This window comes from Stenella coeruleoalba (assembly GCF_951394435.1).
Source record: "Stenella coeruleoalba genome assembly, chromosome: 5".
In the NCBI taxonomy this organism is placed as follows: domain Eukaryota; kingdom Metazoa; phylum Chordata; class Mammalia; order Artiodactyla; family Delphinidae; genus Stenella; species Stenella coeruleoalba.
Window position 1 is genome coordinate 22,138,354 of NC_137150.1, and position 144,179 is coordinate 22,282,532.

A 144,179-nucleotide genomic window follows, 5' to 3' on the forward strand; every position below is an offset into this window, starting at 1 on the left:
GCTTCTACCATCCTTTGACTCACACCCTATAATTCTGTCTTCCCAAATTACTTGGCATTCCCCAAACTTATCTGGCTTTTGTTTGTTTTTGTTTGGGTTCTCCTAGAATATCCCTTTCTTGCTTTATCATGTGAATATATCCTACGTTCCCTTTAGGCTCAGGTCAAGGGTGATCTTTTGTGCAAAGTCTTTATCCCTATTCTCCGCAAGCATGTCCACACTACATCTCTTCCCCACGTTCCCCGTGGTACCAGAAAGCTCCAGTAGTGGAGAAATATTCCCATTCTTTTGTGTTTGTAAAGGACCATCTTACCCTCACAAGTTCAGATAAAACTCACCTCATTTTCCCTCAATAGCTCAGATGAGACCTGTCTCTATCCTTCCTCTTGACACTTTTATTTTATAAAAGCCCAGGTTTTTTCCATATTTTTTGAAATGTTCCTCATTAATGAATGTTCTCTATATTGCAATACTTTGAATACAGTCATCTCCTTAGTTATCTTGGGCCTTTTGTCTTTCACAGTGGGCAAATCCGGTCTCTGTCAGTGAGTTCATCGGAGACTTGTCGTGTTTTGCTGTAAACTGTTGATTTCCTTGCCTGTCATCCTCACTAGACTGAAAATTCCTTGAGAGTTGAGAATGTCTCTTTATATATTCCCACGTGTACTCAATGCAGTGCCTGAGTACACATAGCAGGTGACAAATAAACCTTTGACGACCACTAAGTGAGAGCTTGCTGTATGTTCACTGTTTTCTTTTACTACAGGAAGGACATCAAGGCTGCCTCTTTTCCTGATCAGAGTCATTTTAACACTCTGAATTAGGCTCAGCCTATCCATCCATACCTTCTCCTAAAATGATTACAGAAAAGTTTATTTTCACCATATACAAAAATGGTAATTTCAGCTGTTTACTAAAATCCTTTGTGGTTCATAGATGATTATTACATAAAAAAAATAACCCTTACAGGTGTCATTCATTATATGTCAGAGTCACACAATGTTGAAATATGAACGGCAGTGAGACATCAAAAATGACAAGGTTTAATAGCTTTGAGAAAGTGTGAAAGAAAGATCTTTCCAGAAATCTAATTTCTGGAGAATTATACAAAGTAGTGGGAAATCAAACTTCAAGAAAAATAAATAAAACTGAGGCAAATATAACCTTAGAAAGCAGCAAAAATTTAGAATTAAAGAAAGATGGTGATTTATCACTTTATCCACGAAGAAAGTAAAGAATAATTTAAAGTGAAGAATTTAGTTGGCTTTACACAGTGGATTCTTTATTTAGAGCTTGTTAAGTACCATTCGTACTTTGACAGTTCACACACAACTCTGGGGTTTCAAGATTTGTAATAACTTGTACTTTACAAGGTATAATTGTGTGGTGGTAGGTTTCTGTCCAGGAGGCTTACCTACTAGTGAGTGAACCTAGCTTACCACACAGCATTTGGCATTTACCACACAGTATAGAGATAAGATTCTTTGGTCTCAAATCATCATTGTAAATATATCTGTTCTCTTAAAGTCAGGCAACTAAGTAACATGATGGTGGATGTGTGTGTCCCTTCCTCTGTGTGGAGGTCTGTGACTAAAATATTATCCTGGAAAAAAGTGTTAAGTATTTTTTTTCTATTACTGACATATTTCATGAGAATACTTGTAGGTTTGAAGATAGAATGGCTTTGCAGAGTTTTATTTTTAAATGTAAAATTTGCATATTGTAAAATGCACAGATCCCATGCAGTGAAATGCACAGTGTACAGTACAATGAGTTTTGACAAATGCATAACCATGTAACCTAAACCCCTATGTATCTTTAGAGAAGTAGATACCAGTGGGATTAGAAGTGCAAGAGATTTATTGGGGGAAATACCTATGAAGGATAAAGGGGAGGAGTGTGGAGTGGGCAGGGACAGCCTGACATCAATGAAAAGGGTTAGAAAGGATTAGGTAAATGGGTAAAGGTTGCAGACCATAGCAGAGTGTGTTTTCACTTCTCTTCTAGAAATACCAAGGTTTAGTTGCTCGGTCATAGAGTAGGCATATGATTAACTTTATAAGAAACCATGAAACAGTTTCCTAAAGGGTTGTAGCATTTTCTCCTCTCACCAGCTATGACATGTCCTATTGCTCGGCATTTTTGCAAGTATTTGATGTTATTGATCTTTATAATTATAGCCATTCTAGTGGTTTTAATTTATATTTCCAGTATGAATAATGATATTGAACAACTTTTCCTGTACTTATTGGTCATTCTTATGTCATCTTTCTGTCATGTGTTTAAGCCTTTCTCCTATTTTTAATTGTTTTATTATTGTTGATTTGTAGGAATTCTTTACATGTTTTGTACATAAATCCTTGGTCAGATATATTTACTTCAAAAACATCTCACCCAGTCTATGGTTTGCGTTTTTATGATACTAACATTACCTTTAATGAACACAAATTGTTTTTTAAATTTTGATGTTCAATTTATCAATTTTTTTCTGTTATGGTTAGTATTTTTTGTGTCTTCTCTACAAAATCTTTGCCTACTCCAAGGTCATAAAATATTCTAAGAGTTGGCAACTACAGACTGTAGTTCAGCTACCTGTTTTTGTAAATAAAGTTTTATTGGAACCCAGCCAGGCCATTTATTTACTTATTGTCTGTGGCTGTTTTTGTGTTACAATGGCATAGTTGAGTAGTTGTCACAAAGTTTTAAAAAGTGAGATGAGCAGAAGCATTAAAACATTACCAAATGACGGGCAGTTTAGACATGAGAAAAGGTTTCCATAGGAATTTCAAAGAGAAAAATAACTTCAAAGACCAGAAATAATCCTTACCCAAAGAGCTTGGCTCCTTCTTGTTGGAAGAAGCCAAAGTGTGTCTGTGGCCAGAAATTCTCACTAAAAGGGGACTGTGGAACTGTCTACTTCCTTCAAACTGGGCTTATTTTCAAACAAAAAGTAGCAGGTTTCTATACTTAAGATGCTAAGTCTTTAGAAGTCTGGTTTTAATAACCTAACATTTATTATATATTTTTAACTTGCAAAATAATCCCCATTACCTTGTGAAGTGTTTTCTTTTTTGTATATTTAGATTGCATTTCATGCTCAGATCAGCTATTTGTTCTTTTTTTTCTTTTTTTTTTTGCGGTACGCGGGCCTCTCACTGTTGTGGCCTCTCCCGTTGCGGAGCACAGGCTCCGGACGCGCAGGCTCAGCGGCCATGGCTCAGGGGCCCAGTCGCTCCGCGGCATGTGGGATCCTCCCAGACCAGGGCACGAACACGTGTCCCCTGCATCCGCAGGCGGACTCTCAACCACTGTGCCACCAGGGAAGCCCAGCTATTTGTTCTTATCTAAAGTTTCCTCATAAAATTAGCTCATTTCTCCATCTCCCCTTATCCTACATTAAGTATATATACATTACATATATTAGTTTCTATATGTATAATAGTTATTTAAAAACAAATTTTCAAATTTTCTCATACTACACTCAGATAGTCAAAGAATATATAGTTTATTTGCTATAATTTATGTAACTTTCTTCATGATCTTTGATTCTGCTGGCTAAAGGAAAATATTAAATTTTAATATTTGCAATCATTTTTCTGTTACTGTGGATTGCAGATAGATTTTCTGTTAATGTAGATCATCATTTTGGATTAAATGCCCATTCTTTGAGAATCACTTCCCACTTTCGCATTTGGGGGAAAGAGACAAACCGTTGGCCTTGTGCTGTTTTGTGCATTGGCAAAGATCTACTGAGAAGTGTTTGCTTTATCTGATTCCTGGGGGGGTTTTGCCCTCTAGTCTGCTACTGAATATTATAACTAGTAGTGCTTTATTAGTTCTCTAGGTCTGTCATGACAAAATACCACTTCAAAAATACAATAATGGGACTGGCATATGATAGACATTTCTATTCCAAAAAGGAAAAATCACAAGGAAGGAAGGGTCCCAAGCAAGTATGAAACCTAGCAGGGCAAATTTTATTAGATTTTAAGGCTTGATAATTATGCTCTTTGGCTTGATGCTCTGTTCTTGTGACCCACCAGGAAGGTGACCTTGACTTCAAGGCCCGCCAGTGTACCAGTGTAGGGGCCCCACCCCTTCTGCACTGGGCATAGGTGGCTTGGTTCTCTGAAACCAAGCAGGTGGCCCCTCCCTCTGGAAATGAGGAGAATAAAGCTCTCCCAACTTACTGGACTTGTGCCTTCTGATTTCCTGGTGACAGTGGCAGCTGTGCTTACCTTTGAGATGCTTTTGGGATCATTCTCACATTTTCTTGAATGAAAAAGCATATTTGCAGCTGGGTAGTTTTATCGGTTCATCCTGTAGGATCCCAGAAGTCTAACAGCCTTCTTTTATTTTGATTCATCTTTGTCCCCTTTAGGCTAAGCTAGCACTTTTCTGCTAGTATAAAATTCCCAAAAGCCTTTTTGGCCTTCCATGAAACTCATAAACCATCAGACAAAGGGGTTGTCCATAGACCTTTCCTAGATAGCTGCATCCCTATTCCTGCTTCTGCTGAGATGATTGGCTGGATTCATGAGGCCTAACCTCTTTAGCAAACGGTTGTCCAGCCATACTCTTGATGTTCCCTCCAGAACATTGTAAATCAACTATACTGCAATTAAAAAAAAATAATAATAAAATACTATTGATAGCACCTCCACCCCAAATGCAAGATGCAATATGAGTATGCTGAGAATTTTCCAAATCTCCAAGTTCTGGTTTCTTTCTGCTTAAGAAATGCTTCTTCAGTTTCTCTCTCTCCTCTTACATTTTATTCTCAGTAGCAGGGAGAAACCAGGCTTCACCTTTAATACTCTGCTTAGAAATCTTTTCTACTCAATATCCAAGTTCATAACTTACAAATTCTACTTTCCACACAATATCTGAACAAAATTCTATTAAGTTCTTTACCACTTTTTAATAAGGATTATCTTTTCAGCAGTTTTCAATAATATGTTCTTTATTTCCATCTGAAATGTCATCAGAATTGTCTTTCATTGCCATATTTCTACCAAAAATCTCTTTAAGATAATCTAGGCTTTTTCTAATGTGCACCTCAAGACTCTTTTGGCCTCTACCATTACTCAGTTCCAAAGCCACTTCCATATTTTCATGTATTTGTTACAGCAGCACACCACTCCCTGATACCAAAATCTGTTTCAGTTTGCTAAGACCATAACAAAGTACCACAGAGTGGGTAACTTAAACAACAGAAATTAATTTTCTTCAATTCGGGAGGCTAGCTCCCCAAGATCAAGGTGCAATTGCTTTTTTCTGAGGCCTCTCTCCTTGGCTTGTGGATGACCATCTTCTCTCTGGTCTTCCATCTGTACATGTTTTTGTCCTAATCTCCTCATTTATAAAGATACCAGTCATATTGGGTTAAAGCCACCCCAATGACCTCATTTTTACTTAATTATCTTTTTAAAGACCCTATCTCCAAGTTGTAGTCTGAGAGCCTGGGTCATATACATTTTGGGAGAATGCAATTCAGCCCATAACAATTATCCATAATGCCCAAAATTTATTTCAGATCTTTGGTCCTTGATAATGCTTAAGTCCTGCTAGCTCAGTAGACCCTTCTGATTCTCTGTCTTTGTCCTCTACCCAATTCTTGCCTTAAATGACTCACTTCATGTCTTGCCATTATGTATTCCCATGCAATCCTTCCCTTTGGTGTCATCACCTTCCTGAGAAGTGTGAAAAATTCTGGGTACCTCCTCAATATAAGAACTAAAGAAGGTCTGGGAGTAAAAAATACTAGGGGCTTCTGGTTTGATCCTTTTACTTGGCTAAGGCTACCTCATTTTAGAGTGAGAAAACCTTGTTTAGCTATATAATCCCACAGTCTCAAATGTGGCAACCATTTGACTCTATTCCTCCAGCTGGGACCAAATGCATTCTATCATCATCATTTCCTTTAACTTACTTTAAACATATATATATTTTTTCCTCTCAGCCTCTCACATATCAAAGGTAGGTCCAAGGAGGGTGTTATTGGATTCAGGTATCTGACCTCTGCTTCTCCAAACTATGTTTGTCTTCTTCCTTAGATTCCCCAGGTGAAAGGGGTATGATGGATTTTCTACTTTCTTTAGGTCATGTTAACTTTCTACCTTAGGGTAGGTGGCCTTATGACCATCATGGGCCAAGGGAATATACTCTTTATGAGATAAATTCTCATATATGAGTCTTTAGGTCTTGGTTTTTTATAAGTGAAATGGAAACTAAATGAATTTAGAAAATCTATTCTTTCTCAGAAAAGCTTGGTTTTGAAACCATTTTTAAATTAAAATATTTCATTTTCTAGTAAAAAATGTAATAAAATATAATCTTTCCTTTTGTGTTCTTGATAAAATACTTCCCTCCAAACACTCACTGAAAATTTCCCCAAAGCATATGCAAACTTCAGATGGAGTAAATACAAAGAAGAAAGTCACATTTCACTGGTATTATACCCACTATGTTTTTCATTGTATGTCTAATTCTATCATGCCATATGACATAATTTTTTTGGAAATTAACCAGGGAAAATAATAGATATATTAAGCAAAGTTATTTTTGCTCACATAGTCGTATTAAAGGCATTTGGAGAAACATCTCTTAGATGAGACCCTTACCACTAATACTGAGTGCTCAACAACATTGTTCAAAAGTTGTTATTGCTTAGTCACATATTTTGTTTAGGCTCCACTTCTTTCCTGTGGGAGTACAATATATCCAACATCAGTATATTCCTCACTAGAAGGATCTTGGATCCAGGTGTTTGGAACTTGAATCAACCAATGAAAATTAGAAGACTATGGAGCCAAGTTTTCAGCTGTAGATTTCATTTTACAAATTGTAACTTTTACTTTTGCTATTAATCTCACCTCCAAAATTGCATACACAGTTAATTAAGCCACCAGGTGGCTTATTGAAAGACTATTTAATTGCTTGCATCTTATTTTGAGGGCAATGGTTATAATTATCAAGTTGCAAGTGAAATTAAATATGATGCCATTTCCTTGCCAAATGAATTGTGATTAGAAAAGGAAGCTAACTTAGGCCAAGTTGGAAGACTAGGATTAGTGTTAGATAAAATGCAGTGATTGCTTTTCAATTTCTCATTGAATGAGAAATTAAGCTTAATTTAATTTAAGAAAAGCTTAATGATGGGATTAATTTAATGCAGGATTTAATTTAATGCAGTCTCATTCTTAAGCTCTATGCCAATTTGAATGACAAAAACATATAACATCACAAGTTAGATTCTTCTTATTTGTTATTTTTCAGTTATAAATTAATCACATTGGGAGATGCATAGTTCTCAGAAATTTCCCAAATATGTTCTTTAGATCAAAGGTTTAGAAGCCCATTAACAGATATATTTTACAGATTGATTTTCAAGGCCAAATAAGTTTGAGAATTCTTCATTAGATAAGAAAAATCATAGTTATTATTTAAAATATTTCCCCGAAGTATACCTACAAAGGTATGCAGCATTTCAAAATTTATTTGAGCAAGGAAACCATTTTTCTCAGAGCATCTTAGAAATAGGGTGAAAGAAGTTTCAATGAATCTATTTTAGAAAATGTTGCATTGACTCATGTCTTATTGTTTATTGATAAAGCCCAGAAAATGATAGGTCTAGGTCAATAAATGTTATCAGGAAAAAAATGCCTATTGTAAAATGCTTAAATGTCAAATCAGCTTTTCTGTCAATAGTATAATTTTTAAGTGATTAACTGACTTGTTTTCTTAAGTGTAAAAAGAGATTTCAAATATAATTTAAAACTAGGCTAGTCTATCAGTTTATAAAATTGAGTAGTAAACCATTGCTCTGATTGAATTTCTTTTTTTTCCTATAGTTCTTTAAGAACTATTTATTTTTAGATTAAAGTTACTTTACCTACCAAAAGGAAGACAATTTTCAAAAGTGTAATATAATTTTCAGTCATTCATACCTCTCAATTAATCTACAACTCATTCTTGAGACAAAGTTTTGATATAGAGTGAAGAAAGGGGATAGTCCATCTCCTAATTTGCTGAAAGGTCACTGGCACTCGGAAGAAACAGAGGGTGGTGAGTTTATAGATTCTTTCCTGTTCAAATGTCCAAATTCTAGCTTTCCTATGGGAACAAATGAAAAATAAAGTTGTCAAACTCTATATCATGCATTTGAATTTCTTACACACATTGTGGATATAAAACTTGGTAAACTTTGGACACATTTATGAACTTATTAAATGTCAATGGTTTAAAGAATAAAAGTGAAAAATGAGCTGTCAAAAATTCTGCCTTTATGAACTTTTATTCATCGCAAAAATGTAATTTTTAAGACAACACTGACAGATTAGTTTTCCTAATAATTTCTTAGAATAGCTTTAGTCACTTATGAGAAAGAAAAATCCATGCAACATTTCCCACTCCTTAGGTAGTGAAGCTAAATAAAAATTGATTTTGGTCAAAGAAAAAAATCCAAAAGTATATTAAAGCAATAATATGTACCCTGGAATCTTTCTTTGTTAGAACTTAAAAATGGATGAATTCTCAACTGCCTGAAATAGGTTAGATATAGAAATAGCTAAATATAATGAAGGGTAATAGTACTTCTTAGGGATCCTATCCACTTGTTTGATCATATATAACTGGTTTGAACTGCTCCACAACACTCCGAAGATATGGACTTACAACTCTTATTTATATATACCAAAGGAAAATCATCTTGGGCCACCACCTGTCAGATTGCCTGGGAGTCCAGTGTTATCTTCTTGGATTAACCCTGTTCTCATGGAACATTAACTTTTTTTCTTGTGTGTAAATTCCCTGGTGGTCCAGTGGTTAGGACTTGGCGCTTTCACTGCCAGGGCCAGGTTGAGTCCCTGGTCAGGGAACTAAGATCTCACAAGCCGTGCTGTGTGGCCAAAAGAATAAAGAATTAAAAAAAATTTTTTTTTTCGTGTGTCTGTGTGTGTGGCAGTGATGGGTATGTTGTTCAAGCTTACATAGTTTACATGAGAGGACCATCTGTTTGGTCCTCTTTTTCCAAGCAGGGGAGCTTAGGTGTCTGGTGATGATGATGGTGATGCGGTTATCCCTTACTGCCTCGTTGTCTTGATGTTGAAAGCTGGTCCTTCAACTTGTGAGCACGCTGCTATGATTGAATACTTTGACCGTGTGAGGTCTGCTGATACATTTTGAGGAAACTGTGAGCCTTTGCTCACAGTTCAGTGTACAGCACTGAAGGTGAATCCCCTCTAAAGTGCCAGTTTATTCAAGGCAACCTTGGCAGAATTCCCGGAAGCTCTCAGAACCTAACCCTGTCTGTTACACACTTTGCAATTCTCATTTAGGATGCAGCCATCCTGGAAAGGCTGTGCCAGGTTGGCTTGGGTGTCTATTCTGTTCTTTACCACAACTGCGACCAGTATTTCTAGTTCCAGCAACTCTGTTACTGCTGGGTTATATTCATTTTAATACTCAAAGTGCAAATAAACTCTTTTACTCTCTCACTCCTTAACTATGATTTATCCAGATACACCTCTCTTCCCTCAGGAATGCTTCATTGTCACCAGCCACGCTCTCTAGTTTGACTTAAACACAAAAGACAGGTAGGATAATACATTTTAGGATAATAGGCTTGACTGCTTCCCTTGTGCATACGTGTTTGAAATCAAGTGTCTTGTTTAAAGATCCTGAGAAGCAAAACTTGTCTAACATCTTAAAGCTAAATAACCATATTTTTTCTTATCTTTTGGAAGACAATTATGGCAATAAAACCAAAGCTTAAAATTCTATATGATTGTCATAGACATTAGAAAATTTTATGTTCTAAGTTACTACCTGTATGATACTATGGGGAATTGTGAGGTTGAGAATTGTTGGTAAGTGTACAGAGGCTTTGTCTTTGAGAGTTTTAAGCACCACTGTAAATTGATGTGGAAGCATTAAAGAGGGTTAAGTGGAGTGACACGCTAGACAAGAAATTACTCTCAATATATTTGAGAGAGAAAAAAAAGGAAGACCAGAAGGATATATAAGAAACAATTGTATTTGGTTGAGTTAGGAACCAGTAATAAAGTTGGCTGCACTTCCTTATTTTTCTTTTTGAGCTTGTTGTAGTTTCATCTATTAATATAGATAATGGAGGCACAATATGCCTGTTATTTCATGTTCCAGAAGGCTTATTATTCATTTATTTCTTAATTCTCTTCCCTATCATATCCACCCTCCCCCATCTTCCTTCCAAGCTCCAATAGGACAGAGAGCTATTTTCATTTTAATTGTGATGTATTCCAAGCACACAGAATAGTGCTTTACATATAAAGGGCAACACAAATAGACACAAATACAATTATTTGCTGTATATTTTTATTCATTATTCGGTCATTTTATTTATGATTTTTCTAATTCTAAAAAACATTTTGCATGGCTCATAGAAATACAAACAATACACTAAAATAAAATTTAACATAAAACTAGTTGAGAGAACTGGGGAAAAGAAAAATAAGGTTAAAAATAAGTTAGATGAAGCCAGGGATAGATTAAGGTTACCAAATGTATTCTGTGAAATCTTGTTAGACTCTTGTTACAGGTCACCACAAATTTGGCTTTAAACTTGGTAGCAACTGATATAAAAAAAGGAATATAATAAATCACATCATTTATGATTCAATGCTACACTAACAGATACACACACATGCATACATACATAGAGGTGGTCAGGAGGACACTAGTTATTCATGATGTTGAAATCAAAGAAAACTTTCCGAGGATCTTCATGGAGAGGACACTTTGTAAGTAGGTTGGTAAAAACCTCAGTGAAAACTCTACAAGTATATTATAGTAATTTCAATAAAAGTTGTTTCTTATAATATTCCTACCATAAATGTGTAAGGGCTGGATGAAGGCTTTGTGAAAGATGAACTGAATTGGAGATAATCAATTCCTCTCAGTTCTAAAATATCTAGGTTTTTCTTTTTTTTTTCTTTTTTTTTTGGCCACGTTGTGCAGCATGCGGAATCTTAGTTCCCTGACGAGGGGTCGAACCCACACCTCCTTCGGTGGAAGTGTAGAATCTTAACAACTGGACTGCCAGGGAAGTCCCCTTTAGTTTTATAACAGTTTTAAGCAAAGATGATTAATCACAGTGTAGCTGTATGACTCAGGCTTATCAGTGTACTTTCCTCGGTGGCTCTGACTAAGGTTCCCAGGTTAGACTTACTGACTAGGCAATAAGAGCTGGCAAAACTTCTCCTTTCTATGCTTTCCTCATCTGTAAAATAGGTTTAACCATAATACTTACTTCACATGTTGTTTTGAGACTTGAGTTATTTTATGTAAAATTATACACAAATCACTTTGGTAAGAACTTTTCCATTTAGGTTAATCCCTACAAATCTGCCAATTATTCTATATTCACAAACTGTTTTAGACATCTACGCATTTTAACAGCCAAGTCTTTGAAAGTTATAACCTTTCCTGTTGGACACATTGAATAAAAAAAGGATAATTGGATGACAAGAGAAAGATATGTAACATCATGAGTCATTAGGGAAATGCAAATTAAAAACATGTTGAGATACTATTTCACATCCAGTAGAATGGCTAAAATTTTTAAAAAATAAAAAAAAATGCAAATTAACTATACCACATGCCAAAGAGAATCTGGAACAACTGAACTCTTTTAAATTCCTAGAAGAAATGTAAAATAGTGGAACCACCCTGGCAGCCTTTTTGTTTGTTAAACAGACATAATATGCTCCTGGGTATATACCCAAGTGAAATGAAGACATATACCCCCCAAAACCTGTTTATAAATGTTTACAGTAGTGAAGGGTAGCAAAATATGCAACCCTCAAATATACCACTTTGGCATAAGGCTTATTTTAAGCTGAAGGCAATTGAGAAGAAGCAGATACGAGAAAAGTTCTCTACCTCCTTTGCCTAAAAGGAGGATATAAATTTACAAAGGCTTTACTCCTCCTGCCTCTACCAGGAAAGACAAATGTTATTTCCCCTAGACAAGTTTATGGCCTATAAGTCTGGAGGCAGTGTCAAAGAAATTTACATGGTAAACTTTATTAATTAGCCGTTATCTCCACCTTTGGAAGCCTAAGACTGCTTAGCTTTAGTCCAGCACTTTCCCACAAATTTATTTTTCTTAGTTGAAGATGTTATAAAAGCCAGAGTTCCAAGCCATCTCTTTGAGTTACTCATTTCCCCCTGATATCTCCCTTCTCTATATGAGGTATACAAGTTAATAAACCTCTGTTTGTTTTTCTCTTGTTAATCTGTACTTTATTAGGGGTCTCAGCCAAGAGCTCAGAAGAATAGAACAAATATTATTTTTCCTCCCTTACATTAGTTTTATTCACATTGGCAAAAATTGGAGGACCTCGTATTACAATCAGTTGGTGCATAAATAAGGTGGAGTCCATCAATGGAATAATTTCACTAAAAAAGAATTAACTACTGATACACACAATAACATAGATGCATCTCAAAACCTTATACTCGGTGAAAAAAACCTTACTTTAAGGTTACCACTGTATGATTCCATTTATATGACATTCTGTCCAAAGCAAAATTATAGTAAGAGTGGATGCTAGACATATAAGATCAAGTATTGGCAGGGATGATTCCTTCTGAGGGCTATGAGAGATGATCTATTCCATGCTGTTCTCCTAGCTTCTGGTTTGCTGGTAAACTATGGCATTATTTGGCATCTGCATCACTGTGAACTCTCCCCTTATCTTCACATGGTATTCTTCCTTTATGCATGTCTGTGTGCAAGATTTCCTTTTTTATAAGAACATCTGTCATGTTGGATTAAGTCTCCACTCTACACCAGTATGACCTCATCGTAACTAATTATATCTGCAATGATTTTATTTCCAAGTAAGTGTGCATTCTGAGGTACTGGGGGTTAGAACTTCAACATGTAAATCTGGAATGGCAACAAGTTAACCCATAACAGTCTCCCTCAACTGGGGCTTCTAGCTTTGCTTCCTCGTTATGTTGAGCTGCTGCCTGGCTCCCTGGTCATGCAGGGTTGAAGCCTATGCTCACCAGCAGGAAGGGGCTGTTGGCTTGGTTTCACCCCCAACCTGAGCATGGCTGTTGTATGGGTTCCTTGGCTGCCTAGGAGTTACTGGCTAAGCTTCCTTGTGGGTGGGGCTAGAGGCTATGCCCAGTAATTGGGTAAAGCTGTTTGCTTGACTCCCTGAGTGAGCAGGGTCATGGGCTGGGCTCTGAGGCTATTCCAGGGTCACTGACTGGGTTCCCTGGTCAGGTGGGGTTGGAGACTATGCTCATCAGGTGGGCAGGGCTGCTGGCTTGGCTCTCTGCCTGGGAAAACCATAAAATCTGTTTGCTGGGAACCCAAACCAGGCAGAACTACTGGCCAAACTCCCTGGCCAGACAGGACACAGCTGGGCCCTGCAAATAGGCACAGCTGCTGATTGGGATCTCTGCTTGGGTACCTTCACCAGCACAAATGTAGTCTGCCAAGATCCACGTGCTGGTTGCTGTGAGCCCTACCCCCCTTCTCCATCTCTAGTTGATCCCTGGTGGTCTGGTCTAGACCCAGGACTTATTCCCCCAGTAATTCTCATGAGGCAAGACCTAAGTAGGCCTCTTGGGAAGTATCCTGAAGCACTGGAGAAGCTGCATGCCCACCCCAGGCTCTCTTTTTCCCACTGGAGAATCCATAGGCCCAGGGGACTGTCTCAATGCTTGCTGCACTGTGCTGCCGGGGGAAGAGGTGATGTAATCAAAGTGCAACTATTCCTCTTATCCCTCTATTGTGTTTTTCCTTGGTTTTTCTGGTCAAAAGAAAAACCAATGCAACATTGTAAAGCAACTATACTCCAATAAAAATTTTAAAAAATGATATGCCCACCCCCAATGTTCATTGCAGCACTATCTACAATAGCCAGGACACGAAAGCAACCTAAATGTCCATAAACAGAGGAATGGATAAAGAAGATGTGGTACATATATACAATGGAATATTCCTCGGCTATAAAAAGGAATGAAATTGGGTCATTTGTAGAGACGTGGATGGACCTAGAGACTGTCATACAGAGTGAAGTAAGTCAGAAAGAGAAAAACAAATATCGTATATTAACATGTATATGTGGAATCTAGGAAAATAGTACAGACGAACCTATTTGCAAAGCGAAAATAGAGACACAGATGTAGAGAACAAATATATGGACACCAAGGGGGGAAAAGCAGGGTGGGATAAATTGGGAGATTGGGATTGACATATATACACTACTATGTATAAAATGGATAAGTAATGAGAATGTACTGCATCGTACAGGGGGAAAAAAAAGAAGGTACAATCTGTTTGTAGGACATATATTAAGTTAACCTTAAAAATGTATTCCAATATACAGTAAGTGCAGACAAATACTGTTTGATTCCACTTATAGAAGGCACCTAGAATAGTCAAATTCATAGAGTCAGAAAGTACATTAGTAGATGCCAGGGGCCAGGGGGTGGGGAGATGGGGAGGGGGAGGGGGAATGGGGAGTTAGTGTTTCATGGGGACAGAGTTTCTGTTCAGGAAGGTGAAAAATTCAAGAGATGGATGATGGTGAGAGTTACATAACAATGTGAATGTACTTAGTGCCACTGAACTGTACAGTTAAATATAGTTAAAATAATAAGTTTTATATTATGTGACTTTTACCACAATTAAAAAAAGGGGGAAAAATATCTGCACATTTGTTTTCCTCACCAATAAATTTCTAGTACTTAATCTCAAAAAAAAATAAATAAATGAAACTACGTTTCTTTTTTAAAAAAATTTATTGGGGTATAGTTTATTTACAATGTGTTAGTTTCAGGTGTACACCAAGGTGAATCAGTAATACATATATATACATTCACTCATTTTTTTAGACTCTTTTCCCATATAGGCCATTATAGAGTATTGAGTAGAATTCCCTGTGCTATACAGTATGTTCTTATTAGTTATCTATTTTATATATAGTAGTGTGTATATGTCAATCCTAATCTCCCAATTTATTCCTCCCCATTCTTATCCCCTGGTAACCATAAGTTTGTTTTCTACATCTGTGACTCTACTTCTGTTTTGTAACTAGGTTCATTTAAACACTTTTTTTTTAGATTCTGCATATAAGCAATATCTGATATTTCTTTCTGTGTCTGACTTACTTCCCTCAGTATTTACCAAACATTTATGTTTTATCCAACTATGTGTGAAGCACTGTTGTAAGTGCCTTACAAAAATATACCTTCTTAACTCTATGAAGTAGGTGCTATTATCATCACTATTTCACAGATGACAGAAATTAGACATGGAAAAGTTAAGTAGTTTGCCCAAAGACTGAGGACTTGGAAGTGGTATAGAAAGGATTTAAACACAAGCAGGCTGGCTCCAGATGTTGTGCTCAATTTCAATTGCTGAACCAATAAATATAAATATTTTAAGTGTCTTAGGAGAGACAATTAATTTTCTCAAGATGGAGGAGATACATATTGATCACATCCTAGTTAAGATACTTTAATTGGAAATCACAGAAGCCAGCAAAAGCTACCTAATTTTAAAAATCAAGGATTTTATATAAAAATTTAAAAAAGGATAGTTTACAGAAATTGAAAGCAAGGATGAAACTATCAGGATGTGAAAGGATAAGATACTAAAAAATAAAACTGGCTAGATGTCATGATAAACTTTTCTCTGTATTTCCTGTCACAGCCTAACTCTCTTTTTTTGCTTCATTCTTTCTCAAACTAGTTTTTTGGCTTCTTCCTGTATGAGGCAAGTCAAGTAGAATACAGTCTCTAGGAAGCCTTTAGGTTTATGGGATCCCTTCATGTGGGATCCCTGCTATCAGTCCCACTTTCAACTTCCTAGACAGAGTCTCTAATGTTTGGCTTTGGTCTGGTGTCCACTTCTGGGCTGATGGAAGGAGGCAGGTTAACCAGAGTCACAGAATACAGATATGACAGCGGGGGGCAGTTCTCAGAGAAAGGAAATCACTTTGCTCTAGGCAGATACTGCCAAATGTGTTTGTCATCGATGTTACCTTGAGAACTGTGATCCACTGACCGGGCAGGCATTCAGTGTGAGGGATGCCTGGAAGAGTTTCAGGCTTCCAGGTATGAGAATGCTCTTCGAGAGCAGAACTCAGAACCCTGAGAAAGAAATTGACAAAGAACAAAGAAAACAAAATACTCTTAGAAAAATACTTAAGGAATAAGAAGCAAATGTAGCTTGGTATTGAAAGAGGTACTTGTTATAAACAGCACTCATTATGTATTTGCTCCTAAAATTTTCTTTGCTTTACTTCTTATTCATTTATTCATTCAACAAATATTTTTTGAACATTTCCTATGTAAGAAACATAGTGCTGTTTTCTAGAGTCATAGGTGACTAATAAAATATGTTCTTCCTTTTTGTCGAAGGGGATCACAGAATATTTAAATTATACCATAGAATTACAATATCTACCTATCTATCTGTCATCTATGTATCTATCTATCTATGTATCTTCCTCTGGTATTTTCAAGGAAAACATCTTTGCTGCAAACATTTCACTGTACAATTAATAGACCATAAGACAATTTTGCCATAAAAGATAAAATAATTAAAATAAAATGGAAAAGGGACATAATAAATGTCATAGTAAAATATGAAAAATTAATAAAATTAAAAAAAATTATTGTGGAAAATGAAAATACAAAAAAAATTCAAATACATTTAAAATGTGTATAGATTCATGGTTATAGTTGTATCTGGGTATATCTTAGAGAAAGCCATGATACTTCCTTTCTCAAAGTTGATCATTAAGGATTCAGGATCTAATGTCAGACATAAATTCTTTAGGATACAAAAAAAATCTGCTCTAAAGGCTTCCCTCGTGGCGCAGTGGTTGAGAGTCCGCCTGCCGATGCAGGGGACGCGGGTTCGTGCCCCGGTCCGGGAAGATCTCACATGCCGCGGAGCGGCTGGGCCCGTGAGCCATGGCCGCTGAACCTGCGCGTCCGGAGCCTGTGCTCCGCAACGGGAGAGGCCGCAACAGTGAGGGGCCTGCGTACAGAAAAAAAAAAAAAAAAAAAAAAAAAAAAATCTGCTCTAAGTCTCTTTACATTTCCCCAGAAGTAAAATAAACAGATGAGGGATGCTGATATGTCTTATATGTAACTATATATAACCGGTAGTACACATCTGGACTATATTTAAGTGTTTCATCACATGCTCAGTCCTTACATTTTACCAAATCATCTAAGCCAGATTCTGTGCCAAATACCAAAATTCTGTCTACATCATGTTCTCCACTATCAAATAGCAAAACATCTTCAGAATTTTAAAGAAACTTATACTTACCAGGAATCACATAACCACTTCTTTTGGGGGGATAAGAAGAGCTTGATTATTCTTTTCTCTCCAACTTGTAATATTGCATGATCTTGGTAAAGATGGCATTAAAGAACAAGCTGTTGTATCTAAATTAGCTGAAGAATTGATAAATAATGCTCTCAGAGAGAGTTCTGAATTACTAGACGTCTCTTATATATTTGCCATAGCTTTGTAAACTTTTGGTTTTGATGGGTGGGAGGGATGACTGTGCTCACTGAAGGATTTGCAAAAACTGATATGTTATCATTTTCTAGTGCGATGGAACCAAAACTGTCAATCAACCAGTTATTTTGTCTTTTACAGAAAAATAGTCTTAAAGCCAATTAGTTATGTGACGAAACCGCTTGTGGCAAAGTATTCTATGGCTAAAATACCAAGAACCTATCTATCTGTGTGCCTATCTATCTACCTATCTATCATTATCTATCATCTATCATCTATCTATATCATCTTCAAAGAACTTATAGAAAAAAGACATTTATACCTACTGTCACCATTCTGATTTAACATTATTCTAGAAATTTGGAGTAAAGCAATAAGATCAAAAAAGAAACTTAGTCATAAGTTTCAGAAAAAAATTGCAAAGTATTATTACTAGCAGATGATATGCTTGTCTAGCAAGAAAATCAAAGAGACCCTCTTGCACCGTTGGTGGGAATGTAAATTGATACAGCCACTATGGAGAACAGTATGGAGGTTCCTTAAAAAACTAAAAATAGAACTACCATATGACCCAGCAATCCCACTACTGGGCATATACCCTGAGAAAACCATGATTCAAAAAGGCACATGTACCACAGTGTTCATTGCAACACTATTTATAATAGCCAGGACATGAAAGCAACCTAAGTGTCCATCGACAGATGAATGGGTAAAGAAGATGTGGCACATATATACAATGGAATATTACTCAGCCATAAAAAGGAATGAAATTGGGTCATTTGTAGAGACATGGATGGACTGTCATACAGAGTGAAGTAAGTCAGAAAGAGAAAAACAAATATCGTATATTAATGCTTAATGTGGAATCTAGAAAAATGGTACAGGTGAATCACTTTGCAAGACAGAAATAGAGACACAGATGTAGAGAACAAACGTATGGACACCAATGGGGGGGAAGTGAGGAGGGGGTGGTGGTGTGATGAATTGGGAGATGGGAATTGTTATATACACTAATATGCATAAAATAGATAACTAATAAGAACCTGCTGTATAAAAAATAGATTAAAATAAATTTTAAAAACTCAAAGAGGATCACTGAAACATTCTAAAATGTTTAAGTGAATTAAGCATACTGGTTAAAACAAATATACAAAGTCAACATTTTTCTAATATACGAGGACTAATCAGTTAAAAATAAAATGGGAAAGATCATATATTAGCAACTAAATAAATGAAATGATAGCTATAAATAAATAAAAAATAAAATACCAAGGAATGAACTTCAAAAAGAAGTAGACTGAACTGTACAAAAATGTTCAAAATTCTGCCGTGGAACAAAAGAGATGATTTTAATGGGAGAGGCATAACACACTTCTTTACAGTAATCCATAATAAATATATCCTAATGTAAGCAAAAGGCTTTTTTTAGGAACCTTACTCAATTATGAAGTTTATTTCCAAGAAGAAATGAGATAAAAAAATTAAAAGAGTAATGAGAGAAAAGTCAATTATTTAGTTTAAAATATACTATCATTTTCTTATAATTTATTGTGATATTTGCACAGTATCACATAGATCAGTCTATCACAGTATAGAAAGCCCAAAATCTTGTCCAGGAGAAGAACTATGATGAATTTCGTTCATCACAAAAATAGCGTTTTAAAAGAGTGGAGAAAGAATGAATTATTTAATAAATGTCCTGGTATAGCTTGGCTCATTTGGAAAAACAAAAGAATCTATGACTCTAATATAAAATACATGAACAGTAGGGCTTCCCTGGTGGCGCAGTGGTTGAGAGTCCGCCTGCCGATGCAGGGGACACGGGTTCGTGCCCCGGTCTGGGAAGATCCCACATGCCGCGGAGCGGCTGGGCCCGTGAGGCATGGCCGCTGAGCCTGCACGTCCAGAGTCCGTGCTCCGCAACGGGAGAGGCCGCAGCAGTGAGAGGCCTGCGTACCGCAAAAAAAAAAAAAAAAAAAAAAAAAAAATGAACAGTAATTATTGCTGAAATAAATGCACAGATATTAAAAATAATATTCAACCTTACAAGTACTGTCACAAAATATTGACAAATATTTATGTGTTCTCATGGGACTAGTCTTTGTAAACATAAAATCAAAAGCAAAAATCACAAGGAAAATGTGGATAATTTTAACTATATAAAAATGGAAAACTTTTTTTTTTTTAAAAGAGTAAATCACTGTTAAAAGATATGTGATGATTAAATTAACAAGTGTTTTCTTAGATTTAAAATACAAGAGCCACAAAATAAAACATTTGGTCTTGAAATATTAAGATATCTTATGCTAACTATATTTGAAGAGAAAAATATATTGGAAATGCTTATATCTTGTTATACTACATAACATCATATTTTAATTAAATTCTCAGATTAAATTTCTGGCATCTCATTTTGAATGTTCCAAGTCACCTCTTTCAAACAACTACCATTTTTCATACACCCCAACTAGAAGAAAATTTCCGAATCTTCATTTATAAGGCAGAGGTTTCTCTTTGTATACTAAGTAGTTTATTTTTTCTCATACAGAGCACTATAATGATACCTCTGTGACAAAGCTGCTAGTTTTACTGTTCTGACCACCTTGACATCAATGGCAATGTCCCTGTCAATGGTATCTTTTGGATTCAGACTGTTAATCTCATCATTAGACATAGGTGAATAAAACAAAATACTTTTTAGCAGCTTTGGAATAAAAATAATAAATCCCATGACAGTAGGTTCCTATAATGAAACAGATCATGCATAGAAGACTTTGAAATTTGGTGATAAGGCAATAACAGCTTCTGTCAGATCCCAGTAACTTCATTTGACAGGCGTAATGTTTCTACTTTGTCTTCATTTAGGACAGCTTTGCTTCAGTGACTAGGAAACGTAACGATGAGTTGTAACAGCTAACAGTTCAAACTACTTTTCCAACTGAATCTCGAGGTGAAGCTAACAGACTTGCAAATAGGGAAATTAATAGTTTTTCAGAAGCTCCCACATGAAATCACACAACTATGATATTTTTAAAAATGTAGATGTGTAATGATAGTTGAAATCATTATGGGAAATAGTATTGAATATTAGGAATAAATTTAAGTAAGAGTGACTCAATGCAACAGAGGTTTTTATTTGGACATGTTTCTCAAAAGCCATGCTTTATGCTATAATGGTTTTATTTAGCAATGAGTTTGGGTTTCAAGTCAAGCAAGCCTTTGTAGATTTCAAGGATTGAGGCTGAGCATTCAGAGGTCTACAGTGAAGAAATGTTACTGGAGAAAATTGAGGTGTTATATTGGCCTAATTATAGAGAGATATCACCATATTATATTCTTTTAATGAATCTCTAAGCATTCAGAGAAATATAAGGTGAGAAATATAAGGTGATAAATTGAGCGAGGATTCAGGAGATGTGGGCTCTGAGTCCTCCTTTGCCAGCTGCTAACTGTGTGACCTTCGAAAATTTAATTCACTTATTTGGGTTAGGATTGTCTCATCTGTAAAATGAAGAATTGGATGTCATTTATATTGGGGTGCCTTCCATGAGAGGTCACTCTGAACTTTCACTGAATGTTAAAGGGATAATTTTTCTCAATACCATCAGAGTAAAACAGGGTGAAGATTTCTAAACACAAGCTGTATGAAGATTTCTAAACACAAGCTGTATGAAGATTTCTAAACACAAGCTGTATGCCATGTATGCAAATGGGGTAATTTCTGGTCAAAATGTGACTAGGAAAAAGTCTGTTAGAATGGACTGTCAATGGAGGCCGTATGAAGTATAATAAGCTTACTTGCAGTGATTTCTCTGCATCTGAATAGAAAAATACAAATGTCTGTACTTTTCTCTTTCCTCAAGATAAGATTCATTAATGTGCTATATTCAAAAGATGCACAAATTCAACTCCAGTCTGGTAAAAGGCTTGGAGTTATTTCTGAAAAATCAGTAAAAGAGAATATATAGCTCACAAAACAGAGAAAAGCTCCTAAAATTTACTGTTTAGGTATTACCATCTACCTCCAAAGTCTATACACATGGCAGCTAATAAAATCATTCTACCTCCTCATGTCTCAGATAATCTTGACTTCACTTCTCCACTCTATCTAGCCAGGATCTTCTTCCATTTGGAATATGTATTTTCTAAAAAAAATTCCATCTTTTCTGTTTATGCTCAGACTGAGGGAAGAAATAAGGCAGGCTGAAGTGAAAAAACAACATTAAAGGTTTTTAAAGCACCAATTGTATCTAGTCATTTTACCTGACATAATTGCATTTCAGCCTCCCAATCAACCCATAATACAGGTATTATCATCATTCAAATATTAAATATAAGGTAACTGATTCTGAAAGAGGATTGAAAAACTTTCCTACATTTAATAGTTTTTAAAAGGATAGTTTTGGAATTGGAACTCATCAATTCTTGTTGTATGAATTTAAAAGGAAAAGATTTTGATTATATATATTTATTTCACATAGTAAATTGGTACAAGACTTGACTTTTTTAACACTAATTTTCTGAATAGTTTCAAGTAAAAATCTGAATTTAATAATTTTTGTTAGATATGGATATGAACATATATTTGTATTAGTACATATTTACGTACACATATTAACAGATAAATATTTCAAGTGACAGTTATCTGAAAAAAGATAAAAGAAAAAATTATCAGTGCACACAAACAAAGCACACTTTGATATTTCCGTAAAGAAGGATTAGCCTGCAAAGAAAGAGAAGGAATAATGAGAGGTTGGAGAAAAGCAGAGTAGTGTGGTCTCATGGACGACAATTCTAAAGAAACTTCCTTTAGGGATAATTTATGATTTTTGAAACTTCTGAACACTTGCATGTATCAAAATATCTATCTTTTCACCTCAAAACATGAATTGTAGACAGAACTGACTTTAGAAATCTAGGCTGAATATTGCCTTCCCTCAGACCTTTGAAGGCTTTCCTTATGGTCTTCTAGTTTCCAGTGTAGGCACTGAAAAGTCAAAGGCCACTGTGATTTTTATTCCATTTTACAGAACTGATTTTTGGAGACTAGAAACTTTAGAATTTATTAATTATCACTGGGGTTCAGAAATTTTTCCAGTTTCATCTTTTAGGTGAAGGAAAGTCTTTATTATTAATCCTTTTTAGCACGTATTGGACACTTTCAGTGAATAAAGTCATTTCTTTCAATTCTGAGAGTTGTTTTTTTTTTTTTTTTTTTTTGGTATTTCTCCCACTCTTAATTTTCTTTCCTCTTTCTGGAATTCTTAATATTGGCTGTAGAAACTCCTAGACAATTTCTCTAATTTTAAAACTATTTTCTCCTGTTTTACATCACTTACCTTTTGCTTTTTTTCTTTTTTAACATCTTTATTGGAGTATAATTGCTTTACAATGGTGTGTTAGTTTCTGCTTTACAACAAAATGAATCAGTTATATATATACATATGTTCCCATATCTCTTCCCTCTTGCATCTCCCTCCCTCTCACCCTCCCTATCCCACCCCTCCAGGCGGTCACAAAGCACCGAGCTGGTCTCCCTGTTCTATGCGGCTGCTTCTCACTAGCTACCTTACGTTTGGTAGTGTATATATGTCAATGCCTCTCTCTCGCTTTGTCACAGCTTACCCTTCCCCCTCCCCATATCCTCAAGTCCATTCTCTAGTAGGTCTGTGTCTTCATTCCTGTCTTACCCCTAGGTTCTTCATGACATTTTTTTCTTAAATTCCATATATATGTGTTAGCATACGGTATTTGTCTCTCTCTTTCTGACTTACTTCACTCTGTATGACAGACTCTAGGTCTATCCACCTCATTACAAATCGCTCAATTTCGTTTCTTTTCATGGCTGAGTAATATTCCATTGTATATATATCCCACATCTTCTTTATCCATTCATCCGATGATGGACACTTAGGTTGTTTCCATCTCTGGGCTATTGTAAATAGAGCTGCAATGAACATTTTGGTACATGACTCTTTTTGAATTATGGTTTTCTCAGGGTATATGCCCAGTAGTGGGATTGCTGGGTCATATGGTAGTTCTATTTGTAGTTTTTAAAGGAACCTCCATACTGTTCTCCACAGTGGCTGTATCAATTCACATTCCCAGCAACAGTGCAAGAGTGTTCCCTTTTCTCCACACCCTCTCCAGCATTTATCCTTTCTAGATTTTTTGATGATGGCCATTCTGACTGGTGTGAGACGATATCTCATTGTAGTTTTGATTTGCATTTCTCTAATGATTAGTGATGTTCAGCATTCTTTCATGTGTTTTGTTGGCAGTCTGTATCTTTTCTTTGGAGAAATGTCTATTTAGGTCTTCTGCCCATTTTTGGATTGCGTTGTTTGTTTTTTTGTTATTAAGCTGCATGAGCTGCTTATAAATTTTGGAGATTAATCCTTTGACAGTTGCTTCATTTGCAAATATTTTCTCCCATTCTGAGGGTTGTCTTTTGGTCTTGTTTATGGTTTCCTTTGCTGTGCAAAAGATTTGAAGTTTCATTACGTCCCATTTGATTATTTTTGTTTTTATTTCCATTTCTCTGGGAGGTGGGTCAAAAAGGATCTTGCTGTGATTTATGTCATAGAGTGTCCTGGCTATATTTTCCTCTAAGAGTTTTATAGTTTCTGGCCTTACATTTAGGTCTTTAATCCATTTTGAGCTTATTTTTGTGTATGGTGTTAGGGAGTGATCTAGTCTCCTACTTTTACATGTACCTGTCCAGTTTTCCCAGCACCACTTATTGAAGAGGCTGTCCTTTCTCCACTGTACATTCCTGCCTCCTTTATAAAAGATAAGGTGACCATATGTACGTGGGTTTATCTCTGGGCTTTCTATCCTGTTCCATTGATCTATCTTTCTGTTTTTGTGCCAGTATCATACTGTCTTGATTACTGTAGCTTTGTAGTATAGTCTGAAGTCAGGGAGCCTGATTCCTCCAGCTCCGTGTTTTGTTCTCAAGATTGCTTTGGCTATTCGGGGTCTTTTGTGTTTCCATACAAATTGCAAAATTTTTTGTTCTAGTTCTGTGAAAAATGCCAGTGGTAGTTTGATAGGGATTGCATTGAATCTGTAGATTGCTTTGGGTAGTAGAGTCATTTTCACAATGTTGATTCTTCCAATCCAAGAACATGGTATATCTCTCCATCTATTTGTATCATCTTTAATTTCTTTCATCAGTGTCTTATAATTTTCTGCATACAGTTCTTTTGTCTCCTTAGGTAGGTTTATTCCTAGATATTTTATTCTTTTTGTTGCAATGGTAAATGGGAGTGTTTTCTTGATTTCACTTTCAGATTTTTCATCATTAGTGTATAGGAATGTCAGAGATTTCTGTGCATTAATTTTGTATCCTGCTACTTTACCAAACTCATTGATAGCTCTACTAGTTTTCTGGTAGCATCTTTAGGATTCTCTATGTATAGTATCATGTCATCTGCAAACAGTGACAGCTTTATTTCTTCTTTTCCAATTTGGATTCCTTTTATTTCCTTTTCTTCTCTGACTACTGTGGATAAAACTTCCAAAACTATGTTGAATAAGAGTGGTGAGACTGGACAACCTTGTCTCGTTCCTGATCTTGTGGAAATGGTTTCAGTTTTTCGCAATTGAGGACGATGTTGGCTGTGGGTTTGTCATATATGGCCTTTATTATGTTGAGGAAAGTTCCCTCTATGCCTACTTTCTGCAGGGTTTTTATCATAAATGGGTGTTGAATTTTGTTAAAAGCTTTCTCTGCATCTATTGAGATGATCATATGGTTTTTCTCCTTCAATTTGTTACTATGGTTTATCACATTGATTGTTTTGCGTATATTGAAGAATCCTTGCATTCCTGGAATAAACCCCACTTGATCATGGTGTATGATCCTTTTAATGTGCTGTTGGATTCTGTTTGCTAGTATTTTGTTGAGGATTTTTCCATCTATGTTCATCAGTGATATTGGCCTGTAGTTTTCTTTCTTTGTGACATGCTTGTCTGCTTTTGGTATCAGGGTGATGGTGGCCTCATAGAATGAGTTTGGGAGTGTTCCTCCCTCTGCTATATTTTGGAAGACTTTGAGAAGGATAGGTGTTAGCTCTTCTCTAAATGTTTGATAGAATTCGCCTGTGAAGCCATCTGGTCCTGGGCTTTTGTTAGTTGGAAGATTTTTAATCACAGTCTCAATTTCAGTGCTTGTGATTGGTCTGTTCATATTTGCTATTTCTTCCTGATTCAGTCTTGGCACGTTGTGCATTTCTAAGAATTTGTCCATTGCTTCGAGTTTGTCCATTTTATTGGCATAGAGTTGCTTGTAGTAATCTCTCATGATCTTTTATATTTCTGCAGTGTCAGTTGTTACTTCTCGTTTTTCATTTCTAATTCTATTGATTTGAGTCTTCTCCCTCTTTTTCTTGATGAGTCTGGCTAGTGGTTTATCAATTTTGTTTATCTTCACATAGAACCACCTTTTAGTTTTATTGATCTTTGCTATCGTTTCCTTCATTTCTTTTTCATTTATTTCTGATCTGATTTTTATGATTTGTTTCCTTCTGCTAACTTTGGCGTTTTTTTGTTCTTCTTTCTCTAATTGCTTTAGGTGCAAGGTTAGGTTGTTTATTCGAGATGTTTCCTGTTTCTTAAGGTAGGATTGTATTGCTATAAACTTCCCTCTTAGAACTGCTCTTGCTGAATCCCATAGATTTTGGGTCGTGGTGTCTCCATTGTCATTTGTTTCTAGGTATTTTTTGATTTTTTCTTTGATTTCTTCAGTGATCACTTCGTTATTAAGTAGTGTACTGTTTAGCCTCCATTTTTTACAGATCTTTTCCTGTAATTGATATCTAGTCTCATAGCGTTGTGGTCAGAAAAGATACTTGGTATGATTTCAATTTTCTTAAATTTACCAAGGCTTGATTTGTGACCCAAGATATGATCTATCTTGGAGAATGTTCCATGAGCACTTGAGAAAAATGTGTATTCTGTTGTTTTTGGATGGAATGTCCTATAAATATCAATTAAGTCCATCTTGTTTAATGTATCATTTAAAGCTTGTGTTTCCTTATTTATTTTCATTTTCAATGATCTGTCCATTGGTGAAAGTGGGGTGTTAAAGTCCCCTACTATGAATGTGTTACTGTGGATTTCCCCTTTTATGGCTGTTAGTATTTGCCTTATGTATTGTGGTGCTCCTATGTTGGGTGCATAAATATTTACAATTGTTATATCTTCTTCTTGGATCAATCCCTTGATCATTATGTAGTGTCCTTCTTTGTCTCTTCTAATAGTCTTTATTTTTAAGTCTATTTTGTCTGATATGAGAGTTGCTACTCCAGCTTTCTTTTGGTTTCCATTTGCATGAAATATCTTTTTCCATCCCCTTACTTTCAGTCTGTATGTGTCTCTAGGTCTGAAGTGGGTCTCTTGTAGACAGCAAGTATATGGGTCTTGTTTTTGTATCCATTCAGCCAATCTGTGTCTTTTGGTAGGAGCATTTAGTCCTTTTACATTTAAGGTAATTATCGATATGTATGTTCCTATTCCCATTTTCTTAATTGTTTTGGGTTCATTGTTGTAGGTCTTTTCCTTTTCTTGTGTTTCTTGCCTAGAGAAGTTCCCTTAGCAGTTGTTGTAAAGCTGGTTTGGTGGTGCTGAACTCTCTCAGCTTTTGCTTGTTTGTAAAGGTTTTAATTTCTCCATCAAATCTGAATGAGATCCTTGCTGGGTAGAGTAATGTTGGTTGCAGGTTTTTCTCCTTCATCACTTTAAATATATCCTGCCAGTCCCTTCTGGCTTGCAGAGTTTCTGCTGAAAGATCAGCTGTTAACGTTATGGGGATTCCCTTGTGTGTTATTTGTTGTTTTTCCCTTGCTGCTTTTAATATGTTTTCTTTGTATTTAATTTTTGACAGTTTGATTAATATGGGTCTTGGTATATTTCTCCTTGGATTTATACTGTATGGGACTCTCTGTGCTTCCTGGACTTGATTAACTATTTCCTTTCCCATATTAGGGAAGTTTTCAACTATAATCTCTTCAAATATTTTTTCAGTCCCTTTCTTTTTCTCTTCTTCTTCTGGGACCCCTATAATTCGAATGTTGGTGATTTTAATGTTGTCCCAGAGGTTTCGGAGACTGTCCTCTGTTCTTTTCAATCTGTTTTCTTTATTCTGCTCTGCAGTAGTTATTTCCACTATTTTATCTTCCAGGTCACTTATCCGTTCTTCTGCCTCAGTTATTCTGCTATTGATCCCATCTAGAGTTTTTTAAATTTCATTTATTGTGTTGTTCATCGTTGTTTGTTTCATCTTTAGTTCTTCTAGGTCCTTGTTAAATGTTTCTTGCATTTTGTGTATTCTATTTCCAAGATTTTGGATCATCTTTATTATCATTATTCTGAATTATTTTTAAGGTGGACTGCCTATTTCCTCTTCATTTGTTAAGTCTGGTGGGTTTTTATCTTGCTCCTTCATCTGCTGTATGTGTTTCTGTCTTCTGTTTTTGCTTATCTTACTGTGTTTGAGGTCTCCTTTTTGCAGGCTGCAGGTTCATAGTTCCCGTTGTTTTTGGTGTCTGTCCCCAGTGGATAAGGTTGGTTCAGTGGGCTGTGTAGGCTTCCTGGTGGAGGGGACTAGTGCCTGTGTTCTGGTGGATGAGGCTGGATCTTGTGTTTCTGGTGGGCAGGTCCACGTCTGGTGGTGTGTTTTGGGGTGTCTGTGGACTTATTATGATTTTAGGCAACCTCTGTGCTAATGGGTAGGGGTTGTGTTCCTGTCTTGCTAGTTGTTTGGCATAGGATGTCCAGCACTGTAGCTTGCTGGTTGTTGAGTGAAGCTGGGTGCTGGTGTTGAGATGGAGATCTCTGGGAGATTTTTGCCATTTGATATTATGTGGAGCTGGGAGGTCTCTTGTGGACCAGTGTCCTGAAGTTGGCTCTCCCACCTCCGAGGCACAGCACTGACTCCTGGCTTCAGCACCAAGAGCCTTTCATCCACACAGCTCAGAATAAAAGGGAGAAAAAGTAGGAAGAAAGAATTAGTAGAAAGTAGAAAGAAAGAAAGGAGGGAGGGAGGGAGGAAGGAAGGAAGGAAGGAGGGAAGGAAGGAAAAAAGAAAGAAAGAAGATAAAGTAAAATAAAGTAAGATAAAATATAATAGTTATTAAAATAAAAAATAATTATTAAGAGAAAGAAAAACAAAAACGAATGGATAGAACCCTAGGACAAATGGTAGAAGCAAAACTATACAGACAAAATCTCACACTGAAGCATACACATACACACTCACAAAAAGAGGAAAAGGGGAAAAAATCATAAATCTTGCTCTCAAAATTCACCTCCTTAATTTGGGATGATTCGTTGTCTATTCAGGTATTCCACAGATGCAGGGTACATCAAGTTGATTGTGGAGCTTTAATCCGCTGCTTCTGAGGCTGCTGGGAGAGATTTCCCTTTCTCTTCTTTGTTCTCACAGCTCCCAGGGACTCAGCTTTGGATTTGGCCCCGCCTCTGCTTGTAGGTCGCCGGAGGGCGTCTGTGTTTCGCTCAGACAGGACGGGGTTAAAGGAGCCGCTGATTCCGGGACTGTGGCTCACTCAGGCCGCGGGGGAGGGAGGGGCACGGAGGGCGGGGCGGGCCTGCGGCGGCAGAGGCCGGCGTGACGTTGCACCAGCCTGAGGCGCGCCGTGTTCTCCCGGGGAAGTTGTCCCTGGACCCCGGGACCCTGGCAGTGGCGGGCTGCACAGGCTCCCCGGAAGGGGGGTGTGGATAGCGACCTGTGCTCACACACAGGCTTCTTGGTGGTGGCAGCAGCAGCCTTAGCGTCTCATGCCCGTCTCTGAGGTCCGCGCTTTTAGCCGCGGCTCGCGCCCGTCTCTGGAGCTCCTTTAAGCAGCGTTTTTAATCTCCTCCAGGTACGTGGGGGGTTTCTTGCCTTTTGGGAGGTCTGAGGTCTTTTGCCAGTGTTCAGTAGGTGTTCTGTAGGAGTTGTTCCACGTATAAATGTATTTCTGGTGTCTCTGTGGGGAGGAAGATGATCTCCGTGTCTTACTCTTCCGCCATCTTCCCGGAAGCCCCCTTTTGCTGTTGTGTTATGGAAATTATTTAAATGTTATCTTGCAGACATCCAAACTTTCTAAAGAATTTGTGTGTGTATAATGTATACACATATACATATTATACAATATATATTTTCATATATCCTATTATTAATTAATTTCCTAGAGCCCTTTCTTGTTTTTCTTTTCCATATGCTTTTTCATTTTTTATTACTTTCTGTGAAGAAAGTTCTCTATTTATCCCTTTAGATTAATTTTACACCCCCCTTCTGCTTTGTGCCGCCAGCTGATCACTGTGGACTGATGGGTACGGATTGCCTCTCTAGGGCTTCCTTGTCTGGCTTCTGGTTGGGGTTTGTCCATAGAGTCTGGCCCCATTTCCAGTAGGGCCTTTGCTTTCTTTCCAATGCTTGGTTTCCCTGAGCTGGGGCTTCTCTGCTTCCAGTTCTCTACAAATTAAACCTGTAGTCTACTGGGTGGAGGAGAAAGGTGCTGAATCTGGGAGAAGACTGAGGGTCTCATTGCCCCTCATATAGACTTTTAAACACTCCTCCTATTTTCAACTCCTGCTTCGTGCTGCCTTCCACAGTGCATTGTACGTGCAGTTCCTCAGCCCTTCCAGAGTAGACTGACCTGCTTTTCATGGCATCTGCAGGCATTCAGTTATCAATTTTATCAGATAAAGCTGCTTCACACATTCTAAAATTATACTGATACCTTTCGGGTCTTCTTGCCCATTGTCTTGGTGTGTGTTCATATTTAAAAAATATTTCTGCCATCGTTATGACATAATTTTATTAGAAGGAATTTAAATTCCTGGCAGCAATCTGAATACAGCAAACTTCTTAAATATGTATGAATTTGTTTGAGGGTGGTGGCAGAGATTATTGTCTCTAATAATTGAATGTCCTTTAAACTAATCTCCTTAAGAGACTTTATGTCTTCCATGGGGATGGAGAGTTAAAAGAGAAATTCTAAACAGCTCCTCAAAAAAATATCAGTTTTGGGGTGTTGTCCTCCCCAGGACTCCTAAGAAGTATTCTAGATAAAACAAACTTTTGTCACGTAAACATAATATCAAGTATATCTTTGCTCAAAAGATATGCTTAGGTTTTTTGACAGCACATTTAATAGTTCACTTTTATCAAATGCAATGAGAAACAATGTCAAGAACATTAAGAATCTAGAAGTGAATTAAACGCACACATGCACGTTTCTGACACAACGATTTGTTTTGCTAAATTTTCTTTTGGGCGCTTCACATTGCTATGAGATTATACTTATTATATTTATACACTTCAAACTATTAGAATACATACAGACAATGCTGGAGGCTCTTCCAAAATACAGAGAGTAATTATTTTCCAAAAATATAAGTTCTATAACGGGACATGTAAACATGAATCCAGGAATAAAAGAAAAACATATCCTGCCTTATATCTAAGCTTTTTCTTAATCTTTAAATAAAATTCCATCAATAACGACTTTTCGTATGAAACAATTTTGTATCATACCTTTATTAATTAAAATTTATAGCCCATGTTTAATTTCAGCTTAACTCTAACTTGCTATCTGCCAATTTGGAAAGTTTTTAACATAAAAGAAATTGTTAGGCAGTTTAATCTTGAAATGCCTTAATGGCCCTAAGTTGGTTTTCTTTATGTGATCTTAAAGTAATATTAAAAAATCATTTGGAAATAAAATGTTTATACAGTTAATATGATACTTAAAGACATATCTCCACTGATGACTTGTTACTGCATCTTATTGATGGAGACAATTTTTGTTAGAACATAGACTTGATAATGCAAGATTTTTTTCAATTAACTAAAATAGGAGCTAAACTGAGGATGTATCATTAATACATTTATTATTACTATATATTCAAAATGTAGACTATATTAAATACGAATATTAATGTTTGTGAATAATCATGCATTTTATGCAGGGAATATAGTTCATTCCCTGAGAAATATAAATTCCCAATGGGCAGACATGTGTTCTGGAGAATGATTGATAAGTATTGCTTTAAGGAAAACATTTTTTCTGAGAAAAAAATATTTTTTCAAACATGGTTATGAAATAGCCCATAGGGTCTACATATTTTTATTGAAAGTATTCTGGAAGAATTATTTTATTCACTTTGTCACCTCATTTTAAAGAAAAATTGAGATAGTAGATCTTTTTCCAACTTGATCGTGTGTGTGTGTGTGTGTGTGTGTGTGTGTGTGTGTTTACCTTTTTTTTTTTTTTAAGTAATTTTACCACATGACTATATCTTGCCACTCTGCTGAGTTATTATGGAAGTTTTGGAAAGACTACTAAGTCCAAACATGGAAAATCTAAAAAAAAGTGAATAATTAACTTTCTGTGTTCTCTTAATGCCTATATTTATAAAGAAAAGTCTTGTTTCTTAGATTATTCAGGCTTACTTGAAGAATTAGGCTGAGAAATTTTTGTAATTCATGATGAACTGAACACTTAAAATTATCTAAAATGAAGTTTTCACATTAAAAGTAATACCCTATGTTTACCTGTTGCTCCTCTCTGAATTATCATCATACTCTTATTAGAAACTAAATAATTTATAAAAGACACTGGAAGAAAGACTAAAATATTTGCATAATATTAATCGTAATATTTCTGCCTATTCCACTTCCTGATGCCAAATACTTCTTTTACAGCTAATGGCAGTGTTTTGAGTAAGTGCCACTGAGCTGAGGCTTACTTTGCTCTTTTACCTTCTGTTTCACATCCACACTTTCCTTCCAGCACTGCTTACGTCAACCCTGTAGACTTGACAGTTTTAAAATAAATGTTTTTCTCTGAATATAATAAAATATATTATGTGAAAATGCAGTTATATTTTAGTGTAATTCAGTATACACTAATATACTATGTACGTCTGCATCTTTATTCCTGTCCTGCCCCTAGGTTCTTCAGAACCATTTTTTTTTTTTAGATTCCATATATATGTTTTAGCATAAGGTATTTATTTTTCTCTTTCTGACTTACTTCACTCTGTATGACAGACTCTAGGTCCATCCACCTCACTACAAATAACTCAATTTCATTTATTTTTATGGCTGAGTAATATTCCATTGTATTTATGTGCCACATCTTCTTTATCCATTCATCTGTGGATGGACACTTAGTTTGCTTCCATGTCCTGGCTATTGTAAATAGAGCTGCAATGAACATTGTGGTATGTGACTCTTTTTGAATTATGGTTCTCTCAGGGTATATGCCCAGTAGTGGGATTGTTGGGTGATATGGTAGTTCTATTTGTAGTTTTTTAAGGAACCTCCTTACTGTTCTCCATAGTGGCTGTATCAATTTACATTCCCACCAACAGTGCAAGAGGGTTCCCTTTTCTTCACACCCTCTCTAGCATTTATTATTTGTAGATTTTTTTAATGATGCCCATTCTGACTGGTGTGAGGTGATACCTCATTGCTGTTTTGATTTGCATTTCTATGATGATTAGTGATGTTGAGCATCCTTTCATGTGTTCATTGGCAATCTGTATATCTTCTTTGGAGAAATGTCTATTTAGGTCTTCTGCCATTTTTGATACGGGGAGTGGGAAGGGTAAGCTGGGACAAAGAGAGTGACATGGACGTATATACACTACCAAATGTAAAATAGATAGCTAGTGGGAAGAAGCCACATAGCACAGGGAGATCAGCTCGGTGCTTTGTGACCACCTAGAGGGGTGAGATAGGGAGGGTGGGAGGGAGACGAAAGTGGGAGGAGATATGGGGATATATGTATTCACTTTGTTATAAAGCAGAAGCTACCACACCATTGTAAAGCAATTATACTCTAATAAAGATGTTAAAAATATATATATCATGTAATGCTGCTGTTATATTTTTAATACGAAAATAATACCTTGACTTAATCTAATCCATCACCAAGTCCTATTGATTCTACCTTTGAAGTATATCTTGAACTTGTATGCTGTTTTCTAACCACTTTACTCCTACTTGAGACTAGCTCTTATCAACCAGACTTTATCAATGATCTCCATGTTGGTCTTGTTTTAATTCTCCTCATCTTCCAAGCTACCCTCTATGATAATCTGTGTAACACAGATATCTAATCAGATCTTTTCAATGGCTCTATGCCTTTTAAAATGAAGTTAATACTCATTAGATTACATATTAAAAATTTACATTTGGGGATTTCCCTGGTGATCCAGTGGTTAAGATATCACCTTCCAATGCAGGGGTTATGGCTTTGATCCCTGGTTGGGGAGCTAAGATCCCACATGCCTTGTGGTCAAAAAACCAAAACATAAAACAGAAGCAATATTGTAACAAATTCAGTAAAGACTTTAAAAATGGTCCATATCAAAAAAAAATCTTAAAAATATTTTCCATCTCAACCTTGGCATTGTATTTTTCTTGAGTGTCATCAGTTTTACTTCTCTATATTCTTCATCCACATAAATTTCATTTGTACCTAAATTTTTGAAATTATCCTTCTACAGTCTTCTGCCTTACCAAGTACTTCTCATCTTTTATGACTCAGCTCAAGGTTAACTTTTTCCTGTGGTGTCATCTGTTGACCTTTCCCCGCCCCCAAAACTCTCTCATGAAATAGTGAAAGGTTGCCCCTCATCTAATGCTGTCATACACCCTACTATCTCAATTATAGCACTTATTATACTGTACTGACATTAGTTGGTTTGCTTGTCTTTCTATATCACCAAAAAATGATTAGCTTCTTAAGATCAGAGATGAAATATAATTCATTATTTATTGTTAGCACTTATATCTGATAAATTTCAATTGTTCTATAAATGTTTAAATGAATGAATTGATTCGATAGACTTTTCTGAGAAAATATAGTCATTTACACAATACATTTCTACTGTTTTAAATATGTCCAGTAAATGAGCCTGTAAGAGATTAAACTGCAATAGGAGTGATGGTCAAGAAATGTACCATAGAAAACAAAAAAGATTTATTTATGAGAGAATTGACCTATATAAACACTCATGATAAATGATTATAGCCAACACTTATAAGTAACTTAAAATGTGCTAGGTACTGTTTTAAGTGTTTATATATATTTACTCATTAATTCCTAAAAAAGAATCCTATGAAATAGATACTTTTATGATCCTTTTTTGAAGGTAAAGAAATAGAGGCCCGAAGAGGTTAAGTAATTTGCTCAAAGTCACAGCTAATAAGTAGCAATTGCAGGATAAAGCCTATGATTTCCACGGAAGCTGTGTGTATTTTTACTATCTCTATCTAAATTAAGAACATACCCCACAATTCAGGGAATTCAAAACAGAACATTTTATTTCATTTGGTTAACATTCATGGGTCAGAAATCCAGGTGGTGCTCTTCTGGGCAGTTCTGCTTTCTGTGGCTTTGACTAGAGTCATTTACTCTACACTACTCAGCTGGTAGTTCAGCCATGCTGGCAGGTCCAGGAGGGTTCATGGTTCGATCAACCTTCATGTGGCTTCTCTCTGTTCGTGCACCATAGTTCTTTCATGATTGTTGGACTTCTTACATGGAAGTGAGCTTTCAAGCAAGCAAAAGCTTGAAAAAAAGAAACTGAAAAAAGAATTATCTCACATATATGTGTTCATATATATTATGTAGAGAATTTACACAGATTCATATAGACATATATTTATACATATATTATACATGTTAGTCATGTACCTATCTATATACATAATTGTATATATTTAGTTATTTTTAAAGTTTTATACACATCTCTATTTACTATATATACACATATATATGGTACTGCTATATTTAAAAATGTGAAGTTGGCTTCAGTTTTGTATTTAGAGACATTAAATATATTACTAGTATGAATATTGTATGACCTTAAAGGTTTTTTCTTTCAGGGTTCAGTTGTTTAATTTTCAAATGTCTGCAAATCACGACGGGTTCATATTAATTTGCTAACAGTTCAATGTACAATATAAACGAATAACAGTCTTCAACAGTATTTCAAATGGTCTTCTTGATAATTTAAAACAAATATTTTGGACAACTTTTTTTCTTGTATGACTAAGTCATTATTATTTTTACATCGTTTAATGGTCAATCTACAACCTTTCTGGAGAGAAGGGAAAGTGACAACTCATCTTCTCACAGTTCACATGAGTTTGTGTTATTAGAGTTAATCTGAAGTTTCTTTGCAGAACTCTTTTTTTAAGGCACTGGTCCATTTTGTGAGGAATAATTTAAGACCACTTAACAGTACACTTAAAGCTAGTTAGCCAGGGGCACTGACTGCTACACATATCACTGTAGGCTAGAAATGATGCAAGGCACCTCGCTCAATATCTCTGTGTTCTGGAACTTTCACCCTTCCTTCACGGTAATTCACTGATAGTAAATAACATGTCACTAACTTAAGGACTGAACTCAGAGAGGGGACCATACTGAGCCTCACATAAAATATTAGTAAGATTAATTATCTGCTTTATTTTTTGGTAAAAATAAATATAAAGGGTGATTTCTATTTTTGAAAAATAGCTACAATACTTCTTATCCCATATAAGCACCCAGAACCTTGTCATTCGCCCATCAGAATTTGTAGTCTATTCTTTCTTCTGTTGAGCCTAGCAAAGCACTGTAATTGCCTCAACTAATGGAGTGCTCAGGAATTGAGCTCAGGAAGGCAATCTAGGTTCCTCCTAGGGCTTGTTCTCTCTCTCTCTCTCTCTCTCTCTCTCTCTCTCTCTCTCTCAATCTTTCTCTCTCTCTCTCGCTTCTTTTTGATCCTACTCACCATGTCGGCAAGCCATGTGTATATATTCTTCTTGGCAGCCCCAGCCTAAGTCCTGCCTGACAACATTAACTGCCAGGTGTGTGAGTGAGGCTGGCACATGCCATCCTTTGAGCATCCCCAACTAATGCCATGTAGAGCAGAGACAAGCTGTCCCCATCCAGCTCTGCCTAAATTGCACATTCATGAGCTAAACAACTGATTGTTGTTTTACAGCACTAAGTTTGAGGTAGTCTGTAATGTTATACTTGTTAACATGAACAAGAAATTAATGTATTTTCCCCACTTTTCAATGTATTGCCTTGCACACAGCACTTTGAAGACAATTAACCCTGGTTATGACTAGAGGAATCAAAATTAATTGAGGTTTGGGGAAAAGGGTGAAAAATACTTTCTCCTGTCAAGATTATAAAACATGAGTGACTGTCTCAAGTGGTAGAAGTTCCCATGTACAAAAATATTACTTTGACCCCCAACTGTCATTCTGCCTGGGTGTCCATCATTATATTATGTCTTGGATAAATATAGTGTTATTCTGTTGAAATAAAGAGGCTAATGTATTAAACTGTTATCATATACAAATAAATTATTTTGTAACCTATTGTTTTTCACTGTGATAATAGGTGAATTGGTAAAAGGGAGGGATGTTTTTCAAAGGAGGGATTTATATGTGTGGTTATCTGGTGGGAAAGGATGGATTAGACATACAGAGTTGAGTTGATGCAACTCTGGTAACTTGTAGTGAAGACCAGAAATATCAAAGATGTGTATAAAAGCTTTGAAAGTAGCCCTGAGAGGCTCCAAAGACAAATTTTATTTCATAGAAATTTTTGTGTCTGTTCAATGAGTTTTGATTTCAAACATTTTTTAGTTTACCTCTCTTATTCTGTCAGAGTTAGGAGCTCATTATTGTTCAATAAAAATTATAGCTATTATGGTATATATGATTTATAGGAGTATAGAAAGGCTTATGTCATTGTTTCCTTACTAGTTCAGGCAGGTTTGTGGGTCTTAGGACTTGGGTATGTCTCTGCCAATTAAAAAAAGCAGGTGGAGGTGAATATTACGAGGCAGTTACACAGTGTAGAGAATGAATACTGAATCCAAGAGGATATACATGTGGGCTGGAGGTCCCTGAGGCAGTGAATTATGATATGGATTACTCTGCAAATGGTGAAAATTTGAGAAATGTAAAAAATAATAGATTCTTTTACTCATGTTTAATTTGAAGCTGCAATGAACTGTTTCATCTGTGTTGTGTTAAATGTTCATTGCTGACATCTTTGCTACTGGTAGGTCTTTTTTTGGTAGTGAAATTATCAGTTCTTTGACACCGTGGCTGTTAAACCAAAAAATTCAATATACTCTCTCTATCCAAGTAAAAATTCATTTCATTGTAAATGTTGTATTCTTTCAGCATTGTAAACTCCTTCACTAAGTTTTTGCTAATGCTGAAATATGATTCCTAATAAATAAGGTGAATACTTTAGAAAAAATAGACTTTTCTCTTTCAGATCCTTTTTGACACTTAAATATATTTTATCATATATAAACACTATCTTATTATGTTAGCTGGACAATCCCTTTGTGGCAATTTAATATATAATGAGTTCACAATATAATATACTCTTAATGAAGTACAATTATATTAAGTTGGTCATAATTTGTGATTTTGCAATTATAAGTTATTTGTCTAGTGGATATTTTGATTATTTTTCTATCTCAAGTTTGTCAAAATGGTTAATTCAATGTCTCATGATAACAAATCCCAGTAATTCATAATGAAACCTCAGGTGGTGCAAATTTGCATTATAGCAACTCATTTAATTAAGGAGGTTCTATAGTTAGAAGAAACACCCCCCCCAAGCTTTAATGACTTAATTTCTTTTTTTATATGTTCTTAGAATTCATTTTAGTGATGGTGGCAAAGTCTTAAAGAGATTTTTAAAAATAGATTTTAGTTTTTAGAGCAGTTTTAGGTTCAAAGAAAAATTGAATAAAGGGTACAGAGATTTCTCATATACCTTCTGCCCCCCACATGCACACCCTGCCTGACCATAAGCATCACCCACCAGAGTGTTTGTAACAGTCATGAACCTACCATGACATATCATTATCACCCGAAGTCCACAGTTCACTTTAAGGTTTTCTTTCAGTGTTGTATGCTCTATTAGCTTTGACAAGTATATAATGGCATGTATCTACTGTTATAGTGTCATACAGAATAGTTTCACTGTCCTAAAAATCCTGTGTTCCACCTATTTATTCCTTCCCCTTTCTTAACCCTTGGCAACCAATGATCTTTGACTCTCTCCATTGTTTTGTTTTTTCCAGAATGTCATATAGCTGGAATCATACAGTATGGAGGCTTTTTCCGTTTGGCTTCTTTCACTTAGTAGAATGCATTTAAGATCCCTCCATGTCTTTTCATGGCTTGATAGCGTGTTTCCTTTTAGTACTGAGTAATATTTCATTTTCTGGATCTACTATTGTTTATTTTTCATTTACCTACTCAAGGACATCTTGATTGCTTCCCAGTTTTGGCAATTATGAAAAAGTTGCTATAACCACCTGTGTATAGGTTTTTGTGTGAACGTAAGTTTTCAGTGACTTTGGGTAACAAAAAAGGGTCATGATTGCTGGACCATATGGTAAGAGTATGTTTCATTTTATAAAAAACTGTCTTCCAAAGTTGCTGTACTTTTTATTTTTATTTATTTATTTTTTTGCTGTACGCGGGCCTCTCACCGTTAATGGCCTCTTCCCTTGTGGAGCACAGGCTCCGGACGCACAGGCTCAGCGGCCATGGCTCACGGGCCCAGCCACTCCGTGGCATGTGGGATCCTCCCGGACCGGGGCACAAACCCGTGTCCCCCGCATCGGCAGGCAGACTCTCAACCACTGCGCCACCAGGGAAGCCCAAAGTGGCTGTACTATTTTGAATTCTCACCAGCAGTGAATGAGAGTTCCTGTTGCTCCATATCCTCACTAGACTTTGGTGCTGTTAGTGTTTTGGATTTTGACCATTCTAACAGTAGTGGTATCTTATTGTTGTGTTAATTTGCAATGCTTTAATAACATGATTTTGAGCATCTTTTCATATGCTTATTTGCCATCTGTTTATCTTCTTTGGTAAGGTGTTAGTTTAGATCTTTAGCTTATTTTAAAATCAGGTTGTTCATTTTCTTATTATTGAGTTTTAAGAGTTTTTTGTCTATTGGTAATAATCTTTTATCAGATATGTCTTTTATAAATATTTTTTCCCAGTGACTTGTCTTCTCATTGTCTTGACTGTCTTTCACAGAAAAGTAGTTTATAATTTTCATGAAGTCCAGGTCATCAATTATGTTAACATTTTTAGATTGGAAAAACTGTCCCTCATAATTTCCTGTAAAACACATAACTATTAACAAGAAATTTTGTCCACATATACTTGGTTTACTTCCTTTAATGATGCTGCTTCTACACTCCTCTAGTTTATATTCAGTAATAACATTCTTTCATTTTTCTAAAAGCAAATATACAAGGTACATCCATGATGTGAGTTCTGTCTGTTGATAAGAGTATTCAGAATGAAAACTGGCAGAGAGCTTTAGCTCAGCATATGATATGAAGTGGTGGGATTTTAGTGTAATTTTCTACATTCAGAAAAAATAGTATATCACTTAGAATTCAAATAGAGAAGCAGAACCAGTAGGGGATACACATTACAAGATGTTTTTCAAAGAATCGGTTTATCTGATTATGGGGCTGGCTAGGCAAGTCTGAAATGTGTAAAGCAGGCTGTCAGGAAGGTCAGGCTGAAGCTTTCAGGCATGGGCTGAAGCTGCTGTTTATAAGTGGAATTTCGTCCTCTTCGGGGAAACCTCAATTCTTCTCTTAAGATCTTTTCAATTTACTGAATCAGATCCACACAGATGAACAGCTTATTTAGGATAGTCTCATATATATGATATATTCAAAAAATTACAGAAAATATAAGTATTACAGTCCTCATTTCTGTAATTGGTCACATGGTCATAGATGTTTTTTTTAACTATTTGCTTTCACTGTCCATTCCATATTTCCTTTATCCTCAGCAAACACCTCAGATAATTGTGGTAATTTGTCTGGTGGTTTGACTAACCCTTTATTCCTGAAGGGTCTGGGACCTTAGTAGTCCTGAACTGACTTAGGTTGTAGTTTTACACTGACTCAGGTCACAAGATGATTGTACTAAGTGATGCCCTAAGGGATCTCCTATACTCCAGACATACTCTTCCTTACCTCTATCGTGGAGTGGCAGTCCAATTTCTCCGTGGTAATCAGGCTCAGTCACTCCAGCCAGTACATTAAACCCTTTCTTTGCCTCTGAATTAAAAGGCATGAGGAGTCCAAACTGACCTGGTTACAGTTTTAACTTCCAACTCAATCATTGTTGTGTCTCCTGGGAGAAGCATTCATTCGTTTAGAGCTAAGATCTTTATTTTTATTTTCTTTTTATTTTTTTGCGGTACACGGGCCTCTCACTGCTGTGGCCTCTCCCGTTGCGGAGCACAGGCTGTGGACGCGCAGGCTCAGCGGCCATGGCTCACGGGCCCAGCCGCTCCGCGGCATGTGGGATCTTCCCGGACCGGGACACGAACCCGTGTCCCCTGCATCGGCAGGGGGACTCTCAACCACTGCGCCACCAGGGAAGCCCGAGCTAAGATCTTTAGACCAGCAGGACCTAAGGTGACCAAGATGGAAAGCAAAAGTTTTCTGGTGGATCAACACTAGGAAGTAGATCACTAGTGGGCAATAATGAGCAGAGACACCTCCATTTCCACCGCTTAATTCCTAGACAACAAATCCTGGTTATGAGAAAAACACCATGTGTTGAAGGCTGATTTAGAACATATACCACATCCTGGAGGACATTACCCTAGCCCTGCAGTGTTTCCATATAGTTCACACTGTAACTGCGCCTTTAAAAGGTTTTTTTTACAAGTCTGTCAAACCAGCTGCTTCAGGATGAACATGGTACGATCAGTGAATTCCATGAGCATAGGCCTATTGTTACATTTCATTTACTATTAGATGAGCTCCTTGACAAGAAGCGATGCTGTGGAATACCGCCATGGTGGACTAGACATGTTTCAATTCCATGGATGATCATTTTGGAAGAAAATTTCCTTATAGGTAAGACAAATCCATGTAGAGTAATATCTATTTCAGGAATTAAAAATTCCTGCCCTTCCATGATAGAAGCTGTCCAATATGATCAACCTGCCACCAGAGGCCTGGCTGGTCACCCCAGGGAATGATGCCATAATGGGGACTCAGTGTTGGTCTCTGCTACTGACAAATAGGCTGTATTACAGTGGCTGTAGCCAGGTCATCCTTGGTGAATGGAAGTTCATGTTGTCAAGCCTGTGTATGACCTCCATCCTTTCCACCATATTTGCTTTGGCCATTCGCCCTTTGAGCAATGGCAGGGCAGGAATGGTTGGGGAAGTATCTGACTAGCCTCCGCAGACAGGTGATCCTAGTCACATGATTATTAAAATTCTTCTGTGCTGAAGTCATCCTTTTGTGAGCCTTCACCCGAGAGGTAAATATCTTCAAAGTTTTGGCTTTCAGAGTTATATATCCACATACCTCATCTCCAGACCTCCCGTCATCAATTTTCCAATCATTCCCTTCCGTATCCTTGAACCATCCATCCAAATAATTGGGTACAGCCCATGGACTTGAATAGACTTGTACCTCTGTCCATTTCTCCTTCCAGGTAAAATTAACAACCAGGTGTGTACTGCTCAAAGTTCTGCCCTATCCTTCGGTGCTGTCGCTGAAATGGGTAGTTGTGCACCTAAAAATGAAAATATTTCTGAATTTTCTGGTTTTGTTAGCCAATGTTTACATTTCTTAAGCAAGATTTTTTAAAGATCTTTTTTTCCCATTGCAATAAAAGGAGTAAGATCACAATTTTTCCTGATGTGACTTGAGTATTAAGCTTTTCTTAGTTAAACCTTCAGTACATAGGATGATCCCCTATCATTTATACCAAAATAACGTTTAGAGGAAAAGGTGGAACTATTAACAATTACACAGGACCAAAAGATATAAATTGTGACTGTCCCTGGCAAGCCCAGAAGAATAGTTACACTAACCATATTGCAAATATTGGACTAATTAACCTGACTCTACTGCTTCTAGTGAATGTGTAAAAAATGAGTGCAATGCCTTCTTAAGACCCTAGCTCTAAGCATGTGTAAGACCTGTACTATGTATGAGATATATTAAAAAAATAAATTGGAGAGGAGAAGCAGCAGGAAATAAAAGTGTGTTTGCTGTAGCATTATTGCTCTTATTTAATTACTTTTTCTCCCTTTGATTTCCTGGCTTATTTCTTTTCTCACTTCATTAATTTTTCTCTTCATGCCTGACTAACCTGTCTGTTCTTGTCATTCACAGTGTACATTATAAGCTTGCTGGTGGCTATTATTTTTCGATAAATGCACATTTCAAATTTGACATTGGAAATCTGTGGAAAACAGGAGTAAATAATAGAAATTGTGTTTTGTGTAGTACTTTTCTGGAATTAGTGTATTGGGAATCTCTGTGTGATTAAAAATCTTAGAAAAACAAAGCTTGGGGAGTTATTAACACTTAGTGGAACATACTTTAAAATAATTTTTAAAAATTGCAGAGTAGGGTTTTAGAAAGAATGTATTGCCAAATATTTCTTGCTCCATTTCCTAAAATTATTCAAGAAAAAGCAAAATCTTTTGACCTTCTAACTTCTTAATTTTAAAAGGATTCTTTTAATACTGGTTCTTGATTGTAATTTTAAATTAGACCAATACTAAAGGGATTGTTATTTTTCTTTATAATAGTAACTTAAGAGGCCAGGTTGTTTTCTTTACAATGATAACTTATGATCTTTCTCAGAGCTGGTCAGTAAAATAAAAATTAGAAAATGATTTATTCTTTCCATGGTGCTATATTATAGCAAATACTCTCCTGCTTCATAACTGTTCTTGAAAGTATTATTTCCAATGAAGGCATTTTAGAGAACACCTGGATTTAGGGATCATTTCAGCCACTGTGAAAATTGTCTTTAACCACTCATAATATATAATTATGATTGAAAATTGTATTTAAATGGATATCACTGTTTTTTGAATGATATAAACACTTATATTTTGAGTTTTATTAATTTAACATAAGTTCTTAAGCACCTCTCTCTTCTACATGTATGGAAGTAAAATACAGTGTGAGTCTCTATTAGATTTCTCTTATTTTAATAAAAATGTTGTAACTCTTTGATCATTTAAATTAGCACAAGTTCATAAAGAGCCAGATTTTCTACACACAACTAAATGTTGAAGACTGGAAGAGTTAATGTGTTTTTACTACCATTATTGTTTTTAGTTATTATCAATATAATAGTGATGTAATCTTTGTAGACCACTTAAAAGTAACAGCAACAGCACATGAAGTTACAGAATGCACAAGTGAAGATTTTATTTTCCTCACTAGACCCCTTCCTAAGCCCAGTCTTCTGAGGCAAACATTGCCCAGAATTTTTCTTTATTTAGCTCTTCAAGTGGGTACATTATATATTTATATACTTATATCATTGTTTATGAATATATTAATTTTGAACAGGGTCTTTTGGCTCCTTGCATAATTGAGTTTCATTCTCCTCTCTCTTTTCCTCTAGTATTTTCTTAATTTTAGCAATGACATTTTTAGCTTCCCTACCAATTTCTCTTTAACTCAATTTGTTCTAGATATTCATTAATTTATATCATATATTTTTGTAATATATGTATATATTTATAAATCATTTATAATTTAATCATTTAATCTATATATATTAATCTATATTATATAATTAAGACAAATTTGATTGTTTGTTAATTAGACACAGAATTTACTTATTTCAAGCTGACTCTGCAACAATTTCTTATTTCTCTTTTTCCCCAACCTCTACTGCCAATCTCTGCTTTCCAATTTCTGTTTTTTATAGTTTTGTTTACACAGTTCAGGTTTATACCAGTTATAAATGATTCTTTAAATACGATGGCCCTCTATGTTTTATTGATAGGTTGATTCTAAAAATTGGCGAATATATATGTGTCATATTCTAGCATAATCTCCTTTAATTTTTTTCTAACATTTCCTGTCTTCTGATTCATATTTAGATGCGCCAAAAAAACCCCACACCATTCTTTGATTGAGATCTTGTTTTTTGTTTGGCTTTTTGTTTTGTTTTGTTTTACAGCAAGATATTTTGAGTCAGTTGAATGTCTGATTTTATTTTGACTTAAAATTTGGCCAACAGTTTTTCTAAGAATGGAGTTAATTCTTAATACTTCAACAGATTATTGTCATGTGGGGTGTAGGCTGGCTGTAAAAAATGTGATGACAGGCACTTTTCATTTTTTCTTTTCTTTCTCTCTTGGCTTTTATACTCATAGTTTTGAAAATTCAGAAAGATATGTCTAAATATTTGTGTTGTTTTAAAAATTTGCTGTATTGTTGGTACTGCCTTTCATTCTGGTGATCGTATTTTTTCTTATTAGCTCCTCTCATCCATTAATTATTCTTCTTTCTGAAATTGTATTATGCAGATGTTCTATCTCTTGGTTCTATCTCCATGTGTCTCTTTATGTTTCTCTTACACTTTTTATCTCTTGCTATGCACAGCTGCATGAAAACTTCTTTTTCTTTCATTAATAGACACCTCCGATTTCACTTGCTTCGCTAATTCAGATTAGTCCATCATTTTCATGTTGTTTGATTTCTTCTAGTGTCTGGTATTAGGATGGTCTGGTTTTATTTAAGACTCTAAGACTACAGTATTTGTAGCTGGTGTGGATTTTCTTTGCAATTGTGTTGATTTGTTTCCCTTGAATGGGGATGACTCATTTTGGAATCTTGGACAGACACACATCCCTGCATGAAAAGCAGGCAGGTAGACAGAGTTCCTCAAAATTTCCAAGTAAAGAAAAGTTAATATGCAGGTTACACTTCACTGATGCTGACATAGCTTAAATTTGGTTTGTCCTAGAAAAGATGAGGAACTAAGAAGACAAATTTTTCCCAGGCTTTGTCTTACAAAACAACTTGCCAATAGTTCAATGAAGAGGAGTGCAGGGAAATATGCATCCCTGGCAGTGACAGCAATGTGTGCAAAGGCATAGAGGCAAGGAGAATGTGGAACATGTATGGAGTTGAAGTACCTCAGTGTACAGGAGCAGGGGGTGTGTTCTAGAGTGTTCCACATAACTGCTCACGATGGAGCAGAGATTTCTAAACCACATTCAGCCTTTTCCTCCCCTTTTAAATGGACTTCAATTTTTAAGAGCAGTTTTAGGTTCAAAGAAAAACTGAGCAGAAAGTACAGAGAGTTCTCATATATACCCTGTCTAAACTGAGCAGAAAGTACAGAGAGTTCTCATATATACCCTGTCTCCTTATGAGCACAGCCTCCCTACTGTCAACATCCCTCATTAGAGTGATGTTACAATTGACGAACCTACACTGACACATCATTATCATCTAAAGCCCATAGTTTACATTAGGGTTCACTCGATGTTGAACAGTCTATGGGTTTTAAGAAGTATATAGCAACATGTATCCAGAATTGTAGTATCATACAAAATAGTTTCATTATCCTAAAAATTTGCTTTGCTCTGGCTATTAACTTCTCCCTCCCCATAGCCCCTGCACTAATCTTTTTACTGTCTCAGTAGTTTTTTTGGTTTTGTTTTTTTTTTATCTCAGTAGTTTTGTCTTCTCCAGAATATCATATATTTGGAATCATATTTTTTTTTTACATCTTTATTGGAGTATAATTGCTTTACAATGGTGTGTTAGTTTCTGCTTTATAACAAAGTGAATCAGTTATACATATACATATGTTCCCATATCTCTTCCCTCTTGCGTCTCCCTCCCTCCCACCCTCCCTATCCCAGAATCCTATGTTTTATATTGGCTTCTTTCACTTAATAATATGAGTAATATGTATTTATGGGTCCTCCATTATAGCTTACTAGCTCATTTATTTTTAGCACTGAAGAATATCCCGTTGTCTGGGTGTACCACAGTTTATTTATCTATTCACCTAGTGAAGAATATCTTGGTTGATTCCTAGTTTTGGTGATGAGAAGTAAAGCTGATATGAAAATCCATGCATGGGCTCTTTGTGGACATTTTTTTATTCTTTTAAGTCAGAAACAACCCATTATTTTCAGAAAGTGTGAGTTTTGGTGATTTTTTTGTTGTGCAGGCAGAAATAATTACCTCTGTTATTACAACTGACCATTAATTATGTTGAAAAATCTTTCCTAGGTACCTCAGTTTTTACTAAGGATTTCAATCTTACCAACTAATTAAATCTCCAACGTACAGGAACTTGATAATCATAGAGTTTTCTAATTATAAAATTCAATGATTTTATAAATTACCAAATTAAATAACTGCATTAGCAAAAGGTTTCTGAGATACAATAAAAACAAACTGTATGTACTTATTGTTTATAAACTGAATGATAAGATGGTCTCTACTCACCAAGTGGGTGGTTTGGATTCAGTTGAATTGACTTATTTTTATTGTAATAATGCAAAAAGTTATATATTTGTGTGTGTGTGTGAAAATGTTCAATAAGGTATGAGAACAGAGTTTAAAAAATACATTAGAAAATTATGCCAGTTACCAAACATAAAACATGAAGTTGTGTGACCTTCTACATTTGTAATGTAGTTAGTATCATTTTTTTGATAGCTGCTCCATATTCAAAAAATTAAACTCCTTCAGTATTGTCAGTCATTGTGCTTGATGTTAGAAGATAAGGATGAAAAACCTTGGACTCTGCATTCAAGTAATTCAATCTTGTAGGGAAAGCCCATATAAACAAAAAACACGGTGCTTGGTTACAAGGGCATCAATAAATGTCTTAAACATATTACAGCAACAGCACAGAGGAGAAATACAGGGTTACCAAGTGTATAATTCTTTCTAGTGATTGGAAGGCCAGGTGAAGATTCAAGGAAGCTAGGATATCTGATGAAAGGTTTGAATGGTGAGAAGTAAAGGCCTTACATCCATAAGTATTTACAATTTAAGACATTACAACTTGCATGCTTACCTTGCCAAACCTTCCAAATATACACAGATAGATATTTTATTTATCAGGTGGATAAAATTATGAAGTTTTTGAGAAATGTACAATTTATAGCTGATATCTTTGGAATAGCAGTGTCTTCAAAATACCAACTAAGCAGAAGTACATGCTCCAGTTTTAATAATACCTGTAATAGCCTCTCCAATGGCTTGCTTCTCCATTTCTGATAATATGCCTTTAAAAACAATGTCCTTTAGGGTTCAGTGGACCATGAAATAGTCTCTGCTGAAGTAACCCTGGTGCCAGCACTGAGACAAACATTCATTTTGGCTGTCAGCTAAAAGAACTTGGAAGAAATGAAGCACATTTATTATGTACTGATATATTCTGACTAGATAATCCTTTTTAGTTGGAGGCACTATAAAAGCAAGTGCAGATTACTGTTGGCAAAATAGTAAAAAATAAAATTCAGTTGAGCTGCAAAAGTTTTGCCTCCAATTTCACAGGTGGGTAATTTTCTTTATAAATTTCTATTAAAAAGTTTTGCTGGGAATGAATATATTATTAAATAAACAATTTATAAAATAGTAAAGTCAGATGAATCAATAGACCTGCAGAATGATCATTTTTTTATATTTTAAAAATTTGATGCTTTTTTCATTGTTATAGGACCAGTGGTTCAGTTAAGTAACTCTGCTAATAAGAACTGGCATTATTATTAGCATGAAAATGTAGTTATAGTAGAATTTTTATAAACCTTTTTATTTTAGGAAATGATAAATAATATCCTTTGTGTTTATAACTGTGGAAAATTAATCTTAAATATTGGCTTCTTCATATTCTGAAATATTAAAATAATAAGCTGGTTCCTGTTTAGCCATAACCTTAAAAAAGTGGTAGCAAATATTTCTAGAAGGTAAATAAAACAAGATTAAATTACCTTTCAAGAGTAAAGAATAGGTATCTTAAACATGGTACAGCAACAGGTTGACCTGTTAGCCATCTTTCAAAGGAAAGAGACACATTTAATTGTATATTGCACCGTTAAGACGTCCCTTAGACCAGAGGTCCCCAATCTTTTTGGCACCAGGGACCAGTTTTGTGGAAGACAAATTTTTCACAGACCGGTGGGGGGAGGGTATGGTTTCGGGATGATTCAAGTACATTATGTTTATTGTGCGCTTTATTTCTATTATTATTACATTGTAATATATAATGAAATAATTATACAACTCACCATAACGCAGAATCAGTGGGAGCCCTGAGCTTGTTTTCACTTGCTACTGACTGATAGGGTTTTGATGTGAGTCTGCAAGCAATTGATCTATTATGGTGTCTGTGCAGTCAAACCTCTCTGCTAATGATACTCTGTATTTGCAGCCACTTCCCAGCGCTAGCATCACTGCGTCAGCTCCACCTCAGATAATCAGGCATTAAATTATCATAAGAAGCCTGCAACCAAGATCCCTCGCTGGCACAGTTCACGGTAGGGTTCCATCTCCTAAAAGAATCTAACGCAGCGGATCTGACAGGAGGTGGAGCCCAGGCGGTAATGCGAGCGACGGGGAACGCCTGTAAATACAGATGAAGCTTCGTTCGCTCACCTGCCGCTCACCTCCTGCTGTGCAGTACAGGTCCGTGGCCCGGGGGTTGGGGACCCCTGCTTTAGACGGTTATCTAAAGTGTTATCTTTTTAAATGGCAACTTACTTCTTTGTAAGTGATTTAATCAAAGCCAGTATTTTGCCATCCCTTTCTGTGATTTAAAGCGTTTTAAAATCTCACCTTGTCCTACATTTATTCCAGTCATGAGTGAAATAGCAACAGCATTAATCTAAATCCAGTTGTTCTGATCTGGAATAAGTGAGGTGGATTTTCACACCTAGTGGTTCTGCCATTTTGATAGCAACTATCTCAGACTAGTTCTCAATTCACAATAGCCAGACTTACCCCTCATCCTGGTATATATCCTAAAGCACAGGGCAGTGATAATAGATTCAGGGAGCAATGATGGCTTTATAGAACACGTCAAAATATTTTACCAGTTACAGTCAATAGAAAAATAATCTGTATGAGTAAAAGGACCTTTTTTTTTTTTTTTTCTGATTGTCTTTATTTGTTATCACATTTTGGGAAAATTGCTGGATAAATTTTTACCAAATTTTGGAGAGTAAGTTTTGAGTAGTCCATTTGGAATACATGTTATGTGACACATTCAAAATTTACTTTGGAGGTTAAGATTGTACCTCAAAAATATAATTATTCCTCAAAGAAGCCTATTTTCACAGTCACAAGCATAGGTGTAAGAAGCTCCTCCAACGAGTAGTGGCAAAGATCTATTTATTTCAGAGGCTAACGATTTCCCCAGGCAGTGACAGTGAGGCCCAGTAGCCCAAATGAATTCACTTGCCATCATTTTCATAAACTATTTCATATCCTACAATTAATCTTATATAGGTTAAGCTTTTTGAACTAAGGAATGGGTTCTAATGGAAGAAAATAAATACACTTTCATTATGTTCATTATACAAAATCCAGCCACTACAGAAATACATTCCATATTTCACCAAAGGTAAGCTAATACAACTATTTTTACCTATCACTAAGTAAAAAGTGACTTTTAATTAATCAATAATAATATTGTCTTATTTAAAAATTTAGTTTTATGTTTTTGGAAAAAAGATCTTTACAACTCAGTCAGACCTAGGTTTTTGTTTTTTTAATGCAGAGGAGGAAAAATTTCTCCTCTACTGTCTTAGCATTTCTGGCTGTGCCTAAGAATTACACGGACATAGGACAGATTAACAGGAGAAAAGCATACATGTTTTAGTATTTTTTTAACACGTATACAGGAGTCTTCATAAGAAAAATGAAAACCCAAAGTTTCAGTTAGAGTCAAATGTTTATATACAGAGTTTATATAAAGAGTAGTAAATTATGAAACCTTGACAAGTCAAAGGGGGGTGGGCTAGGGTAGTTAATCATGAAAAAGGGACTAAAGGATAAGAATTGGTTTAACAAGCTTTATTTGTACAGATTTCTCTCCACCTCAACTTCCCATCTCTGGTGAGAATGTTTCTTTCCTCATGGTATAAAGAAAACATCTTTCCCATGACAGTGTTATCTCTTGCTTTCAGGGAAGAAAAAAAAAAAAATAGAAGGTCAGAGTGTCCTTCTTGCATCTGCTCTTTTTCAAATGCCTTTAACTTAAAATAGTCAGTGTGTCCAGTGGCATATTTTGGGGTGACATGTTCTGAACTCCTTCATAAATCACCACCATTTTGCATATTATATTAATTTCCTATTGTTGTTGTAATAAATTACCACAAACTTAATGGTTTAAAACAATGCAGATTTATTGTCTTACAGATCTGGATATCAGAAGTCCAAAATGGGTCAGCAGGGGTGTGTTTCTTGTGGAGCAACAGGAGAAAATCCTTTTCGTTACTTCTTCCAGCTTCTAGAGGCTGCCTATCCTATATTCCTTGGCTAAGCCCACTTCTCCATCTTCAAAGTCAGCAGCAGAGTATCTTCAGATTTCTTTCCCTGTCCCTCCTTCCCTCCATTCTTCTCTTCTTTCTTCCCTCTCTCCATCCCCTGCCATCTCTCCCCAATTCTCACATCTGCTTCTGTAATCACATTAACTTCTCTGACTGTGAGCCTCCTGTTTCTCTCTTATAAGGACCTTTGTCCAGGGTAATCTTCCTATCTCAAAATCTTTAATTCAGTCACATTTGTAAAATCCCCTTTAGCATATAAGGTAACATAATCACAAATTTTGGGGATTTTAGGATGTGGATATCTCTGGAGGCCATTATTCTGCCTGCCATACATACATAAAAGAAAAAGAAATACAAGTGAAATAAATTAATTGTGGCTTATCTAAATTTTCATATCCAGAGTTCACTTTTAAAAATATTTATCTATAGAAATATAAAACTTACTAAGGAAGTATAAAAATCAAATATATAGAATTCAATAAAATATTGCAAAGTGAACACATGAAGCATGACAGATAAAAATAGAATATTGCTTGTACTCAAGAAGCTCGTGCCATCTCTGAATCTCTCCTTCCTCCCTCCATTCCAAAAGTAACCACTCTTATTCATGACACTTTTTTTTTTTTTTAGTTTTGTCTATTCTGAACTTTATACAAATTGAATAACATAGCAAGGCTCTGTGGGTGTGTGTTAGCATGCATGCCCGTGTGTGTGTATGTAGCTTGTTTTGCTTAATATTTTACTTTTAAAATTAATACATTTTATTGTGTGGACTGTAGCTAATTATTTTCATCACTCTATAGTATTCCACTGATAGAATATACGGCAATTTACTTACTCATTGTGTAGTTGATGGACATTTTGGTTGTTTGTAGTTTAAGAATATTCTGAATAATGCTTTTTTGAATAATCAATTACTTGTGTCTTGGGGAATACAAGTACATGTTTTCATTGAAAATATACCTGGGAGTTAAATAGCATAGGCATTGGACATGTATGTATTCAGTTTTGGATGACATCACTATGCTAATCTCCAGAGTGATTAAGCTATGTTTTACTGTCATGAGTTCTGGTTGCTTGCTTTACATCCTTGCCAACAGTTTATTAGTGTTTCTCACTTGAAGCGTCCTGGTGAATATGCACCAGGATTTCACATTACACTCGTGTTATATCTTAAGTTGGCATTCTCTTGATTATTAATGAGGTTGAGCACTTAAGCATATTTTCATAATGCCTACTGGGCTTTTGGATATCTTCTTTTATGAAGTGTCTACTTAAGTATTTTGCTCATTTTTTCTGTTTGATTATCTGTCTTTTTCCTTATTATTTGCGAGAGTTCTTTATTCTGGATCCTAGCCCTTTGTTGATATTATGTTTCAAGCATCTTACACCATACTGTGGTTTGCCTTTGTATACTTTTAAGGGAATTTTTGATTAATAAATTTTTTATTTTTAAGGTCCAATTTATCAATATTTTTCTTTATGGAAAGTGATTTTGAGTTCCATTTGAGATTTTTTTCTTGCTACCTTTTTAGTAACAATATTCTCTACTGGGCTTATAATATATATGTAATGAATAAACATTTAAAGAATGAATGAATGAATAAAAGAATGATTGCTGAATGATTATCCCACCACCCTTTTACACTTATGTCTGTTATTAATTTACTTAAGCCCAATATATAAAGGACTTCTTTCTGTAGCGACTTCCTTTCAAAACTTCTCTGTCATATGTTTCTATGCTTCCCTCTAATAGAGAAAGAGAGCTAGGTAATCCATTTGCTCAGGCTGCTACAAAATTAAGATTTTTTAAAACTTCCTCATCAGGGGCTTCTTTAATATTTATGTATATATAATATAAAGAATATATATATTTTTTTCCTCTTTCTCTTTCTCTTCCCCCCCATGGCTTAACTGATTTGTCCTTTATGCAATATCAATGACTATTAGATTTTTGAGGTCACACATGTGGCATATATTATCTCCTGGTTCTGTTTACCCCTCTAGGTGATCACCTCTCTAGCATCAAGACAGTGACAGGGAGACCTGATTTGCAGCCTGATTTGCAGCCTGATTTGCTGCAATCCAAGACCACTCTCAGGAGACATAAGGAAAGTGAATCTCCACCTTTTCCCAGGTATGGTTTGTATGAGGCAAAGATGTCAACTAGTTGATAGAACATGTGAGGGACCACATATATCACTATGTGGTTATCAGACCATAGGATTTACTGATTATGTTGACTGACCATGTGGGATAGACAGTAAGTGCGCTACTTCCCACAAGTTCTCAAATATATATTTTATATTTACATATTTACACAATAATTTTCCTGTGTTTTCATTCTGACAAGGTATTTTCCTGAAGTAATTTTACTTCCCAAGGAACCCAATAATGCAGCCTACTTCTATATTCAAACTGGGCATGTATATCCATCTCCTTAAGTGGCCAAATCACAATGATTTTGGGAGTGTATGCCCTTCTGGTCTACCTTGTTTGACATTAACATCATCTGTTCTAGTTTGTTTTCTTCTAAGCATGTGTTATCCATATAATGTTTAATGATCAAAAATATGCAAAGAAACAGACATTTACTAATGATTGTAATAGGCACCAGCTGGAGTTAACATCACATGTTTAAAAACTGTCTTTGCTCCTGTGTTTTGGTGAAACCATTTTGCTCGCCTTACTGAAGCACTCTTAGACTTATTTTTATAATTTATTTTACTACTAGCATAGTAATTTCCCTCAAATCAGTTTTGCAAATAATAAAGGTGCATAAAAAAAAACAAACAAAATAACTGAATCATCCTTCCCAAACCATCTACTGATTTTTGTCTGAAATTAAATATACCAAAAGTTTTTCAGTTACCCAGATTAGAAAAGCCATACCCACATTGAATTCTCTATTTGGGAAGCTGTCAAACCTTGTAGATTCCGTTTCTGCAATACTTCCTCTTTTCCATTCTCTTTTCTGGGACCCAAATTCAAGATTGTAGTGTTCTTAAAGCACTTTCAAGTCAACTAACACACTGTTGCTAGATTGTCCTGCCTATTACATACATTTAATCGTAACTCCTTAGTTCTCAGAACACTAATAACTCCCCATCGCTAAAAAATTAATGACCATTGAGAACGATGTTGGCTGTGGGTTTGTCATATATGGCCTTTATTATGTTGAGGTAAGTTCTCTCTATGCCTACTTTCTGGAGAGTTGTTTATTATAAATCGGTGTTGAATTTTGTCAAAAGCTTTTTCTGCATCTATTGAGATTATCATATGTTTTTTATTCATCAATTTGTTAATATGGTTTATCACATTGACTGATTTGCATATATTGAAGAATACTTACATTCCTCCGATAGACCCCACTTGATCATGGTGCATGATCCTTTTAATGTACTGTTGGATCTTGTTTGCTAGTATTTTGTTGAGGATTTTTGCAATATGTTCATCAGTGATATTGGCCTGTAGTTTTCTCTTGTTTTGATATCTTTGTCTGGTTTTGGTGTCAGTGTAATGGTGGCCTCGTAGAATGAGTTTGGGAGTGTTCCTCCCTCTGCTATATTTTGGAAGAGTTTGAGAACGATAGGTGTAAGCTCTTCTCTAAACGTTTGAAAGAATTTGCCTGTGAAGCCATCTGGTGCTGGACTTCTGTTTGTTACATTTCCAGCAAGATCAGGAACAAGACAAGGTTGCCCACTCTCACCAATATAATTCAACATAGTTTTGGAAGTTTTAGCCACAGCAATCAGGGAAGAAAAAGAAATAAAAGGAATCCAAATTGGAAAAGAAGAAATAAAACTGTCACTTTTTGCAGATGACAGGATACTATACGTAGAGAATCCTAAAGATGCCACCAAAAAACTACTAGAGCTAATCAATGAATTTGGTAAAGTAGCAGGATACAAAATTAATGCACAGAAACCTCCTGCATTCCTATACACAAATGATGAAAAATCTGAAAGAGAAATTAAGGAAACACTCCCATTTACCATTGCAACAAAAAGAATAAAGTACCTAGGAGAATAAATAAACCTACATAAGGAGACAAAAGATCTGTATGCAGAAAACTATAAGGCACTGATGAAAGAAATTAAAGATGATACCAACAGATGGAGAGAAATACCATGTTCTTGGATTGGAAGAATTAACATTGTGAAAATGACTATACTACCCAAAGCAATCTACAGATTCAATGCAATCCCTATCAAACTACCACTGGCATTTTTCACAGAACTAGAACAAAAATTTTCACAATTTTTATGGAAACACAAAAGACCCTGAATAGCCAAAGCAATATTGAGAAAGAAAAACAGAGCTAGAGGAGTCAGGCTCCCTGACTTCAGACTATACTACAAAGCTACAGTAATCAAGACAGTATGCTACTGGAACAAAAACAGAAACATAGATCAATGGAACAGAATAGCAAGCCCAGAGATAAACCCACACACATATGGCCACCTTATCTTTGATAAAGGAGGCAAGAATATACAATGGAGAAAAGACAGCCTCTTCAATATGTGATGCTGGGAAAACTGGACAGCTACATGGAAAAGAATGAAATTAGAACACTCCCTAACACCATACACAAAAATAAGCTCAAAATGGATTAAAGACCTAAATGTAAGGCTAGACACTATCAAACTCTTAGAGGAAAACATAGGCAGAACACTCTATGACAAAAATCACAGCAAGATCCTTTTTGACCCACCTCCTAGAGAAATGGAAATAAAAACAAAAATAAACAAATGGGACCTAATGAAACTTAAAAGCTTTTGCACAGCAGAAGAAACCATAAACAAGACAAAAAGGCAACCCTCAGAATGGGAGAAAATGTTGCAAACGAAGCAGTTGACAAAGGATGAATCTCCAAAATATACAAGCAGCTCTGCAGCTCAATATCAAAAAACAAACAACCCAAACTAAAAATAGGCAGAAGACCTAAACTGACATTTCTCCAAAGAAGATATACAGATTGCCAACAAACACATGAAAGGATGCTCAACATCACTAATCATTAGAGAAATGCAAATCAAAACTGCAATGATGTATCACCTCACACCAGTCAGAATGGCCATCATCAAAAAATCTACAAACAATAAATGCTGGAGAGGGTGTGGAGAAAGTGGAACCTTCTTACACTGTTGTTGGGAATGTAAATTGATACAGCCACTATGGAGAACAGTATGGAGGTTCCTTAAAAAACTAAAAATAGAACTACCATATGACCCAGCAATCCCACTACTGGGCACATACCCTGAGAAAACCATAATTCAAAAAGAGTCATGTACCACAATGTTCATTGCAGCTCTATTTACAATAGCCAGGACATGGAAGCAACCTAAGTGTCCATTGACAGACGAATGGATAAAGAAGATGTGGCACATGTATACAGTGGAATATTACTCAGCCATAAAAAGAAATGAAATTGAGTTATTTGTAGTGAGGTGGATGGATCTAGAGTCTGTCATACAGAGTGAAGTAAGTCAGAAAGAGAAAAACAAATACTGTGTGCTAACACATATATATGGAATCTGATAAAAGAAAAAAGGTTCTGAAGAATCTAGGGGGAGAGGAATAAAGACGCAGAAGTAGAGAATGGACTTGAGGACACAGGGAGGGGGGAAGGGTAAGGTGGGACAAAGTGAGAGAGTGGCATTGACATATATACACTACCAAATGTAAAATAGATAGCTAGGGCTTCCCTGGTGGTGCAGTGGTTGAGAGTCCGCCTGCCGATGCAGGGGACACGGGTTCGTGTCCCGGTCTGGGAACATCCCACATGCCGTAGAGCAGCTGGGCCTGTGTGCCATGGCCGCTGGGCCTGCGCGTCCGGAGCCTGTGCTCTGCAACGGGAGAGGCCACAACAGTGAGAGGCCCGCGTACTGCAAAAAAAAAAAAAAAAGATAGCTAGTGGGAAGCAGCCACATAGCACAGGGAGATCAGTTTGGTGCTTTGTGACCACCTAGAGAGGTGCAATAGGGAGGGTGGGAGGGACACACAAGAGGGAGGAGATATAGGGATATATGTATATGTATAGCTGATTCACTTTGTTATACAGCAGAAACTAACACAACAATATAAAGCAATTATACTCCAATAAAGATGTTAAAAAAATAATAGAAAAAGCAATTATACTCCAATAAAGATGTTAAAAAAATAGAAAGTAATTAATGACCATTGATTTTGATTAAAAAGTTTTCATAAAAAGGCTTATTCGGGCTTACCTGGTGGCGCAGTGGTTGGGAGTCCACTTGCCGATGTGGGGGACGCGGGTTCGTGCCCCGGTCCGGGACGATCCCACGTGCCGTGGATCGGCTGGGCCCGTGAGCCATGGCCATTGGGCCTGCGAGTCCGGAGCCTGTGCTCCGCGACGGGAGAGGCCACAACGGTGAGAGGCCCGCGTACAGCAAGAAAAAAAAAAAAAGGCTTATTCACTTTCCAAAGTCTATCACTCCCTACCTCCAATAGATAAGCCAGAATGCCTTATTCAGTGTATCTCAGGATTACCCTATATATTTTTAGTTCTGCAGTTTTGTTCATCCTACTTTTATTTCTAGAAGGCTATGTGACATATGCTCTTTTGAAAAAGCACGTTCATCCTTCAGATGTCTCCTCTGTAATGAGAATTTTTCTGCCTGGGCTGTGCCTCAACTGGATATTGGTGCTCCTTTCTTCGGCTTTTCTCTTTGTGTCCCTCTTATAGTTTGAGTCTGTATGTTCCTATAACAAAGTGGTGCAGCTATGCTGTACAACCATCCTTAAGGAATGGCCCCTATAGTGAAAACTGTTGATGTTCTCCTCACATTTCCTTGGATCGTTTTTACTGTTTCTTGTCCTCCCTTCTTTCCTCCCCTACTCCCACCTGGTACAGTTTCCCTTCCAACAGCCAGAGCCTGCATATCTTTATCAGAAGAAAACCCTTGGGCTACTGGAGCCTGCTGGCCCTAAGGTATAAGCTGTAAGACCTATAAGGTCCTGGGAGTTGTAGTTCCTGGGGGAAGCCTTTAGCCAATGACCAAACTGGTGCTAGAATGTAAGAGCCAAGCTCCCCTGCTCAGGATGACTCAGCAGTGACTTACCTTGCAGCTTCCCCCTGGGATCGGGCTGATGCTGCCTGCGATGGCAGGACTTTGCCTGAGATGGCATCTTGCTTGGCCACCACTTCTCTTCTCTTCTTCTTCCTCTGCTCCCTTACTAGTTTTTCCTGGGAGCCCTTCCTTCATATCGTGTACCCAAATGCTTATTTCAGGGTCTGCTTCTAGGGAATCTGATCTAAGACTGCATTCCAAATACCTCCAGTAGTTGTCCAGTTTAACTAGACATAACTTAGAGGGATAAGTCAAATTGCTTAAGTCCTCAAATAGCAAGTGCAGAATGCTGCCAGTATTCTGAACAGGTTCTAATGCATGGTTGCTTCTGGTCTAGCTTTTAAACCCCATGGGTGTTTAAGAGGAGGTGTTGAAGGAGAGAAGGTTAGCATTTATCATTATGTTTGTGAGGGAAGACATGCTTACCATATAAACATATTGTTACAATGACTCTGATGGAATTGGCTGTAGTTTGTGCCGCTGGCTTGAAGAGTTTGAACTCCCTTGGGCTATTAGAGTCTGGGATTTGATTAGTGTTGGCTGCAGTCTAGTCCCTTATCAGCTGTTTCTGCAACACATCAGTTCTCTGTCATTCAGCAATGTTTTTGCTGGGAAATAATTCTGACAATCTGGTCTATTTAAATTTATCAGATAATTGTATGCAGCCTAGTCTTAGTGGATTTTCCACTAAAATACTCCATATTTTCTTCTTGACAAACTTCATCTCACTGTTAAGCTATGATAAGCAGCCAGTGTCTGGCTAAGAGGCCACGAATTGCTGTATTTTCAGTTCTGAGGGCTGTATTGAAATAGCCAAAATAAGGGATGGGATTTATAGACCTTTAAACTCTGTCATTCTCAGAGATCATATAGATATTGCTAAATTGGCCTCTATCATTTTTAATAACCTTGAAATCAAGTATTTGCTACATCTGCTACATTTTTATTTGAAATTCTTATCTTTTTGAAAATGTTTGGCTATAAGACATTTATGCAACATAGGAGAGCCATAATTCCAGGCATATCATTTTATCAGTTCTCTGTGTTACATTATATATTCACAGCACTGCAGTTTTTTGCCTCACAATTGTCATTTTATAGCATGCTTGGCAGATGGAGAGTTACTGTAGCTACTTTTTATTATTTTTTAATTTCCAAATGATTTGAGCTCCTTTTCACTGTAGGAAATTATCTTCACTTCCAATAGGGATTCTACTTATGTTTAGAAACTGGCATTTTGAACTAGAAAAGTCAAGTACATGAATCAAAATCTTTACTCTTCATAAAAATACAAAATATACTGAAACGGAATATACCGAGTTGTGAACTTTCTGATTTATTGTAATTTATAAAAAATATGTTTTTAGGTACAAAAATGTACATCTGCCAGTTAAGAATCCTTTTTTTTGATAAATATTTTGATATATATTAGGGATAAATTTTGTATTCCTAATAAGGCATAACTGTTGAGCAAATATAATAATAAGAGTTCTCAGGGCTTTGTTTAGTCTTGGGAAGATGTAACCTAGAGAGAGATAAACTCTTGCTTCTGATATAGTGGCCTTGAGAGAAAGACGATAGATCAGTGAAAATCTGGTTTTGCTATAAAAGATCAGAGTGAGGGAAACACTTTAAACATTGAGCTCTGCTTATAGAGCTATATAGATACATAGTTCTGAGTAGACATTTCCACTAGGATGGCACACTGAAATCTGATCACATTGCTGTAGCTCTACCAATAGGAAGAGGATGAGAAGGATGAAAATCCATACAGTCCACTCAGAAGCTACAAGTGCCTCCAGGGAAGAAGGCCCAGACTCCTAAGATCCTTCTTCTGCATGCCAAGTGTGCCATTGCTACATTTCTGTGCCTTGTTTTTGAAGCTTCTCGCCCTGAGACCTTGCAACTTGTATTATTTCTGTCCGTATAAAACCTGAATGAAACTTGGCCCCCTTTACTATATTCCCTGAGAGATACAATCGTGCTCAGCAGTGTGGATATAGTGCCCTATTCTTAATGCTCAGTGTATAGAGCAGAATCATAGAGTACCCTGTGCAGCCTCAGTCACATCCACATCAATGCTATTGACCTTGATATTCCCCTGCCTTCTGAAGCCTACCCACTCCCTTCTAGTTATCCACCTGCCACATGGAGCAGCCTGGACAGTGGCTCCTTGTTCTCTACTCTACTTGCTGTTCTCATGAGACCCATCCTGCTACCCTACTCCCCCTTCTCCAGTGCCTCAGGAAGTCTGCCTGTCTAAAACCCTCTGAAATCCTGGTAAATATAATTTTTCTCTTACTTAATAATAATTCACTACCTAATAGTATGACACATGCTGGAAAAAGGTTATGAACAGAGTGGTATGGTAACACAACGGAAGCAACAGCTCCTTCTCAAGGATGGGAAAGATCAGGTGAGGTCTTCTAAGAGGAGATTACTTTTGAACTGGTACTAAAATAATTAGTAGCATATAGGAGGTCCAATTGGTGAACAGAGGGTAAGAGAGAGCATTTTATAAATTAAAAAAAAAAACTTTCTAGATGTAAAGTGTTCTTAAAAATGAGACATTGTGACTCATTATCTTGGGTAGATTGCCATGAGAAACAGATTCTGAGTTGGAGATTTGCTGCAGAAGGTTGATTGGGAAGACATCTCGGGAACAACAGCACTAAAGGGGGAAGCAGGACTGGGCAGAGGGGAAAGTTTAACCATGATGCTATTGGAACAGAAGCCTTGGGAGATCTTCGGAAGCTCCAGAGCTGGACAGTCCCACAGAGTCGTCTCCAGTCAAGGTGAAAGGCTGAGCCTTACTCTCCCAGCATTGCCCAGCTATTATATGTGGGCTGCCTCTGAGAAGAGTGCATAAATAGGAGCAGGTAGCTCTCTTCTGGAGGACAATGACCAGAGGCAGCTGGGGGAGTTAGTGCCAGACTCCTGAAAGGAATCTGGGAGGCACACCACACCAGGTACTGCACTCGTGAAATTTATGGATTCCTTAGTTATCGGCTTTGAGAGTAGATACCAGCTGTTCTCTTTTTGCACTGACTGGACAAGACGTAGCGTATAATGTAACTGTATACATTAGTAGAACTGATGGTCAGTTTTACTGAGTACTAGAAAATTAATCATTTTCTATTGTGTTAACTTTCCTGAGACATGTAGGCATAAATAATGTCTAAACCTTTTCTTGAAGTGTTTACCATGTTTGCCCTGGCTGACAATTATATCATAGCATGTTTACCTTGGGTGACAATTTTGAAAGTTTATGACAGTTGGCTTGAGGATTTTAGACCCCCTGATTAGGCAGAGTTAGGATTAATCCTGTAGGGGTAGAAAAAATGATCTAGATGACTTATTTGGGACTAAGTAAGCCTAATTTTATTCTGATGTATAGTTAAATCTTATGATAATTGATTCAGTTCCTCATGAGAAATTCTAAATGCTAAATGTTGCTTTTCAAATATGCATGTTATATATGTTTAACATGGTAAGGTCACAGGTCTAAAATTATAGATAGGCCTATAATGGATTTATTAATGATGTGACACTATCAAAAGTTTAATATTTCTAAATACCTTGTATCACCACTTAATTTTTTATATCACTAAGCAGTAGATTGTTTTACATTAAAGATTTTCTATTACAGTGATTGCAGTAATTAAAATCATTGAAGCCTGACTCAGTATAAACTGTAAAGATGTATATTTGGATTCATATATACATAGTCTTGTCATCTTTGTCACAGGAAGAATGCATGCACTTTATTTTCAAAGACTGGGACAGTTTATTAGAAATGATTTCATTTTTAAATGTGTATTTTTGATAGGCAGAAAAAGTAAAAGAGAGTTAACTGGTTGAATTGCAGTAGAAAATTACATTCATGATTCAAGAAAATTTGTATTATATGTATCTACATAAAGTAAGTTAGCAGGTGGCCTAAGGAGAATGTCAAGTATCATGTCATTAACTAGGAAATAAAGCATTTGGCAAAATGCAGCACCCATTAATGATAAAAACTGAGCAAACTAGGGCTTCCCTGGTGGTGCAGTGGTTGAGAGTCTGCCTGCCGATGCAGGGGACACGGGTTCGTGCCCTGGTCTGGGGAGATCCCGCATGCCGCGGAGCGGCTGGGCGCGTGAGCCATGGCTGCTGAGCCTGCGCATCCAGAGCCTGTGCTCCACAATGGAAAAACTGAGCAACCTAAGAGGGAAATGGAAGTTTCTCCATCTTTTTTTTTTTTTTTGCGGTACGTGGGCCTCTCACTGCTGTGGCCTCTCCCGCTGCGGAGCACAGGCTCGGGACGCACAGGGTCAGCGGCCATGGCTCACGGGCCCAGCCGCTCCGCGGCATGTGGGATCTTCCCGGACCGGGGCACGAACCCGTGTCCCCTGCATCGGCAGGCGGACTCTCAACCACTGCGCCGCCAGGGAAGCCCAGTTTCTCCATCTTATAAAGGACAACTAAGGAAATCCTACATCAAATATAGTACTTAATAGTTATATGTTAAATGCTTCATCCAAGATGAGAAATCAGAAAAGGGTGACCATTCTCTTATCTTTTACTTAACATTGTACTGGAAGTCCTAGTCAGAGCAATAATGCAAGAAAATGAAATAGTGGCATATATCCTGTAACGGTAACTACTCAAATTAGCAAGTGAATTTAGTAAGGTAGGGCATATGGTCAATATATAAAAATCAAGTAAATATTAATATTCTAGCAATAGATAATTAGAAAATGAAAATTAAAAAAAATCCCTAAAACATATCAAGAAACAAAACAACTTAAGCTATGAAAAATCTCTTTATACTAAAAACTACGAAATGTTTCAGAGTCATTAAAGAAAACCTAAGTAAATAGGGTAACAATAACAGATTTATGAACTTATTGAGAAGACTGAATACTGTTAAGATGTCCTTTCTTTTTGTATTAGTTTTCTGAAGCTGCCATTGAAAAGTACCACAAACTGAGTAGTTAAATAATAGAAATTGACTGCTCACATTCTAGAGGCTAGAAGGCTGAGATTAAGATCTTTCTGTTGGCTGTGAGGGAACATCTATTCCATGCCTCTCTCTTATATTATGTTGTCTTGCTGGTAATCTTTTGTGTTCCTTGGCTTGTACAGGCATCACCCTAACTTCTAGTTTCATGTCACATGGCGTTCTTCTGGTGTGTATGTCTGTATCTAAATTTCCCCTTTTAATAAGGACACCAATCATGTTGGATTAGAAGGCTACTCTACTCCAGTATGGCTCCTTTTTAACTAATTACATCTGCAATGACCCTATTTTCAAATAAGACTACATTCTTAAGTATTAGGGGTTATGAGGTCAACACATGAATTTTGGGGGGGACACAATTCAATACATAATACCCTACAAATTTATTTATAGTTTTAATATGATTTCAACAGAAATCCCTAGTAGGGTTTTTTGTTCATTTGTTTTGGTAAAATTAACAATCTGATTCTAAACTTATGTGGATATTTCAAGGACCTAGAATATCCAAAACTTCTTGAAACGAAGATGAATATTAGAAGGCACATGCAACCTGCCTTCGAGACAATATAAATCTATAATACTCAAGATATGTAGTATTGGTTTAATCTTAGAAGAATAGATCAATAGGACAAAATAGAGGGTCTAGAAATAGCCCAAACATTTAAGGTCAATTGATTTTTTTCATAAAGTTGCTAAGGTAATTCAATGGGGAAAGGATTGTCTTTTTAATGCAATAGTGCTGAAACAACCAGAAAAATATTTGTTAAAAAAAAAAACAAAAAACATCAACTCCTCCCTCATGCCATACATGAAAATTAATTTTTGGATCATACACCTAAAACAAAAAGTTAAAAATTTTTCTAGAAGAAAACAGAAGACAACATTTCTACACCACTGAGTAGAAAATATTTTTTAGGACACACAAATCACTAAGCATAAAAGCAAAACAAAACAAGAAATTACATGTGTGAGTACACATGCACACATACACACTACAAAAAATGGTAATATGAACATCATCAAAATTACAACTGCTTTTCAAGAGACTCTGAGAACACCAAGGTGTTAGGTGACACTAGCATGGGAAACCCTACAACAAGCAGTTCAACCTTGGAAATCTTTTTGTCCCTAGGCACCTGAGACTCCTTTCTCCTACCAAGAGACACTGGCCTGGACTGGGGGAACCCTTCTGCTCCCTCTGATACCATCAGCAGCTAGGTTTGGGCACCCCACTGGCATCAGATAAACCAAATAAACCGAAGTCTCTGAAAATTAAATTTATGGAGCCACAGAACAACAAGGTAGAATAGCAACAGTGCACATAACCTAAACAGAGTGACTGCTTGCTAAAATAAAAAATTTAAATAGGACTTAGGCTCTCCTAACACAGACAACATGTTCATCATACAAACCAACATCACCCATCTTACCAAGAATCAGAAAATAACACTTGAATGAGAATAGAAAATCAACTGATTCCAACATTGAGATGCTGGAGTTATCTGACAAAGACTTTAAGGCAGCCACCATAAAAATGTTTCAAAATCAATGAAAAATTCATTTAAGAAAAATGAAAATATAAAAGTTCTCAACAGTGAATAGAAGTAATAGTAAAGAATCAAATGAAGCTGATATAACTGAAAAATATTATAATGGAAATAAAAAATTAAAAACAAATCACTAGATGGACTCAATAGTAGAGTGAAAATGACAGAGAACAGATTCAGTGAATTTGAGAATGTATCAGTAGAATTTACCTAATCTAAACAGTAGAGAAAAAACAGAAATGAACAGAGTTTCAGGGACCTGTGAGACAATAACAAAAGATTCATGTTCATCTCCTCAGAGATAATTATTAAATATACAATAAGATCAAAGGATTCTCTATCTACCCCTATCTTCACCATATTTCTGAGGTGAAGTAAGTTATTTGAAAGTAGATATGTTTTCAACTTTCATATTCATTGAAATTCATAATTCATTAATTCAAGAAATAGTGAATATTTGCTCTGGGAAAGAGAGTTACTGTTAAGCACTTAGCAACATGGAGGATGTAGGGACCATCTGGAGATCCAGACCATATTAAATACACATCAAGAAAGAGCTGTAAACCTTTTAAATTATAAATTATAATTATTTGTTTTGGTAAAATTAACAATCTGAGGACAGGGTGAGGAACCAAAGGGTGGAACAGGGTGAGGACAGGGTGAGGGAACCAAAGGACAGGGTGAGGAACCAAAGGACAGGGTGAGGAACCAAAATGTCAAATATTTATTGTGTCTTTATGGCCCGTTATTACTGACTCTGTGAAGTGTGTTCTCCTTTAGTAGTTGTAAGCAAATGAATTGTGATGCATTTGTGATTATCATAGCTAATTGGCTTATTTAGATTTCTTCGTTTCTGGGTACAAGCACAAAGCTTGGCCTATAAGTGCATTTTCCTTTTCACTGTTAGTAAAAAACAATATTGAAAGCAACCAGATAACTTGCTATTTTCTGTCTTGACAAGATTGAATTCATCGCTTACATATTTTAATAGAAGCATTTTTCTGATTTGTCATTTTGTACAACAGCCTGCTTGAGAGTAACAGTGTCTTCCTGTGTAAAAAGTAAATAAATAAAAGATACTCTGAAGTATAACTTTCTCTGGACTGGGGCTAACCTAGGTCTGAATCAGAAACCAGAAGTGGGGGAAGAACACTTCCCCCACTTCACTATAAGGTCATTATACATTTGATTAGATTCCTTTGATTAGATTCCTTCTACATGATCCGTTTAGGCTTGTCATTTTGTTTTTTCCTCACTTACACCTCTCTTCTGAAATGCACACGCACACACACACACACACACACACACACACACTGTTAAATAGAATTAAAACTATCTTTGACCCTGACTGGGAAAGAGTATTCACAATCAGTTTCATTGAGGTATTGATGAATAGGCTTTGAGAAAACAGTCTCTATTTTAAATTATTCTGACTTGATTATTTAGTAACTTTTTAGGTGACACTCTTCAAGTTCCATTAGCAAATGAGAGCTTTGCTCAGCAAGATTTAATTCCCAAATTCTAGAAAAAACACACTTATTTTCATATTTGAAAAAAAAAAACTCTTTTCAAAATGTTTCTGGAGGGCACTAATGGAAAATAAACCAGTTTAAATGCATAGTTAATCCCATTTGTAAATCTGGACCTACCTATTCTATTAAGTCACTAAATGGGATGCATTCCCCTTCACATTCAATTTGCCAATCACACTTGTCTCAATATTTCAATGAAGATAAATTATAACTGTTGGTAATTAGTTAATTGGTAATTTGCTCATTCATCTTCATATTGTGTTTTTTTTTCTCATCTTGTTTATTACATTATTCTTTCCTCTTTTTCATTTCTGAAGATAGGGAATAAATTAGAATAAATATCAGCCCTGAAATTCCCAAGTAACATAAACCAAGCAGCTTTTAGTGTTTAGGAAATTAGATTTAATTTAGAAGTGGGTAAGGAAAGACAGGAGGACATGAAATAAGATCCATCCAAAGTATAATGTAAAACTGCAATTCTGAAATAGTGCAAAAGTAAGAGTGAAAGTTATAGGAGCAGAATACATTTTGGCGTTAGAAGAATTATGTTCTTTCTGACCCTTCCTTCCACTATGGAGTGACCATGGGCAAGTAAGTTTGTGTCTCTAAATTTCTGCTACATTGTACCAGTTAAGGTTCCTAAATTCAAGCAGTGAAATCAGTGGTTAGTTAAAGAAGAAAAAACATTCATAATAGGATATCACACAGTCAATCAACACTCAGGAGGACCAGAGAATCTGATCTGGTGACTTTCCTGCAAGAACAAATGCCCATATCACACTGCACTCTCTGCTGTTAAGAAAGCCCACATGGCTGCTTCCCTAGGGCACAGACAACACAGCTCACACCATGATGCTGTGCATCAGATGTCAAAATCTCCACTCTGCAAAGCATGACACATCCTTTACCTCTCAATCAGATATTAGTTCCTGCAGGATACCTCCCTCCTCATGTAGCTTTTACAGATCAAGGTCTGAAGCAGTTACACTTCATTAGTAGAGCCTAGGTTACCTGCCCATGCGTTATGTTCAAGAAAGTTGAGAAAATAAATTTCTAGCTTTTCCCTTGGGCAAGTAGGACTTACTAATAGAAATATCTTAATATGGGGTAGAGGAGTGTTCAAAAATTCTGGGTGACCACAAAATTCGATAAATGTACACTATCGTCTCCTCAATGTCAATATATAGCTTTTTTCTATCCTTAAATTTTCCAACAGAAAAGTAATCTCATACAAGCTGATGCACCTTTCCTCTGGAAAAAAAAAAAAAAAAAAGAAGATACATACTCACCTCCTGAAAAGGTTGAAACACTACGTCCCAGTAGTCAAGGCACATTGTACCAAGTCCAAGATACCTAGGTGATGTGCATCCCTACACCACCTCCTCAAAGCCCCTTCTTGACACTCCGTAACCTAGCATAATATGTAAAGTAAATCTCCAAAAGTTTACCTTGTATAAAATAGTACAGCAAATGTTAGAAGAGTAAGAAAAGAAGAATCAGTTAAAATATGAATATATATATATGTGTATATATATATATATATATAGAGAGAGAGAGAGAGAGAGAGAGAGAGAGAAGGAGAGAGAGAGAGACAGGGAAAGAAGATAGTATGTTTGCTATAAGAATAAATATATGTTCAGATGTTAGAGTCATTTTTGCAAATGGTCCTGAGATTCTAGGACCATTCTTCACTGTCTGCTCTATGTTCTGTTTACCTTCAGTCAGAACTTCAGCTTGTCCAGAACTTTTATGTGGCACCATATCCCAAACACTAATTCCATATCAAGTTGATGTCTCAGTCATCTTGCCTGTCAAAGTTTGCTATAGTCTTCTCTTAATGTTTACATGGAAGCACTCACAGATCCCAAAGAACACCCTAAATTCCAAACATACCTCTCTCAGCAACCATTGGAAATCAATAACATTATTCCGTGTGATAATCAAGATCAATCTATACAGTCAACATCATAACTCATTTTTTTGTCCATTCTTCTGTGCCACAAGGAGTCCATTAATGGCATATTTTCAGCAATTTTGGCTTCCAGTTTAAAGGAATCAATGTTTTTTCACCATGTAGAAATATCCCTTTCTTGGGTTCTGTGATAGGAACTCTGCTACGTGTCTACCACATTGCTTTCTCTTTCAAGACCCAGAGGAAAACTTTTCCCATCCGTTTCTGCAGTTTGTTTGGGGCCGTGTGACTGAAGTTTAGTTAATGTGATATGGTCAGAAACAACATTAGCTGTTTCCAGATGTGGTCCTTAAAAGAACCCCATTTGAACCTATCGCCCTTTCTCCCCTTCTGCAATGGAATTGGAGGTCACATGTCCTAGTTGTTGTAGCTACCAGGTGGGAAATACTGACCAGTCTGCATCAGACTGTGATAAGTATATGTGGAAAGAATGGTTTTTGTCATGCCAAAGAGATTTGTTTGCTTATTTCCTTATTTGCCATAGCATAACCTACCTTATCCCTACTTTTACTGGTACTAAGTCTTCCAACCCAGCAGAATTCGAAAGAATAAGAATGAAACATGTAGCTTTCAAATGTGCCAAACAAGTGACATTCCAATTTCAACTCCTTTGTTCCTAGACTCACAAATTTTGGCTATAGGGAAAAAAGTGGTACACTGTTCATTAGTTACTGTTCTCCCAGTAAGATGGTGGACATGGGGTGGGGATTACTTCTGTCGTTTTCTGTACATTGGAATAAAAAAAAGTAATCTAGCTCAGTTCTGACAGCTCAATCTCTAGGTTTTTAATGCTAAGAAAAGTAATGTTGTAGCTAGAGGGAAAAAAAAGTAACCTGAAATTAAATTATCTGAAGGTAAAGATTTAAAATAATATTTTTGGTTATAATAAGTGGATTAGAGAAAGTGATGGTTTGATGTAGAAAGAATTAGAGTAATCAAGTTTAATCTAACGTCATCAAATGCTCACTTATGACTGCCCATGGATGTTATTTAAATTCTCCAAAATTCAACCGTCTTATTTGTAAAATGGTTTTAATGCTAACAAATATTATAAATATTAAACGGTTCACTTATTTAAAAGTTATTGCACAATATGAGAGGTAAATGTTGACAGTCTTAAGAATATTATCACTTTTGCTGTGTTTCTTCATTAATTTATATATTTTGAATATATAATGAGATTTTTTTCTCTTCCTTGACCCTAGCTAATATTCCTTGTGAGTAATATGTTAGCATATCCATTTATAGCTAAGCATGAAAGTAATGTTTCAGAAATTTCAGTATCCTGTTTCTTCACCTGTAATGCCAAGGTAGTAAATTGTTATGATAGCCAGAAACTAAGAATCTGATTGAACAAATTATTATTTTTAACATTTTTTAGAGGCTGAAACTGAAATAGTGGAGATGCAGGCAGTGAAGATGAGCCAGAAGTATTTCGTAATGAAAGATCAAAACATGTTTCTAGGGTTTCCCTGGTGGCGCAATGGTTGAGAGTCCGCCTGCCGATGCAGGGGACACGGGTTTGTGCCCCGGTCTGGGAGGATCCCACATGCCGCGGAGCGGCTGGGCCCATGAGCCATGGCCGCTGAGCCTGCGCGTCCGGAGCCTGGGCTCTGCAATGGGAGAGGCCACAACAGTGAGAGGCCTGCGTACCGCAAAAAAAAACAAAAACAAAAACAAAAAAACATGTTTCTATCAGTTGGTACAAAAGAATAATAAAGAAGGTAAGCAATTACACAGGAAATAGCCACTCTCCAGATACACATACCTTGAAATCAGTGTGCAATTCCCTCTGTCCCAACTCTTCTCCTTAAGCCACATAAAATTCCTGTCAGCTTCAACTTCAAAATTATTTTAAATCTGGCATTTCTTTTCATCTGAAACTGTTGCCGTTTCAGACCATCATAATTTCTTGCTTGGATATACAATCAATGCTATTTTCTTCTCCTTTTATACTGAGGCACATGTGAAGTACAATGAACTGGCATTTTTAAGGTGTATAATTTGACTGGATTGGATATAAGTATACAACCATTAAACCATCACCTCAATCAAGGTAATGAACATATCTATCACCTCTGAGAATTTTCTCATGCACCTTTATAACTCTCTCTCCCTTCTCTCCACCCCTAGGCAGATTTGCTTCATGACACTAAAAGTTTGTTTGAATTTTCTGTATATAAAATGTATACCTTATCTCATCTTTTTTTCTGACTTCTTTCGCTTGACAATTATTTCGAGATTTTATTTGTTGCCTGCTAATATTGCATTTCATAGATACACTACAAAATTTTCTTTATCCATTCACTTGTTGATGGATATTTGATCGTTTCTAGTATTTTGGTTATTATAATTAAAGTTGCCATGAATATTTGTGTACAAGTGCTTATGTGGATATATGTTTTCTTTTCTCTTTGCTAAATGCCTACGAGTGTAATGGCAGTGTATGAGAGTTTCATTTACACCATCCTCGCCAACCTTTGATAAAGTGAGTCTTAATTTTAGCCATCATAACAGTATATGGACTAAGGATGTTGAACACCTTTTCATGTACTTATTCATTGTTCATAGGAGAATGAACTTGTCATTTTTCTTTTGCTATGCTTATTCAAACCTTCTGCCCGTTTTTAAAAGGGTTTGTCTGTTGAGTTGTAAAATTTCTTGACAGTCTTTTGTCTGTATGGCCAATATTTTCTGCCAGTTTTTTGTGCCGTGGACTCTTGACTGTCTTCCTGCTTTACTCTTATTATATTCTCAAAATATCAATAATTTCAGGTCTCATTCCTGCTTAAGACGCTCAAAAGTTTTCACTTTGCACTTAAAATAAATTCCAACCTCCTCACCATTCTCTCTAAGGCTTTATGTTATCTGACTTCTGGCCATGTTTCTGTTTTCATCTCCCCCTACTTTCTTCCTCACTCTCTGCCTCACCTACCGTCTTTTTTCTGTACCTGGTACACCACACTAGCTCCTGCCATTACTGTTCTCTCTGTCTGAAATTCTCAGTTCAGAGCTTTCCCTGCTTCCATCTTATCGTTCAGCATCGGCTTGAATGTGAGTATTCCCTACTTGCTTTAAACTAATGCAACTGTACCCTTGGTCACTCTATTCTACTGATTCTCAACACTTATAAAAAATCTGATATTATATACCTTTAAATTTTTGTTTTTTGCTTGCTCTATCTAGAATGTAAATCTCATAAAAATTAGAACCATTTCTGCTATGTTCAGTACATATCTTTAACACCTGAAACAATATCTGGTATAGGAAGACCTCACTAAACATTTTCTGAGGGAATGAAAATCGGTACCCTGTTGTATTAACAGTCATCAGTGTGCTGGAGCTGACTCAGACTGGCCCAGGGAGCTGTTCGTGTGCCTTTCTCCCCAACTCCATTCAGTGACATGACATTGTTAGCTTGAAGGAGATCTTGGTGGAAATATTCACGCCATATTAATCATCAATGCCACAAATAACGGCTTTTTTCCTTCTTTCTTAAGAGTTGGTTATTAAACATTTACTAGCATACCCTATGTTGTAAATATTCTACTGCATGGCTGTTAACTCATTTTTGATGAGTTCTACTCTGACTGTTGAGGGTGCTGGTTTTGATGGTAGGGGCTTGGAGTTTGTCACCAGTGACAGTATGAGGACAGAGCTGCAAAGCTAGTGACAGTTCCTGTTCTATCAACTTCTGGTAGGTTTACCTCTAGTTCTGCGGGTTATGGTAGCTATCTGGGTGCAGAGCCTTTCTTTTTATGTCTCAGGGCTCACACTCACTGATTTAGCCTATGAGTAAGCAGGTGGTAATGGTTATCACAAACAAGAATGAAAGACAAAACAGTAGAATGAAACCTTTCTCCTAAATAGAAAATACAGTTGTATCTAGAGGGTGTCCTAAAATCATAGTTCAGTTTTGAGTCTCAACAACCTTGGAACTATAACGGCACAAACATAAAAAAGAATCATCTGAAAATTTAATTACTCTGACTTATTTCCTTTTGAATGTTTTGAATTTTATATATAACTTTAATAATTTTAAGCAGGCAAATCAAGGGTATAATAGTCAAATATAAGAAAACTATTTATATAATGAACAAACTTTATAGCATCCCCAAAGATGAGACAACCAAATCAGAGGTTAAGATAAACCTAGTAATTGTCTGATTTAAATATAGTCCCTCTAGGTCACTTTTATGCTATTGTTTACTTATTCTCAATGAGGAAAACTAATTAATTTTAAGCAATAGGTGTAAAACTTATAGGATTGGAATAAAATATTACCTGATTCAATTCAAGTATTCATATTTCTTCGAATTATTATTGTTTGAATCATATTTAAAATGAGCATTCTAGTGTTAAAATTCAACAGTTAAGACTAGATTTAATGTTTTATAATTTAACGCAATCAAAATTAAAAAAAATATATTATTAAAGCTTGCTGCACTGAATTTTAGTTAATCATTGAAAGATTAATCAGAAGTATATGAATTTATAATCAAGCACTACCTGCTCTTTGGGAACAGAATTAACAGATTTTGAAGAACTTGATAAAATTAAATGTCCACATGGCCAAACAAAAGAAAATATTCTTGAATGCCTTAGTTTATGAAAATTAAAAACAAAACCAATAAAACATTTCTGATATATTTTATATTTTTTGCTAAATAACTCAGTTAAATTAATAATGTAAAATGTATGGAATTTAGGGGTCAGCTGATCCAAGTTTGAATGTAGGTTTCTGTTACTTTCTGGCTGAATGATCTCTATCAAATTAATTGAACATTCTGGCATTTATATAATTCACCTATTTTTCCTCACTTAGTGTCAAGAATGAAGACAAAAATCAAAAACAAAACAGGTTATATAAAAAAACCAACAGGATTAAACATGCCTCTTGTGCATCTCATCTCACTGTAATTGCATTATATAAGATTTATTATCAGAATACCTAGTAAATAGTAAATGATCAGTATGTTAGAGTTGTTACAGGATTATTACTATTTCTGGTGCTTTGAGTACTGAAGACAGAGAATTTTCCTTATTCTGGACCCACTGAATTTCTTTAAAGCTTGAAGTTAATGTCTTAGCAGATACTTTGCCAAAGTAAAAACCCTTTACGAGAGTGCTTTTGCTACAAACTAGGAGGAAAATGGGGTATCACAATGACATTGCTAAAACACAGTCCAGCATAGCCTAGACTAGCAGCCTGCTCAAAGGAAAGAAACAATTCACTGGCTAAAAGGATAGTGCCTGGGTTTTCAATTATTTGATTGTAATGTGTCTTTTTCTGTCAGATCTTGGATTAACACCAAAACATTTATTTCACTGTCATCACAAAGTGACCCAAAAATTACTTTTTATTAAGTTGCTGCTTAATTACAGGGCCTCTAGTTACCTACCATTATCAGCAGAAACAGTCCATTCAATAGACAGAGTATCTTGCTTCCTCTGGCAAGGTAATCTGTATGTATGTTTAGTTGCTTAGGTAGATGTTTGCCCACAATAAATATCCTCACTATAAACCTTATTAAGGATTAATATCTCAACTTTTCCTGGTGTCCATTTGCTCTTTTTTTTCTTCTAGTTTAACCTTCATATTTGAAATGTTTAAAGTTATTTTCTGAGAACTGTAAGATCTCTTTCTATGTGTTTCTATTGTCTACCCATCTCATTTAAGAGCTTTTGTAATTCTAGTTTATGTTCTTCTAACTTCTAACATTTTCGTCACATCTTTCAGCTCATTTGCTATAGTCTTTCTCTGCTTTTTGGTCATTGTTTTATGATGTATCTTAATTTTCTGTAAGTGCCTTTTCAGATGTTCATTACTCTCCATTATCCTCCTTTTCTTGCATTATATTCATATAAGGGTCAAAATAAAATCCCTTAGGGGATAGAGTGGGCCAGCTCCATGGTACTGGTTCTTTCTCTTCTCAACCAAGACCACTTCAGTTCTTTCTAAGTTCCAATAGTCTATTAGTCTGGGTTCTCCAGGGGATTGGGGTGTGCAGTGTGAGATGAGGTTGGAAGGAGTGACAGAAATCAGTCCTGCTTGGCTCTTTGGGCCTAAGAAAGACAACTATGTCGTCCTAACTACAGTGGGGAATGTTGGCAGATGTTCAGGTAGGTCAGTGAGATTATTCAATTTAAAATTTACTATTGAATTTACATGTATTTAGAAATGCATTTTTAAACATGCCTATATTTCAGCATGTATAATCTAATAGCACCCAAAAAGAGAAAAAAAAAGTGCTAGGAGTAAAACACCAATTTTGAGGGATCTCTAAAAGATGGAATTGCCCGTATATCAAAAAACCTCAGTCCAAAAGACAGAGGAAAAGTCTTTTTGAAAATGCTAGAAATGGTTCCACAGTGCTTGAAACTCAAAGACAAATGGTGCAAAGAGCTGGTGGGTCCTGGAGCAATGGAACCGGTGACTGGTTGTAGAATAGTGATCAGCACATCTGTGAGTGATAAACCACTGTATCCCATATGCACGCCAAGTTCACCTTTTCTCTGTACTCTCCTCATTCTTTTCTTTTTGCCAAATTGAACTATGAGAAACAGAGGTTCTTAGGGGTTGGGGGGGGAACAGAGTGAGAGACAGAGAAACAGAAATAAAGGTGACCCTTCAGCCAGATAGATGTGGTAGAACCTGAGTGAGGTTTTAACCATGAAGAGCAGGGACTCTCGAATCTCAGATGGGATACTGATTTATAATTCTCCCTTGGCATTCCTTGTGACTCCCTCATCATCAACAGATACACCTTAAAGTAGATAGGAAGGGGCTTCCCTGGTGGCGCAGTGGTTAGACAGAGATTTTAAAAACATTTTTATTGAAGCGATTTTATTTTTTGCAGAAATTTCAGAAAATATGCAAGATGTTTTATGTTCCTATCTTACTGAGTTTAGACTATCCAATGAAATGGGTGCATTTGTAATTGAGATTCCCTTTCAGCTTTCTAAGACTGTTCTTCCTATCTACTTTTTTTTTGCGGTACGCGGGCCTCTCACGGCTGTGACCTCTGCCGTTGCGGAGCACAGGCTCCGGATGCGCAGGCTCAGCGGCCGTGGCTCACGGGTCCAGCTGCTCCACGGCATGTGGGATCTTCCCGGACCGGGGCACGAACCCGTGTCCCCTGCATCTGCAGGTGGACTCTCAACCACTGCGCCACCAGGGAAGCCCTTCTGCAAGATCTTTATACTGAATAACGGTCCAGTTTTTGCTTGGCCATCCTATATTCTGTCTTGATAGATCTTGGTATATAAGTTCCACATAGTTCTTTTTTTAATTGAAGTATAGTTGATTTACAGTGTTGTGTTTGTTTCGTGTGTAAGCATAGGGATTTGGGTTTTTTTTTTTTTTGCAGATTATATTCCATTATAGGTTATTACAAAATATTGGGTATAATTCCCTGTGCTGTGCAGTAGATCCTTGTTGCTTAAAAAAATAAACAAATAAAACAACATACACACACATAAGAGATAGAAGTTATCAACACTTATCGCCATGTTAAACTGACAGCTAAGGAACTTGAAGAGTTATTATATGAGAAAGTAAAGGGCACTTCATAGGCTGTAGAGTGTGGGTTCTAGAATCAGGTTGCCCGAATTTTAACTTAAAAATGTTAAAGTAAATTTCTGAAGTTTCTGTAATCATGAGAAGTTTAGCATGTTCATCACTCAGTTATTTCAACAAAAAAACTGGATAATTACAATAACTATGTTATCAGATTAAATGTCATAATGCCTCTAAAGAGCTTAAAGCAGTGCCTTACACAGGGTAATCCCTCTGTACATGGTCCTACTGTCATTATTTATGTTCATATGAAATGTGTGGCAGAGTTTAAACATAGTGCTCATTAAAAAATGGTGAATGGATAACTTTCTCAATGATAATATGGTGGTACAATATGATACTGAATACCAGAAGGAAAAAATTACTATGCATTCATTAATTTTCAAATAGCATCCAATGTTCACTTCTCCTCGGGGTTCATCCTACATTGACTTTTTTTTGAGAGCAAGAATTACGTTTTTACTATTTTAAAAAATCATTATTTAAAAAATTCTAGATTAGAGGCTCCTTATACATAGTAGGTACTCTGCTCAAGTTTGCTAAAAACTTCCATACCGTTAACTTTAAATAGAGTTGTCTTTCATCAAAGTAAATGAGACTTACTATGAAAAATTATTTTTTATAACTAAAGAAACACGACACATTCGATTCAAATTTCTTTTAAAGTAGCTGGATGTAATCAGGAGGAAAAACGGAAAAGTTAACGCTAATTCAGAATTTGCATTTACAACTATTTTATCCTGAGAAGAAAGTTCTTTGGTATTTATTAAGGAGCTTAAAGCTCCTTTGCCTGATTTATCTCTACCAAAGGAAAAATGCATAAGCTCAGGCATTACATGAAATAATAGTTTTATTTGACAGAACTAATTAATCTAGACAAAACTTAAAGTGATTATAAAATAGAATTTCCCCCTCTCCCCGGTACATTATGTGATGAAGTTGTAGATTTTTCAGTTCCAAGAGGATATGGAAATGCTGTCACTGGATTCAAAAAAAGATTAAACGATTGCTAAAAATAGCTCTAGTTTGTAAAGTAAGCATGGTAAAGATGTAGATAATTAAATTTGTGGCTTAGGGCATGAAATAACTACCTTTGGGGAATAAGGAAAAATAAGCTACATCCTCACTGCAGTTTCCTACTTCATCATTTAAAAAAAAAATCAGATATTTGATGTGCCTTAGGAGGTTACCTGTAGTAACAATACAAAAAATAGTTCTAACCAAATATATACATATATACATATGTGTGTGTACATATAAATAGTATGAATATATATACTGTGCATGTATTGTGTATATGTGTTAGTGTATGAGCACTGAACCTTTAAATATGTATTCCTTAAAGTAAATTTTGAAAAGAGGCATTGACAGATATTGAGACCAAATCTATCTGTCATTTAAGCACAGAAAATTTCTATGAAAAAATTTCAGGTACACTGAATAATATATGACTACTCTGAAGACAGATTGAGCTTAAAAGTAAGTTTATGGAAAAAGCTATTTAGGAGTCAAATTCCTTATTTGCCATGTAGGTAAAATGTGGTAAATACTGGGTGAAACATCAGGAATAGAAAGCTAGAGTTCTCCCCTAAGTCTTCTGGTAACAGTGGAAGGAAATAATGATGCTGCTGCAGGATTTGATTCTGTCTGTTTAGGGAAAATGCTTTTGCCCTCCAGAGGAGGATTGTTTAGTGTGGAACAGAGGCTCTGCTGAAAATAGAGTAAATAGAATTTGATGGAATTATTTTGTTCTCTGTGTTCTCACTACTTAGACCATATTATCAACCCATACTGGGACAAACATTATATGAAAATGTAGTTTAAAATTGAATAGAGTAACATTCTAATCCCACTAATCTATTTTATATCTCAAATTCATTCTTTTGGCATGAGGAAAGCAATAAAAAACAAACCCACAGTTCTCCACCAAGCACAAATATCCTTGATTTTCTAATGAAGAAGCTGATGAAAAAGGCAGAAATGAAACAATATGATTTTTATTGTAAAACATACCCAAAATATTTGCTTCAAACCACTTTTCCTGTTACCTACCTGTGTCTATCTATATGTCTGTCTCTCTAAGGAGAGAGATTGATTTTCATTAATTATTTTTTGATTTTCAGTTGTTTATATAGTTGTCCCTCGGTATCCTTGAGGGATTTGTTCCAAGACTCCCCCGCCTTTCCCCATGGATACCAAAATCCAGGATGCTCAAGTCCCTTATATAAAACAGTGTAGTATTTGCATAAAACCTACACACATCCTCCTGTATATTTTAAATCATCTCTAGGTTACTTACAGTGCCAAATGCAATATAAATGCTAAGTATAATAAATTGTTGACAGTGCACAGCAAATTGTTTTGCTTTTTGGAATGTTCTGGAATTTTTTTCCCAGAATATTTTTGATCAGCAGTTGATTGAATCCACAGATGTAGATCCAGTGGTACTGGGTAAGACTCAGTCATATGTACTTTTTAAAACTACTTCTTGAAAAGTCAACTTGAGGTAAGAAGTTATTTTTAGATTAAATTTTAAATATGTGAAAATGTATAATATAGTAAACCTAGCTCAGAGCTTGAGGCAATTGGCTATTTGAACTAGTGAGCATTTTCTACTTAAATAATGCTTGACTGTGCATATAAATTGACTGAATATATGTCTGAAAAGATACATTAATTTTATGTTGAGTAATTTAAAATAAATTACTATCCTTCCCTACCTCTGTGGATGCAACACCTACCCAGTAGGATTTGCCCTGATGTAACTCTGCATAGTCAAGCTGAGTCTCAGAATTTCCACGAGCTCCAGATTTTGGTCCTCTGCGTTTGTGTCAGTCATCTGACCAATCGATCAAAAAAATAAAATCTGAAAAAGAGTCAAGGTTTAGTAGTATATGTTTATAAATAAAGCAAAACTAGACAGTTTTAAATTTCACACACCTTAGAAGTGAAAACAATATTCTCACAATTCTGGAGGCTGGAAGTCCTAGATCAGGGTGCCAGCATAGTTGGGTGAAGCCTCTCTTCTGGGTTACAGACTTCTCTTGAGATCCTCATATGTTGAAAGGGGCTAGGGAGCTCTGTGGGATCTCTTTTACAAGAACATTAATTCCACTCATGGGGGCTCCACCCTCACGATCTACTCACTTCCCAAAGCACCCACACCCTCCTAGCACCATCAGATCGAGAATTACGATCTCTACACATGAATTTTGGAGGGGACACAGACATTCAGACCATATCAGGCATATTTCATGTTTCTAAGAAAACTTTTCTGCGTATTCAATATTGTATGATATGTATCAATTTTTTATACATAATAGTCAAAATATATTTAAAAATCCAATAGCCAATTTAATGAATTCAGATATTCCCTATTATTGGTCATTTGTTTGGTTTCCAATGCTGCTTCTATAAATAATACAATGATTAAACTATTTTGTATGCATTTTTCCTCATTTTGGATTAATTTCTTAAGGAGATTTCTAGAATGAGAATGATTGGAACTAATATGCAAAAGCACTTATTATAGATTGTTAAATTATTTTCCAAAAATTTTTTGATCAGCATATTCACTAACAGTACTTGGTAATACCAATACCATCGGACAATCTCCAGTATTATATACAATTTAATTTTTAATAACTTAAATACACAAAATCGATATTTTACCAACTTTGTATTGTTTTGATGACTAATAAAGTTTAAGTTTTAAAATATATGTATTAGACATTTATATATTTTAATATATTTCTTGTGAAATAACACATACAGAGAATTCCAAAAGACAATTATAAGATTTAAGAAATTATTTTAAAGAGAATACCCCATAACTACCAGTCAGGTCAAGAAAGAGAAATCACCAGTCCTCCAGAAGTTATCCTCCACAGCTCCCTCCGTACCACGTAACAACTTATCTGACTGTGAGGGCAATTAATTTTTTCCAGTTTTCTTCATATTGTTTTTACTATTGCATGGTGTGATATGTGTCACAAAACCTAATGTTTAATTTATTATGTTTTGGATAGAACTCAGCGAACTGAGATTATATAGTATGTACTCTTTTGTATTTGAGCTTCTTTCATAATCATTGTGTTTGTGGGATTCATCCATGTTGTGTAATGCTGTAGTTTTTTTATTTTTGTGTATTATTCTATTACATGTATACATTCTTTTTATCCCTTTCTACTGTTGATAATTATCTTAATAGTTCCCAGTTTTTGTCTGTTACAAATCATTGAGCTATGATTAGTCTTGTAAATGCCTCTTGGTATGGAAGCATACACGTTTTATTGATTTTATACCTAGGTGCAGCGTTGCTGAGTAGGAGTAGTTGTGTATGTTCATCTTTAGTAGATAATGCCAAACTTTACAAATTTCTCTGCCTCCTGCAATGTATAAGAGCTTTGCTTGGGCTACATCCTTACCATGCCTCGTCTTCTCAGCCTTTTTCTTTTACAACCATTCTTTGGCTATTAATGGTATTACATTGTTGCCCTAATATAGATTTCATGGCCTTATATTTATTGGTCACTTGGATATCCTTTTTATCCTCTTTTATGAAAACTGATATGTCGTTTTCTTATTTTTTTGTTGTTGACTGGTAAGAGCTTTTTATATAAAGTAAATATAAAATCTTTGTTGTATGTGATGCTGAGCTCTTCTCACATTCCACAACTTTTATTTTCTCTCTCTGCATGATGTCTTTTCATGTTATAACAGATCAAAAATACCAGATTTTCCCCTTAGGATCAGTATTTATTGTCTTGTCTTAAAAAAATATCCTACCAAAGATCATTTTCATATAAAATTGCACAAGTCTTATTGTTTTGCCATTCTGACTTATTTAAGAAAGTCTTTAAGTATTACACAGGCTATCTAGAGCCTGAATGCACTAATAGAACATTGGATTGCCTTATTTTGTACAAACCTTCTGCTAGTTCATTATTTGACAGCAATACATCAATCCATTAATTTTCAATTTCTACAATTAATTAATAAAAGTCCCTGCAGTGAACTTTGTTTTTTTTTTTGAAGGGTGTGGTTAAATCTGAAACAGGAAGGGTTGATAGGATTTTATTTATGAAAAATTTTCTTAAGCAATAAGGACACACTGAGGTAAGCTAGACTACTTCACTTGTGCTATGGTCCCATGGAGGAATAAACCACTCAGTTATGTTGACACTCCTGCTGCATAATCAATGCAATCCATAATGAGCAGAGACAGCAGTGTAAATATCACACTGCAACACATGTCAGGGAAAACAATTCTTAAAAAAAACACCCATTTTCTCTAATGTGTTTCTATAGGAACTGAAACCGAGTGTCAGTCGAATGCCTGTAAATAAATTATTTTTGAATCTGAATTTCTACGCTGGAAGAAGCCATTTGTTCTCAATCCTGAACCAATCATGCTGGATCATGAATAGTGATCTCCTGATAAATTGATCTGTTTATTGTATTTTAGAGTCTAAAAACTATTGAAGCAATAGTTGTGATCAAGTTTGTAATTAAACATCTTTTTATTCAAGCACGTGGTGAAGAAGTCACTTTAGTTTTCAGGCAAGAATATAGATATGAATTCATTCATCATCAAACATTTATTGAATGCCAAGCCTGCATTTACTCACTGTGCTGTCCACAAGTGTTCCAGAAACACCTATTCCCAACCTTGAGTTCCTCTTAGTTTTCCATAAACGTATCTTCTATGCCAGAAAAATTGCATTCTCAATAATCTGCCAGCAATTGTGAGTGTGTGTGTGTGTGTGTCCTTCCTGATTGTGTGTTTCTCAAGATAACAACAAAAATTGAATGAATAACTGATTTTAAGGCTATGATGAACTTACAAAATGGAAGTCACTATAGGACTTCATTTATTTTGAAAGTAATTTTATAATATTTCAATTGTACAAGATAAACCACTAGCTGTCTGAAAACATATATGGAAAGACTATATTAAGTATTTTAGCAATTAGACAAACTGAGTATTTAAAACTTATCAAGGCATCATTTTCTAAACAGGCAAACTTATTCTTTCATATTTTTATAACACAATTATATTATACTAAATGACCTCTTGATAATCTGAAATATAAATTTTTTGTGAATTTGTGTGTGTGTATATAGCAGTAGTAGTAATTGTAGTAGTTGTGTAGTAGTAGTAAATCACCAGCAAAAGTGAAGAACATTAAATATAGATGTTCATTCAGATGATTGGTATTTAAAATATTGGTATTTAAAATTTTAAATACCAATATTTTATTTTTTTTCTAAAAGTGTTAATTCAATAAAAGGCTAGTAAGTAAAACTTTAAGTCAAGAAGTGACAGTTGGTTTAAAACAGTTGCAAATGTGTAATTTATACCAGGTACATATTAAGAGAACTTGGCTTGGAATCTTGGCTCTGTGAGCCTCACCTTTGGTTTCTAGTTTGCAAGAAACTCTTCTCTAAAAGAATAAGTAAACAGGGACCCCTTATGTTTGGTGAGATTATAGGCTTATGCAGTGTTTGGGATCATCACAAATTGAGGTACAAAGCCCTGGAAGAGGCAAATGAAAATGAGGGTCTCTGCAGTTTATCCTTCATGATCTTTATGGTAATCCTCTGATTATACATAAATGTATAGAGGGTGGTAAGCCTGGAAAGACAGAATCTGATTGTCCTTGTACTCGATTTCTAAGTATATCAGAGTATAAACTGAATGAATAAGAATTTGTTCATCATACCTTACGACATTAGCAAATGAGTGACCGACTTTCAGGTTATGTGTAAATTACCTGGGCTGTTGATTAAAACCGTTTTGTCTCATATACAGAGATTCTGATTCATTGCATCTGCAGTGAAGCTCAGAAATCTGCAGTATTAATAAGCAAGCCAAGTGACTGTTATAAATAGACAAGTTTTGGAGACAGTGCTTTACAGGAGGTTAGGAACTATCAGTAGAGACAGGCCAATAAATCCATTTGTAAAAGGCTTAAGCAAATTCTGTGATTATAGATTTGTTCTTGGCAACATAAGAAATTTAAGAAAAACATGACCAACAAGCTAAATTTTTAACATCAGCAACAACTAATCCTAAAAACTAACTGTCAGGGGTCAACATGAACTCATACAAAATCCTTTCTTTGAATACGGGCAATGAACAACAGTCTAATTTAGAAAATTGCTTTCCTTAAAATTTTTTGCAATTATTACAACTACCCTACTACTGCCTTCCAACTACCACCTCTACCCTGGGCCAAGCCATCAGCATATTTTGATGGATTATTGAAATATTCTATTGTTTTTCCTAGTTTTTTGTATTTATCTTCATCTTACATAATATATATTTCCTTACTTTTTTGATTTACTGTCAGCCTCCTAGTTCCCCCGATAGAATGTAAGCTTCACTGAAGTAGAGACTATTGTCTCTTAGTACACAGTTTTGTACTTATAAAATGTTTTTGTACTTATAAAAATACCTGGTATACAGTGAGAGCTTAAGCATGTTTGAATAAATACTTCTCAATGAATGTTTTTTTTTAAACAATGAATATTTTTAAGTGACTGAATAAAACAACCTAGAAAACATTTCCAGGGCAACAATAATTTTCTGATAGAGACACTGAATGTTTGCATGACAGTCATAATTTATTATTTAAAAATATCAATAAATAATTAACACCATGTGCTAAAGAGTAGACTCCTTCTCATCCTTGGGTCTGTTGTCCACTTCTCCCCACTACCAAGCTCCCTAGTTTCCCTTCCCTCTTGTTTTACTCCTGCCTGACATTAGAAAACCCTATATCTTTATATTTTCTGGTTTGCACATAGACACACTGCAGCCTAAGTCCTGTTTCTACCATAAGTTATCTTCCTAGCTGTCTTGTGTAGTAGGAAGCAGGATAGGAATAACAGCTTTTTGGCAGTTTCCCCAACATTTTAGAGGGGCATACTCACTGTTACCGAATTATCCACAGGGTAAATAAAATGTATAGATCAAATAGAGAGGGATAAGTAATCTGGCCAAAGCTTTACCAAAGAAGCAAGCCAAGGAGCTATTTTATTGGGTACTACAATTTTTGACACATATACCAGAAATATTTGGTATAAATAAACTTTCTCATTCTAAGCATGGTCTATCATTCTATAGATAATTCAAGTGACAATATTTGAAGAGATAGAAGCCATCTGAGGCTCATGTCAGTCAGGATCCACTCTAGATTGGTGTGTCTTCAAATAATTACTACTTTGGGGTAACTAAGGCAGCATAAAACTGTCTTAGCCCCTGCTGTCACTTCTATCTTGCTCTTCTTTTAAAAATAGACTCATCAATTTTCTGCTTGATTTCCTTGGTAGGACCTACTATTAATTACCTTTTCATCATTGCACTAAAAGTCACCTATATTTTAATCATTAAGCTTGTGATTAACTGACAAAATTATTTTCACCAAGTTTGTATAATGTTTGGAACCAAAGAACCTAGATCTATGAAAAGCATTACGTAGCATGTGTCATCTTATGGTACTCATGTGACTAAATGACTTGGGAGTAGCTTTCAGAAGTGTGGTAAATTGTATACCTTCAGGAAATATGTTTTATTGACTTTTTGTTTTAGAGAGTATACGAATCTTTGTGCTTTTTTTTCCCCACCATTTTCTTTTTTTTTTAAATTGGGGTATAGTTGTTTTACAATGTTGTGTTAGTTGCTGCTGTACAGTGAAGTGGAGTTCCCTGTGCTATACAACAAGTTCTTATTAGTTATCTATTTTATGCATAGTGTGTATATGTCAATCCCAATCTCCCAATTCATCCCACCACAACTTCCCCCCCTTGGTGTCCATACATTTTTTCTCTACATCTGTGTCTCTATTTCTGCCTTACAAACCAGTTCATCTGTACCTTTTTTCTAGAATCCACATATATGCATTAATATATGATATTTGTTTTTCTCTTTCTGACTTACTTCACTCTATATGACAGTCTCTAGGTCCATCCATGTCTCTACAAATGACCCAACTTGATTCCTTTTTATGGCTGAGTAATATTCCATTGTATATATGTACCACATCTTACATATCCATTCGTCTGTCAATGGGCATTTAGGTGCTTCCATGACCTAGCTATTGTAAACAGTGCTTCAGTGAACATTGGGGTGCATGTATCTTTTTGAATTATGGTTTTCTCTGGGTATATGCCCAGTAGTGATATTCCTGGGTTATATGGTAATTCTATGTTTAGTTTTTTAAGGAACCTCCATAATGTTCTCCACAGTGGCTGTATCAATTTATGTTCCCACAAACAGTGCAAACAGCCTTTTCTCCACATCCTCTCCAGCATTTATTGTTTAAAGATTTTCTAATGATGCCCATTCTAACTAGTGTGAGGTGATACTTCATTGTAGTTTTGATTTGCATTTCTCTAATACTTAGTGATGTTGAGCAGCTTTGCATGTGCTTCTTGGCCATCTGTATGTCTTCTTTGGAAAAATGTCTATTTAGGTATTCTGCCCATTTTTTGATTGGGTTGTTTGTTTTTTTAATATTGAGCTTCATGAGCCGTTTATATATTTTGAAGATTAATCCTTTGTGGATTCGTTTGCAAATATTTTCTCCCATTCTGAGGGTTATCTTTTTGTCTTGTTTATAGTTTCCTTTGCTGTGCAGAACTTTGTGCTTTTCTAACTGCTTTGTTAGCATTATTTTGTTCAAGTAATTAAAGTCACAGTTAAACAAATGTTTTATCCAAACTGCACAAATCAATTCCAAAAGTTGATTGGAATTCTATGGCTCCAATTTATATAACATTTACTTGTGTTCCTTATTTTATTAAGAGGGGTAATTGGATTGTGTAGTACTCTGTGGAATTTTTATTTTGTTTAACTTTTATGTTTACCAAAGTATTGTCTGTACCTAGTTTAAAAACGCAGAATACTCAAAAGCCCAAAACAAAAAAACACAATCCTTTACATGAAATATAACACACTTATATCCTAAGCTCCTGAGGAAACCACTTTCAATTCTTTACCTCTTCTGATGCAAACATAGCAGTTTATAATTCTGTTTTTTCACTGCATACATTACCTATCGTCTTCTTCCGTGGAAGAGATAAATTCTCTTACATTTATTGCTGAGAATAGATGCTTTGGAGATAAGTTTTCCAGATCTTGCAAATCTGAAAACATGCTCTTTTTACTTTCACATTTGATTGGTAAATTGTTAGAATTCTCAGTTGCAAATAAATTTTCCTGAGTTTTTTTTTAAGGCATTACTCATTGCTCTTATAGCACCTTGTACTGCTTTTGAGAAGTACAATGTCATTCTCATTCTGGTCCTTCATTTGAGGACTTGAACTTTTTTTTCCCTCACTTTGGAAGCCTTTAGGATATTCCTTTTATCTCTATTGTTTTACAGTCTCACAAATGTGAGATTTTGTGTGTGTGTATCTATCATGCTGAACATTTTGCACATTTTTCAATGTGAAAACTCATATTCCTTAGTTGTGGAATTTTATTTCTTGTGTAATTTTTAAGTAATTTCCTCAGTTCCATTTTTCTTCCTTTTTTTCCCTTTCGGTAACTTTTGTTGCTTGTATAAACTGTTGTCTCTAATTTTTTAATCATTTCTCTCTTATTCTCTGATTTTTATTCTTTTATATGTGATATTTTCTCAAATTTATTGTCATCTTTCTAATAATTTTTGTCTGTAATATTATTATTTTAATTTCCAAAGGCTTTTTGTTATCATCTAAATGTTTCTTTTTAAAAATAAACTGTTTTTAGGTTAGGGACAAAATCTTTTTTTCCTTCTCTGAGTTTATTAACTATAGTTTTTCTTATTGTTTATTCTTTGTTATCTTTTTTCTTTTGGTTTCTTCCTCCCATATTAGAAAATTTTGTCAAATATTTCTTTTTTTTTTTTTTTTTTTTTGTCAAATATTTCTTGATCTTTTGTTTACTGAGGCATCTCAGTGTCTGGAATAGTACTTTTTGTTGGAAGAATGGATGATCATTTGGCAGTCTTTATTTTAAAAGCAGATACTGAAAATCTGTTATGAATGCCTGTGAGCAGGTTTGAGCTTGTCAGCATCTCAGTTTTACTGTGGAGTGGTCACAGGGAGAGAGCTGGACCATTTTCCTTGGTGACCTTCAAACATGGGTATCTATGGATTTTTTTCTCTTAGGCCTGTTCTTAAAAGGGTTCTCTAATTTCTGGCTTGATCCATTTGGGAGTAGGTAATTCTGTCTTCTAGAATCTATAACCTGAGTGGGGAAAGGATGCTAGAGGGTCTCACTCTTCCTTATCTAGACTTTTACTTAATACCAGTGTTTTCAGAATGATGACTCACCCTGATCTGCTGTACAGAGTACTTGCCCCTAAACCCAGTTTCTCTGGCTCATTTTCTGCAGAGAGCAAAGCCAATGTCTACCGGGCTTCAGGAGGTATCTTGTCCTCCATGGATGGGTGGGGTGGTGGGAGGAAATCTAGAGATGACACTGCTTCTTATACCTACTTTCAACTAATCCATATACAGCAACACTTCTCACCTACTCTCAGAGTAGGTGGAAAGATATATAAAATTAAAGGATTCTTAGTTACATTTGAATTTCAGAAAAACAGTAAATATATATTTTTGAATAAGTAGGGCCCGTGCATTGTTTGGGACATATTTATGCTTCCAAAAGTTATAATTTTCAGGTTTAACTGAGTTTTCTATTTTACCTGGTAAGTCTACCAGAGATACCTGTTGCCATCAATTCCTAATCTCTTCTTGAGTATTTTGCTGTGCGTTGAATTAAGTTTTAGCTTTCTCTTCACTTGGCATCTAGATTTCAGGTTTTCTACCCTGAAAGTCAGGTAGTACTCATCCATACACTTTTCATCCTCCTAAACTGTGGTTGGTATATTTCACTTCTTTTCTTTCCCTCTCTTTTCTCTATGTATTAGAGAATATATCCCTTTTATTCATTTGCTGTCTTTTGTTGGAATTTTTAGAGAGAGTGGCAAGAAACAAATGTGTTTCATATGACGAGTTTAGCTGGAAGTCTCTGTGATTATTTTAAAATTTAGAGATTTAGTTTCTGAGATATGCTTTCACATAATATTTTGTATTTTTCTACAATAATTGTCTAGGAGTGAATGAATAAACAGAACAACATTTTTTGATGTTTTAAGAGATTTCTCTTGATTTTAAATACAAAATGTAAAATAACAAAAGCCTATAGAAAACTTTTGCTTTCATATTCAATTAAACTAATTAAGGTGAATAATTAAATACTTTGACTTGATGCTGTTATTTAAATAAATCTGATATGGATCACAATTATATGTTGTACGTGCGTGGAAAATAAGAATAACTTTGGTAGGCTTGCTTCTTGTCACACAAACACAGATGTGATCAGTAGTTTCAACCTTAAACAATAAAGTCAGGATCAAGCTCACACTGTTAAAGAAATCTTTAACAACAGAAAATGATTTTCCTATATTTGCATTTAGTAAACTCCAACATACATGAACATTTTTAGTAAATTAAATGGAAAGATTCTTTTATTTGCCTTAAGGAGACATTACTGTATATGCTCCAAAAGATAAATGAAGAGAGTCTAAATTCAGCACAAGATTGAGCATTTGTCAAATCAGAATTGAAGGCAGCAGGCAGTAAATTGGATTTTCTTTTACAATAACATGTGGTTCACCTTCTATCACTGTAACAAATATTATAATATATACTTTATGACATCATATCTTTCATCTATTGTTGTTGCTAAAATTTTAAGAATAAGGTGGGTCTTTACTGTTGCTGTGCCACAACTCACTGTTAAGCTTGCAAAATTTGTTTCCTTAAGGATGTTTTTCACACAGAGAAAATATTAGCCGCAATTGTCATCTCAGATATAGAATAGATAGAAATATCAGTACTCAATTCAGGTTCAAAGGAATCTGTGAATCGTGGTGTTGAGGCTGCTCAAGGTACTAATCATCTCTCAGAATCCAGCTGTTGTCAACTGCCAGGAAAAACACAACTTGGGTATTTTGTTGTCTTCTTTTTCCAGATGCTAAAGAATAAATGTAAGAATGAGGAAGAGAATAGCACTGCCTCTTTCATCAAATCACAGAAAGTATCTCCCAACCCAGGTGATGGGTAAGAATACATCACAACTAAGTGAAATCACTTTCCCCAGGAAGTTTATAAAATGTATGTTGTTATTTTTTTTCTGTTTGATAAAGAGATGCTAAGTGGTTTATAATCAGTGGTGGAAAATAGCTGAGGATTCTCACCTGCCCTTCAAGAGAGAGAAAATGCAGTTTCCTTGATACTGCATTCTTAAGCAAATATGAGTTGTTTGATGTGAAGAATTCTAAACCTTGAAATAGCACCCAGCGCTAAAAGCACAAATTTATATGGGGTTACTTGCCTTTTTAAAGAAGAGGCATAGTATATTTGTTGAGCTGGCACTATGCTCTGTCTAATCTGCTAGTTATTTCATATCGTTTTATGTAACTCTCACAATTCTCCACACATGGTATGTTTACTGCCATTTCACAGACCAGAACAATGAGTTTGAGAGAGGATAATTAACCTTTCAATGTTTACCGGTTAATAAATGCTGTAGAAGGAATTTGGGCCAAGACAGACTGATTTGAAATCCATGCTTGTCCACTACAATACCCTCATTCACACGCAGAACTCTGTTCTATCAATCATCCATTAATCCATTTTTGAAAAGGACAAATACTTGTAAGTATTTAAACACCCAACTGCCTGGTGATTGATAAGGATAGTTTTGTATTTATCTGAAGGTTTTGGGGGGATTATTTATTATAATTGGAATATTGCAGTATTTTAAATGACTCTAAAGAGACTAAATTTATCCATTCATTGAGGAGCTAAGTCACAACATGGAGGAGATAGATAGATAGATGATAGATAGATGGATAGGTAGGTAGACAGGCAGGCATATATAGATAAATACAGAGAGAAATGATATTTGAAGTGATTGCCATGAGAACTCAAGAGACAGATGTATTCATGAAAATGAATTGCCCATATGGTGCCTCTTCCAAAGACTTCAGTAAAGATTTCAATTACTTTACAGTATTAGTTACTTATAACATTGCTTTTGACACCACTCTGTGATGAACTATAAGGAGGCACAGATTTCATTAGGGTAATATTGAGTGCTTATTAGATGCTAAGCACGATTTTAGATGTTAGGAATACAAAGATGAGAAAAACAACAAAAATAATGTAATCCCTGCCTTCATGAAGATTTCAGTTTAGTAAGGGAGAGGTATGTACAATAAACACATGATCATGCAAATAACAGTAGAGTCACAATTTTCATAAGGTTGTGGAGGAAAAATAATAGTATATTTCAAGTACAGGTGATGGAAGGAAAGATATTTTAGGTTAAGGAAGCAAATACCATGTTGAGGAAATGACATTTAAACGCAAAACTTAAAGAGTATAAAGAGTTAAAGATTCTGGGCAGAGAAAATTGCCTGTGAGAATGTCCCTGAAACAGGAGACTGAAGGGAAGGCAAATGTGGATAGACAGTGAAGGAGCAAGGGGGAGTGAGTCAATAAATGAGGCTGCTGAGATAGGTAGGAGTGAAATCCAGCAAAGCCTGGAATTTAATATCACAGCCTTTCCTCTTCTACCTACTATTTGCCAAGCACTGCTCTAGGTGCTAGAAATGTAACACTGAACTTAAGAAGTCCCTGCTCTTACATGATAAGTGGTGTGATGAAAAGTAGAGCCAGGGCATGGACTGGACCTAAGCAGGGGTGGCCAAATTATAGCCAATGGGTCAAAAGTGGCCCGTGGCCTGACTTTGTACAGCCTGCAAGCTAAGAATGGTTTCTATATTTTAAAATTTTATATTGTAAAAATAAACCAAAAAAAGCAACAGAGACTATATGTGGCTTGTGATACCTAAAATATTTACTACATTGCTCTTTACAGAAAATATTTACCAACCCGACCCCTGAATTAGAGAAAGGAAGGGGATGATATTTTTGTTCCACGGGAGGGGAAGTCCTCCCTGATGTTTGAGCAAAGACCTCTTTGAGGTGAGAGAGTATCCTTTCTCCTAAGTGGGGTGATCTGTTTTAGAGTCAGAAAGCAGTGCAAAGATGCTGAGATGGAGGGCTGTGTGTACCAGAAAAATTAATAAACCAATGCTATTGGAGCAGTGAATGATAGATGATTTCAGAGATGAAGCCAGGAGCAATATTGTTTGGGGCTTTATCAGGATTTTGGATATTATTCCAAGTGTGAGGGGAAGCCTTTGGATGGTTGACGACAGGGAAGTCATATGATCTAATTAAATTTTTAAATGAATAACTGTGTGGAAAGAGGATCTAGGGGCCAGGGTAGAAGTAAGGAGAGTGGCCATGAGGCTATTATGATTGTGGAGAGAGAGGTGATGGTGGCTGGTCCTAAGGTGGTGACAGTAGAAGTTGGGAAGTGAGAAGTGGTTGGATTCATGATATATATTTTAATTAGACCTGATAGAATTTTATTATGAATTAAATGTGGGGCATGAGAAAAAGTGTAGTAAACATCAAAGGAGTTTTTGTTGTTAAAGGGAACAGAAAAAATATGGTAGTAGCTATAAGGAGATGTGTGATCATGGGTAATTTTTTATTTTATTTTATTTTAATTTTAGAAGAAAGCTACTACATATGTTTGAAACTGGTGAGAATGATTCTGATTAATTAAAGAAAAAATTATTTTAAGGAGAGAGGGGAGATAATTATTGAGAGTTGAATTCTTCCGGAAGCAGGAGGAGATAGGACCTATTAAAAAATTGGTGAAGTTTATCTTAAATAATGACACAGGCAGTTCCTTTTAATTGAAGAGAAGTAGGATGCATATGTACATGTGCTTATTGATAGTAGGAGGATGGAGAACATATTGATTATTTCATTTCTGTGAATTTCTAAGCAATGTCATTAGCTGAATGAGGGGGTACATGAGGTGTTAGCAGTAAAGAGCAAGAGAATTCATGGCCCGTGAGCCATGGCCGCTGAGCCTGCGCATCCAGAGCCTGTGCTCTGCAACGGGAGAGGCCACAACGGTGAGAGGCCCGCGTACCGCTAAAAAAAAAAAAAAAAGCACAAGAAAACTTCACTTAAGGAGCATACAACCAATAAAGTGGCAAATCCAAGATTCAAAACCCGTGTGCCTTGCTGTAAAGACTGTACGCCTTACAACTATTTCATACCACAACATTATTATTTTCCATAAAGACAAGTGTTTCTAGAAGCAGAGTCTCCCCCAAATCCAGGGTCTCCCATCCATCAGGAGCATTGGTCTCACATGGGTCCCCCAAAGTCTTGCTTGTATTACTCAATCCCACTTTTTCTTATGACCTCTACTAAAAAGTTCAGAAAATGCAAGACCTAATTTCAGAGTTGATACACGTGCAAAACAAATGAATAGCATTGAGGGCAGAGGGGAAAAGTCTTGTTAGAACTATTCTGATTTCTTGGGTGTGGGCTTCCTTGGATGACTGGATCATGGACTAGGCCAAGCACACACACTGAGTTCAAAACAACTGTTCCTTGAAGCTGTGTGTTTTCAGAAACATTTCTTTCTTCCTTTATAAGTCTACAGGGATGAAAATCTGTTGACACGTAACCTGCCCTTTCAAAACTCCTCAAGGACTTTGGGGATTTTGCAACCATCTAGAATTTGCTGTCATCCTGTGATTTCTGCAGGTTTAACTTTTAATATCTCCAGTCACATCTTTTATTATTCGCGCTATGCATAATTTTTGCATTATCTAGTCTTTTTTAAAAAAAAACAGTGAGCTGAAATTGCTCAATTTACTCACAAATATGACTCTGAAAGAACTCAGAGTCTTAAAAGTTATTTCCCTCGTTCTTTACATTTAAAAAAAAGTATTCTGGCTGCAACAGATTTTTTTGTTCAGAGATTAAATCCATCCTCCTCCAAAGGTATGCAGTATAGAGCAGGCTCGAATGAGGGCTAGATATTTTTAGGATTCATTATGAGCAACTAAGAGAACGTTAATTTCTCTGTTTACTTGGTGTTAATGCTTGGATTTCAGCTGTTTCTCCTGTTTCTAAACCATAGAATGTTAATACCAAAAGGGAATTGCTGATTATATAATTACAGACAGGACATGTACCCTAAAAATGACTTTGCTAAAGATTAATTCACAACCACATAATCTGTTTGACTAAAACTCATCGGTTTTTGAACGCTGTGGCATCTTTTTTCTTTTTTCTTCATAATTTTCACTTTAATAATTTTAATTCTAAAGGTACTTTCCATTTTTTTTCACAGAGGTCCCAGTGGTCCCTTGACAACCCCACTACCATTTGGGGGGCCCTGCATGTAATACAGCTAATTTTTGCTCTTTTGTTTTACTTTTGTTGTTGTATTTTGTATCCTATTATATAAATACATCACAAAATATATAGCACTCTATTTTGGATGGACATTTGGGCTATTTCTAGTTTATACTATTGTGAAAACTGATGCCATGAACTATGGTATATATTCTGGTTCATATGTGAAGTTTCTCTAGGATGTAGTCCTTCCAGTGGAGTTGGGACATGTGTATCTTCAACATATCAACTAATGCCCGTTTCCCCAAATGGGTGGAACCAGTTACATTTTGGTGCATGTGCATCAGATTTAAAACACTCCCACCATCAGTGTCAAAATTTCTCATGTTTCCCATCCTCATCAATACTTGGAACCGTTAAACTTCAAAATTTTTATCCAATCAGTGTGTCTCTAGAGGCGTTTCATTGTCATTTTAGTTTGCACTTCTGTGATTACTAATGAGGTTGAATACAATTTTGTATGTTTTTCGGCTGTTTGGATCATCCTGTTCGTGAACTAGGTATTTTTTTTGGGATTTTGCCAGTGTTTTTTAGGTTATTCTGTCTTCTTTTATCAAGTGGAATCAAAAGCAAAATGTGAAAAGTAACACTTAAATTTTTAGAAGAAAACGTAGAAGCATGTCCTCCTGACCTAAGGGAAGGGAAGACTTGCTGAACAATATACAAAATATTTGATGTAAAGGAAAAGACTGATCCACTAAACTTAAAATTAGAAATTTTACCAAAGGCACTTTAAGTGGGGTGTGATATTTGTAACTCAAATAACAAATAAATGAAGAACTCCCGCTTTTAGTAATTTAGCGGGCTACCTCCAACCAATTGAAAAATGTCAAAGTCCAAGAGATGTTAGATTTTCTGGGGTGGGAGAAGGAGAAAGAAGGAGGATAGGGGCTGTGACTCTGCCTGATGACCCTCATGGAAATGAGACTGACCTTGGGTGGCCTCAGCCTGCAGGGGCTTTAAGCAGGATATCTGATTCCTGGCCAGAGATTGAAGTCAGGCCATAGCAGTGAGAGCGCTGAATCCTAGCCACTCGACCAGTGGCCAGTGACAAGGCCCTGGCCCGTCAGCTGTGTAGAAATGAATTTCCACATAGAGATGGAAAGTAGTGAAGCAAGTAAAGTGTTTATTAGGAGGAAAAAGGGTACATGTGGATAGACACATGGGCTGGCTCAGAGAGTCATGCCCTCGTGGTAGTTCGAATCACTTTTACTGGGCATTTCTTCTGGGTTTCTTTTGGCCGGTCATCTTGCTTTGCCTGGTTCTGAGTCCGTATTTGGTATATCTCAGGGTCCTCCCATGTGTGTGTGTGTGCATCTCTTAGCCAAGATGGATTCTAGCAAAGAGGCCTACGGGAAGGTTGGCATCACTTACTATAGGTGACGCCCCCTCGCTTTTGACCTCTGAGGAGCCTTTCTGTGCATGTGTAGTCGGGGAGGTCTCCTTGACTTCAAGAATGAGGGATATTTGGTCTTTTATCTCTTTTCTGGGCAGAGCTCAGCTTCTCCTCTCTCCTGCTATTTTGAAGCATCTGTCCATAGGGGACAAATTCCGGCTGTTCAGACTGGGGCCTGTCTATCTCCTGCCTGAAGACCAGAGGGATAGAAGTTATTTTCTAAGGTTCCCTGGGTTCTTTTCTTTTCTTTCCTTTCTTTTTTTCTATCAGCCAATTGGATTTAACCTTTACTTCTCTAGTTATCCTTGAAAATCACAGCCTTTTTTGGGGGAGGAGATGACTGATCTATTAGGAAATCTCGACTTCCGCTTTCATGAAGGTAGTCCACAAAAGTTTCTCTTTTCCTTTTCCGTTTTCTTTAGTTTGTATGCATTTTGAGTCATAACTAGAAATATTTCCCCATTATTTATGTTTTTCATTCATACGTGTATGATTTGTATTTTACATCTAGAATTGAGATATTTATCACGGTACATAGTAAATAATGAATCTAATTCTATCTTGTTTCCCATACAAAATCCAGGTGTCCTAGCATCACTCGTTACATTGTTTTAACTACAGGTATCTTATAACATGTCTAACAGAGCTGTTTAGCACCTGATGTCCCTTAAAAGCCAAAATCCCTGGTTGCCATTGCCTCAGGCCCATAGATTCGGCACTGCTCATTTTTGTTCCAATGGTATTTCATAGAGATGGTGTGATAGGCGCTACGGACTGAATGCCTGTGTCACCCCCAAATTCATGTGTCAAACCTCCAATGGCCAATGTGATGGTATTTGGTGGTGGGGCCTTTGAAAGGTAATTAGGTCATGACGGTAGAACTCTCGTGATACGATTAATGCCTTTGTAAGCAGAGACACAGATGATCTCTCTCTGCCATGTGAGGATATAGCAAGAAGACAGCTGTCTGTAAACCAGGAAGAGAGCCCTCACCAAGGGCCTGGATGTGCTAACACCCTGATCTCAGATTTTCAGCCGCCAGAACTATGAGAAGTTAATGTATGTTGTTTAAGCCACCCAGTCTATGGTGTTTTGTTAGAATAGTCTGAATTGAACTAAGTCCACCGAAGATGTCCACATTCTAATCCCTGGAATTTGTTAATATGTTATAATATATGGCAAAGGGAAATTAAGGTTGCAGATATTATTAAAATTGCCAATCATCTGAACTTGTAATGGAGAAATTATCCTAAATTTTCTAAGTGGGCCCAATGCAATGACAAGGGTACTTAAAAGTGGAAGAGGGAAGCAGAAGAGAAGGTGAGAGCAATGCGAGGTGAGAAAGACTCAACGCACTACAGATGGATATGAAGCTTGAAGAAGGAGCTAGAAGTTTGAAAGGGCAAAGAAATGGATTTTCCCTGAGAACATCCAGAAAGAAACACAAGACTTCTGACACCTTGATTTTTATGCCAGTGAGACTTGTGTTGGACTTCTTAACATACAAAAAGTAAGAAAATAAATTTATGTTATTTCAAGCAATTAGGTTGTGGTAATTTGTTACAATAGCAATAGAAAACAAATACAGATAGTCCTTTTCTTTTTGAGCTGGATATCTCTTTCTGTTTTTTCCTTTCATTGTTCCACTAAATCTTCTGCAGTTGTGAGATATGTAACTAGGGTGTTTTCCCCTCGGATGCACTCCTTGCAAAAAGGCATACATCTGCATTTTTAACACGTGACTTGACTGTTATGTTGGGCTTTTTGCTTCTGTGCAACTAGCATTGGGTGGAAGGTCTTCCCTCCTTCCTTTAACTTTGCTTTTGCTTTCAGGCTCAGACATTTATTTTCTGACATCTTCTCTAGATTGTTTTTCTTTTGAGTTCACTCTGAGTAAGAAACCTGAGTTCGGTCACTTCTAAGTGAGCAAAACATACCTGCTATTTAAAATTAATCTTGTCTCCATTTACTTCCCTGAGCTGTACAGTAGCACACAGGCGGTGTTTTGTAATTAGGCTAACAAGTAATCCAAGAAACCATTCAATCTATTATGGTCCTGCCAAAATCCAAATTTTAGTGTATCTTATATTCCATATTCAGTATATATTACTTCCCTTAGAGTTGTGTTTTTAAAATTTATATTGTATGTTCCCTTGGGGTACAGGTAATACCTGCATCTCCAACCACAGTAATTATGTTGTGTGAAACTCTCTTAATAGCATTTGAATACTTTTTTTTTGATATTCCTATTTTTGGCCACTTAAATTTGTCCATCTTTAATGAAACCACTTTGCAAAGCTGTCTCAGTCTACAAGGGCTTGTTCCCCAATTGCTCTCATTACAGAGTCTATGCATGAACAATATGACTCCAAACACCGAATTGGATCTGGGATCCCTCTGAATGACTCTCTTCATTTTTCTTTAAGTAATCATTTCTCTCCTGGCTCTAGCAACACCTAAAACATCTTCCTTTTGAAGTTTTCGCTTCAAAAGCAGCTAGACTCAGGCTCATTTCTTTTTCTCTTTCTACTCAGTTTTCTAAGCTCTCAAATATTCTCCTAAGGAGTTTGCTCTCTTCTTCCAGTTTAACAAGCTTGTTTTCCTTTATATTTCTTTTATACTATTTCACACTTCTGTTTTAAAGGTAAAACTAAAGAAGCATGTCTTTAAAGCAAATTCAGTTATTCTTTGATTTATGAAAATCTGCTTTATGGAAAGAGAGTCAACCAGGCACATATGTTTCAAATTCTTTTATAGCCTTTGGTTTGCAATAGCTTCAAGAATTTTTTTTTCTTTACTGTATTCAAGAAATTGGCATGTTCCCTTCATAATTAGGACCCCTGTACTACTCTCCTGTTTTCTTTTATACATTCTACCATTGTACATGGTAGCCACAGTCTAGGTCTCTGACATCTAAACCCAAAGGTAGAGCTTATCTGATTACTACATTCAGAGCCAACTGAGATCCATGTGGTGGATGGCAAATATTTAGTCATGGACCAGCTACGTGAATCCCACAGTTTAGTCCACACAGTTTAGTTTCCTTACGCTGCCATGAATGGAGTAAAAACAGGCAAAAAGAAAGTGTAAATTTAGACAGTGAACCTAACGTGTCTTACTAATCATAGCACCTTTTATTTAGAGACATGGGCATTATTAATTCATAGCACTTTCTATTTCAAGGCATTAAATCCATGCGGAATTTAGATTGTGTAAAGTCCTGATCTCCTACCTGGCTGAAAAAATGCAATAAAGACATCAAAAAATCATTCTCCTTGCCAATGTCTAAGAAGCCTGAGGTGAATGAAAACAGAAATTAACCAGAGGTTAGGAAAGCTGAATATAAGATTGTGTTTGCATCAGAGAAATGGCATGTGCCAAGTTGCTGAATGTGAAGAAGCATAATTCCTCCAACAGTGCAGCATAACTGCCCCATGGGTTACATGTGAGGAAACGAAGTTGAGCAAGGAGAGAAGACAGCAGAGGAAACCTCCCATAGGTTTTATTAATCAAGTTAAAGAATTTGTTCTTTGCTCCAGTATTAATGGGATGGCCACTGAAATACTTTAAACAAGGAAGTGCTGCACCATGAGAAGTGGATTCAACACATGCAATCCACGAGTCAGGAAGTTTCACTAAGGAAATGTCAGAGTCATCCGGGCAAGAGATGCCTGTGGTCAACTCCTTAAAACATGGAGGAAAGATGGAAAATAAAGGGATGAATTTAGGAGATAGTAAGTGAGTAGAATCCACAGGATCTGAGAAAGTGCTGGCGGCCGATCACAGCACTAAACCACACTGTAATCTAATTATTTCCCATCCTGTGTCCCTCACTCGACTGAACACTATGACAGGAAAGGAGCAGTTAGCAAAGGGCGATTTTGTCTGAATGAAATTTAAGAACAGATTTAATGTAAGTAAAGTCAGTGAGAGAGGTAGCTTGTGGTCAGAGTATGCAATATTTCTGATTTCAGAGATGGGATCTTTTTTTTGTGATAAATTCTAGATTAGGATCCTCTTTATAGTTTATTGATACCAACTATAGTCGAGAATTATTGGAGTTAAGAAGCTAAATAATTTTGATTGTTTTGCTGGATAACGTGTACAGATTGAGATATATATATGTATGTGTATATACATATATATATACCAATATATGTATATGTATGTCTTTTATGGTAATGGCAAGAATTAGTGTGACGTGGAGAACTTCAAGTTCATCACACAATTCCTCAGTGAATGAACAGTTAGACTGAGAGTTGATGAGTCGGCAGCAATGAAGAGTACTGTGATACGCATGGTACGAGAAATAAAGATCCACAATATTGGAAAAGTAATGGTATAAAGTGGAATGGTATGAAGTGGAAAAGTAATGGTATAAAAATCACAAGAAACACTGAAACAACAGACTATGATAGATGATCTTGGGAGAATAACCAATCAGTACATTAGAGAATTTCTGGGGAGAGGTTTTCTCAGTATAGAACTAGATATCAGATAGAACCTTAACAATTTTTCAGATAAAGCTCTGAAGACTCTGAAGATGTTGCTGCAGATAAATGAAGGACCACGGATAAGCAAGCAGTATTACTTGGATTAGCAAAATAGTAATAGACAGTAACAGTTAAGAGGCATGAAAGTATAAAGAAAAGGAGCTATAAAGCTGGACCAGAGAAAAATGTTATTAGAAACAGTTCATATCTCCAGGGAATAATTCTTGCTGGATTTATCTAAAAATATTTCAAGTAGAAACTCTGATTGAAGACCTTCCAAGAGCAGTAAAATACATGTGGATATTTATCTTATAGAATGTGTACCTGAAACAATAGACTAAATGTTTCCAAGTTTGTTCTGTCCCCACACAAACCAACCACCGGAGACACAGACAAGCATGCATACAAGCACAGACAGAACCAAATGATACACAAGTACCTCAGAATAAGGAAGGCTAGTTTCCTCTCATTCAAGTTCTTTGAATAATTACTTTAAGAACATTTAATAAAATGAAAAATACTCTTTTACTTCCAACTTTATCATGAAGCATTTAGTTCTTATGATATTATTTTGGTCATTTGAATATAATTTACCTATGCTAATTGAGGAAACAGTCCTTCTGCCAACAGTCTAGGGGTACACTTATTCATTTTTATTTTTGCACCATTTCTGATGACAGCCGACATCAAGCTTGCTTTAGTTTAAAGAGGACCCAAGATAGAGTCTATTTCCACAAGCAAATGAACTAGCTTCCCTGGTATGTGTCAAAGTGTGCTTCTTCTAAATGACTTTTAAAAACTAGTTCATTAACTTGTTTTTGGAAATTGTGTGCTGAATGAAGTGACATCAACCAATGCTCACATGGTTCATTAGCATATCATCTGGGAAAGCTGAATTGTCTTAAATGAAATGACTTTTTGTTCAGCTATCCTCAGGGCTCAGTATGTGAGTGTCGGTGTCTGTGTGTGTATGTGAAAGTATATGCGTGTGTGTGTGTGAAAGTGTATGTTTGTGTAAGCACATTCATTTTAATCTTGCCAATATCTTGAGACAATGGTATTGTGTTTCTTCTCATATGATTTTTTGATACAGTATTTTTGGTTGGCTACAATGATTCTAAAGGACAAGGGAGACATAAATAAAAGCAATTCCTGAAGTATGGAAGATAAGAAGAAGGGGTAATTAAGCAGGGAATGAGTGGAATTGTTTAGTACTATATTCATGATGGGTCTCAGCAGATTAGTGTCAGAATTATTCTTGGATAAACTCTTTAGTTTTATTCATAATGAGTAAAAATGAGTGCTATAGTCTGAATGTCTGTGCCCACTCCTCCCCAAAATTCATATGTTGAAACCCTAATAGCCAAGGTGATGTTATTAGGAGGTGAAGCCTTTGGGGAGGGTGAATATGCAGCCCTCAAGATTGGGATTAGTGCCCTTATGAAAAAAGCTCCATAGAGCTCTCTAGCCCTTCTGCAACATGAGGGCACGGTGAGAAGACAGCTCTCAGTGAAGAAGCAGGCCCTCACCAGACACCTAATTTGATGCTGTGTTCTTGGACTTCCCATACTCCAGAACTGTGAGGGATTTGGCTTATGGAGACACATCCTTTTTGTTCTAATCAGGCCCTTAACAATTGGATGATGCCCACACACATTGGGGAAGACTATCGACTTCACTGAATCCGCTGATCTAAAGGCTAATTTCATCCAGAAACACTCTCATAGACATAACCAGAAATAATATTTAATCATGGCCCAGTCAAATTGACACATACAATTAATCATTACAGACAGCTTCTGTATTATTTGCTAAATAGATATGCTTAATTGCTATCTTCATTTTAGAATGTGGCTTTTAACATTATAAAGTATTTTTTTTTGTCTCATTTAATGCCTTTTGGCTTGAAGTCTACCTTGGTATCAGATTTGCAAGGTCTGTTTTCTTTCTGTTTGGTAAATCTTTATGCATTTTGTTATCTTCAACCTATTTGAATTATGCATTTTAAGTGTGTCTCTCTTACACAGCATAGAGTTTGATTTTGTTTCAGGAGCCAATTTTAAAATCGTTTTCTTTAAATAGGCATGCAGAATGGTGACTCTCAAGAAGAAAGTCAAAACATTGGAATAGAAATAATACTTAAAAGAGTAAAAGGAAAATTTCCAGAAATAAAAGACAATGTGAATTTCCACTTTGGAAGAGCCTACTGGTTACCAGGGGAAATTGACCAAGAACAAACAACTATAAGATATATTCTAGTAAAATTATAAAACTATAAAGTCCACAGGGCCTCAAGCAAAGAGATAAAATAGAATAAAATCATTAAAGAATCAGAATATCGTCAAATTCCTCTATAAAAAAAAACATGTAATGAAAGGCAATATGAAGTGGAATTTTCAAGAAACTTAAGGAAACAAAATGAAAACCAAAAAATCTTAAAGTGCAGACCAAGCTGTCGCAATTTCAAGAGCCTAGGAAAACAGTTTTGAATGTGCCAGAATTCAGGCAGCCCTTTACAAGTGTTTCCAAGGACTTGACTTAAGGATGAGCTTCAGCTGTCTTCCTTCCCACCCATTTTTTCTTTGGATTGTTTTCTTTCTTTACCTCATTTTTATTTTCAAATATCTGATTTCCTATTCTTCTTCTCCCTTAGGAACTTTGTAATTTAGTCTTTACTTCTGATATGATTTTGCCTGTTTCTCATATTCCTTTGCTAAACCCATTCAACTCTCATTTTAATTGTTTCTAGGTTTTGCTCATGTTTTTTTTAATTTTTATATTTCTGATTTGAAGTTCTTTTTTTTCATATTCTCAAAGCTTTAAATATTCTCAAAATCTTACTTAAGATAGTTATTTTACCTTGGAATGTTGAGTTACAGTTATCTTCAGCTCCATTGATTTCATTTGGCCAAGATTTTTCATCAACAGGGAAACTTTCATTTGTATTTTAAGGCTTTTTTTTTCAGGATTGTTTGTTAAAGGATGTGGTCTGCTTTTTTTCCACTTCTGTTCATTTTGAGGTCAGGATCTCTGGTTTGGGAGTGCTCATTTCTATTAGCTCCATGCTCTTCTGTGCAGGTTCTTTTTGGAAAGTGTTATTGCTTGTGGGAGGGGATGAGAACAGGTTGGTATATCTTGTTTCGCTTTCATTTCTGCCAGATCTTTAATTTCCCCCTCTGATTTCCTTCTTTACCTCATCTTTAAGAAGTACTGCTTTCTGTTTCCTATTAGCCTCTTTACATCTCATTCTTTTCCAGAGCTATACTTCTCTGAGGCTGACACTTCAGTCCCACACACTTTCATGCTTTCCTTTAGTCAATTTGGACCAAATTACGAGTCCTAATCTTCATTCATTTGCAGTTTGCCATCTCTTGTGGTGGTTTTGGCTATGCTTTCTACAGGTCCTTTCTTTCAGCATTATTTAACAGAGTTTTATAAAAGTCTTCTCTCCCTTGCTCTCTGCACTCACAGGTTTACAATGAAGAGCAGACAAAGGGCTGTAGGGTATGCTGGAATTTATTTCGTTCTATATTTACAATTAATCTGAAGATTATGATGTTCTCTATCTCCTGGCAATGATGAAGTTGTTGCCTAGGATGTAATTTGTTCTAGATTTTACATTTTGGGGGAGAGAGTGTAAAGAGGATATTGAAAATTGGATTTTAACCAATTTTATTCAAACCCACAAGTCCTTGTAATATAAATGTTTAAACATTACAAAGAAGGCAGTTTCATTTGTGTCCCCATTGTTAATTCTTTTCCCTTGTACTCCCTAGGCAGATGTAACTGCTGTAATTAGGTTTGTACATTCTAGACCATAACTATGTTTTAAAATGTAGAAAAATATGTACTATTTCAAAATACATAATATGCTATACTTGAAATATGTTTATACCATTAGCTTTTTTCACTTAACAATATCTCTTGAAGAACTCTGCTGTTAATATGTATGGATCTATATCAGTCTTTCAAAACGTGCCATGCTATTCCATTGTGTTTAATAGTATAATCTAGATATGTTCCTATAAGTTGGCATTTAATTTTTTTCAAAAATTTCACTACTACAAAAATTCAGTAAAGATTATCTAAATATTTAAGAGCATAATACAAATGGTTCAGATATATGAGTAAGTCTCTGGGGTACATAATAAAAACAGTAGGATTGCTGAGGTATAAAGAATGTCTCTTCCTAAATTTAACAGATGTAACCAAATTGCACTAGGAAGTAGCTGTATCAGTGTGCAGTCTCTCTATCAGTACACTTGCCACACACTTGCAAACATCTGATATTATTCATTTAGAATTATTCATCAATCTGATGGGTGATATCTGACCTACACGTTGTTTAATTTTTATCTCCCGGATTACTACTTTAGATATGTTCTTTTTGTATGTTATTTCCAATTTTATCTCCTTTCTGTAGTATTGCTTTTGTATTCTTTTCCACTTTCTATTTTTAAAGTCTTTTGCTTTGGTTTGAAAGTATTCCGTATATATTCAGAGTAGTAATTCTTTGTTATATCAGTTGACATATTTCCTCATTCTGCTATTTGTCTTTCAACTTTGTTTACATTGCTTTCATCATAGATCAGTTTAAAATACAGTGTTAATGAAGTTTATCAAATTTTCCTATTTTTCATATTTATTGTGTGTGTATATGTGTGTGTATGTGTGGGGTCCTCAAGGAGACCTTTCAATATTGAAGTTCATAAGCATAGAATCCTATTTAAAAAAATAATTTCTTAGCCTTGTTTTACATATAGAAGTCTTTAGTCCAGGTAGATACTTATTATTAATGTGTAATTGATATGAAATAATGGTTCTGAGATTTTTTTCTTCCCTTTTGTTTTTGGTGGCCAAATTCTCCTCTTTCTTCTCCAACATACTTTGAATATCCTTACTCCTTCATTTTTCTATATTAGTATTACAAATTTCAAGACTAATTTTGTTGAGATTTTGATTCAGATGCATCAAATTTATAGATTATTTTAAGGGGAAAACTGACTTCTTTATAATATTTTTTCTATTTTTGAACATAAATCTTTATTACATTCTTATATACCATTTCTTAAATGTATACACTTGCTTTTTGATGTTTTATGTATTTTATTAGGTTTAATGATAAATATTTAATAGTTTTGTTGTTACCTTGAATGCATTTTTCTCCTATGGCAAGTTATGTTTGTTCCTTTGCTGGTGTGTAGGAAAACTGTTGATTTTTATGAACTATTATATTTAAATGTAATTACCAAATTCTTTTAAAATTTCTAATACTTTGACAATTGAATCTCTTAAAATTTATATGTATTTTCTATTATATCTTCAGCCAGGAACATCAATCTTGTCTCTTCTTTTTCAATTGTATTTCTTTAATTGATACATAATAGGCATGGTTCTAGAATTATTTTGTCATGCCAATAGATGAGGAGAACACAAGGATTTTTTTCTCTGTTCTACTCTTAGTAAATATTGAAAGATGTGATTGAGGTTCATTACATCTCAACATATATAGCCTAGGAGTAATTATACTTATTTTTCCATCTTATGTTAGGAGTAATTCGTATCAAACATGGCCCCAAAGCATCCATGTTTTCTGACCTGGATCTCAACCACTAGCAACTTAATCTGTCAATAAATTTAACATGGGTTAAATGAATACAGAGCATTTAGTGGATGTAAAATATAATATAAAAAGACTAATTACACAAGGTCCTTGATCTCAAGGAAATCACAGGCTTAATTATTTTGATTTTTTTTTTCTCTTTGATTTCTTTACCATTCCATCTATTTGAAACCAGTGTCATGTACAGTAATCAGAAGACTCTGGTGAGAATGCACTGAAAATTACCTCATTTATTTTCCCCTGCCAATACATAATCAAGAATGTAAAGTTATTATAAGTTACTCTTCCTAGGTTAAATTTATTATTTCCATAGATAAGAACCCAAAATATAATATTCCCTCTCAGAAAGCAGCAACATTTTACCCTCTAGATTAACCCTTAGATGAACATGTTAAAGAGGTTTCCTTTGAATACTCCTGCAAGTAAAACAGCTGCTTTTCTCTCCTATTTTGAGATTCTTTGATGATTTCTTGCTGTCTTCTTAGGACACTATACATTATAAGTTGTTGGAAAAACTATAATAATGGTTGTATATAGATTTTGTTAAAATGTAGCCTTTAAAAATAACCTGGTCCATGTAGCTCCCTTTTTTCTGACTTAAAAGTTTAATTTCATAGCACTTAGGAAAATAGGGCAAACTTTTCCCCTAGAAGAAAAAAAAAAGTTCTGCCACTTTCATATTTATCCAAAAGTACTTAAATAATGGTCATTCAATTCCCAGAAAAGTAGCAATCTTAACTTTCAATAATCATTGCACAGAACAAGACTTGCATTTGTTTAATGAGGAATCTTTAGAAAGTACCACTATATGTGGAAACTGATGAGTATTTTTCCCCTAAAATTTCATGAAAGTGGATTACAGATGTGAGAAAATCAGATAGTACATAGTGACTTTTCAAGGTGAATTATTGGAGTTCAAGTACAGAGGCAGAAAGAAATTTTTAAATGAATAATATTCTTTAAAACAACACAAAGTTTGAGCCTGCAGATTCCTTGAAATTGTGTCTTGATACCTTGGGACCTTAAGTGACTCTATAAATGAGTTAGAATTATCTTTAAAGCAAATGCCATTTTACAATCAGAAGTGACACTGACAGAGCGGCACTTATAAGAATAAATGTCCCAAAGAAGGGCACATACAGGAAAATCTTAGTATGCCATCTATTTTATCAATTAGATCATGGTCTTCACTTGTCAAGGACAAATATGAGACTTTATGAAATAGCAAACCTGCAACTCTACATCATATAATGATTTTTCCTAGTGAAAATAACAACCAATCATTCATCAAACATATCAGGCAAGATAAATTCACTATAATTGTCTTGTGAGTAGGAAGTGCTTCTCCCAAACATCTGACCTTTATAATCATGAGAATATCTACAAAGTGAAGAAAATCCATGACTCTGGCAAGTGTAGTAATGGTTTCATCTAGAGTTTAAATCTTCATATTCAGTGGAGAAACCACATAGGAGAAGAATCTTTTTGTAAATGGTACCAGCTTCAGAAACATCATGGCTTAATAGGCACAAAAGAATTCCTGAAGGAGAGAAACTTTATACATATTAGGTCCTATAGGCTTCATATGTTCACGTTCATTTGCGAGTTCAAAGGGTAAGCCCACTAATTAGCAATTGTAATAATGTCTTCTACTATAGCTTAACACTTTGTACCACCAGAGTCCACCCAAGAAGAAAACTGTGCCAAAATTATGAATATGATAAGGTGTTCCAGGAGAGATCAACATTTGGATCCATTGGAGTGTCTATATACTTTAGATGAAAATTAGTTATAAAAGTAAAAACTTCAAATATATCAGTGCATAGGAAAGAAATATTGTACATAACCCTTAGTGTGCTAAGAAAAGTTTACCACCATCTCTTCTAAAGAGTTTACTTTTAGATCAGTAAGCTAGTCTGCCTTCTTGTCACTGAATAGAAAATCCTTTTAAACATATGTCAACAGCTAAATGTCAGATTTTATTCATGGAGGTTTATATTTCTCGTTATACCTTCCTATGTCTTTCTAATTGAAAATGTCACTTGTAGAGTCTGAGGTTCTGAGTCTCCTTTTATATAAACTTTTATTGCATAGTTTTCTGTAAAAGACAGTAAAACTTGAAATATAGTTAGTGGATTGATTGATTTGGTAAAGATGGGTTTCAGACTTCTGTTGATATCTATGAATGTCAAAAATTTACATTTTTCCTTTTGATCTGAGAATAGTAGCCTATGGATTTGAAAAGAGAGAGTTTACTTTTTGACATAACATATTTATTTCAACTCCTGTTGAGCTTTCCATTTAACCTGCAAGTGTTTCTGAGATCAATCTGCTTGAATGGTCTCGGAATTCCACCCCAGATAGCATTAAAAGTCCTTTATGTCTAGAATCGTATAAAAATCTGATAGCCAAAAGATAAATCTTTCACGGTGATACACAGTTAGAAAGATCTCATGAACACAATTTTTAAGCAAAATGTGCAGTGCTTTGTGCCTTTCAGATTTACCATCTAATGGCTGTAATGTACGTAGTAAAGAATATTTCTTGGGAATTTGAAAGTGGCTAAATGTACATAGTAGGAGTTGATAATAAATAAAGTTTTCTCTATACAATACTGCTTATTATATTAGTGCACAAAAGATTGAAATGGATCATGACATTTAGTCATTAGCATACCAAGATTTTGTTGATAAGTTCATCAAAAGAACTGAATTTTAGTACAGATCTCCCTGTTAAAAAGAGTTTATTTTACATGTGATTTAATATGCAAACTCTTAATTTTGATTGCCTTCCATAAAACTGCAAAGGATAAAAATAAATATCAAGTTTTAAAGCCCAATTTACAAATTGTCTTTCATATCATTATTCTGGAACACTGCAGAAAGATTTTCTACATTTTAGTAGAAAAGAAATTGAAATATAAGTAGTAGATTTGTTGATTCAGTAAAGATAGGTTTCACTGACGGCCCTGTTCATATCTGTGGGTGCCAATATTGGCCAACCCCTTGACAACTCTGAGCCTCAGTTTCCTTTTTTTTTTCTTTATTGGGATATAGTTGCTTTACAACGTTGTGTTAGTTTATATTGTACAACGAAGTGAATCAGCTATATGTATACAGATATCCCCTCCCTCCTCCCATCCCTAAGTTTTCTATTTATAAAATTGTGATTTTGTGATTTAATATAATCAGAAACCACCCAGGGTTCTTGGCTCACAGCTCCTAAAACCCTTAGAATTTCCTAAGTAATGAGATCTCAAAGGTGTCTATTATGTTATGCTAATGAGGTGACTTTTGGAAAGCACCTAAGGATGGGTTCTGGTTGGCAGTGGAGCCAACCATGAGATTAAAGGATTGGAACTTTCAGTCCCACCTGCACCCCCCTAACTCTGGGGAGGAGAGAGAGGCACAGGAGAAGGGAAAATGACTTAATCAGTCATGCCTATGTAATGAAGCCTCCATAAACCCTCCCAAAAAAGGAAACGGTTTGGAGAGTTGGTGAACACCTGGAGATGCTGGGAGAATGGCATGCCTGGAGAGGGCATGGAAGCTCCATGTCTTTTCCCCATACATTGCCCTGTGCATCTCTTCCATTTGGCTGTTTCTGAATTATATCTTTTTATAATAAATTGGTAATCTACTAAGTAAAATGTTTCTCTGAGTTCTATGATCCACTCTAGCAAATTAGTCAGACTCAAGAAGGAGGTCATGGGAACCTCTGATTTATAGCCAGTCTGTCAGAAGTAGAAATAACAACTTAGATTTGTGATGGAAATCCTGGGGTTTAGAGGGGGTCATTGAAACCTCCAATTTGTAGCTGGTGGGTCAGAAGCACAGGTAACAGCCTGGGCTTGTAATTGGTGTCTGAGGTGGCGGGGGGGAGTGGTAAATTGTCTTGTAGGACTGAATCATCAACCTGTGGAATATGATGCTGTCTCCTGACAGTGTCAGAACTGAGTCCAATTCTTGGACACAGGTGTCCAAGAACTCCTTGCTGGTATGTGGAGAAGTCCCCCCCTCCTCCACACACACATGCATACACCTTGGAATCGGGTCTAAGAACTTAAAAAAGAAAAATTAAGTCATTACACATAATAATCTCCCAATATTCTTTCCAGTTCTATCATTCAACTTTCTTTAGAAAAAGAAGTATCATTTTATCATATTCCTTTGGGAAAATAAGACTAATACTCATATGACTATATTACTATTGTCATGAGTGAATGGTATGGGATTGTCTTAGAAAAATTCCACAAAGTGTGTCTGCTTGGGGATGCAGATTGACTTTTCCCCCCAGGAAATAAAATTATTATTATTTAGTGCTTGATGATTACTGGAGAAAGGAGTGAAGGATGGAACTTACGATGGTCAGGATACTTGCAGAGAGATAACTGTCTAAGACTTCAACCATGTTCTCCATTATATTTTAAATTACATAATTTTACTGCTTTTGTTGGATAGGCCATTTGAGTGGCATAAAAGGGCGAGAAACAGCAATTAAAACCCTGAATAAAATCTCCATGGATGGAGAGGGCAAAACCTGGCTTTGACACCTATTTCAGAGTATGAATGTTTCTGTAAAGTGTCAGGCTTCCTCCTTGAGGGAATAATTGCAAATTAATTAAAAGAAGTGCCTTAACTGGTATAATATTTGGATTTGAAAGTAGTGCGTTGTCTAATGGTGCCATACAAGGGTACCTAAGATATCAGATCATAGTCATCTTTATTGTTTTGAATATTTATATGCATAGATTATATATATGTAAATATGTATTTAAAGTTGTTAATTCCAAAGATAAACAATTTTACAGTTCTCTGATAGATGATAATAACAGGTTTTAAAAAGGTCAATTTACTATGACAATCTTCCAACAGATTATAAAGTACAGTTTAATCTGTTCTGACGTAATGAGGAAGAAGAAAGGTGATAATCCAACATCCTTGTTGATTTATATCTAAAATAAACTATTCTTGGGGTAATGTATACAAAATCCTAATGTGCTCAGGAATTCCTAGTGCATAGTAAATGTTATGTCTTCCTATTTATTAGGAGATGAATTTTGGACAGATTATCTGATGGTTGACTATCTCTAAATTAAGGGAAAAAATCTGTTGGCAATAATACACTGGTTAAATTTGATACTCATATTGTCTGTCATTTGTTAAAAATAACAACACAACTGTTTTCAGTTTAAAACAATAAGTTCTTTATGACACAATTTACTGTGAATAATAAATATTCATTTATCACTAATAATTCACCCAGTAAGTATTACATGTGTGCATAATGGACCCACTTCTTTCCTTGTAGGTATATAATCTTTTTAGCTTGTGGATTACCCTTGCTGTAATTCTTTTTTTACCAATGATTAGATATATCTCTGTTTTTCTCTATCCCCATCATTTTTATATGACAAATAGTATTTTACAGTTTTTTTCTCATTTTAGTTGTTTCATTTAACAGTATATTCTGAAAATCACTTCAAATCAATGCAGAGAGATTGTTCTCATTTTTTTTTAAGTCTACATACTACTCCATTATGAGGATGTAGGATACTTTCTTCAATATTCTTCTACTTCAGGGTATTTAAGCTAGACAGAATATTTTGCAATTATATACAGTGCTAAATAAATAACTTGGTTCATATGTATTTTTGTACTCTTGGAGGTGTGTCTTTAGGGTAGAGTCTTAGAAGTGTGATTGCTGGGTCAAAAGATAAGCACATATATAGATTTGTTACTGACAAATTCTCCTCCAAAAAAGTTGTATTGATTTGTATTCCCACCTGCACTGTATAAGAATGACTGTTTCCTCATTGCTTTGCCAACAGAATTTACTGTAATACTTTTTGTTTTCACAATCTGATGATGAGAAAGGGTATTTCAGAGTTATTTTAATTTGCATCTCTTTAACTATGAGTGAGATTGAATGTTTTTTGTATGCTTTATATATTCGCGTGCACGTATGTGTGTACACATACATACACATATATGACTGTTCACATATTTTTCCCATTGTTCTATTGGGAAATGGTAGAAATTTGGGAAAAAGAGATGAAATTAGAGCTATGCATCATACCATACATACTAATAAATTCCAAATTGATTGTAGACCTAAATTTAAAAAAATAAAGCTATAACAAATACTAGAAAAAAGTATGACTAAATTCTTTAATCTTGTTGTAGGAAAAGGCATTCTGATTCAAAATTCAGAGGAAATAAAATATTTGATAAATTTGACTACATAAAGAAACACTTTTGCATAGCAATAGCAAATAAAAAAAATCAAAGGACCACTGATAAAGTAGGAGAACATATTTGCAAAATATATCTGATAATTTTGCAGGTTTGTTTGCTTTTCTGTTTGTTTTGATGGTGAAGAAGAGTTGTGAATCCTCCTGCTTAATGGTTCCCTTTTGCCTTGTAGGACCCTAAGATTTTCCCCTCTTTTTACCTTCACCACCCAATTGCCAAACACTTTTCCCCTCTTTATGTCAAATGGACATAAAGCTTCTCCACCAAAAGCTATGCATTTCAAAAACTGCTCCTTTATATGTGCTTGTCCCTTTAAGTCATGCCTGTCTTTACATTGCGTCTGCTTCTTTAAATAGCACCTGCTCCTTTAAACCACACATACTTTGAAATACTCTGATCTGTCTGAAAACATTTCCAACAATTATAGGAAGGGGATGGATTTACTATTTCTGACAATCATGCCATATCACTCTTAGGCCCCTTTGCTAGTTTTCATCTTCCATCTTCCCCATAGTTTTTCTCATTATGGTTTTGCTCTCCATGTAGCCTTGTGGCTGGGTAAGGCTAAGGCAGTAGCATGAGAGAGTTCATGCTGAGACTGGTGTTTCTCTCTTCACTCACAGTTAGTTTGTATTTTCAGCTTTCTCTTTCTTACAGTTGTGCCAAAGCCATGATTTTGTGTAGAAGCTATTTATGCCTTCTTATTTTCTCATGTCTTCAGAGAGGAAATTTAGGGATGTAGATAGCTATGCTGCTGTGTTTATCCTCAGCTACCTCTATGCCTGATAATTCTTATTGGTTTTTAATCAAAGAAAACCAGAGCAGACAGAAATTAAAGGGATGAAGATAACTTTTATTATATATTAAAAATGATTGTAATGGGAAAAAAGAGAGCTCATTGTAGAACTGGGCTCAATTCTGAAAACAAAAAGGAAAAGTGGATGTCAGTGGATAGAAAATTACTAGAGGAAAAACTAAGGGTGTGTGGGGAATTCTGGATAAACCAATTTGACAAAATTCTTGCTGAAGTCAGGCCAGGATAATCAGGTACCAAAGGTATGGGGTGAGGAATTTCATATATCAAGGGGGCAGGTAAGGGTTCTTGCTAGACTGACTTAGCAGGATTCTTATTAGAACTGAACTCTATAAGGAAGGACACAGAAGCTCTGAATTTAAATGAGAACTCAGATGAGCCTGATCAAAGTTTGGTCAGGGAGAGAATTTTGTCGGTTTCCAAATATTACTAAAAAGGGGAAAATTTTGTTATATTCCTTTAAATAATGTGGAACTTTGTTCTTTCATGCAGGTAAGTTATTTGGGATCAGTTTGATCCTTTAAAAGCTTGCTTGATTAGTCTATGATTAATTTTTTACCCTCTAGTAAAGGTGAGGCTATTCCAAAACCTCTACGCTATATCTTGTGTATAACTAGGTCTTACAACTCTTTCGACTCAGATTTCTGTCTCCTTAACTGCTGGACTGTTTTTATTACCCTTCCTAAACTAAAGCTTGACATTTGCCTCCAGGAAGTAAAATGGAGCAGTCATAACATTCACCTTGTTTGTTTCCTTCTTTCAGGAAAGAAACCCTGTGCTGCCCATTGCCCCATATCTGAAAACAGTTGTTTCACGTGTTTGGTTTGGTTTTCTAGTCATTTATAGTGAGAGGGCAATTTTGTAGCAGTTAATCCTTCAATAACAGATGTGGGCATCTTAATTCCTACCATAATATTTATTTCGATAATATGCATTGTTGTTCGAAGTTTATGACAATAGTTAACATGGCTGAGGAAAATATAAAAGAAACTCATGTATCTTTAATTCACAACTTCCTTTTGTATTTTTTCTAAGCAGGATACCTGCTTCATATCCAGCTATCCCAAAATTCTTCAAAGTAATCCATGTGTAATATAAGAAAATGGCTTAGTCTATCTTATATAAGGAAAAACAAATAACTTATTTTTCTTTGCCTAATTTGAAAATAGATGACTATATTTTCAAATATTGTTGATTTTTTTTTCAAAAGGCTAAAAGTTTAAAAGAATCCAAGAAAAACTAAAGCAAATTTTCTTTGCCAATAATTAAATTAAAAGTTACCCCTTGGAAAATCTAGGTTTTAGAATATATAAAATACATACACTGTAATATGTAATTTATAGAATATAAAACAGGTACATTTTAGAATATACAAAACAAAGCATGCCTCATTTCTTTCCCCCAAAATGATCATAACTTTAAACTAATGACATGTATTTGGAATATGTTAACTGAATTTTCAAGTGTAGCAATATATGTGAAATAACATGTCCATGAAGAGATATGATGCTTCTAGTCAAACAGATGGAATTAGTATGCATCATTAAAAACATATGAGGTATAAAATGTAATAACATTTTGCCAAAAGGATTTAGTAAGCCTCAAAAACGCCTATTTGTTGAAAGATATCACTGATTTCTGAGTTCTTTTCTTAATTTCTATAGTTTGAAATTTTGCAAGAACCAACTTAATGTCTTTTATTTTGATGCCTTAATTAGCCCAGCCTTTCATTATCTTAAAAACAAAAAAATGAAAATAGGACTGGCAAAATGACCATGAAAGCACTTAGTCTATGCATGAAAATTTGACTTCTATGTGATACTAGTTCCAAATTCCATAATGAGAGGGGAGATATCACTACCAATTTTACAGAGATGATTAGGATAACAAGTGAATGTTATTAACAACTTCATGCCAGTAAATGTGTCAATTTTGGTGAAATAAATTACTTAAATGCCACAAACTCCTAAAGATCATTCAAGAAAAAAAAAAGATTATCAGAATAGTACTTATATCTATTAGAGAGATTAAATTTGTAGTTACAAACTTCCCACAAGGAAACTCCAGATTATTCATGAGGGAATTCTAAGAAATATGTAAAGAAATACTGTCAGGTTTTTTTGTTTTTTCCTTCATTTATTACCAACTCTCTTTCATCCTTTATTTCTAAATTTTTTGGTGATACTTTCCCCAATATTTCCAAATTTGAAACAGAAGAAATGATTTTGTATATCAGGCTTTAAAGATTCATAGTAGTCTATTATCAAGCTGAGATCACAATAAGCAGTCAATATAAATAATGTAAGTATAATTATGTATAGCTCTAAATATCAGTTCACTGAAAAATGATGTAATATTTATCTCCTCTTCTGCAATTTCTCATAAATATAGTTTGCTCCCATGAGAATCAATATAGCAATTTTAAGGAAGTATTGCTCTGTTATATAAACCCCAGTAACAATTACAATGATTCTTTTCATTTTATCTCTTCTTTGTAATTTTGCAAAGATGTATAAATTCTGGTCATTGAAAAAACGTATGATTGATATCCTGTACATTCCTAATTTTCCAGCTCATTAACAATTTTTTTCAACACCATTTTCAACAGTAGTTCTTTTGGCTGGCCAATGAATTATTCTTATATTTTGACATGTATATACACACAGGCAACTTTTTGTTTCATATGAAAACATTTTAAAAAGAAACACAATGTTATTTTCTTTATTTTTAAAGAACTAATAATATTAAATATCCCAGATTCTGCTATGACATTTGTCTCCTTAAATGTTCGTTATTCGGCTGTTGTTGGGAACTTTTCTTTATGTTACATAATTATGATTATGCATTTGAAGATATACAAGCCGAACATATATGCATGCATTATGTTAAGGAACTATTAGTTCTGTGCTATTTTGAAACTGCTTTAGCTTCTAAATATTCTATATCTCTTTAGTTTATGTTTTAATAATGGAATTATTATTATAAACTATACATTTATTGAAAAGATACATAAATATTATAAGTGCACTAAACTGCCAGAAAAACTGAGATAAATGTTTTTAAATCTGTTGTGTACGTAGACAATATGATTATTGTTACAAATCTGAAGGATCAAGTCTTCACTTAGCCACTAGTCCTAAAAACAAACTTATATTCTCTGAAAAAACAAAACAAAAATAGAGTTGCTCAGAAGACCTTTTATTATATACACAATATTAATATACAGTTAAAATTTATAAGAAATTTGAAGAAGCAATAAATAGGATGCATGAGATGGGGATAAAATTAGCAGAAACAAATTCCTCAGCTAACCCAGATATTAGAACTAGTATAAAAGAACTTTAAAATAATCATTATATATGTATGATCAAAGATTCACAGGAAAAATGGAAAGAATGAGAGAAAATGCAGAAAAATCTCAGCAATGAAATTAGAACTATAAAAACAAAATTTATTCTAATATAGAAAAACAATTTCTGAAATCAGAAATACATACAAAATACAAAATGAACACTGTAAAGGAATTAATCATTGAACTAGAAAAATATCAATTGAAATTATCTAAAATGAAGCACAAAAAAGAGAAAAAGAACAGTAACAGACAAAAACTAACAAAGATGTTATTGGAGTCTTAAAAGGGGGGAGGATTGAGCAGAAATGTTATCTAATGAAATAATGGATGGAATTTTAAAAAATTAATTAAAATGATCAATCCTTAAATACAAGTAGCTCAGAAAACCAAACATAAGTACACGATAGTCCAATAACTGAGTATTAAGTGAAGGAGAAAATCCTAAAATCACTCAATAAACACACACACACACACACACACACACACACACACACACACACACACACACACACACACAAAAGGGACCAATCATAATAATGACAGTGCTGACTTCACATCAACAATAAATGCAAAATAGAGGGCAATGGAATTACAATTTTTTTTTTTTTTGCGGTACATGGGCCTCTCACTGCTGTGGCCTCTCCCGTTGCGGAGCACAGGCTCTGGACACGCAGGCTCAGCGGCCATGGCTCACGGGCCCAGCCACTCCGCGGCATGTTGGATCCTCCCGGACCGGGGCACGAACCCATGTCCCCTGCATCAGCAGGCGGACTCTCAACCACTGCGCCACCAGGGAAGCCCTGGAATTACATTTTTAAAGTACACACAAAAGTAATACCAGAAATCTCTATCCAGTTAAAATAGTCCAAATTATATTTTCTGACAAATTAAAGCCAAGGGACTTTGTCATCAGCAGACTAACTAGCACTGTAAGAAATGCCACATAAGTTTCATCAGCATGAGACCAGTTGAATGGTTCCATTTAGAGAAAGAATTGAAATGGTAAATAAGTGGTGAAAAGTAGAAATTATCGATTATAGTGTACTCCTCAGATCAACAACTAAAAGAAAAAGAGAGAGAGAAGGACAGAGAGAGAGAATATCAAGAAATACAGTTGAATATTATGCAATAATATTTAGTCTCAAAGAAAGCAGGAAAGCAGAATCGAAAGAACAAGAAAGAGAGGGAATGCTTACAATAATAGCAAGAGGATAGTCTTAAACACAATTATGTCATAATTGCATTAAAATAAATGGATTTAATTAACCCTATTAAAAGGCAAACTCTGCCACAATCGATTAAAAAAAAACCCCCAGGACCTAACTGTATGCTATTTATAAGAGATCAGCTGTATACTCTGAAATTTACATATGTAGCTTAAAGTTAGAACTGCTCACTTCACTCCTGTATTCAACTCTCCACAAAAAATTAAATTTCTTTGTAGTTTATAACTGGTCTCATTTTATTCTGATGACAGAAGGAACCATAAAATAAATTTAACATTAAAAAATAAATGTGGCTCTACTGTTTAAAACAAAGAGCTTCATTGTGCATATTATTCTGAAAATTTAAAATTCATGTTCTGCATCATGGTTGATTTTCTCCTTTTCTCTTTCCTTCCAAAAAGGTGCATCATCACCTTCTTCCTCCCATGCTGATATCTGGGTACAGAGAGAAGCTCATACCATCAACACTACCTTTATCCCCAATATACCCATACACACAACAACACACTGGTTTATAATCTAAAATTGATACATTCGTTACCAACTGAAACTGCCAAGATAGCATACCATTCAGATGGAATGTGTCAAGATTGACATACACTGGATGAGTTGATCCTGCTTAATAATTAAGTTTAATACTTAGAGTAGTACGAACTGGACATATTATACATTATATTAATTTTAGGTTTGATACAGTTGCATAAGTCAGTCTGAGAGGAACACAGTACTCTCTGCAATTAATTGAGAGTACTATTTTCAGCTATAATAGAGAGTGTAGAAATAAACTTATGACAGTTGATAATACATTTTTATTCTAAAAAAAGAATACAAATTTTAATACCACATATATACATTTAGTTTCATAAAATAATTTGGTGCTTCTGGTAATTCAGCTCTTTCAAAGAATAATTGCTTCAAAATTACTTTAATGTTGAATTTCTTATCAATTAATTAAATTTGTTAATTTTCAAAAAAGAAATGTAAAATTTCTCTCTCATAACTACTATCATGTGACTCCCAGGCTTGCAAATCAAAATAATTCTCGTACATACAAGTTAGTTGCTCATCATTATGTGTGAATACAATCGTCTCTTTAATATCTACCTAGTTATCTATCCATCCACACACATACATAAACATATCCATGAAAATATATCCAACTTTTGCTTTTTTCCTAGATTTAAAAAATTCTGATTATTTTAGCTGGTTTAAAGTAGTTCACAGTTTAATAGCTGAGGTTCAGCTATTTGTTGTATTGTTTGAGAATATTTGATTCTTGCAAGGAAAAATGGGTGAAACTCATAAGCTGTATTAAGTATAGATAAGAAGTTAGTAAGTAGAGCATGTATGAGTTAAAAAGAGAGAGGATGGGATGACTAAGAACACTGATTATTCATGAGGTACCAGAAGCACAAAATAACGAATATATTAAATAAACATGAGACATATGCACCACTCATTACGCATGAGGTCTTAATTCAGCCACCCACTGATGACACCCATTTTGGCCCTAACAGTTCTATGCCCAAGAAACTCACATAAAACCCATGGCTGTTCAGCAAGTTAATTGGCAAGCCACAGCTATTAGCCAGACAAACATGTTCTGTGTATCTGTGATAAAGCAAGAGTGTGTCATTTGCCCTGGGCATCTTCCCCAGGTGGGCTCCCTTGCTTGAACCTCGATGCTCATTCTGGTAACCATATCATCACAGGATAGGCAGATAGACAGGACAATTTTGTGTACTAGGGATTGTGTACTATGCATTCAGGTAGTAGAGTCCTTCCAAAGCACTTGCATATTATCCTAAATGTGTTAACTTACTCCAGCTCTTTCCCCTTGCTTTATGCTACGTGTGGTATTAATGTCAACCACATTAACATTGTGGTTCAGGCAATTTAATTTGGTTTGTGAACCTTTCTGTTCCATGACCACTGACTGGAAAACTTCTTTGTTGGTGTACTTGGAGTTTACTATTCCATCCAGGTAATTCCCCACACAGCAAGGATACCAAGCCTTACTGGTCTAATCAGTATTATCCTCTTATTTTGTTGACAGAGAATGGAATCAGTATTACTTTTGGGTGAATATATGCTGCAGTTCTTAGTTCTTTTCATCTTAACAGAAGATTGACTGAATTTTCAAATACAAATAATTTTGTTAGCACAGGCATACACAGATACATATCTCTCTGTACAATGAGTGTGTAAACAGCTTACACTCCAGGATTAAACACACACAAATACGTACACACAGAGAAAACAGTAACTACTACACCTGGTCATTGTAGCAAATGCGTAAATTTGTGTGTATAGGAGATGACCATAGTTAATACTTATTTGTTGATGTGAATTAATCATGATTATTCTTTTCAAATGATCCCTTGATGTTAAGTAAAATTGCAGATGTTAGCTTTGTTGGCTTTGGAACAGAAGGTTGCTCCTCACTCTGTCAGAACACAGCACTCCAGTCTGTTCCCCTACATTGGAGGGATGAGCTCCTGTTGAGACATTACCATTTTCATTGAGGCCAGTGGACTCCTCACCAGGGAGTCAAAGTTTTCTAGGTTGAACTAACCAGTCAGAATTGGTGTCAAATGCATGACCTTGACCCCTTGAGCAACATGAAAATACTCTTTATTGTAACTGCTTTTGAAAAGTTTAGAGTAAACTAAGATTAAATACAAGGTCTAATTTATAAAAAAAAAAATGTTGAAATAACTGAGAAGTCCATTAAAATGTGGTGTGGCTTATATTTGCTTCTCTTGAAATGCTAGTTTGCAGACGTTTCAACCCCTCCTTCCTTCAGCATGTGTCTTGTAACTGTTTTGTGATGGTGTCTCAGTATCCCAGCTGCCCACCATAATATTATCTATTTCTACGTTTTTTTCTTCAGAATTTTCTTTTGAAATCTAAACATTTCCCATAAGTAACACAAACTAAAAATAAGTGTAAATATCAATATCAACTAAGCAGCTGGATAACTGTTATTTAGTGATGATTTTAAGAAACACAATAAAGTATTTCTCACGTTAACAATTTAGACCTGACAGTCTGTGAACAAAAGGAAAACAGTCTTTTCCACCATATTTCACTTTTTTATCTTTTGGAATCTATTGTAAATTCTGAGTTTGGTTTTAACTTTTTCAAATTTACACATATAGATTTATGAGTATATATATATATATATACACACACACACACACACACATACATATAATATGCATTATGTTATTTTGTTAGATATATTTTATAATACTGAATATAAAATAAAATTTTTATAGTTCTATAATATATATTTACACTAATTTATAGAGTAATTTACCTTATAATGCATGTTTACTTAAATTAATGTAATAGAGTGATAGATTGCCTCCATAATGCATCAAAATTATCTGTAAAGGGCTTCCCTGGTGGCGCAGTGGTTGAGAGTCTGCCTGCCGATGCAGGGGACGCGGGTTCGTGCCCCGGTCCGGGAAGATCCCACGTGCCGCGGAGCGGCTGGACCCATGAGCCATGGCCGCTGAGCCTGCGCATCCGGAGCCTGTGCTCCGCAACGGGAGAGGCCATGACAGTGAGAGGCCCGCATACCATACAAAAAAAAAAAAAAAAATTATCCGTAAAAGTTTTTTCTCAGAATATTGCATTTTTCTGTAATCTTTTACTTTATTGGACAGATTCTTAAAACAGGGCAAGTTTTATAATATTAACTAATCTGGTTGTCAACAATAATTTCATTAAAGGTGTTATGGGATCTAAGTTTAGGTTTGTGTTTATTAAAAAGAAAGTTTAGTGATAAAGAAATAACTCTTGTATTTTCAAAGACCTTGTTTTGAGTATCTACTCTGTGCCAGGAGTTGTGTTATATTTTGGATATACAAAGACAAGTATTGAATATGCCTTGCTCTCAAGGTATGGTGTGGCCATATGTACTTTGGAGGGATGGGAATAATTTGAAACTAGATAGAGCAGATGGTTGCACAGCAGTGTGAATGTACCAAGTGTCATCAAATTGTTCACTTTTAGTTACTTTATGTGTGAATTTCACCTCAAATTATTATTATTATTTTGCGGTACGCGGGCCTCTCACTGTTGTCTCCCGTTGCGGAGCACAGGCTCCGGACACACAGGCTCAGCGGCCATGGCTCACGAGCCCAGCCGCTCCGTGGCATGTGGGATCTTGGACCGGGGCACGAACCCGTGTCCCCTGCATCGGCAGGCGGACTCTCAACCACTGCGCCACCAGGGAAGCCCTAACCTCAAATTATTAACGAAGAAAAAATGCTGGTACAGAGAGAGAGAAAAGGAGAGGAAGTGCATTACAGGTACCAATTGCTCTGAATGACCCTTTGATTTCACTTGAATGAACTTCCATTTAGACTGAACCATAAGGAAGTTGGGTTTCATAGTGATTAGAAATAGAAATGCACCTCTGTATCACAGGGTGACAAGTAGGATGCCTTCAGCCACAAATAACAGAAAAGCTCATCTCAAATGGTTTAAGCATAGGAAATTTGTTATCATATGTAGCCTGAAATTTATTGGTACAGTGTCCCCAGGTCTTGTTGTTTAATCAAGAACCCCTGAGTTTTTATTTTTTCTGCTCCACCAAACTCAGTGTGTTAGAAGCTCTTCTTCCAGGCTTCTTACAGCAGCAAGAGTTCTGTGTACCATGTTCAGACATAGCAAAGTCACATAGAAGAAGAAAGACTATTTCTTCCTCAAAGTTCATTTTAAATAATACGGATTTTTTCCTAAAAGTCCCTGAAGACATTTTTTCACATCTTATTGGCCAGAACTGAATCAAATGACCATGAACTAATCACTGAAAAGAAGAATACAATTGCCACAACTGAACTTCAGACAAATTTAGATATACTCCTTGAGCAGGAAATAGTTATCTTCCCATAAGATGGGAACAAATTAGGGTCTGTAAGCAAAGGAGAAAGTAATGTTATTTTAGTGGACTGTCACCAGAGGCCACTAAAGATGACAGTATAAAAATGCATACATATTAAATGAAATATATGAGAACTAAAACAATAATTGTCTTGATATGGTAGAATTTTGTAATTGATATATCAGGTATACAATATATAGTTTTGGCATGATTACTCAAAAATTAGTGCAAATTCTTGCATAAGACAAATGAGAAAAATCTTTCTTACTATTTTCTAATCCTAGTATTTAAACTTAAAGCTAAATTTCAGTTCAAATTTAGAAGCTTTATAGTATAATAAAAAGAGTAAAATATTTGTTGCCAGAAAAACTTAGGTTCAATTTCTTTTCTACAATTTTTTAAATGATTAGCCTTGAGCAAAATGTTTTACCTCTCTAACTAAGCCTCAACTTCCTCATCTAGAAAATGAAGATAATGACGTTGTACTCTCAGAATTATTTTTAAAGATAAAACATCTGTGCTTGAGACATAGTATGTTACCTATTTTTATTGTTTTATAAATAAAACAAAATATGTATGGCAAGCCAACCTCCTCATTAGACTTTCCCTTTTAATTGTTTTGTTTTAGTAATTGGCATTGAGTACAGAGGCTAAACCAAATAAATGTATAATTAATTATAATATATGACGTGAAGATGAGTATTTCCAACTTTCAAACATTAAGACAAATTATGTTAAAGAATGCTAGAATCAGGATAAACCCAATGATAACATTTATTGAGATATTTTCCATATATAGTAATTTATTTGGTTTCATTACTTGATCAACTAGTGCTATCCCTGGTTTAAATGATAAAGCAAATTATATATTTGAGTCAAACTGAAAGCAGCTCTTTGTCCCTTTCCTGTTTATCCATTTCTGTTCCCCTCTAACCTTAAAAATCTAATTATAGGAATGAGATCACTAAGTAATTGAAACTAACTCCTGACTTATGCTCTCTCCTGAATGCACACCATACCTTGTCTAACCTGTTGATTCTTTTCCTAGATAAAAAGAAGTAAGAATGAAGAATTAAGTAGTTAAAAATGCTTAGCTCTCATACCCTCTTGCCTCCATGATTCACTGAGATTCTTCCCCTTCCATTTCTCCCTTTAAAAACTCTCATGACCGAGCAGAATCTTCAGAGTTGGTCTCTGGACATGAGTCCACCATCTCCCCAGATTGCCAGCTTTTCTGATTAAAGCACCTTTCCTTTCTACTGACACTTGCCTCTTGAATTATAGGCTTATAAGCAGTAAGCAGCCAAACCTGAGTTCAGTAACAAAACTCATACAAAGAAAATCAAGGCAATGAGTAATTAACTGTAATTATTTTCCCTTAATAGAAATTTTGATGATAAATACCCACATGGAATCCCAAGTCTTCTGTAATTTTCTCAAGCCATCTGTTTTCTCTCTCTCCTTGTTTAGCAAGGTGTAACTATAGATGATCCACACAGAAAAAGGACCTTCTTTCTCCATTAATTTTCATGCCCGTGTGTACCCAGAAGCAAATTTATTTTATTTGTTACTTAGAAGGTCTTCATCAGAACAATAATGACTATGTGAATGGGGTCCTTATGAGAAGCTGTCATGTGATTGGACATTGGGGACAGCACTCTAAAGGGAAAAGGATACTTCTGTATATTTGAAAGTTCAGCTTAGTAAATAACACCTGGAGGTGGTCAGCTCCTTTCACCATGAATTGTTTTTTGTTTTCAAAGGAAATTATCCACTTCAGTGACCTACATGATACTGCCTCTAATATACCTGTGAGCAGTTGGGTCATTTACATTGATTGTAGGGTGGTCAAAGCAGTGTTCCCACGGGGATGCAGAGAGCATTTTTAGCCTTGGTGACGTAAAAAGAAAAAGGCTTTTAGTAAAGGAAAATAGGCTAAATATTTTTGCAAAGGATTTGCTTTGATGTGCGGAGAGTCAGGTTTTCACTCTCCTCCTCATACCTGTTCCCCAACAATATCCTTCATGCTTTATGCTCATTTGTAACAGGTAAATTAGCTCTTCTAGAATCAATTAATTAAGCTTGAGAAGAAGAGCTAACTCAATGGGACATCCCATCTCTCTCTAAATACTGCCATAAAGGATCCAGCCAGGACAGTACAACTGTGCTTTTCCCTACTAACTTATAAGCAATGCATCTACATATTGTATATAATTTTCTCTATGATTAAATTGCAAGGATCTATCAATTTATTTATTGACGTATCTATCTGCCCATCTATTCATGCTTTTTCCTACACATTTATTTCAAGAACAATATCGATCATAGCCTGGGCCTTACTGCCAACTGATGAATAAAATGCAGTATTTCAATGATAGTCTCTTATTATTAAACCGTACGACCTAGAAATTACTGTAAAAAATATCTGTAGCTATCACAGTGATGAAATTTTAGTAAATTAAAAAAAAAAAAAACCTGAAAGCAAGTGTCTCCTTAAAATGATATTTTAATTATTATCCATCATAATCTTATTTTTGTCTTCTTTTACTCAAAATAAAAATATACTTCAGTATATTCAGGAAAAGGGAGGAGATAAAATTTGTGAGAGTTACGTTTAATTTTAAAAGCTTGTAAAGTTTTTATATATTTTTTAAAAATTTAAATTTCACCTTCTATTGCTGCCTCAAAGCAATACACTAAGAAAAGATATAATAAACACAGAATCATGTTGATGAAATCTGAATACATCTCTATGTTTAAATTTGGTCTTTATTACTACCACGCTCCCTAGTTCCATGTGACACTTTAGACCCAATATGTCTCCAATGACCATTGTCTACAAAGAATATTACACTTTATCTTCACCCCCCAAATTCTCATGCTAAGTGAGCAGGGGAAACATGACATCTTTAGTTATCATATCTTGTGCACAACATCATAATTTGGTCTTTTTCTTATTTTCTAAAAGAAGAATCACAATATTGTCAAATAGCATATTAGTTAGATATGAAAATTTAATTTTACAACTTTTAAATGTACAAAACTTTTGTGAACTTAACAGGGCAAAGCAAATCCTAACTGTGAACACAAAATCAAAACTGGTTTGAATACTAGATGAAATTGCTATTGTCATTTTGTCAATACATCTTCCTAATCTGAATAGGATTCAGCATTACAGTTCCATTTGTTAGTCTTGTATGCAATTATAAAATAGCTTTACCTATCGTATTAGATCTCAAAATTATATATTTGTATAAATATAAAACTATAACTGTTGAGGAAAAGAAGAACAAAGAACACATGGCATAAATATAAACCAAACAGCAAGATGGCAGTTTATACTTATCTACATTTAAATTAAATGTAAATGTTCTAAAACAATCCCATTAACAGGGTTTATTTTATGGTCATGCATATTTTTAAATTAAATTGTCTTTATTTGTGAATATATTCAGAAGAGAAGGGAAATTAAATTTACATTTAAAGTATAAATGAGGGACTTCCCTGGTGGCGCTATGGTTGAGAATCTGCCTGCCAATTCAGGGGACATGGGTTCGATCCCTGGTCCAGGAAGATCCCATATGCCGCGGAGCAACTAAGCCGGTGCGCCACAGCTACTGAGCCTGTGCTCTAGAGCTCGCAAGCCACAACTACTGAGCCCACGCACCACAACTACTGAAGCCTGCGCGCCTAGAGCTCACGCCCTGCAATGAAAGAAGCCGCCACAATGAGAAGCCTGTACCACAATGAAGAGTAGCTCCCGCTCACTGCAGCTAAAGAAAGCCTGCACCGAGCAACGACGACCCAACACAGCCAGAAATAATTTTTTTTTAAAAAAAGTATAAATGAAATGAGATTTGCCTGAGAAAAGAGGGAAGCTAAATGTATTTCTAATAAGTTAAGTACTACTAAGGAAGATGATATTGAAATGACTTAATCCTCTGAAATTAGAAATTACATTGCAGTGTTTACCAATTGTGTTTTACTCTATTTGCATTCTAGCTAATTTTAGAATTCTTTAGTCATAAATGTTCGTTCACTAACATTCATTTTTACATGTGCTCAACAAATATTTTTTGAGCACACGTACCAGGCACTATATAAATGCTATTGAACAAGTAAAATGCACACACACACACACAGATACCCCCACACACAGTGTGTATATATACCCAGGAGCATAAGGAAAATCAAGAGTGGGTGGAAAGGAAGCAGTGATCATGTTGCAATTTGGACAAGGTTGGCCTCAATGTGATAGTGACATTTGAACAAACTTGAAAAGGTGTGGAAATTGGCAAAGTGAATATCTGAGAGAAGAGCATTCTAGCCAGTGCAAATGTCCTAAGATAAGGATGTACCTGGCTCTACCAAGAAGTATCAAAGAGACCCCTGTGAATTGAGCAGAATGAGAAATGAGGAAAGTTTTGGTTTTGGTTTTATTCTTGGTAATATGTGGAACTCCTGTGGGGTTTTGAACAGAGGAGAGTCATGACTTGATATACATGTTTAAGAATATAGCTGAGGAAGGACGGAAACAGAGAACAGTTAGGAAGGTATGGCAGTGGTCCAGGCAGAGATGATGGGGAATCATATCAGGAACATGGTGATGGAGAGAGGTGGTCAGATTCTAGATATATTTTTGAAGGTACAGCCAACAGGTTTTCCTGATGAACTGGATGTGGGGTGTGAGAAAAAGAAAATCAAACTGTCCTTAAATTTTTTGGTCTGAGCAAATGAAACAATGAGTTTCCCATCAAATGTTATGTGAAAGGCTGTGCTTGTAGCAGTTTGGGATGTGGGAAGGTCAGGAGGGCAGCTCTGGACAAACTGAGTTTTGATATTTGTTAGGAATTTGAGTGGAAATAACAAGTAAAATTTGGGCTCAGGTTTAAAGTTTGAGAGAAACTTCTCTGACATAAATACATATTCTGTATCATCAGGTTATAATGATATTTAAAGTCAGGAATGTGATGAGATCACTAAGTGAGTGAGTATAGACAGAGAAAATGATCAGGGACTGAGCCCTTGGGCACACCAACTTTGAGAGTAAATATATACATATTAATATATGAATTTTTTTGTCCAAATCCTAGTTATTTTTATTTTCACTGTGCTCAGAATATAGAATTTAGTAATAAATATATTTAAAGAATTATGGATACTGTCTCATCATGTATTTCCTTGATGTTTAGATAAAGTTTAGTGATGGCTTTCAGCAGAAATAAATCAAATTAAAAACAGGATTTCCCATTCTGCTTACTGGGTTTCTTTTTGGATACATTTGTCTGACACTAATGTATTCTTTACTAAGATTTTCAAAACAAGATGAGTCTATAAAATGACATTTGCAGAAAGTCTAAAGTCTATGATTAGACTGAAAAGAAAGTGAAAATACAAAATCAAAGATACATAATTATCTTTAGTAAGAAAATGGAATAAATGCATTTTCTTCAAGCTAATTTTGTTTTGACTGGTGCATTTGCTATTTTTTTCCCTAGATAATACATGGGGCATTTGCTATTATATTATACACACTTTTCAAATCCTAATTATAAACTTCTGTTTTTAATCTTTCCTTACAGTATAGCATTATGATTATTTAAGAGTGATTAGATTTTAACTTTAAGCACTGGAATCACACCTAAATTTCCTTTCAAAATGATTCACCGCATGTTAAATTCAAGTTTGTTTTGTAATACAAACAAGTTTGTTTTGTTTCAATGTGTTCAGCATGCATTGTAAAGTTGATAGAAGGTAATATTTATTTGTTTCCAGTGTTCTTCTATAGCACATGATTACACCCATCTATTTTTCTTAAACATACCAGAATATACATAAGAGGGCAAGGGGGGACTCACTGAGAAAACTGCTAATATTGTTTATTCAAAGATATAAATATTTGTGAATTTTCTATATTAAATTCTAGCAATTTCTTTAGCCAGATTCTTAAGCTCCACAGGTACATTTCTATATTCCAAGTTGCCATAGGCAGCAGTTTTAACAATTTTTCCAACAGCGTATAATACAGGTTGCCATTTTTCCAGCCTGATATAGCAGTTTTATGCCACTTTTCCAAGTTCCACAATTTCCTTGATGCTTCCCCAGATTTCACTTATTCCAGACACAAAATTAATACATGTTTTAGGTTTTTGTTACAGCAGCACCCCATTTCTAGATAATAGTTCATGTATCAGTTAGATTTTGCTGTGTAACAACAACAAAACATCTGAAACTTAAAAATCTATTTGGTTTCATAAACATATTGCCTTAAAAAGCTAATTATTTCATTTAGCTCATGATTTTTTTAGTGTCTAGGTAGTTCTCCTGGTCTGAGGGAGTTCAAATGATTTCTGATGGGCTCTATCATATGCCTATTGACAGCTGGCCAGTAGTGAGATGATCTGAAATGACCTTCTTATCTCTGGAAGTTAGTAAATTGTGACACAGGGCACTCCCTTCTCTTCCGCGTGTCCCCTCATCTTCTAGTGCACTATTATGGTTCACTTGGTTCATGTTGGTGGTTTCAAGTCTCTGCTTGCATCGCATTTCCCACCATCCCATTGGTAAAACCAATCCCAGGCCAAGTCCAAATTCAAAGATCCCACCTCCTAAGGGAGCAGAAACCTCTGCCAGCTCACATCATACATGCCATAAGAATTAGAAATAGATATGTTGTTTTAAGCCTTTGGAATTTTGGTGTTACTATAGCATATCCATCCTATGCTATCCAATCCTATCCTAATATAAATAATGGTATAGTTATTGGAAGTGAGGTTGTCCTATCAGAAGCCTAAAATAGCTGGCGTTATTTTAAGGACCAGGTGATGGGCAATTAAGAAATTGATTCCTGAGAATGGAAGGACAGCCTTCTATGCCATGAAGTGGCAAAACGTTTGGTAAAACTCATCAGATATAGCTCAGAAGCTAGATCGTTTGCCTACTGAACTTTTTTAGATCGTGGAGAAGATATTCTACAATTGAATTATAATACTGTGTATTGATCACTACTGACTGGATATGACCAGGTATTACATGAAAATGATGAACTCAGAAAATAGATTGTTTTCAAGCCAAAATAAAAAGTAATGAAGAAATCTGAAAAATTCAGGGTATACAAATAATGAAGCAGTAAAATGCTTTTTAATCTTTACAGCAGGAGATAAAATCATGAAAATATGGTAGCAACAAAGGCCTCTGAAATTCAGCCTGGAAGAAAAAGTCAGACTAAGAGTGTAGCTTGCTTTCTTATTATTAAAATTTCTCACCTGATTAAGGTAATTCAGGAAAATATAGCAGTACAATGGTATGAAAACTAGTAATATCTGTCAGTGCATAAAATGATTCAGGACATGAATCAGAGTAGGGGTATAGCTTTTGCCAGAGGACTATGAAAGCTTAATTTGAGAGACAGACATTTGGCAAAAAGTAAAGAAAGATAGGAGATCTGAAAACTATTTTCCAAAAATAGCTGGCACATGGAATTGATTAGATTCGAGTGGATGTGAATAGAGACTGAAGTGCTGCTAAACAAACCATGAGTCTAGACTTGAAAATTCCCGTGACTCTTTGAGAGCAAACAGCCCTTGGGACCCCAGTCTGCAGTGAGTACGAAGAGAACTGTGAAAGCTGGGCATATTCTTCAATAGCCACCGAGGATGAGGGCACATGAAATGCCCTGTCTTAGTCAACTCACTGACATTAACAAAATACCATAGACTGGGTGGCTTAAACAATAGAAATGTATTATGTCATAGCCCTGGAGGACAGAAGTTCAAGATCCCATTTGCCCTGAATGAGTGTGTAGAACTGAGCCTCCACAGCTACCCAAAAAGGGTAAGAAGAAATGTTTACATGCCAAGTCACTGAGGCCCTGGGGTTATATAATCCGAGTACAAACCCACTTGGCCTGTCTAATGTGACTAACTTTTACTGAAAAATTTTAAAAATACATTTTTCAAAATAAAAGAAGTCATGCAAGTCTTTTGTTCTTACTGCAGTGAAATAAAGCTGGTAACTAACAAGAAAAGCAAAAATTTTAAGTTACAGAAATTAAAAAGAAAATTCTACCCTAGAAATAAAGGAAATCAAGCTAAATCTGCAAGTTAAACAACATAAATGAAGGAAAGGAATAAGTGAAAACTATATATTGAAATGTGTCAGATAGCAAGTTGCCTTCAGGAGAAGTACAAGGACTTCAACAAACTTAACAGAGACCGATATAAGAGAAAACAAATCAGTGAACAATAAACTGGCAATTTATAGAATATATATATGTATGTAAGCAGTAATCTTTTGAAAATATTATGTCCAATCTCACTTATAAGCAGGAAATGCTAATGGACAAAACAATGTGATATTTTTAGTTTATTTTATTAGCAAAAATTATAGAGATTTTCAGTGTGGGTAGGAGCATGAGGATGTTAATTCAATAAACATTCCTTGAGGCTGCCATATGCCTGGCAATTAGGATGCAGCAGTAAAAACACAGGAAAACCTTCCACCCTTATCAAGTTAATGTAATTATGATTATTTTTGATCATTTATTAGAAGATGAAAAATGTTATGAAGACAAGTAATATAAGAAGGTAGGAGAAAGAATGACCGATGGCAAAATGACAGGGGCTTCCGTGGTGGCGCAGTGGTTGAGAGTCCGCTTGCTGATGTAGGGGACACGGGTTCGTGCCCCGGTCCGGGAAGATCCCCCATGCCGCGGAGCGGCTGGGCCTATGAGCCGTGGCCGCTGAGCCTGCGCGTCCGGAGCCTGTGCTCTGCAACGGGAGAGGCCACAGCAGTGAGAGGCCCGCAAACCGCAAAAAAAAAAGGCAAATTATGTTTTGATATATCCTGGGGCGATACTGATAATAATTAACTTCTTTGGCCATTCAGAATAATTGTTGGCTGCCCTGGGCTCTGGAGCAAGGTTTGAAGGACTTCTGCTAGCCAAGTGTCAAGCTGATTGCTGGGGCATGGAGCTCCTTGGGAGAGGCAAGGTGGCTGGGGGAACTAGGAAGTCCTGGGGTAAATGCTAGTTACTATATAGGTATAGAATTATTTCCACATTTTAGGAACCAGTCTGATCATATCCTAACATACTAGCTTAATATCAGCTTACTACTGAACTTTAAAAAGTTTGAAGGAGATCTTTATATTTGAGAAATAACACGATGCACACAGAAGTAAACACATTACAACTCAATAATTTATATCTTGAATACAATATACATGCACAAATACAAACATTTTTACACTTACACACAATATATATCTACATAAACTTTATACGTGGAGAGGCATATAAACATATAACATTACTTGTAAACATTTACACAAAACTAAAACCAGTAACTGATTCTGGGAGAGAAACATGAAATGAATGTTGAAAGACAATTTTAATATGAAAATGAAAGATAATTTTATTTTTAACTTCTCTATCATTACAAGTCTTGCATTTTTATAAGGAGAATGCAGTAATTTTTGTATTGTATCATTGAAAATAAAAATCTTGGTTGCATGTATTTAATTTGCTGTTTCCCATATTGAGAGGAAAAATGAATTAAGCAAATCCATAATTTAAAATCAAGAAAAAGGAATAAATATTTTCTTGATATTTTGTTACCAGAATCTCACAAACTACTCAAGGAAGGTAAAAGTGGCTGAATATAAACTTGTTGCAAAGTGGCTGCTTTTGCTGCACCTCAATGTCACTTCACTCCTGATTGTTTCGTTTTCAATGCAGGCAGTGGTTCTGCAGCTCATCAAATACAATGAGCATCTGTTCTTTCAAGTGTAGAGAATCCTGCAGAGATTGAAGAGCATTTTGCTGATAACTATTTCATGCAATACATCTTACATACTGTCTTGACTATGACGTGACATATTTTCCAGGGCACTTCTAAATTTATCTAATTTTTTCATTCTATAACCATCATTTGCCTCTAAGAGCCCAGTATGTGATAGGCAAATGGAGATTTGAAGAAGAAAACAGATCACTTGGCCTTTTTAAGACAGATTCTGTTTTTGTAGTTGCGATTATTATTACTACTCCTTTGCTTTTGTTCTGGGGGATTTGCTGTGTGTATTTGAAATAAAATATATGTAAGCTGAGGTATATAAATAGTGTAATAGATTTCAAATTGATCATGAACATGTACTGTGAAATTCGTTGTCACCTAACCTTTCTGTGTACTAAATTTCTTATGTCTTGTCTGTAAAGTAGAAGCAAATGTCAAGCAAGAAGGGAAGGCCCCTTTAAAACCTTCTAGGATTTTATTGATAAGAAAGTTGAAGATCTTTGAGATTGACTTTATGCCTGGGAAAATGGAAGATCTTAGAGACAGGATGATTTTCTCCTAATTACATAATGGGTCTTTGGCCATAGGATAAGAACCCAGACTTAAATCTGCGTGTGCTAAAAGAATTAATACCCCTCTTTTACAGAAATAAGTTTAATCCTTTTGTGTCAAAGATGATATTATGATAAAATAAAACAAAAGGTATTAATTCTTTAAAATATGTTAGTCATAAATGCTATTCAGCAAAAATTTGTGGTCATTTCTCCTCTAGACAGAGAATTGCAATTCATTGCTCTTAAAGCTAGCTGTGCTTTGATGAAAAAAAAAAAGGTCCATGAAAACATGCAATTTCCATACTTCTGGCTGAAAATCTGGAGCTTGAGAACAGTTTACCACGTGCACTCCTTCCCACCTCAACAAATGTGGAAACCCAAAAATGGAACGTGTATAGTCTGGACTCTCGGGTGAAGACAAAGCAAAGTAGAGCCCCAGCTGACCCTTGATGGACATTTACCATGTGAGATAATGATAATGCTTTTGTCAACCACTGTGGATGGGTGGTAGCATATCACATATATATGCTGTATGCATACACCTAGGTTTGCTTCCTTCAGTGTGCCCTGGAAGATAAATGATTGAATATATGATTTTAGGAATAGATTTCATCAGTTATGCAGTAAAATTGTACAGGGTCATGAGTGACTTCTCATCACTTCACTAGTAGTTCTCATATGTTCTCCTAACATAATTTGGGCCCATAGACTGTTGGGCCGGCTGCTCCTGCCTAATGGCACATTTATCCATCGCACTCCCAGATTAGATGTAGAGCACATCTTCCTCCTTTACATTTTCTAGTGCACTTCATCAAGTCATTTTTGTTTTCGTAACGGATATTTTTGTTAGTTTTGTTAGCAAATGTCAAGCAGAAATGGCCCATTGGAAACCATCCAGAATTTATTGATTAGGAAAATGAAGATCTGAAAAACTCATTTCATTGATGAAAAAAATTGCTGTTTTTTAGAAAGACTATCAGGAAGATAAGGTTTTGGGGTTGTTACATATGTGAAAATATTTTCATTTTGCCCTCACATTTTACTGTTTTTGTCATGTATAATTCTAGGATCAATGGTAATCAAAACTTTGAAGAGACAAAGGACTTGCTGCTTGTCAGTCACTTTGCATCAAATATTATTCATGACATATCTCGTGCCAGTCTTATTCTTGCTACTGTGGAGGTAAAGTTATTATTATAATTATTAAAAATTTCAGCATTTTAAATTATTTTTTGTGAAACATTATGAGTTATATCTACATATATTTAAAATAATTTTCTGCCAAACATTAGTAGACTATCTAAATGTAAAGATAAGTAGGTATATTTTCAGCTCTTAGTTATAGCCCTAAATTGTTTTCTCTTGTTGATTCTCTTTCAATAGGGATGCTTGAACATATGGCTTTGGGCTCTATATCTCTAAACTTTTCTATTACATTTTATATCTCTTTTACTTATTGTTGAACCTTCAGGAGAATTTTACATTTTAAATTGAAGGTCACTTACATGTGCATTATCTTTTCTAGACATTCTATTGAAATAGAATAGAAATTGTGTTTTAACATAATTATTTCTTATTTTCTGATTGCTCTCCTTCTAGAGAAGTTAGTTTTTAGTTTTTTCTGAATATAACATGCTCTTGATTCTTGCTATAATATTTATTTCATAGTGTTATGTTTTTGTCCTGAGACTCATAGACACAGCTTTTGGCTCGACTAATTGTCCTCATTGCTCATAGTACATTTTTCTTTAATATTTTTTATATTTCTCAAATATTTGTTTGTATTTTGTTGTGCTTTTATATTTGAGAGTGTCAACCAAAAAAAAAGAAATACACAGAAGTTTGCAAATAAGAAGAGAGTTTATTTGGGGTCTTATTAATTGCACTTCAGGAGACTCAGATTTGAGTTAAATCAAAAGAGGATTCTGGGGAAGAGAAGTGGTCCAGGACTTATAAAGACAAAAGCCACGAGGCTGTACTCTGACACCAGAAGGGAAATATTTGTCTTTAAGGGATGTCTGTCATGAGTTGTTTTAGAGTAAGGGTCCCAAAAGTATCTTGAGTTTCTGGCAGATGTTCTGGATGCCTTCATTAGGACAATAAGTGGTCAAAAGGTCAGATTCCATCCAGGCTGAGATGTGCATAAGTCACACGTCCTCAATGCCCTCTCAGCCTCATTTTAGAGAGCTCTCTTAGCAATACCTACTCCCTTTTGATTTTCCTTCCACAAGAACAGCGCTCTGAGATGTAGTATATTTTTCTTGTAGTTGTGCTAGTCTGTTTATTCTTCTGAATTAGCTTCCTCTGAGCATAGTCTGTCATGAGCAGACTAAAATAAGGATGCTCCTATTTTGAAATGCTGTAGGGTAATGTTACATTATTGAATGGAGGAATGTTCAGATTTTTTCTTTTTCATCTGTGTCCCCTACAGAGGTCTGCAGTGAAACTTAACTATGTTCGGCTTTTCAGCCATATGAGCTCCCCATGAAATATTTTGCTGTGGTTAGAAAGTAATTCTCACAGCTTGGACTTGGAAGCAAGTGCTGCTTTTCATGCTGGAGGGAAGGGGTGGTTCTAGCTCCAATCTTGGTAGGTGGCCCATTATTTATTTAACTACACTAGCAGTTCTCCAACTTTTTGGTCTTAGGACTTATTTCTATACTTTTATTTATGTGAGTTATCTCTTCTAATGTCTACCACATTAATAGTTAAAACCAAAAACCATTTAAAACCCAAGAATATAGAAACACACATTTCATTAATCTTCAGAGGGATGATGTCAGCATATCACGTAGTCTCTGAGAAGTTTTCCACTATACATCGGGAGAGAATGAGAGTGAAAAAGACAACGACATTACTAAGAGTTTATATTATTGCAAAAATAACCCCTAGACCACAGTTTGAAAACCACTGAGATCTGTTATTCAGTGGTTTAGGTAGGGTAAATCATGCTTGGAAGTAATATAATGTTTTTTGCACATTTTCTTTCCTTGTTGCCTTTTCTAGAATTTATTCTGGATCTTTATAAGTTACTACTGAATGGCATGTAGAGACATAAGTGACCTCTCTCTATCCTGCTTTGCTTTATCCATGACCTAAAAGCTGGTAGATACACTGCTCATTCCTGCATCTCCTATCAGTTTATTCTGAGCTTAGACTCTGTTGGAAAATGATGGTTAACTCTGCAGCAACCATCTTTATTTGGGTTTGATTTTTCACTTCTCTACATGTTCCAGCAGTTTCATCCCATCTGCTTTGTGTTCCTTTGTAGTCAGTCTCTTTTTCTCATCCCCAGCCCCTTGCAACCACAGATCTACCATCACTATTGTTTTGCCTTTTTTAGAACTTAAAAAGATGCAGTCGTATAGTATGAAGTTGTTTGTGACCAGCTTATTTCATTTAGCACAATGCCTGTGGGGTTCATCCATGTTGTGTATATGGGTAATTTTTTGCTTGTTATTGCTTAGTAGTTGGATCCATTTTATTGATTACTCATAGACATTTTGGTTGTTTTTCAATTTTTGCTATTCTGAATAAAGCTGTAATGAATATTTTGTACAAGTCTTAATGGTGACAGGTTTTCATTTAAACTAATTTGTTTTTAAATATAGTACTTTATTATTATTTTGATCTTGAAGTGATTTGCCATATGCTGCAAACATAAATCAGTTTTTTCATTTCAATAACGGGGCAGAAGATGAAATAGAGATATTATATATATTGATCTGAAACAGAAAGTTTTGATACAAGGTCAGTTACAATGGAGGAATTATACTTCAGGGCATTTTGAAAAATTTCAAAGGTATTGGGAACATTTTATTATAAAGGGTCATTACAAAAACCAGAACTTTTAAATAAATTGATTTGTTTTAAGTACTTGTGACCTAAAATTGGTGCTAGACTAAAATAATCAACGTTTATGATTTTTTAAAAATGTCATGGGTCTTAGAGAATATTTTAAAAGGTTTACCTTTGGTATAGAATCATTACCAAATGTTTTGGAGAATATTAGGTTTTATTAAGACTAGTGAATTTCTTGGTCTTTAAAACTCATGTTTTTATTTTTTATTTATTTATTTTTTGCGGTACGCGGGCCTCTCACCGTTGTGGCCTCTCCCGCTGCGGAGCAGAGGCTCCGGACGCACAGGCTCAGCGGCCATGGCTCACGGGCCCAGCCGCTCCGCGTCATGTGGGATCCTCCCGGACCGGGGCACGAACCCGTGTCCCCTGCATTGGCAGGCGGACTCTCAACCACTGCGCCACCAGGGAAGCCCTAAAACTTATATTTTTAATTTTCGTGGCATTTCTCATTTAACAAAGTATTTACTTTACCCATTCAACGAACACTTACTGAGCAACATTATGTGTTAGGTAATATCATAGATTCAAAAGTCAGAGAGAAAAGATGTAAATATACACAAAATATTTCATAGTCTGCTAAAGACACAGCTTCAACTGTGTCCCTGTAACCGTGGACATAATGACACAGAAGAGAGACAAATTTTTGAGTGTCCAGCCTTAATTCTAATCATTTTGCTTCCTAGCCAGTTTTGGGGTTCTCCACTCTCCACTTGCATCTTGCCTCACCAGTGGAATTTCACACCTGTAACTCTATCCTCTGAGTGAAATACACTACCTTGTGGAGGGTTAACAAAATTCTTCATTAGTGCTGAGGACTCTGAACTCTGATTGGAATTCTTCAGTCATAACCTGTTCTTTCCAAGTTTAAAGATGTTTTTAACAACTACTCACTTAATAGAGACAACCTATCCACAAATTAAAATCAGGGAAGGTCCTTAATTTTTGTACCAATACATCAACCATGAATCTCTAAAAAGTAGAAAATGGTGAGTGTGGATTAAGTTAATGAATGAATGAATGAATGAATGAATGAAAAACTATTGTTTATACTTAGGAGCAGAATTGCTCTTTCCATTAATCCTACAGGCTACTATTTCCTCATTAAAATATTTTCATTATATAACTTTAAGAAACTTAAAGTAAAACATGTACAAATAGAAGATGAATTCACAGAAGCAATTTCAATAATAGACTAGCTCTAATGTCACTGGAATGATAGAACGCTGTGGGCTGCCCAAGGAAGTTGATACTGGCTGGGGAAACAAGTTCTTATTTGCTTAATAATGTAATTCTCCAAAAAACTAAAATTTATCTTTCACTGAAAATCTGAAGTCTGGTGCTATATTTATACCAATTTATTCTACAGATATTCAGAAGTTTTCATGGACTTAGATACTGAATTAGTTGTTCAGTTCTATTCAACAATGTATGATTACACTAGTAAGATCTACTGTGATACTAAATATATTCCATGAAATGATTTTGGAATGGACATATTATATACAAAATGTTTATTGAAAAGACTAACAAATTTATCTAATGCCTTAAAAACCCTAGAAAAAGAAAGATAACAAGGCTAACCCCTTTTCCCCTAAAATGTGTACAGTATTATAAAAATCACATTCAAATATGTCATATAACAACTTCTTCCCACCGCTTGTTTTGGTATTAATGCTGTTTGATTGGAAATCATTGGAAGCCATTTTAATGGAAATGTTACCAGTGCTTATTATCAAAATATCTTATTGAAAATAAAACAAATGAACCAACCAAACAACAACAAAAACACTCCTTACTTTGATTCCTATTTTTTTCACCATCCTTTCTCAAATTCATCTTATAACTTCTCCTAGATAAGAAAAAAATGTATGTCACTATTTTCAACTTGATAAAAGGCAATTGACTGTTGAAGGTAATTTTTCCTTTGTTGGCTTGAAGCAGAAGCCAAAGATTTAATAGATGCATGTATGCATTTTTGTAAGCCTGATCTCTAAGCCTAAAGCCTTTGATTTCAAGGTTACAATGTTGTAACAATAATGGCACAAGCCCTTTCTATTACTGTAATAGAAAATTACATAAACTGGGATAAATCCAGATAGTTAGGAGGTCTTTTTGTGATTTTACGGTGAAATGAAACAAAAGCTTAGACTGATATCAGCCTTTATCAGCTTCCCTGATCCAGAAAACCCTTTTTCCTGAAGCACCGCTTTTGCTGTATCTCACAGACATTGATAAGTTGTGTTTTCATTTTCATTCAGTTCAAAATAGTTTAAAATTTCTCTTGTGATTTCTTCTTTTACTCGTGTGTTATTTAGAAATATATTGTTTAATTTCCACATATTTGGGGATTTTAATGTTATCTTCCTGTTACTGATGTCTAGTTTAATTCCATTGTGATCTGAGAACAGACATTATATAATTTATATTGTTTTAAATTCATTAAGGTGTGTTTTATGGTGCAGAATGTGGTCTATCTTGAATGTTCCATGTGAGCCTATGAAAAATGTGTATTCTGCTGTTGTTGGATGATACAGGCTATAGATGTCAGTTATATTCACTTGATATTGAGTTTGACACTTGTTATTCAGTTCAACTGTCCTTACTGAAGTTCTGTTTGATGGATCTGTCCATTTTTGAGAGAGGTGTGTTGAAATCTCCAACTATGATAGTGGGTTTACCTATTTACTCTTGTAGTTCTATCTGTTTTCACCTCACTTCTTTGATACTCTGTTGTCATTAGCATACATGTTAAGAATTGTTATGGCTTCTTGGAGAACTGAGCCCTTTTTCATTATGCAATGCCCTTCTTCCAAATAACTTTTCTTACTTTGAAGTTAGCTCTGTCTGAAATTCATACAGCTACTCTTGCTTTCTTATGATTAGTGTTAGCATGGTGTATTTTTTTCCATCCACTTACGTTTTATCTATACGTGTCTACATACTTAAAGTGGGTTTTTTATAGATAACATATAGTTGGGCCATGTTTTATGATTCACTCTAACAATCTCTGTCTTTTAATTGGTGCATTTAGACCACTAATATTCAAAGTGATTATCCATATAGTTGGATTAATATCTACTATATTCATTAGAGCTTTCAATTTGCAGCCCTTGCTCTTTGTTCCTGTTTTTGTCTTCCAGTTTTTTTCTGCCTTTTGTGGTTTTAATTGAGCACTTTATATGATTCTATTTTCTCTCCTTTATTAGTATATCAGTTATACTTTTTTTAAACTTTTCTTAGTGGTTTCCCTAGAGCTTGCAATATACATTTACAACTAATTCAAGTCCACTTTCAAGTAACACTATATTGCTCACAAGTAGTATATACCTTATAGTAACAAAATAATTCTAATTCCTCCCTCCAATCATGCAGCCACTCATTTCACTTATATATAAGTATATAAAGCTTATACATAAGCATACCTTATGTATAAGATTATACATAAGGATACATAACTTAATATATTGTTGCTATTATTATTTTGAGCAAACTGTTATCTCTTACACCAATTAAGAATAAGAAAAATAAGTTATTTTACCTTCACTTATTTCTTCTTCAGTGTGCTTCCTTTCTAATGTAGATTTGAGTTTCTAATCTGTTATATTCCTTTTCACTAAAGAACTTTTTTTTTTAAATTAAAGTATAGTTCATTCATAATGCTGTGTTAGTTTATATATATATATTCTTTTCCGTTACATTTTATTATACGATATTGAATACAGTTCTCTATCCTATACAGTAGGACCTTGTTGTTTATCTGTTTTATATATAGTAGTTTGTATCTGCTAATCCCAAACCTCTAATTTATCCCTCCCTCCTTTCCCCTTTGGTAACCATAAGTTTGTTTTCTATGTCTGTGAGTCTGTTTCTCTTTTGTAAATAAGTTCATTTGTATCATATTTTAGATTCCACATATAAGTGATATCATATGATATTAGTCTTTGTCTGACTTACTTCACTTGATATGATAACCTCTAGGTCCATCCATGTTACTGCAAATGGCGTTATTTCATTCTTTTTTATGGCTACTAGTATTCCACTGGGTACATATATATATTTACACACACACATTGTGTACATATATATATTTACACACACACCTTGTGTGTGTATATATATATATATACACACACACAGATATATATATATACACACACACAGATATATATATACACAGATATATATCTATATATCTATATATTTATCTATATATATATCTATATATACACACACCACTTCTTTATCCATTCATCTGTCAACGGGCATGTAGGTTGCTTCAATGTCTTGGCAATTGTAAATAGTGCTGCTATGAACATTGGGGTGCATGTATCTTTTTGAATGAGTTTTCTCCAGATATATGTCCAGGAATGGGACTGCTGGATCATATGGTAACTCTATTCTTAGTTTTTTAAGGAACCTCCATACTGTTATCCATAGTGGTTGCACCAATTTACATTCCCACCAACAGTGCAAGAGGGTTCCCTTTTTTCCTCACCCTCTCCAGCATTTATTATTTATAGACTTTTTGATGATGGCCATTCTGACGGGTGTGAGGTGGTACCTCATGGTAGTTTTGATTTGCATTTCTCTAATAATGAGCAATGCTGAACATTTTTTCGGGTGCTTATTGGCCATCTGTATGTCTTCTTTGGAGAAATGTCTATTTAGGTCTTCTGCCCAATTTTTTTTTTTACTTTTGTTTTTATTGAGTTGTATGAGCTGTTTGTATTTTTTGGAAATTAAGTCCTTGTCAGTTGCATCATTTGCAAATATATTCTCCCATTTTGTAGGTTGTCTTTTCATTTTGTTTATGGTTTCCTTTGCTGTGCAAAAGCTTATACGTTTGATTAGGTCCCATTTATTTATTTTTGCTTTTATTTCTGTTACCCTGGGAGACTGACCTAAGAAAACTTTGGTAGGATTTATATTAGAGAATGTTTTATCTATGTTCTCTTCTAGGAGTCTTATGGTGTCATGTCTTATATTTAAGTCTTTAAGCCATTTGGAGTTTATTTTCGTGTACGGTGTGAGGGACTGAAGAACTTTTTATTTTTTTAACATATCCTGTAAATCAGGTCTACTGGCAACTGATTACAGATTTTCTTTGTCTGAGAGAGTTTATTGTTCCTTCACTTTTGAAGGATTATTTCACAGGATACACAATTCCAGGTTCGTGGGTTTTTTGTTTGTTTTTTTTCTCTCAACACTTAACATATTTCATTCTACTTTTTCTTGTTTGCATGGTTTCTGAAGAATTGAATGTAACTCTTAGCTCTGGCTTCTTTCAGAGGAGAAAGAATCTCTGGATTTTTTCTTTATCTTTGATTTTCTGTAGTTTGAAGATCAGATGCCTGGGTACAGTTTTTCTAGCATGTGTCCTGCTTGATTTTCTCTAAGCTTCCTGGATATGTAGTTTGGTGTCTAATGTTAATATGGGGAAATTCTCAGTTATTATTGCTTCAAATATTCTTCTGTTCCTTTCTTTCTTCTCCTTTTTATATTCATATTACATATATTTTACACCTTCTGTAGTTCTTCCACAGTCCTTGGATATCCTATTGTGTTTTTTTTTCTTTCTTTCTTTCTTTTTATTTTTATTTTTAAGGATTCTATTGATATATCCTCTAGGTCAGACATTCTTTCCTGAGTCATGTCCAGTTTACTGATAAGCCCATCAAAGGCATTCTTCACTTCTATTTCAGTGCTTTTGATCTTTAGCATTTTGTTTTGGTTCTTTCTTAGGATTTCCATCTTTCTGCTTGCATTGTCCATCTGTTCTTGCATGGAGTCTGCTTTATCCATTAGAGCCCTTAGCATACTAATCCTACTTGTTTTAAATTTGCTGGTATGATAATTCTAACATTCTGTCATGTGTAGTTCTGATCCTTGTTATGTCTCTTCAAATTGTGTTTTTTGCCTCTTGGTGTGCCTTGTAATTTTTTCCTGACAGCCAGATTTGATGTACTGGGTAAAAGGAACTGCTGTAAATAGGTCTTTGTTAATGTGGTGGTGAGGTGTTGGGTTGGAAGTATTGTACAGTCTTATGATTAGGGCTGAGTCTTTTAGTGAACCTATGCTTGTAGATTGTGAATTTCACAAGTGTTTCTCAGCTCTTTTCTCTCCACTTGGCTGGGACAGGATGGCTTGAGTAGCTGAAGTTGTGCGTTTCCCTTCTCCCATGTAGAAGGCGAGAGCTGGCTGGAATTGGGTGTTTCCCTCTCAAAGGTCAGTGAGGCTCTCCTTAACTAGTTTCCCCTAAGGACCAGCATGGTTAAGATGAGCAGAGTACTCTGACATTTCAAAATGGTCCCCTTTCCCTTTCCTCCGGTTGAAGGCTGAGGAGATTTTTCTCCTATATTTACTGTGGGAATCTGGTTGAGCTCCTGGAGGTGAATTTTACGATATTGCTGGGGGTACAAGTATGACAAGGTCCCTCTGGAGTGTTTCACTCTCAGAGTTGCCCACACTGAGCCTCCAGCAAATTTGTCAATTGCAGTTCGGGTTTTCCTAACGGAGCACTGGTTCTCTGAGCAGTTTCCACGCATGAGTCTCTGCTCCAAAAAGCCATGTACCTCTCTGTTTGCCTGTCTGTCTCTCCAGGGGGCAGCTGTTTGCCCTGTGTCCTCCCTGCTATTACAGGTCCAAGAATAGTTGTTGACTTTTCAGTCTGTTTAGCTTTCTACTTGTTTTAGGACTGCTGGAGATTTCCAAGCTCCTTACACACAACTGAAATTTGGAAGTCCCACTCATATATAAAACATTTAAAAACAAGATAGGAAAACAGGTAACAAGATAATAAATGAAGTCAAGGAATGATAAATTAAATGTATTGAAAATGAATTACTGAGTGAGTTCGATAGCTAACTCTTTAAAAAGCTTTTAAAGGAATACATTTTTAAAATAGTTCATTGCCATATTTATTAGTCTAACCCATTGTATCGACAAGAAAAAGCAGCAAACAAATGTACTATAACAACAAAAACTGAAAGGTATTCAATAAGACCCAGTTACTATTTCTAATAGAAATCTTAAATGACAAAATAATTAAACATTCTAAGTATAATAATCACTGAAAATATCCTGATGAAATATTGAAACCATTTTTAATTAAAAGCAGGGCTAGACAGGATACTTGTACTAAGATTGTTTCATATTACATTAGAACGTCTAACAAATTGAACAGCACACATACACAAAATAAGAACAAAATCATAGCTTTCAGGTATTCTATTTTTTTATTCTAATTTTTCTGGAATGGCAAAGTTAGACTTCATCACTCCTTGCACTTATCTTTCTCTGATTGAACTGGAAGTACCTATTTTTATAACTTTTATAACATTAAAATTCTACTTATAAAGTTAGGAGCCAAGTTACCACAGTCAAGAAGCCCTTTTAGCTACCTCATATCTCAAGCTTCTGAATATCATGTTTCAGGACAAAGTTACTACTTTTCTTTGATGGTGTTATACTTTTTCTCACCATATTTAGAAAGACAACACTTCTCCACAATTTTGGAGGAATTCACTAGGATTGACAAGATCAGTAACTATTAAATAATCAAATTGGAATAATGTGACAATACTAACATTTATTCCAATTTTATGTTAGTCCTACTTTGCATCCTATAAAATGAAAAGGTCCTAAATGTACTTCAACCTTGTTTACACTCTATGGAAATTTGATATATGTTATGTACTGATGATGCTATAAACATTTTATGCTATGAACTAACATAAAAAATTTAAAACATCGCAGTTGTGTCAGGTTTGCTCCTTGAGTGTAGCAAATATTTTATTATGTCTCTATGATTTTCCAGTTAGTTTTCTCTTAGACGTCTAAATAAATCTGTACCTTTAAAGGAAATGATTTGGAAAAAGGTTTTAATTGGTTTCTCTATGGTTCTGAACCAAAGTTTTAATACCATGCAATTTACATTATAATTTAGAGAAATTCTTATTTATTTAAATCTTACTTAAAACAGTGCCTTTTTTTTTTTTTTTTTGCGGTACGCGGGCCTCTCACCGTTGCAACCTCTCCCGTTGCAGAGCACAGGCTCCGGACGCGCAGGCTCAGCGGCCATGGCTCACAGGCCCAGCCACTCCGCGGCATGTGGGATCTTCCTGGACCGGGGCACGAACCTGCGTCCCCTACATCGGCAGGCGGACTCTCAACAACTGCGCCACCAGGGAAGCCCAAAAACAGTGCTTTTTAAATTTGGGGTTTATACCTTTGTTCTTTTTATTGTGGGTTGGTTCATCTTTGTTTTCTAACTTGCAAATTTTTACTAGGCCAGACTATTTATTTAAAATAAACACTTGAAGATTTGTAGTCTATCTTTTAATAATATACATGTCGATAGAAGGATAGACAGATTAAAAAAATATAGGGTTTAGCCATTACTGCATAAAATTTGATATAAAACTCAATTTAGAAAGATATGCTGTGGAAATTTAGCCTATGTTCAGTTCTGGTCTCCAGCAATAGTTCACAGTCCCAAAAAATACGTACATTTAAAAAACTGTTTCATGTCAGGGGTATTAGATATACCATTTCATTTAATTCTTCATCAAAGAAGCTGGAAGTTAATTTTTATTATTCTTATTTTAAAGACTGATTGGGTTTAAATTGTTCAGTAAGGTATAGTTAGTACTACAGAGTGAGTAATAGAATAGAGATTCAAAAGCTCATCTGCCTGGTTGCAAATCCTCTTCTCATTTAAGCTCACTAACTTCTAGTCATTGGTGGAGGGTTTCTAGACTCAGAGGTCATTATTGCTTCTCTTCTTCCTCAAGCAGAAAGCAGAAAACACACTGAGGTATTTCCCTTTGTGTAAACTTGGTGTTTTTTGAGGGAAAATCAAGTGTCAGATGGTTTATTTCCTTCCTCCCTTC

At 35.4% G+C, this 144,179-nt stretch overlaps 2 long non-coding RNA genes across 2 annotated transcripts; both read left to right on the plus strand.

Moving 5' to 3' along the window:
- The first annotated feature begins 29,026 nt into the window (after positions 1 to 29,026).
- LOC307186930 lies at positions 29,027 to 88,923 on the plus strand. Its single transcript, XR_013828510.1, has 3 exons — positions 29,027 to 29,433; positions 52,948 to 53,077; positions 88,697 to 88,923. It is a non-coding gene; the product is annotated as an uncharacterized lncRNA (long non-coding RNA).
- A 43,206-nt stretch (positions 88,924 to 132,129) lies between these two features.
- Positions 132,130 to 143,573, plus strand: LOC307186932. Its single transcript, XR_013828512.1, has 3 exons — positions 132,130 to 132,609; positions 133,859 to 134,016; positions 143,334 to 143,573. It is a non-coding gene; the product is annotated as an uncharacterized lncRNA (long non-coding RNA).
- Positions 143,574 to 144,179: the final 606 nt, after the last annotated feature.